Consider the following 142,394-nt stretch of genomic DNA (forward strand, 5'->3'; position numbering starts at 1 on the left):
ATAAATAATAAAATAACCTGTCTTTAGTTTGCTTCTCCCAATTGACACATTCCACACATATGAATCATGAGATGCACCTCCGAAACGAGCATTACCGGCTCTTACAATCATTTTATGGTCACATATTTGCAATAGTTTTACAGTTATGAAAGCAACGCTGCTTTTTTGTAAAAATTAAGTGATTTTGGAACCAATCGTCCTTTCACTTTTCTTAGGCCTAAATGATATTTCAACTTACTTTTACTTGATTGTAGTCAGATTTTTCAATTTTATTTTATTTTATATAATTAAAAATATAGCATAATTGAATAAGGTTTGCACATGACTAGACAAAAAAAAACAAAAAAAAAAAAAGATTTAGAAATAATGCCTGTTTGTGTTGATCCAGGTCCAACCATTTCCAGTTCCATTTTAACCAGTTCCATTTAATTGAAATTTATCTAGCGGTTTTCGAGATAACACCGTCTTGAGGAAAACTCATATAAAATATATCAAAACTATTTGCCAAATCAACTTCAAATAAATTAAAGAAAATATCTAAAAATTGATATTTTGAAAAGTCTGACTATTTTAAAGTCCTTAATGCAATTCTTATATTAAGGCATTATTCAAGTTCATGGAAACAGACTATGATCATCATAATAGAAAACCCGGCAAAAGATTTGACATACTCAAGTCTTCTTACAAGCAAATAAAAAAATATTTGAGAAGGTGTTACTATGTGTTTTCTTTCATAAAGCCGATTTGGATGTATGGCGCTCAATTGAGGCGATGGAATCCTTATTCTGATCCATAAATTCTACGTATACTGACTGGTTTGCAGCATAAAATGCAATAAAGTATTAAACCTTGTGTACTTTCCTCTACTAAACTCTTTCATGTTTGTAAAGCAGATATGGAGACCAACCCCAATGTAGTGTTCTGGTCCTACCATCCTGCAAGCAGCTGCAGAGCGGCAGCAAATTCATTCCCGCCAATCCGTTTGTGAAACAGACGAGGTGCACTTGGTTGCAAACTGACAGACTATTCAGTCCTTCAATACACTGCTGTATCAAAAACGACTTAATCTCGTAAGCTGAGATCTCTTTAAATACCGCTTGAGTGTCGTTGAATATGGCTATACCTACTATTTTAAATCTCTTGAAGTTTTGCTTGCTTAGTTTTCTTAATATTGTTTCACAAAGGACATTGACGAGAAAAATGTTCTAGCTGTATTCCTATCGAATAACATTGTTGAGAATATACATACATATACTCGTATTCTGAAAGGACACTGAAGTGTACTCTCAACCCAAAAAAAATATAAACCAGACACGGAATTTTATCGATGTACGTATATAACTTACTTCCGCCATTTAGAGTGACGATCTAACATAGGGAAGTGTTACCAATGGAATAAAAAAAGGGATTAGTACAATTTTCTTTGTACAAATCAGCAGAGAATCGAATGATCTCCTACTCAATAAATCCATCATTGGCAAGAGGCTAGAGGCTAGAGGCCAGTTGCTAGAGTATTATAGTTTTGTCCACCTAACGGTTGTACGTATCACCTAAAACTAATCGAGACAGATATAGGGTTATACAAGTAAAAATATAAACCATCAGGATAACGAGAAAAGTTGAAATCCGGTTGGCTGTCTGCACGTCCGTCCGTGCAAGCTGTAACTTTAAAATTGAGATATCTTGATGTAGGTTCCCTGGTACGAAAAAAATTTCGAGTTCGAAGATGGACGTAATCGGATCACTGCCACGCCCACAAAACACCGTTAACCGAAAACATAAAAAGTGCCATAACTAAGCACTAAATTAAGATATAAAGCTGTAATTTGGTACAAAGGATCGGAGTAGCAAGGGGCATCTGTAGGTAATTTTTTTTTAAGTAGTTGTTGCCCCGCCCTCTAACAAGTTAATGTACATACTTATCTCCTAAACCACTAAAGCTACAACAACCAAAATTTTCCAGCGCAAATAGAACAAGAACTTCTACCGACGGTGTAAAAATCGATGAAATCGGAGGATAATCCCGTTCACTCCTCATATAACAGTACTATTAAAAACTACTATAAGCGCAATAAATCAATAACCAAATACGCCAGTGACATTAAATTTTACCACCAAGAAGGTATTAGAAAGCTTTATGGGAGCTGGTATGGAAATTGGTCAATGAGTGTGGCACCGCCCACTTTTTGGTGATTTCCCATATCTCGGGACCAGACTAACCGATTTCGACAAAATGTGGTAGCATTCTTATTATATTTCTGTTGTTATATTTCACGTTGAGAAAATGAGCGAAATTGGACAATAATCACGCCTACTTCCCATATAGCGCAATTTTAGATTCCACTTTATTCGTTCAGTTTCCAGAACAAGAAGCAATTAATATAACGGGATTAAACTTTGCACGAATGATGTATTTAGTGTGTGACACTTTATGACCAATAGTTGTTTAAATCCAACAAAAACTGTTAAAGCTCCTAGGTATCAAATATTTGGACCCCAGTACCTATAGTTGACTTTTGACCGAAAATATCGGTCAATGTCCGAGATATGTATATAATTGCAATTCAGGGAATGTACCTCTCTAACAATGGTATGACAGTATGTCAAAAATTGGTTGAATCGGACCAATACTTCTCTTAGCTATACTTAATATAAAGATAATCGAACTTCCTTGTTTTGCTCATAACAGTGTATCTTTGTGCCTAAAAGATAAATTTGAGCGAAAACTTAACTTACACCCCATATAATCAATTTTCGAATATCCGGCTGATTTTACTCTATGTGATTAGTTTTTTAGTAAGTGGCATGTTAATGGTATGTGTGTGGGAAAAATAAATAAAACCTGGTCGATACTCCCCCAACTTCCATATACAACATATAATCGTTTTCGTTTTTCTAACGGACATTATGTGTCTATCAGTATAGGAGTTACGTATAGTATATGTATGTAAATATAAAATTGCTTGGATTGCATTTGAAGAAAAGTGCTGCAGAGTCGCATCGAATACTTGTCGATGTATATGGTAATCATGCTCTATCAGCAACGACATGCAAGAGATGGTTCCAATGACTCTGAAACGTCGAAAACCATCAAAAGAATCTGAAGGCGCCGAGGTAAAAGCAATATCGGATGAAGATGATAATTTGTGTCAAAAGCAAATTGCAGCCATGTTAAACGTTACACAACAATTTGAAAGCTACCGAAAAAACACTTATGAGTTTAAACAAAAGAACGCTCATTTCATACCGGTATACCTGGAAAATTTTAGGAATATCTAGAAAGAGCGTGATGTATCGCTAAAATCTCTTCCAAAAAAAATTTTGTAAATAGATGTCGTTGTCTACCAATCACATTGTGTTATTACCATATATCGTTGGAAAAGTGAGATTTTAAGTTTAGTTTCTCGCGGGTATAAGTATATGGGGAGGTTGGTGTAGGTAAAAGTGCTGCCTTTGGGCACAATTAGCGCTGGTAGTGCCAATTTAATACACCCTCTCAAGATTTAATCTTAATATCACATGCCATTGTGATGTTCAAAGCATTTGGTGTTCCCAATAAAACTACTTATCTCCGTTACGCTTCTTGTAGACTGATATTCAAGATTTGGTATCTGAGAAAAAGCGACGAACCGTTTCCTTGCTTCCTTCTGCTTTTGCAGGTACGGCACGCGCTGTAGTGAGGTTTTTCTAGTGTTAACGCATGTTCTCCAAATGACCAGGTCTCCATTATGGTAGCTGTAAGCCTTTACATACTTTTCCTGGACCTTTGCAATAATATATATATATATTTTCCCGTAGTTCCTAGGTGGAACATAGGGCCTCAATAAACAAATTATAATTCACTTTATTTACAGCTATAAATTTAATTTCGCTCCAGGAATAACCACTTCTCTGTGCTTCTGCTTCGACTTCCCGTCTCCAGGTATTGGCTGGTCTTCCACGCCTTCGGCTTCCTTGCGGATTCCAATCTAGCGCTGTTCTGCTAATGTCGTCGTGAGGTTTACGCAGAGTGTGGCCGATCCATTTCCATTTACGACGTCGAATTTCGATGTGGACCGGTAGCTGTTTGGTTACGGTCCAGAGGTTAGCATTGCTAATAACGTTAGGCCAGAATATTCGCAAAATTTTTCGAAGACATCTATTAAAAAAGGATTGCAGCAGTTGTAAACCATTCGCTGCAATATTCCACGTCTCGCAGCCATATAATGTAACGGATTTCACGCTTGAGTCGAATATTTTTAGCTTCGTACGTATGGATATATGTGTGGATCTCCAGACTTTATCCAACATTCCGAAAGCAGCGCGACCTTTGGATATACGGTTTCGTATATCGGCTGCTGATCCTCCGTTTTTAGATATGATACTACCTAAATAGCAAAACTCGTCGACTTCTTCGAGGCATGTTCCAGCGATCTGTAGGTTTGGCGTTTCGGTTGTGTTGATGCGCATGAATTTTGTCTTCGCTATATTAATTTTAAGTCCAGTTTGTGCGGCGAGATCACTGACAGCTTCAAGTTTCACGGAAATGTGCGAATATTTATGCGACAACACACATATATCATCCGCATAGTCCAAATCTTCAAGGCTACCGCTTAAACCCCAAGATATTCCTCTATTAGTCGCACACGCTTGTCGCATCACCAAATCCAATACCAAATTGAATAAAAGGGGTGATAGCACGCACCCCTGCCTGACACCAGTCCTAACTTGGATGCCGCTACTTAAAATATTTCCACACCTTACTCGACAACTAGCTCCTGAGTACAGCTGTTTTATTAGGTTAATTAATTTTTCCGGAACTCCTTTGCACACTAGGGCTCTCCAAATCGCATCATGTTTGAGAGTGTCGAACGCTTTCTCAAAATCGATAAAACAAAGGTAGAGAGGAGTTCGCCACTCTACCGACTGCTCTACAATCACTCATAAAGTATTGATGTGATCGACACATGAGCAATGGGGTCTGAAACCAGCCTGCTCCTTACGCAGTCAATGCATCAGCGAATCAGATAACCTATTGTGAATTATGTGCGTTATTATTTTATTCACCATACTTAATAGTGTTATTCCTCTCCAATTCTTACATTCCGATAAATTTCTCTTCTTCGGAAGAAGAGTAATAACACCTTCTTTGTTCTGTCATAGTTTGGTAATATCTGGGGCTCTGGTATGGCGGACTCTCTCGTCCCCTAGACAAGTATAGTTCCGACAGCTCACGGCGTTGAACCAAGTATGATGACAGAACGTAACAACAAAATTATACCAATAACGCCTACCACAAGGGGTGTGCAGGGGCTAAATGCAAGTTTAGCTTACTGGATGCTCTTTCGCCAGAAGAGCGAACGCTGTTTGAGAAGGCGAGTTGTCAGCAGCAAGATCAAGGACGCCGGATGCATAAACGATGAGGCATACAAATTCATTCCATAATAGTCTAAGATGACTACTGAAAGCGATCAGCAGAAGCGGAGTAGCAGAAAAAATTTTGGTGGATGAGGATGCCACCCTAAGACCTTGGCATTTCCTGTCGTGAAGACAGGAGTAAAAGGAGGGGTGCTTCTCTCCACGCAGGAACTTCTGAACGGACTAAACGACCTGTGTGATGGCAGTGCGAAGACCACGAGGTTAAGGACCAGAACCGATCTTATAACGGCCGTCAATGTGGAAGTTGCCCTCGTGAACCATTCATCACACAGCGCCAGCTTCGTCTGTCATCGAGAGCAGATTCACATCGGATAAGCTTAGCATTCTGCTATTGCAAGAACAATGGGTCTGCAAAGGGGAGGTCAGAGACCTCAAGAAGGACGTCAACAAGGTATTCTGGGATCTCTCTAGCGAGAGACCTAGGTCTTGTATAGTGGTCAGGAATAATATTGATTGCTTTTATATTTCAGAGCTCCTCACACAGGACCTATGCAATCCAAGGACTGCCAAGGAGCGGACATCGTCGTGGCTGCGGCCAATTTACGGGAGAGTCATCCAGAGGCTGTAGACCGTCTGAACTACTGTAGTCAATACAATCTGCCCCTAATTCTAGGATGTCATGCAAACGTTCATCACTCGGAATGTAGCAATACGGACTGTAATACCTGAGGTGGGTCTCTCTTGATGTATATCATTAGTAGCAGTTTAAATTAGAAAATGTGGGTTGTACATTTTCGGTACAATAAATAAGAGGAAGGTGCTGAACATCACTTTGAGCAACAAGCCAATGAACGGAATGATCTCACAATGGAGTGTGTCATCAGAGCCCTCTATTTCGGATGATAGAATCATAAGGTTCCCATTAGAAATATAAGTCAAGCAACTCTTCCCCAAATCTATTCCTAGAAACTCGAACTGGATTACCTTCCGGGGTACGCTGGGGATGAATGTGAGGTAGGAAGGCCAACCTGATAAAACTGCTACAGCTTCAGGACTGGAAAGCAGATTGTCTGCGATGAACCAGTCCACCATAGACGCAGTTGCTTCCTAAGGACGGTCACCAATAGGCACATTAGTAAGCAAACTCTCAGATCTAACAAAAAAGGTACGAAGGCTCTTCAAACAGACAAAACGTACAGGGAGGTATATAAATGCAACCTGACCTCCTATAACAAGGAGATTAGGTCTGCAAATCAGAAAAGCTGTAAAAATTCCACCTCTATAAAGGAAGCAGCTAGGCTGCACAAGACTCTGGGTAGAAGCAAGACTGATACAGCATTAACAATTAAAATATGTGACGGGACATATATGACCAACAAGGAAGAAAGAGCTTCGGCACTTCTGCCGGCGACTTTCCCCGCAAACAATTCGGGAAAACCAATGTCTACTGGCAGTCGAACACAAGCCATCTCGCTTAGATTGGGTAGTCGCAAGATAACTCTTTACTAGGGACTCAATCATGTCGGCCAAAGCTTCGTTCGCGAAATTCAAGTATCCAAGGGTTGATGGTATCAACAAGGAGAACAGGTTCTACTGCCATTACTTGTTCGGTTGATGAGAGATAGCCTTGCTCTGGCGTGATGATAAGAATGTGTGACAGGCAGATCAACTAAAATGATAGAGGCCATACTGCTCACCAGAATAGCTGAAAGCACAGTAGGGGATACCAGCATTCGTCTGGATACTCCAAGAGGCTGCCCACAGGGTTGAGCGCCATCCTCCTGTTATGAAGCCTTATCGCGGACGACATATTCGTTCTGTTAACTCTTAACAAAGAATGGAATTTCCCCATAGGATGTGTATTGTATTTTCATGACTCCCGATTAAAGTGTCTACCCTTATCCTCTGTTACCTTCCTGAGTGCTTCAGATGGCACGTCCTAATCTGGATGCATCTTAAATGTTTGGTCAATGACTTATCTTTAATGCCGACAACTCTCAGCAACGGGCAGTCTTCATCAGCCACTTTGTCGCATCGAAATATCTTCATCCTGACTTTGCGTATCTTCCTATTCTTCTTCTGGCCAAGACAGCGCTTACGCAATTATAGCCGAGTTAACAACAGTGCACCAGTCGTTTCTTATCTTCGCAACGTGGCTCCAATTGGAGATTCCAAGCGTAGCCAGGTCGTTCTCCACCTGGTCTTCCCAAAGGAGTGGAGATTTTCCTCTTCCTCTGCTTCCCCCGTCGGGTACTACGTCGAATACTTTGTTACTGTAGTGTTTTCCCCCATACGTACGACATGACCTAGCCAGTGTAGCCGCTGTTTTTTAATTCGCTGAACTACATACATAAATATGTCAATGCGTACAACTCATACAGCTCGTCGTTCCATCGAATGCAATATTCTTTCTCTCCAAAACTCGTATCGTCGACTCATCAGATGTTGTCATCGTCCATGTTTGTGCAGCATATAGCAGGACGGCAATAATGCATAAAGAGTTTTATTTTTGTTCGAAGAGATGACTTTACTTCTTAATTGCCTACTCAGTCCAACGTAACACCTGTTGTCAAGAGTTATTCTGCGTTGAATTTCGGAGCATTTTCTGACATTGTTGTTGCTGTTAATGCTGGTTCCAAGATAAACGAAATTATCTACAATCGCATACGCCAGCCGCTGATCTTTTTAATCTTTAAAACAAAACGCTTAATAGAACCTTATATGCGATGTTTAAGAGACTTATCTCACGGTAGTTGACGCAGATTGTGGGTATCCCTTCTTGTGGATTGGACAGAGAACACTTAAATTCCAACTGTTGGGATTGCTTTCATCCAAATGCATCTTGCTTACCACTCCAACTCTCGGTATCTATCCCATCCCGAACGCGATGTGGTCAATCGTAACGTTGCGAGGTAGGTAATTTGTTTTCTCTCCGCTGCGACACGGCACTCCTCGTCTTCTCAGCTGTTCTTTTGTATTTTCGAAAACCCTGGCACGCCAAGCACTATTTTGACATCGGGACGGGGACAGCTCTCATTGGTGCGCTCATAGAAGGCATCTTTGGTCACATCGTCCTTCTCTTCCGTCGGGGCGTTGGCGCAAATCAGCGATATGTTGAAAAACTTCCTTTTGATGCGGATTGTGACTAAATGTTCATCCACCAGGGTGGATGACAGTATTCGGCGACGGAGTCTCTCTCCAACCACTATGCTTGCGTTAGGCTATTCTCCCGAGTACGGAAACTGCTTTCTGGTACCGGCTTTTCCCGGGTTCATTTTGAGATTTTTTCGCAATTTACGTTGTACTTCACCTTTAGCAGCCAGTGTACTTTGATTGGTACTCATGGCCGCCTTGGAGGGGGATGATTCCGTATATAGGTTTTGCGTACTTCGGCCGATACCCTCTTTTTCGGCTGCTGTCACTACCGGTGTATTATGGCTGGCACAGGCGGTGCTGCTCTTTACCTCCTCCTAACTGGATGCGAACAGGTTGTTTTCATCGGATTCCGTTAGATGAATTATTGGTTGTCGAAGTTTTATTTGTTGCTGTTGTTGTGTTGTTTTTGTCATTGTTTTTGTTCTTGTTCAGTTCCACGAAATAGCCGGAAAGGGTTGGTCATTCGTCTGCAGATCCGTTAGAGAAGGCGTTTAGTACCTCCGACCTCGCCCGGGCATCGGAGGAAATTGTTCGCGACCAGCTCTCAATTTCCATTCGCTGACCGTTCATCTATCAACACGCCTTAGCACTTTGACTTATGGTATTGTTGGTGCGGCTATCCTCACTTTTTCCACAATTTGTCGACTGGCGTAAGACCCATGGTTTATTCACCTATTTCTTCATATTGTGTGGATTAGCTCTTAGCTCATTAAAGAAATGTGCATTTCCATTTGGGTTGCGCTCATTACCATTACTTGAGCTCCTTCGCTACGGCAAGGTGGCCAATGATAGTATGAAAAAAATATTTTTTATGTTTTTGTTTAAAAATAGTCAGTTGTTGATGTTTTACCCTTTTGTGCTGTTATACTATCAGATATAAGAAATCCAGGCTGGCTAAATATTTTCTCTGACATTATATAGAATACCCGCGAATTCCCTAATCCATCAAAGTATATTAAATACCTGCTACTAATATATTTAAGCCCAAATGTATGAAGGCAATTTCCTAATCTATCGTTAAGTGGTAAATACCCGTATTTTTACGCTCTATTTTTATACTCTTGTAACCGGTTGCTGCAGAGTATTATGGTTTTGTTCACCTAACGGTTGTACGTATCATCTAAAACTAATCGAGGTAGATATTAGATTGTATATATATATGTAAGTGATCAGGGTGACGAGAAAAGTTAAAATCCGGCTGACTGTCTGTCTGTCCGTCCGTGCAAGCTGTAGCTTGAGTAAAACTTGGGATATCTTAATGAAACTTGGTGTGTGGGTTCCTCACTAAGAAATAAAACTCTAATTGAGCACAAGGTAACGCAGTAGCAAGGGGCATCTGTGGGCAAAAAATTTTGAAAAAGTGGTTGTGGCCCCGCCCTCTAATAATATTAATGTATATATCTCCTAAACCAGTAAAACTAGAACAACAATGGCCCAGTATGGAAATTAGTGAAATCGAATGAAAACCCCGTTTCCTCCCCCTATAACGGTACTGTTCAAAACTACTAAAGGCGCGTTAAATCAATAACTAAATGAGCCAGAGACATAAAAATTTTCCACTGGAATGGTATGACAAGCAACGCCCACTTTTTGGTGAATTGCCATATCTCGGGACCCGTCAAACCGATTTCGATAAAATTTGATGCGTGGCATACCTATATCACGTAGTGAAAATGGGCGCTACATACTACAACCACGCTTACTTTCCAAATCGCAAAATTTTAAATTCCACTTGATTCGTTTCCAGTACACAAATCGAGAAGCAATTAATTGACAAAAACTTTCCACGAATAACTCCTTTTAGCGTGTGCCATCTTATAACCAAAAAATATGTACATAACTCCAATGAAAACTGCTCAAGCTTCTAGGTACCTAACATTTGGACCCCGGTACATATAGTTGACTTTTGATCAGAGTTCGTAAAACCATCAAAATACGCTCTTGCTCTGATGAGTAATATTCCGCAAGAGGACATCATTTCAAATACTCAGGAGCGCAAGCTTAACTAACATTCTCATCACAAAAAAACTCCTCACGTATTTGGCTCACTCATATATTAGCATGAGCGAGCATTTTTAAAAGATAACTATTTGCCTAACGCATCATCTTTATTTTTATCGCTCTGAGTGTTCAAGTGATGCGAAAAATAAAACTCATCTTTTAAATTATTTACATACACACAATACAACTTAAATTAACGGTTAATCATGCATGTACCCAAAACTGTTAATATTTACACCAACAACAATTAAACTTTAACATAAATTTATAAATATACATACTCTAAGAGAATAAGAAATTGCTCAAGAGCACTCTCTGCTGCATCACTGAGTTTATCAGCGATACAAAATACTGAGTGCTGAAACCTGAGATGAGAAAAAGAAACTTAGCGCTCTTGTGAGGAGTATTATTTTGAGGAGCACGTACGTTTGAGGTAAATATTAGAGCGAAAAGATAAGATAAGTATTAAAGAGAAATATTCTAGAAGAGCACTCTTTCCTTTGAACTCACAATTGAGGAAATCAAAATTTATTGCTCCTCAATTGTGTTGTACTGAGGAGGAAGATAGAAATTTTACTCCTCAGTGATGAGTATTTGCGAACTCTGCTTTTGATCGAAAATGTGGGTCAATGTGTGATATATACAAGTATAACTGAAATTAAGAAATAATCCTTTTCTTATAATGGTATGTCAAAAATTGGTTGAATCGGACCAATACTTCCCTTAGTCCCCATATATTTAATATACAGATTTTAGAACTTCCGGGTGACTTCGTTCCGCATATATCGGCCAATATCTGAGTTATCTTAACGAAAATGAGAGAACGTATTTTACTCATACGAATATATCTTTGTGTCTAAAATAAATAAATTTTGAGCAAGAACTTGACTTGCCCCCCATATAACTAATATCAAGATTTTCAAACAGCAGGCTCCTCTATCTCGAGATGTTTTAATGATAGCGATTCCTACAAGTTTGTCATGTACATTTTTTCAATAGCTTTTCTCGTTTACGAGATATATACAAAAAAATGCGATTTTAGTGTAAAAACAGGTTAGAGCCCGTACTACCTTGACGTTGAGGGTTTCGAATTTGTCGCAATGGGCATTTTTGCAGAGTGTTCAATTCTGAGGCATATGTGTCTAAAGTCAAAGCGATGCCATAAAATGCTTCTGAGCTATAGACATTTAAAGATAAACAATCACGATTGTCGTATATTTTCAATGGGTTTTCAATGGGGTTTTTAGGGTATTTCCAAGGAAATATCATGATAGGATTGAAAAAAAATGAATAGTTAAAAAAACGCTCTAATGTATGTATACATACATTATACTCGTGAAGAGACGAGTTGAAAAGCGGGTGACTGTTTGTCTGTCTGTCCGTGCAATCTGTAGCTTCAGTAAAAATTGAGACATCTTTGTTAAATTTGGAAGCCTTTGGTTCCTTAATACAAAAAAAAATTACGAATTAGTAGATGGGCGTAATCGGACCACGCCCACAAAACACCATTAACCAAAAACCTATAAAGTGTCATAACTGAGAATTAAATTAAAGTAAAAACTAATAAATGCGCAATAAATCAGTAACTAAATACGCCAGAGACATTAAGTTTTACCTAATGGTATAAGAGAACTTTGTTGATTTTTATTAATTTTATTCTCCAAAGTCAGGAGTACTAGTAACGTTAATGTTTCTTCCACAGTTCTTCATTCCTAATAAAAAACTGTGATCTTTCCTCTTTTTCTTATGCAATATGATTTGCATGGCTAATACCCTCAATAGATTGGAGTTTCTGTAGTCGTGACTTGCTGATATGTTGTCCAAATTTAAACTTCCACAATATCAATATGTAGCTTATTTAAGTAAAATTTAGAAATTTTATGAAAATATTATTATATTTAGAAGCGTAGTTGCAGCCAGTTAAACATTATTGCATTTTAAATATGTCGAAAATGAATATTAATGCTAAATACCCAGATATCGCAGAAGGAAAAGTCAGGGTTATGGTTTTTGACCCGCCTAATATTAAAAAGCTCCGTCGTAATGGTGCCCTCCCTTTGATAGCCAATGGCAAACCCCGTAGTTTATTTTTTCGTATGTGAGGTGTATCATAAATTTATTCTTTTGTTTAAAACTGTGGGGTCACATGTCGTTCTGTCAAAAATATGCGGAATGTGACAGTTTCGTTTTTTGGCTATTTTAATGCTGAATAGTTTGTTCGATATATAGAATATTATTTTATTTTATAAGATTATCAAATACATACTATTATCAATAGTGGAAAATTTGTTTGAATTAATTCCTTCAAGGAGTTGAGATCATATGTATATGTAGTTTTTCTCGGTGTAACATTAGTTAAAAGCACGCCAGGCCTAATTGAAATCTATATAAATAAAAATGAATCGCTAAAATGTATGTACGCTCATAACTTTCATACGACTGAACCAAAATTGATAATTCCTTTTTTAAAATGTTCGTTGAGGTTCAGAGATGGTTTCTGCGAAGAAAAAAACTCGAATAATTGCCGGAAAACCCCTAAAAACAGCCCTTTTCTTTTTCTCATACAAACGAATAAATGTTTGTTCGTTAGTAACGCTAAGACAACGGCTGCACCAATATTGATGAAATTTTTAAGAGAATGTTCTGTGTGAATCGGGGAAGGTTTAGAAATAAAAAAACTTGTATGCTTTTCGTGAGGAAAAGTCGGAAAATTGGATTATTCCAAAAAGTTAATTTTTTCCATACAAATTTTTTTTTTTAATTTTTTGTTTTGTTTTTCAATTATTTGAATCGTTCAAATTTGTCGTTTGCTTCAAATATTTTTGAAATTTATTCAGTGAAAATGTTATGTGTTTTGCACATATAGTGATCAATTACAAATTGAAATTTGTTACGATGCCAAGAAGAGGTCGCGCTAATATCGGTCAGCGTTCTTTTTGGCATCAACATACATTAGCAGCCCAAGGCACGTGACCGAGTACTCCCAGGATGCAATGACATACGTGCGGTATTATGGATCGCGGTCAATCAGCAAGCGATCGTCACGATGCCACAGCAAGACTTTTCAAGCAACAGCTTCGATGGACTTTATCTTGAAGCAACGTATATGTGGTGCTGTTCGATGCTAGATGTACTCTGTTGAGTGGGAAAAGAGAGGTTTGCCGTACGCACACATTCTTCTTTGGATAATGGTTACACCAGATCAAATTGATGAAATCATTCAATCATATTCACGTGCTTTTCTTTCGGAAACATAAACTAAAGATGATGGATATCGACTCTATCAGCGTCGCTCACCAGACGACAATGGATTTTAGAAGAGTGAATATCGAAGTTGACAACACATGGATCGTACTATATTCACCATTATTGTCTAATTCACATTCAAAACTCATATCAGTGTTGAGTATTGCAGTTTGGTGTAATTGATAAAATACGTTAGTAAGTACGTCACCAAAGGAAGCACCATGGCGGTTATTGGTCTTGAACGATACGTTCGATACGTGAGCTTTAGTACAGCGCTTTGTAGGATATTTACTTTTGCAATTCATGAACGTTTTCCGACTGTTGTGCATCTCGCAGTTAATTTGGAGAATGGCCAGAGAGTGTATTTTAACCCAAGGAATACAGTACAACCGGTGGAAACACCGCCAGCAACAAAATTAACATTTAGGAGTTTTTGCTTAACTTTCGTCAGTGATCCCTTTGCGAGGACATTCGGAAATACTTTGATATTATACATGAAATTCATCGTCGAAGAAATAATTACGCAAAAAGCAAGGCCAACCAGTAGATGGACATCCAGGTGTGTTCTCAACTAATTCCTTAGGACGAATTTGTACAATCCACCCGAAAAACGACGATTGCTTCTACCTTCGGTTGCTATTGATTAATGTACGCGGTTTATTTAAATCATTGCGTACTGCGAATGATACGGTGTGTGCATCTTTTTGAGAAGCAAGCCAGCAATTACAATTGCTGGAAAATGAAAATGATAATCACTGGAATGAAAATGAAGTTCGCACACTTTTCGCGGTAATCATTTCGACATATGGCTGATATCAGCCTTCAAATCCGCGTCTATTATGGGATACGAACAAAAATGACATTGCCTAAGACATTTTACATTGCCTTCGCTAAAAATTGGAAATGGGTCAATTCCGCTTGATACTTCCGATGATTTGATATCAATTCCATCTGCCGTCAAGACAATCACCCCAAATATAAGGAGCTCACTGTGCGCACATGTCTCCTTTATAATTGCCAAAAGGTCATAGATACACCTCCTCAGAGCCCCGACATGAACCCCATTGAAAATTTGTGGGTTTATTTGAAGAAAAAAGGGGCAAAAGGGCAGCCCAAAAACCGCGCCGCCTTAAAAGCAGCAGTACTGGAAGAGTGGCATAAAATTCCGTTGAAATATGACCTACAAAAGCTGGTCAGTTCCATGAAAAATCGCACTAGGCTCGTAGTTGAAGCTAAGAGGGGTCATACTTAATATTAAAATTAGTCTAGGATAGTATAAGTTATTAAATATATTCATTAAACTGTAGCTTAAGTATTTACTTTGTGTAAAGAGTTTCTTGACAGTGTTAAAAATGTGTAAACTCATATTTTGTGGCTTTAAAATTCCCTCTCATTGTATTGTTTTTATTTTTGAACATACTAATTTAAAATTTGCTAAATAATAGTTCTGCATTAAAAAAATATTGAAAAGAAATAACTAAAGGCGTTATTTTTGCATGCAAAATCAAAAGATTTGTTTTTTTTTAGTGTGTAAAGAGTTTTTTGACATACTGTATGAATTGTACTAACTTTTAACATAAAAGGATAAAAAGTATCCTATGTCCGTCCCTTGATTCTAAGTTACCTCTCCACCAATTTACAGCCAAATCGGGTCAGCCGTTCTTGAGTTGTAAATAGTGTAACTATCACGACTTTCTTTTACATATGTATAGATTTAGTTTTGTTTGTTTATTGTGTTTTCTTTCGGCAGCCTACTTTCCATAAAAGTGAATTGCTTTAGTCGTTTGAATAGGTCTATAATCGGTACCAGCGTACAATTCATTAAAAACGATCATTTGGTAATACTTTCTGTTTCTATGAAAGAAATATTTGTAAATGATACCGGCTTGAGCTTATCAGATACAATAATAGAAGTTCTACTCTATAACTGTCCGCAATGCGACGAATATGATATGTGTCGGAAACTTTCTAAACGAAAATACGCAAAACATCTATCAAAGTCAACGGTTGCATTCTAAGGAAGATGGAAATGAAGTTATTAACGCAGATTCACAAGGTTTCTAAAAAATATGTTTAGGATTTTGAACAGTGTATATTATGTTTGTCACGAAGTTTGTAACACCCAGAAAGAAGCATCGGAGACCCTATAAAGTATATATATAAATGATCAGTATGTTGAGCTGAGTCGATTTAGCCGTCTGTCTGTCTGTCCGTCTGTCTGTATATATACGAAGTAGTCTCTCAGTTTTTAAGATATCGTTTTGAAATTTTGTAAATGACATTTTCTCTTCAAGAAACTGCTCATTTGTCGGAACTGTCGATATCGGATCACTAAAACATATAGCTGCCATACAAACTTAACGATCGGAGTCAAGTTCTTGTATGGAAAACTTTCACATTTAACAATGTATCTTCACAAAAGTTGGCACAGGTTATTTTCTAAGTTAATAGTGTAATATACGAAGAAATTGTTCAGATCGGCTTACTATAGCATATAGCTGCTATGCAAACTGAACGATCGGAATCTAGTGTTGGTATGGAAAACTTTTGCATTCGACAAGATATATTCACGAAATTTGGTATTGATCATTTTCCAAGGCAACAATGTAATCTCCGAAAAAATTTTTCAGATCGGATTACTATAGCATATAGCTTCCATACAAACTGGGCACATAGTTACTAAAAGAAATGCACCTGTGATGGGTACACATACGAGTATTAGCTTCGGTGCAGCCGAAGTTAACGTTTTTTCTTGTTTGAATATACTAATGGGTTGAAAATTATTTGCAGATTTATCCGTTGAAGAAAATTTTTATATTGATGACAGAGATAATGACGAAGTTTGCATTGAAGAAATTTCCGACGAAACCATTTCAATTTCCATATTTGATGAACTTGAATCAAACTTTTTAAACCACAACATCATAAAAGATATTAGGTGTGCTGTACATACTCTAAAATTAGCAGTGTTATATTAGCGGACTTTTTTAAGGGAAATTGATTAAATCCATAGTAAAGTGAAAACCGTAGTAAAGAAACTCAGAACACCTACATTGTTGAATATGTTACGATTAGAAAACTTACATAAGCTAACTCTAGAATGCGTGCCTCAATGGGGGTCAATATGCAATATGTTTAAACGTTTACTTGACTTAAACCCCTTTTTGCTGACGACATAAAATAATTGAACATGTCTAAACTGATTGACAGCTCATTCTTAATCCAGCATATGATATTGCACTTAAATTTAAAAGTAAAATTTAATTTTAAGTCATATGTTTTTTTGGTATTATTGAAAAATAACAGTTGCAACAGCTTGGATAGTTAAGCCGCAAGTTCCTGACTGCTCAACAAAACGAGGGGAATATTTATTAACTAATTCGAGGGTTTTAGCTGCCATTTATTTTGATCCCAAATTTAGATTTTATTATCAGATTCAGAAAAAGATTTTGAAAAAATTTGATTAAAACTTTCGAATTCAATACTAAAATGCATTGTTTAGGAACTTCGATGGAGTCTCCAGAATCTAGTTTAAGCTTAGATGATGAACTGGAATCAATACTTGAACAACTGAATAAAAAAGAAGTTTTACCAATTAGAAAAATGATTGAAATGCTTTCGAGACATGATTAATTGTTTTGATAATATCAAATGCCTTTCACCGCATGCTGATGTTCTGACTTTTTGGCAATATTATCCTCAGATAGAGTTAAAGAGTTTAGCTGAAGTTGTCCTAACTGCTCCTTCAACTCAAGTGTCGAAAGGACATTTTCAACTTTAAAATTTATTTTATCAGACTTAAGAGCAAGTATAGACCAATAATTATTAAAAGACATTCTTTTAATAAACTTAAATACTGTTTAAGCATATCGTAGAATTTATAAACAATTTTCCTAACAAAAAGGTAAATCAATGAAATATGCCTTTAGCAGTTTGCTATATTTACGTTATGTATGCAATTTTTTCAAGGACTAATTACATTTGACATTTGAATAATAAGTGTCAGTATTCTAATGATTTATATGTATATATTATAGCAACTATTGGTATATCTAACACTAGCAATTAACGTTGCTAAGTTTTAATAAATATTAAAAATTAATTTGATCTCAATTAAAAAGCATTATTTTCGTACATATTATATATATATATATATATATTAGGGTGCTTTTTTTAACTATTCATTTTTTTTAGTGTTCAATTCTGAGAATTATGTGTCTTAAGTCAAAGCGATGCCAGAAAATGCTCCAGAGCTATAGAAATTTAAAGATCAAAAATCATGATTGCCGTGTATTTTCAATGGAAAATGTTTACATTCCTTGGTCCAGTTAATATTAAGGGCTCAAATTTTCAGGGTTTTTTTAAAGGGTATTTTCAACGAAATTTTATGATGGGACTGAAAAATATGAATAGGTAAAAAAATTAAAAAAAAAAACAAAAAACACCCTAATGTATACGCGGTATGACAATTAAGTAATGAGACTGATTTCATAAAAACCGTATATTTGAAAATTATTCTACAACTCTGCCACCCCTTCAAAGTAGTCCCCTTGGGCAGCTAAACAGCGATTCCAGCGCGTTTTCCATGCTTCATAACATTTCTGGAACGCTTCGACTGGTAGTGCCCTCTTCACGGCCGCCTGGATGTCCGTAATCGACTCAAAATGGGTTCCTTTGACCACAGATTTTGTTTAAGGAAACAAACAAAGTCACATGGTGACATGTCGGGCGAATAAGGCGGCTGTTGCAACACGGCGATCCCTTTAGAGGCCAAATACTGGGACACGCCGAGGGCGGTGTGGCACGGCGCGTTGTCGTGATGAAGGATCCAGTTACGAGCGATGTCTGGGCGCACCCTGTTGACTCGTTTTCGCAATCTTTGGAGTACTTGGCAATAGTAAATTTGATCCACAGTGTTCCCCGGTGGAACGAATTCTTTGTGGACGTTTTCACCTTCAACTTGCTCATGCGAGCTTTTTTTCGAGCGGGGGGCGCGCGGAGACAACCATTGTGAGCTTTGGCGTTTGGTTTCCGGGTCGTAGAGCACTATCACCTTATACTCTTACAATTTTAGCGTACGTTTCCGAAGCTGTTTCGCCCAATCTGGTGCAAAATTTTATCGCGACGCGTTGCTCTTGATTTCGTTTTTCCATTTTCGTGGCGAGCACTACAAACACACGTCTACTCAACGTGACGCAGCAGGCGAACTAAACCAGCTAGAGCAATAGTACGTATATCAATGGAGAGGAGAGGCAATAAAATCAGTCTCATTACTTACTTGTCAAACCTCGTATGCATATAAATGTTTTTATATAAATAAGTATAAAAAACCATTTTTACCGAAGGTGCGGTACACATAAAATGGTTCTTCAACCTGTAAAAGTCTTTTCTGAGTGGTTTGCACCAAACCGCGTCGATTTTTGCAGTGGTTTGCACTTCGACGTAAAAAATTGCGGTGGCACGCTAATTTTGAGCCCCGCTCTTATAAAGCAATCTCCGTGATAAAATTTAATGTCTCTCGAGGTTTTGGTTCTGGATTTCATTAATCTTCACGCCGTCAGAAGATCGTGAGCGAATTTAGTCATTTGGATTGAACGGTTTAAGAAATATGTACATTAAACCTACTAGAGGGCGGGGACACGCCCACTTTTTCAAAATTTTAAACTCGTAGAGGCCGTTTACTACTGCGATCCCTTGCGCCAAATAAGAGTTCTATATATTAATTTAGTGCTTAGTTATGGCACTTTATTTGATTTCTTTTAATGTCGTTTTGTAGACGAGGCAGTGGTCCGATTACGCCCATCTACAAATTCGTCCTTACTTTTTTCTCTAAAAACATATATACCAAGTTACATTACGATATTTTAAATTTTACTCAAGTTACAATCTGACAGTCGGACGGACGGACATTCAGTCGGATTTTAACTCGTCCAATAATACTGAACATTTATATATGTACTTATATATCGGTATATCAAACTCTATTAGTTTTAGGTGATAAATACAACTATTACTATCTGTAGCAACATGTTGCTAAAGTACAAAAACAACGAAAACAATAATCAAAACAAATGAAGTAAAGAACTGTTATACTAATGGTACTAATAAGTGTTAAAAAAAATTAAATTAAATTAAAATAAAACTTATAAATATTTCTAACCAACATAACTTAATCAAACCACGCATGTTAGGAAACATTGTGTTGGACGATACATTACGCTGGCAAAAGTGATCTAGGAAGTCTAGAATATCAAATATTTGGATTAATTCAGAATTGACAGTGAACTCAAATTTCTACCAACCAAAAAATCTGCTCTACTACAAAATTGGTTGCATAGACGTTAGCCAGGAGTCCGTCCGGCTGTTCACTGAATTCTATAGAATAAAAGCCCTTGACACTTGAAGACATAATGGCGATCTTCCACGATTGTTACGTATGAAGGAACCAAGAAACCTTCCAGAACAACTTCAATTATGTCTCAAACTAGAAAATCAAAAGTACAGAAGTAGCCGCGCTAACCATCAAAATGGATTATAACTTTAAACCACCATCACCACCAAGGAATCATACTAAATCGCATCAGTTTCTCCCGGAGTTGTTACACGCAACATGGTGTAAGAGTATAAAAACAACAATAAACTATCAAAATTAGTAATGGAAGAAAAAGAAATTGGAAATGATATAATACTTCAAATTAAATATAAATTAGAAATAATAAAAGAATTATTAATTAGCATAGATTATGCCATTCATTGAGCAAAATCGAATGTAATAAATTTATATACAAATATTATCGCACAAAGTAAACAATTGTAAATTGTATAATAATTTCTTAATTTATCCATGAAGTGTAGTGGTCGAGATTACTAATGGCACATGCAGAGCTCATCTCTTAAAAAGTGAAGTTGACAAATAAATAACCAACCCATTAAAGAATCGAAGAAGTATTAAATTATATAATACTAGCTGACCCCGGAGGCGTTGTCCTGCGTCAAATTATGTGTTTTGAAAAGAAAGTTGAATTTATATTGTGTTAAAATTATTTATTTGCGATTTTTCTACAACCCAGCTTGATAAACACTTTTTTTTATGTCTGTTCCGGTGTGTAAATGTACAGAGAAGATGGTTTTCCAACTCGCGAACACGCCACGTATAGCCGTGTGAAAAACACGCCATTTCCAATTTTTTGCCACACATTTCTAGCGTTTACCCTTGTGTCCTCTTGATTGTCATCGCAAATGCAATTTTCCCTGGAAACTGAATTCGTTTGAACTAAAATGGCAAATCGTTGCAACTTAAAGGAATTTTTAGAATCATGCATTCTGTCCTCTTGTATTCGATAGCTTCGTCACAATCAGTTGGGTTTCATTACACAGTTTCGGCGCATGAAGATTGCGAAACATAATAATAACAGATCCAACTTTAAGCAAAAAATGCGGCGGCATACCAAGCCTCTCCAAAGAATTAAGAAAGTCCACTGGATATTTTATAACTTCGTATTCACTGTCAAGACGATCGATCGATTTGCATAAGTGCAAACCTCGCGAAATTTGACTTTGTTGCACACATCGTACCATTCACAGGACGCAATGACTCAAATGAAATTGAACCACGCACATTTACCAAGAGCAACCGAAGGTAGAAGCAATCGTCGTTTTTCGGGTGAATTGTGTAAATTCGTCTTAAGGCATTAGTTGAGAACACACGTGGATGTCAATCTACTGGTTGATCTTGCTTCCTGCGTAACTATTTCTCCGAAGATGCATTCCATGTATAATATTAAGGCATTTCTGAATAGAGTAATGTTCTCGCAAACGCATCACTGACGCAAGTTGAGAAAAAACTCGTTAATGTCAATCTTGTATTTGTTGGTGTTTCCGCTAGCTGTGCTGTATTCCCTTGGTTGAAATACACTCTTTGGCCAAATGAGCTGCGAGATGCATAACAGTCGGAAAATTTTCATGAATTGCAAAAGTAAATATTTCACAAAACGTTTCATTGCACTTCACGCATCGACCCATTTAATACTTGGTGATCTCATCTCGTTCAATGCCAATAACCGTCATGCTGCTTTCTTTGGTGACGTACTTACTTGCAAACGTATTGGATCGATTTTACTAAACGCAATACTCAACATTGATATGAGTTTTGAATGTGAATTAGTCAATAATGGCGAGTATGGTACGATCTATGTGTTGTCAACTTCAATATTCACTCCTCTAAATTGAATGCTGAATGTTCTGTCATTGTAGTCTGGTGAGCGAAGCCAATAGAGTTGATATCCATTATTTCCAGTTTGCGTTTCCGAAAGAAAAGCACGGGTATAGTGTTTTGTGAATTTATTGCCAGACATACAAACCGAAGTAGGATTGTGGTGTCCGCAATGTCCAGGAATCATATTGGTTTTCACCACTTCGTATAATTCTGGATCTATCTTTGGCTCAAGAATTTCAGCAAAAATAATTTCATCAATTTTATATGGTGTAACCACCATCCACCAACCAAACAAGAATGTATGCGTACGGCAAACCTCTTTTTTGCCACTCAGCAGAGTACAAACATCATCTAACAGCACCATATACCATATATATGTATGTACATCAGAGTGTGTCATTCTGAGGCAGCCTTTTTTTTCAACTGAAAAACAGGCTCAAAACTTTCGAAAATGTGTAAAAAAAAGTCACTCAAAAGATGAGCTCTTAATATTAATATTAAGAGGTGCCTATTTCAAATTTTCTGTTTTCCATATAAATTATATGGAAAAAAAATAATTTTTTTTGGTGGTGGTTATTGTGCGGAGGTTTTATATGTGCCCCGATAGCTGCCAGTAGGGATGGTATACTCGATTCCCATTCTACTCGAAAATCGAGTTTTCTCGTAAAATAATCGATTTTTCGAATGTCAAGAACCGATTCTTAATCGACTTCGACTACTGGAGATCGATTCCGAAAAATCGATTATTTTACGAGAAAACTCGATTTTCGAGTAACAAACAAATCCCTCCGATATTACGGTGACCTCTTCGTAGCATCGTAACACATTTCAATCTGTAACACACATAAAGTTTTCACTGAAAAAAAAAAAAAATATTTTTCAATAATTTACCTTTTGAATTGCTGAAATTGAACGATTGATATAATTTCCAAATAAATTAATTGGAAAAGAAAAAAAAGTTTATTTCAAAAAGTCACTTTTTGGAAATTTACGCTCGTTAGTCGGTTAAAACTAAACATTTGCTGAATTTTTTTTACAAAACATCCTCCTTGGATTCCCTTCAAAGTGGTTCAGGCAATTTTTCATTTCATGCAACGGCAAAACGTATTTTTCAAAAGAAATAACAAAAAATAAGCCATTGCCAGTAACATAGCAACCAATTGCAAAATAGAAGAATTTTTATCTTTGAAATCAATTAAAGAATTTTAGCAAATGAGGCTGAAGAAATTTCATTGTTTAGGACACCAAATTATATTAACCATTAATAACACCTATATTGATTGTCTGTAACATAAGGGTCAAACCACGTCAAGTAGTCCATGAAAATTTCGCAAAATCACCGCTTTTGAAAATTAGCAGTTCAAGAAGGGGATCAGACGCATACCCCGTGATATAAATCTTTCTTCAAAATTATATTTTTTGTTGAAATGTAGTGCACTATAAAATTGTAAAATTATTTTCTCATAAATTACTAGAGATAAATCGATGAAATTTTTTGAAGTCAAAGAAAAATGTTCGTGCTACATTATAGATATTTTTTTTGCGATCCATTTGTTTAAACAATAATATTTTACATAATTTTTTTTAAACAGTTGAAAATTTTTATGTGTTCTTCCCGCTAAAAAAACTGAAAAGTTCCAAAGATATTGAATTTTTTGTCCCCCTACTGCTCTTAAAAAGAATGGCACATCCATCGTTGAGCAAAGCGCTCAAGCTCCCGACATCTGTGCCGCAAGAAAAGCATAAGCACATGGCCATATCTGGACTGTAGCGCAGCTGCGGAAGCGATGGCATACCGGCCTTGGTTAGGTATCTGTTCACAAGAAAAGCGATGTGAGCCGAGGCGTTGTCGTCGTGCAACTTCCAATCGGCTGCAATGTCTTGTCCGACTTAATTGACCCTTCGTTTGAGTTTCTTGAGGGCTTCCACATAAAACTTGGCGTTTACGATTTGTTCAAGAGGAACAAATTCATGGTGGACGATGCCTTTGATATCAAAAAAGACAATGATCATCGTTTTTCACGGTCTTCATCAGTGACCTCTTCTCGGCCTTCGAAAAAGACCTGGTGTCACCGAAACACACAACTTTTTGCTAAAACAACATCTGCTTGATCATATTAAACGTCTCTTTTGCAGATTTACCGAGTTTTACATACAATTTAACACTTTGCGGCCGTATTCATTTTATATATGTATGTCATGCTGGTCGGATTTTTTTGGGAGAGTAAGAAATAATTGATTAAAGCTAAATATCTAGGGTTTATAGTTATATATTTAAACATCATTCACACATTTTTTGGATACGAAACATTTGATATTCCGCCTTTGAGAAGCAATTGCCCGATGCATCTCGCGTGTGCGTTTGCCGGATGGCGGGGAGGATACATGAAATATAATAATATTATATGTTTAAATTATATTTTACAGTTCTTGATCGTGTGGTATCTTTTAAAGCAGTCTCCAATATGAAGCCCTGGTTTTCGAGAACATGTCTCACAAAAATACAGGTAGTTAGTTTGGCGTCCTCCGCCTGAAATTTTTCTGTTGAAACATATGGAACAATCTTTACTTTTTATATCAGTACCGCAATATATGAAGTTTGCCATTTAGCCTTTCCTCTGTATCTGAGGACGATGGTCTTCCAGGTTTTGAAAATATTTCTTCACGACACAAGTTGTTCCATCAATTTTCGGACAAACATAAAATGTGACATGGGCGTCTTGTTTTCCTTTGTTGCTGACTCCTTATATAATTGCGATTGCGCTTATCTCTAATCCCCAGAAAACATTTTTCTCCACCATTTACATGATTTTCTCATAAAACAATATGAACTGGCATATTGATCAGCCTTATCGGCACCTCCTATATTTAAACTTTAGTTTATGATAACTTTTGGTTTGCTAATGTTTACGTGCTACTTCCTTTTAATGTTCTTTGAATAGTTTTCATACCTGAGGCATCGTAACTGCTTGAAATAGTAACTATGCTCTTATCCTTCCACGCTAATAATAAAATATCACCCGATCGATAGGCAACAACATTATTACTTTTAGTTATGTACATCTGGTTTTTTAATTACATCTGGAATATGTTTTCTCTAAAAAAGCTCTAATGGCTGAGATACGACTGAAATGGTAAAAAAAAAGCTTTGGTAACTAAAAGCAGACATACGGTCGCAAAGGGTTAATAACGTACCTCTGCTCTAACGAACGCTGCATTTTCGGCTTGCACCACTCACAGAAACACATCGCGCGAAAATGTTTGTCCTGACTCTCCAGGTACTCGGAGACAACTGACCAGCCGCTCGCTAGGAACGCTCTCTATCGAATCCTGTCGGTGCGCGAGTTAAGTGTGTAGAGCCAAGATTAAATAAAAACACAAAGTTGTTATAATTAACTACACTCTACTTTATTGGTTCTTCTGAACTGAACTGAAATTTATTATTATTTATAATAATAAAAATTGTTGAGCTGTTATTTTGTAACATATTGTGTATTTGTTTGTGTACATTATTTGCATATGCAGAATTTACTGGTCAATGCTCGAAAAGTTATATAAACAATAATAAAGTGAACGATCCTAAAGTGCCCTGGAGACGATCAAATAATTGCGTCAAACAGTGCATATGTGTTAGTGATGTTCAATCGTGTGTTGCCCGCAAACGTTCAAATTAACACGTCAAACATCAGTTTATTTTTGATCTCGTAGCGAACGGTCGTCATGTCATCGTCGGATGATGATTATCTTTTATTGGCATGTGCCAATATCCTTCTAGAATTTGATAGTGTTCTATCAATCGTAGTATACATTTTTGTTCATTTAGAGATTTCTCCATTTTTACTTTATTTATTTTATTCTATTTGATTTTACTTTAATTATTTTAATTTATTAGATTTGATTTGATTTTATTTATTTTAAAATTTTACGCTTATTTCACTTAACTTTTTTCTTCTTCACTTCACTCTATTTCGCTTCACTTCACTTTTCCGCAAGTATGTATGTCCTCTTCGCTTGAAGTCTTCACTGCAAATGAGTCATGCTTGTCAAACATGAGTGGAGACGATCAAATTATCGTCCGTCAAATAGAAATATCAAAAATTTTTGATTTCCATCAAACAGAGCCGACAACAAGTCAGTGTAGCGTACGTGTAGCCGACGAGAGCCGACGACACCAACACAATTAAAGTGTTTGACGCAATTATTTGATCGTCTCCAGGGCACTTTATGCAAGCAAATTGCGTAAGTGTCGGTCTGTACATAAATTGTGTAAGTGTCGCTATAAAGTACTAAGCGACAATAATAAAACTGCTGTTTATGCTTAATCGGCATATTTCATTGCTGATTGTTTATATTTTCGTGCATTGGTTTTTTTCAATTGTGAAGTCTAAACCTTAGCTGTGGTTTTGGTGTTTTTGGAGTTGGAGCTGCCGTCGTTGTTACTGACGTAACTCGCGCCCGCTTCAAAGTACAGTAGCGACGGCGGTGGCAAACTTCAAGCAAAAGACGGTGGAGCCGCGGAGTAAAAGCGTGGTTGTGTTAATAAACAAGACAAAACGTTAACTTCGGTTGCACCGAAGCTAAATACCCTTCACAGGTGCATTTCTGTTATTAACTATGTGTTCAGTTTGGAAGCTATAAGCTATAGTAATCCGTTCTGAACAATTTTTTTGAAGATTATATTGTTGGCTTAAAAATAATCTATACCAAATTTCGTGAATATATCTTGTGAAATGTCAAAGTTTTCCATACGAGAACTTGATTCCGATAGTTCAGTTTGTATGTTAGCTATATGCTATAGTTAACCCATCTGAACAATTTGTTCGGAGATTACTCTGTTGTCTTAGAAAATAATCTATACCAAATTTCGTGAATACATCTGGTAAAATGTGAAAGTTTTCCATACAAGCATTTGATTTCGATCGTTCAGTTTGTATGGCAGCTATATGTTATAGTAGTCCGATATCGGCCATCCCGACAAATGAGCAGCTTCTTGAAGAGAAAATGACGTTTGCAAGTCGAAACGATATCTTAAAAACTGAGGGACTAGTTCGTATATATACAGACAGACGGACAGACGGACATGGCTAAATCGACTCAGCTCCACATACTGATCATTTATATATATACTTTATAGGGTCTCCAACGTTTCCTTCTGGTGTTACAAACTTCGTGACAAACTTAATATACCCTGTTCAGGGTATAAATATTTAATGAAACTTTCATATTTATATATACATTGTACACTTTACAAACAATGATGCAATTTGGTCAATAATATGTCCAGTCACCACCGGCGTCGATATTTGCCTGGCATCTCCGAGGCATGCTTTCTACTAATTTGACGGCGTATTCTAGTGGCAAGGATCTCTAGATCTGACGAATTTCGTAAGACAACTGCTTCAAAGGGTATGTGCGTCTTCCACGAAGCTTCTGTTTAATATAGGCTCACACATTTTCAATAGGGTTTGCATCGGGCGACTGCGACAGCCAATCCAATGTAACGATGCCAGATTGAGTTTTCCACTAAGTACAGAGCTTGCTGCGATGTTTAGAATCGTTGTCCTCCTGCAGAATCCAATCTTCATCTGATGAACCATCGTTTGCAAGATAGCAACAAAGCCATTTTGTAGATTTTTATCATTTTCACGGCATTTAGGATGTCAGTAAAGAGGTACAAAGTGCCGAATCCCTGCTTTGAGAAGCAGCCCTAAAGATGCACCTTTATTTCCTGTTTTATGGTCCGCTGAACAAGCCTATTGGTGGAAGTTGACCAAGCTCGCGTGGGGACATAACGTGCCCATATAGAACAATCATCAGTAAAAATGGCATCTCTGTCAATATTCTCAGGCGCCCAAGCGAGTCGCTTTGTCACAAATTTTTCAGTCAACAGAGGCTTCTTCATTGTGTTGCGCCATTTCAGATCATGAGTATGAAGAAAGGTTCGGATAGTTTCGTAGTATATATCTAAACCTTTTGGCATTAATTTTGCCTGTCCTTGCAGCAGTGTTAAAACAAGATTCCGCGAAAACAGATTCACTATTCTTTTTTCATCTTTTTTTCACTTTTCCTATCGAACCACGTTCCGGTAAATCATCGACATTTTTAGCCACTATATATCGCTGTATCCACTTCTGTACAAATACCTTCGACTTTCTCATATATTTAGCAGACGCCGATTGCGACATTTTGGGACCTTTCGGGGCATGCAATGGAACACAGCTTCGTAGCACGACGCGTACTTAGCACTAATGGCGTTTAACGCGACTCTCTTTCAAAATATCAATGACAACTGAACCTTTGTTGACAATGCATCAAGGACAAAGCTTCCCTCTATCGGCTCGCGACGGAATTAGAGCGAAATCTTTCATTAACTGTCGGTAAAGTCGACCACGCTCTTACTTGACAGACTGTACATTCGTGGATAGGAAACCTGCATCAAGTTTCATCAAGATATCTCAATTTTTTCTAAAGTTACAGCTTGCACGGATGGACGGACAAACAGACAGTCAACCAGATTTCAACTTTTCTCGCCACCCTGATCATTTATATAATATATACATATATAGTATAAACCTATATCTATTTCGATTAGTTTTACAACCGTACAACCGTTAGGTGAACACAACTATAATACTCTGTAGCTACTGGTTGCAAGAGTGTTAAAATATGCGCAAAGTTACACAATATGCGCTCATTTGGTTTTCGATTAAAAAAGCCATTCACAAGTGGTTGACAATTATACTGCAGTTTTAGTATTAAGTTGCGAAAACTTATACATATTTTAATTTTAATTATTTACTTCTTTTATATAAAAGTGTCCACTTAGATTTTTTAGTTACTGGCTGTCTGATTTTGTCCCTCTCCCGAAGCAGTAAAAAAATGCGATGTTCTAACGCCGAGTTTCTGCTGTCCAGATAAGTCACACGCTATTATGACGATACACCACTGCCTGAAGACTCTAGTCGGTTCAGTGAATAATTTTATTTTCGCAACTTAAATGTACCTGCGTCAGTTATATTGTGAGATGGGGTTGATGCACTGTTGTATCACTAATATATGTATATATAATATTTGCAATACGAAATGGCCGTGATATTTCTGCGATCTTTTTTCACAGATATTATTTTAGTTTCTTTAGTTAAAACTGCCACTAATAGGGGCTAATTAAGTATTTGTATATTATTTATTGATGGATCTAGCTAAAGTTATCACTTTAGTTAATTTACAATAATAGAGCAAAGTTTGTCGGATAATTGCTACTAGTGTCGTATTTCATGTCAACAATCTCGAGGCAGTTGACTTTAGTTAACTTATACTTTGGGAAAGTCTTCTAGTAATAACTAAATTCGCAACAATTCCTTATGATTCGGTAAACTCTGCACGTATGCGAATTGCGCATCTCGCGTCGGTTGCCGGAACTAAGGTAATCGTGGGTTATTATTAAAGTATGCTCGCAGAATTTAGGTTCAGTAGTTTGGGAAATATATGATTTAACATACTAGAAGGAAAGAAGATGTCCAATTTTCAAAAAAAAAAATAAATAAATAAATACCACGTTTTATTTTCAGTCATCGTCATGCAGGCCATTTTTTTAGCGAACGCCATCAGTATCCCAAGGAATACGCTTACGAAATTATTGCATGCGTCTACGAATATCAATTCTTCTCGTCATTCTGATTAATTTCATATCTATAACCCCATATCCATTTTCAATGGTTTTAGATCTTCCCAAAAATCGTTAAATGCAAAAAAGGAGCACACATTAGAGCAATAATTCCTGCTGTTCTAACTATGCATGGACTAATATTTATGTATATGTACCCAAACATGTGTACATAAATTTAAGAATACTCAAACAACACAATTTTTGTGTCTACCAAATGTCGGTCAAATGAATATCCTAAGGCGCAAGCGAGTAGTAATACAAACAACACGATGTAGTCAACCAACCTTCTAGCCAAATAGTAAGACAATCTTCGCTTCGTGTCGAAAATTTTCATCTGACCGATTTACAAACATACGTACCAACAGACGTATATATATGTATGCTTTTAGTGTCAGTGTTTAGTTTTCATTACTAGCTTTTGAATTTTGTAAATTGTTATTGTTGCTGCCACTAGAAGCTTTACAGTATGATTGTAGCTGTTGGTTTATTGTAAGTATTGTACGCGTTCTCAGTGTATTGTAATCAAATTAAGAGCCAACATTGCTTTTAGTATTGAAGGCAGAATTGAAAGTGGTTAATTGGTGCATATGGTGGTCAGTGGGCGTTCGATGAGAAGCAAGCAAACGAATTCGAACACGAAAATTGCAACCTTGACACACCGGAGACCACGACATTGAGATTTATCCAGCCAATGTCTGCCGTCTGTTGGCAACTGAAACCCACTTCTCACTGCAAAAACAAAAGATGCTCACAAAAACATACGAGGTGTGTTCAAAAAGTATCGCGAATCGTAACTGACAGTTTTCTTCGATTGCAGGGGGGTGGCGCATCATGAGTTCTTGCCACAGGGAAGAACCGTCAATAAGGAATATTACCTGCAAGTTATGCGCAATTTGCGCGAAGCTATCCGCCAGAAACGCCCAGGTTTGTGGAAAAACAAAAATTGGCTCTTGCACCACGATAACGCTCCTGCTCACACATCGTTGCTTGTGCGCGACTTTTTGGCCAAAAACAACACACTAATTATGCCGCAGCCACCGTATTCCCGGCCCCCTGTGACTTTTTCTTGTTCCCTAAACTGAAGTGGCCCATGAAAGGACGACGTACGCTTCTCTTGACGATATAAAGACGGCATCGAAGGAGGAGCTGAAGAAGATAAAAAAAAATGATTTTTTGAAGTGCTTCGAAGATTGGAAAACCGTGTATAATATCTCATGGGGATTACTTTGAAGGGGACAAAATAGATATTCATGAATAAATAAATAATTTTTGAAAAAACACAAAATTCGCGAGACCTTTTGAACACATCTCGTTCAGATGGTATATACTAGTATAACATAGTTTAACTGAGCTGTACTGACTATTCTGTTTTTGGTCGATACCTAAGACAAATGAGGTCACTATCACTCAGCCCACCGTTACTGGAATTGACCTTACAACAACAACATCAGCAGTATCAATGGGAACATTGACGTATTCCCGAGTAGAAAGGCTGATTCTTTACTCAATTACAACTACGAATATCCGAAATGAGATCCAAATGAGCCAGTTTTGGGTACCTACATACATTTGTTTGGATGGGTGAATTTGTGGAAGCCTGAAAGGCGAATGCCGCCACATTCGTATACCACATGCAAAGTCACTGACTAAAATCACAATTAGTATATTTTCGATAAAAAAAATTTAAATCGTAACATAACAAAAACGCACAAGTAAGAAAAAAAGAATTCGGGAGTAATCAAACATTTCATACTCTTGTAACTCGCAAGGATCACAGCTGGGGAAATACCTTCAGGTGTTGACAAATCTTCATATTAAAACAATTTCCGAAATAATTCAGATAGTTTGACAAATATTCGTACAGCAGGCACGTAGCCAGGGGGGGGCTAGAGGGCTGAAGCCCCCCCCGAAATAAGGAAATTTTTTAAATAAATCGCAAATAAAAAAGATTTATGACTGACTGAATCTTTTGAAACTCTTATACACAACTCAGCTCAAACCTATAACAGTCGTACGCATATACACTACATAGACGGTGACTGAAAACTTATCAAAAGTCATACTTAAGCGTTGTACAGATCTCCATCTTGATATGGCGAAGTTGGTTGGCCAGGGATATGACGGAGCAGCAAACATATCAGGGCATTTAAGTGGAGTGCAAACCAGGATAAGACAACTGTATCCAAATCACGATATGTTCATTGCGCTAGTCACCGATTGAACGTTGCGCTTTCTAATACTATGTCATTACCTTCAATACGGAACTGCCTTGGTATTGTCAATGAAATAGCAAATTTATTTAGAAACCATTCAAATTCAAACACAACTTTCCAGGACGTTATACAGAAGCACGCACCAGAAAGCAAAAAAAGACGACTTGTTCGCCTTTGTGAAACAAGGTTTATAGAAAGGCATGAAAGCATTATAAGCTTTGTGGAGCTTTTCAAATTCATTGTACTAAGTTTGGAAATAATTTCGAGTAAGACATGGTCCATTTCGTCTAAAGCATCAGCCTTCTTAGCAGCGGTAGAGAAAAGCAATTTTTTGCTTAGTCTATTGTCTGTGAGTCTGTGAGCAATTGTTCAGCTTAACGCTGCCACTGTCTGTGCAACTCCAAGAAAAATCTATGGATTTTGTATCAGCAATGAACCGAGCCAAAGAATTAATAAGAACTCTGCACCAGATAAGAGAAACAGCGGATGGTTTTTTCAACGATATTTTCCAAACAGCATCACAAATGTCTAAAGATCTTTATGACATAGATCTTGTAGTGCCTAGAGTGACTTCGCGTCAAACTACTAGTGCTAATCCACCTTGCACAACCCCTGAAAGCCACTTCAGAGTTACAATATTTATTCCATGCGTTGATGCTCTGATTCAAAACATGACAGAACGTTTATTAGTGAATGAGGATATACGAGGGCTGTCCGATAAATAAGCGACCTCAACGTGAAGCTAGCGGCACATCTGAAAAAAAAGTTTCTACTTCAAATTGTGCATATTATAATAGCTACTCGCCAAAATTTCAGAAATTTATCTTGCGCAATTATCTGTTGACAGTCGTTTTTGTGAGTCTATTTCGGTGATTTCCCCAAAATGGAAAAAATTGAATATCGAGCTGTAATTAAATTTTTATTTTTGAAAGGCAATACGCCTTCACAAATCAAAGATGAGTTGGACTCTGTGTATGGTGACTCTGCACCATCGTTTACCACCGTAAAATTTTGGGCAGCTGAATTTAAACATGGTCGCAGGAGCTTGGAAGATGATGAACGTCCTGGGCGTCCAAAAACTGTAACCACTAACGATAACATCGCTAAAGTTCATCAATTGGTACTAGACGACCGCCGGATTAAAGTTAGGGAAATAGCTGAGATTATGAAGATGTCAAAAGAAACTTTTTGTCACATATTAAACCAAGATTTGGGCATGAGAAAGCTGTCCGCGCGTTGGGTGCCGCGTTTGCTTACGCTAGACCACAAACGTGCGCGCATGAACATTTCCAGCGCTCTGTTGGCTCAGTTTAGAGGCAATAAGACCGAGTTTTGGCGCCGATTGATAACTGTGGACGAAACTTGGATTCATCATTATACGCCCGAAACAAAAAACCAATCTAAACAGTGGATTGAAAAGGGGGAACCAGCCCCAAAAAAACCTAAAGCTGTGTATTCGGCTGGGAAAGTGATGGCGAGTGTTTTTTGGGACAGCCATGGAATTATTTTTATCTTTTTACCGACTATCTTGAAAAAGGAAAAACTATAACAGGAGCATACTACGCATCATTATTGGACAAGCTAAAGGAAGAAATTTCGAAAAATCGGCCACATTTGCAAAAAAAAGAAAGTCTTGTTCCACCAAGACAACGCACCATCTCACACCTCAACAGTCGCCATGGCGAAAATCCACGAATTGCGGTTCGAACTGCTTGACCATCCACCTTATTCACCGAATCTAGCACCAAGCGACTTTTTTTTGTTTCCTCAACTTAAAACTGCGCTCGGCGGCCAGAGATTTTCGTCAAATGAGGAGGCAATCTCTTTCGTGAACTCGTATTTTGCAGACAAAGACGCCAAGTACTATTTGGAAGGGTTGCAGAGATGGGAGCATCGCTGGGAGAAGCGTGTGGAGTTACAAGGAGACTATGTAGAAAAATAAAAAAAAAAAATTGAAAAAGTCGCGTGCATCATGGTTGGGTCGGTTATTTATCGGACAGCCCTCGTACTCTCGTCATTTCAAATTCTACTCCCAGGTTTTGCTGCAATTGATAATGCCGAAGAATTAAAAAATTTAACTATTTACTTCGAGGAGCAAATATCAATGACAGCATTAAAATCAGAGTATCGGTTGTGGTGTGCCAGCTTATCAACAATAGATCCAACCATAGAAGTGTTGAAATTACTGCAACATTGCTATGTAACGTATTTTAAAAATATTCACTACCTGCTTACAATTTTACCAACTCTTCAAGAGAGTACCGCTTCCTTCGATAGAACTTCTTCAACCTTAAAAAGAATAAAAACTTTACCACGCAGTGTGATGGGCAATGAGCAGCTGAGTGCACTTGCTGTTATTGCAGTGCACTGTGATATTAAAATAGATCCAGATGAAGTAATTAATGATATGGCAAACAAGAAGAAAAGAAAAATATTACTTATTTAAGTTACAACTACCAAATAATTTAAGTATTGTTTTTTTTAATAAACAGAAAATTTAAAGTTTATATATGTTTTTACTTCAGCCCTCCCCGAAATGAAAAGCTGGCTACGGGCCTGTCGTACAGGTAAGTTTTTACAATTTTTACTTATATATTTACTTGTTTTCAATGTTTTTATACCCTGAACAAGGTATATTAAAACCAAAAAAGTGAAATTTGTATTCTTGGCAGACGTTTTTATAAAAAATACAAAGTTTTGTGAAAATTTCAGTAATTCGCGAGAAAACTTGACATCCGACTTTGAGAATACTGTTTCTTTGTTCTAGGGCAGAGAAAGGTCTGCGCTTGTCGCATTAACCTTTGTCATCGGTCAAACATAGAACATAATTTCAAGCAATTTATAACTAAATAACTAACGCTGACCTACATATTCGGTTTGTTAGTAGAATAACGGATTATATACGGTATAAACCTAACCGGAAATTTGAAAGTCTATATTAAGTATTGAATTGTTTTTACCTTTGTATGAAAATTCTAGATTTTTGGCGCCTTGGGCAATTTTTTACCCAACCTCATCCATTTTGGCTAATAATGTTGTTGTTAAGTCAGCAGGAAGTTTGACATTTCTATTAGTTATATAGAGGCTTAGGGAAGTATACATAGACTTAATTCAACGCATTTCTTATACTCTGTAGCAACATGTTGCAAGAGTTTTTTCACGAAGGATCCTACAAAATTTGTCGATTGCTCAAAAGAAGGCTCGTGTCCATTGGTCGGAAGAAATGTTAAAAATTATGATTGCTGTGCTTGGAATCACGTCTATAAAGTTGTGAGAGATGCTGAAACGTGTTTTTACACGTATGCACCCGAATGTATACTTTAAAAAACAATAAAGCTATTTTCGATGATTAAAATTTGTTTTTGTACTAATCCCGAAATTTAAAAGGCAACCTACGAAATTGATTGACGCCCAATAAAAATAAATTGGGCTTGGTCTAAACATTGTAATGAACAATGAATTTCGATCTTTTGGTTGGGGTTTTCACATCAATTCTTTTTTTGCTGACGCGATTAAAGTATAATAGTAAAACTAAGATAAAATTTTAACAAATTTGATTGTAATCCATTCCATTTTTGCTACATTTTCTAACTATTTCCTCGAACATTGAAGTTGAAACTTTTTGCTACATTTTCTAACATTGCCAACACCTGAAGGTATCCAAGCGGCTTTAATCCTTGCAAGTTGTAGGAGTAAAAAATGTTCGGTTACACCCGAATTCAACCTTTCTTTACTTGTTACAGTAGCGCACAACACAGCAACTATTTATAGACATGTATGTATATGTTATGTTGTATTAATAATATTTATACATATATCTATACTATATAGGGTGATTTTTTAAGAGCTTGATAACTTTTTTAAAAAAAAAAACGCATAAAATTTGCAAAATCTCATCGGTTCTTTATTTGAAACGTTAGATTGGTTCATGACATTTACTTTTTGAAGATAATTTCATTTAAATGTTGACCGCGGCTGCGTCTTAGGTGGTCCATTCGGAAAGTCCAATTTTGGGCAACTTTTTCGAGCATTTCGGCCGGAATAGCCCGAATTTCTTCGGAAATGTTGTCTTCCAAAGCTGGAATAGTTGCTGGCTTATTTCTGTAGACTTTAGACTTGACGTAGCCCCACAAAAAATAGTCTAAAGGCGTTAAATCGCATGATCTTGGTGGCCAACTTACGGGTCCATTTCTTGAGATGAATTGTTGTCCGAAGTTTTCCCTCAAAATGGCCATAGAATCGCGAGCTGTGTGGCATGTAGCGCCATCTTGTTGAAACCACATGTCAACCAAGTTCAGTTCTTCCATTTTTGGCAACAAAAAGTTTGTTAGCATCGAACGATAGCGATCGCCATTCACCGTAACGTTGCGTCCAACAGCATCTTTGAAAAAATACGGTCCAATGATTCCACCAGCGTACAAACCACACCAAACAGTGCATTTTTCGGGATGCATGGGCAGTTCTTGAACGGCTTCTGGTTGCTCTTCACCCCAAATGCGGCAATTTTGCTTATTTACGTAGCCATTCAACCAGAAATGAGCCTCATCGCTGAACAAAATTTGTCGATTTCGAACATTTCGAACCGAACACTGATTTTGGTAATAAAATTCAATGATTTGCAAGCGTTGCTCGTTAGTAAGTCTATTCATGATGAAATGTCAAAGCATACTGAGCATCTTTCTCTTTGACACCATGTCTGAAATCCCACGTGATCTGTCAAATACTAATGCATGAAAATCCTAACCTCAAAAAAATCACCCGTTATTAGAGAATCTGACCACGCGTTGCTGTGGTATACATTTTATACTATTATTCATATATAATAATAAACTATTCAATACAGTGAACATTTTATTTACGAATAAAGGCGAACACGTTTTTGTCGATATAAAAATCCAAGAGATGGTACTTGAGGTTTAATTTTGAATATGTTCATACAAATAAATTTCATTGAAAAAAATAAAAAAAAGTTAAGGCTGTTTTCTCAATGTCTGATTACCAGCCTTTCTGTTCAGTTAATAATAGATTGTACTAAATAAACATTAACAATATGCATGGTTAGTGGAAATGTCCGTTTAATATAGCGTCCATTTAATAGAGCTGTTTTTGTCTTTACTATCCAATCTTCTAAGTTGGTTCCAACTGGACACAGTGTGCTAAATTTTACTAAAATCGCTTCAGTAGTTTAGGAGTCCATTGCGGACAAACAACGTGACACGTACTTTTTATATTTAAAGATATACGCGAACTAGTTCAGTTTTTGGAATATTCGATCTGAAAATCTGATCATTTGTCGGAACCACCAATATCGAACCACTATATCATATAGATTTATAGAAACTTTTTTTATTCAACAAGTTATCTTCACGAAATTCGATAAAAACAAGTTGACCTATGAAGTTCTTGTATGGAAACTTTATTATTATGAGGGGTATTATAGGTCGGTGCAAATGAAGTTATTTTGTTTTTAGCGAAATTTAAGAGTAGTTTGGGGAGTAGTTTATTGCACTTGGGGAGTAGAGAAGTTGTGCCACTTTATTGAGATAGCCACATACTCTTATGTGAGCCGAGAAGTGTCGAATCGAACAATATATGTATCCTTTACTATTGCACTTATTTATGATATTACGAGGTATGGCGATTAAGTAATAAGACTGATTCCATAAGAACCGTATAATTGAAAATTATTCTACAACTCTGCCATCCCCTTCAAAGTAGTCCCCTTGGGCAGCTATACAGCGATTCCAGCGCGTTTTCCATGCTTCGCCAGTCTGGAACGCTACGACTGGGATGTCCCCTAGTACCCTCGTCACGGATGTCCTGGATGTACGTAATCGACTCAAAATGGGTTCCTTTGACCACCGATTTTGTTTAAGGAACAAACAAAGTCACAGGGTGACATGTCGGGCGAATAAGGCGACTGTTGCAACACGACGATCCCTTTAAAGGCCAAATACAGGGACACGCTGAGGGCAGTGTGGCACGGCGCGTTGTCGTGAGGAAGGATCCAGTTACGAGCGATGTCTGGGCGCATCCTGTTGACTCGTTTTCGCAATCTTTCGAGCACTTGGCAATAGTAGACTTGATTCACAGTTTTTTTCGAACACGCTTGGCATTCGCGTCAGTCCGCACCTCGACTGGTCTCCCACTCCGCGCCTCGTCTTCCACGCTTTCACGCCCCTCCTTAAACTCTTTGTGCCATCGAAACACCTGGGCACGACTAAGAGCACTATCACCATACACTCTTACAATTTTAGCGTACGTTTCCGAAGCTGTTTCGCCCAATCTAGCGCAAAATTTTATCGCGACGCGTTGCTCTTGATTTCGTTTTTCCATTTTCGTGACGAGCACTACAAACACAACAAGAGAAAGGGAATTTCAAGGTATACCACAAGCGCGACAAAAAAATCAGTCTCATTACTTAATTGTCAAACCTCTCGGATTATAGCTCAAAAAAATATGCATAAAGTAAGAAATGATCAACCAAATAGGTGCTTCTTCTTCTTTACTGGCGTGGAAACCGCGTACGCGGTAAAAGCCGAGGTGCTTCTTCTAAACACATTATAAACACGCATAAACAAGGATATATACACATTTGCATGTAGAATGAAGCTGCACCACGCACACGCCACGGAAATGTTCAAATGCATACATTTTAAAATATTTTTCATACGCATTTTTAAGCTGTCATTCTATTGCATTTGGTTTTGTCATGTCACACATCTGTCTACTAGCATATCTATGTGCATGGAAAGGGATACTTTTCAATGTGTTCACATAAGTATGTATACTTTTAAGTACATCCGAACATCCCTTGCTTTCATACCCAAATCTCAAATTACACGCAAGACACGTAACATTGGACACTTAACGGTGACAATTCAACCTGAATACATTTACCTTTACCGGTTGGACCCATTCGCGCCGGACGTGATACGGACGAGAAGCGCTTAAAATGCGGACACAACGGCTATCCATCAATGCAAACAGATTTAATAAAAAAGTAATTTGCATACAAAACGGTTTGCTTTAAAAATATGCACTTAATACCTGCACACTTACGAATGTATATGTGTTTATTGATACCCAAATGTATGGTAAATTAAATTAAACCAACAAATGACGCTGCAATACGGTCAGTGGGATTATTTTCGAAATTTGTCCGATCTCGCGTTGAAATCATAATCAATCCTGTGCACAGGGTGTCAACTCCCCTGTGCACGTGCTCATATTTTGTAAATAATCGCATTTGAGGCTTATCTCAACACTCTCCAATATATACATATTGGACAGACCTAACAGTTGTTTGTAACACCTAAGTGTAATCGAACAAATCAGCAACAAGTTTCAACATAACTTTTTAGCCTCGACATTTTTATGTAACCGTTTGATAGTTTATAGTTAAATTAGGCGAAATCGTTACACCAGCCTTACATTCTATAGAATGCAAATCTTCATTACTTTCAAGGGGTGGTCAAAAATGGACTATACCTATTGAAAACTTCATATAACGAACATGAGCACCTATGGCTAACTTTATACCGACAAATTTGTTAGCTTAGTTAACTCGAAATCTTATTTCATAATGCTATGTTGGGTCTGTATCATATGATATATTCTTTATTTCTATTTCGTATCTCTAAACACTGTGCGCCGTTACTGATAGAGAAGAATTAAAAATTTACTGAAACTTTTTGCTGTCAGATGAAAGTGATCGCCTTTCTGTTGGGATGTTAATCTATTTACCTGTTCACGTACGCTGACGCCTTTTCAACCCTTTGTATTGAGTTGACAAACGGTCGTTCGATAGGACTTCGCTATATTATCTACTGTGCCTTAGGGTAATCAGCATTAAAACATATGTAGTTATGCATAATTCACTATATGGCTGTGTATATACCATTGTAAATACGCTTTCGCTTTTCATTAAAAATATTCTTATACTCGTATCATCATACCGTAATTTATTTTATTGACTACCGGCTACCATATGACAGGACACTAGGTGCTTCGACACATTATTAAAGCCAGTTTCTCATCCCAACGGGAAATGGCTAATGTGTACATATGAATGTATGTATATATTTATCTAATACTATATAACAATTGACAAATTGTAACAAATACTTCCTTATTTCTAAGAATAGCCTTCATTTTTTAAGTATTACTTAAAAATTAATATTTTAAACTTCATTCTTCTGTAATTCTTTGAAATATCTTTATAAACCTCGTTAAATTTGATTTCACGAAGAAATTGTTCAGATCGGCTTATTGTTGCATACGAACTTCGGTTCGAATACCTTCCATAAAGATGTATCCATATAAGAACTTGATTTTGATCGTTCAGTTTTTGCAGCTATATGTTTAAGGGGTCCGATTGTTCAGATTATTAAAATATTATTCTTAATTTTTTCAAGATATCTGGTCAAATAAAAAAGTACAAGGGCATGATTTTGATCGTTCAGTTTGTATGGCAGCTATATGAGCCGACATCGGCGGTTCCGACAAATCAGCATCTTCTTGGGGAGGAAAGGGCGTGTGCAAAATTTCCTATCGATATTTATAAACTGAGAACGGACAGCTCATTACGCTGATCGTTTATATAGAGATATGGAGGATCTCCAAGTTTCCTTATGTTACAAACTTCGTGGCCAACTTATTATACCTGTTCAAAAGAAAATATTTTCTTTAACATATAACTAGTCAGCATTTAAATGAAAATGTTTCCTATTACTTATAGTGCTCATAGATACCACATCAAATGCGAAAGATTTCCAGACAAGCCCTCGATTCCGATCATTCGGTTTGTGTAGCAACTATACTTATACGCTGTAGTGAGTCGATCTGAACAATTTCTTCCAATATTACATTATTTCTATGAACAATAACTCATACCAAATTTCGTGAAGATATGACGTCAAATGAGGAAGTCCCCATGCAAGCATTTGATTCCGATCATTCAGTTTGTATGACAGCTATATGCTATAGTTAAACGATCTGAACAATTTCTTCGAAGATTACATTGTTGCCTTACCATCTACACCAAATTTCGTGATTATATCTTGTCAAATGCAAAAGTTTTCCATACCAACACTAGATTCCGATCGTTCAGTTTGTGCAGCAGCTATATGCAACAATAAGCCGATCTGAACAATTTCTTCGTATATTACATAATTATCTTAGAAAATAACCTATGCCAACTTTTGTGAAGATACATTGTCAAATGTGAAAGTTTTCCATACAATAACTTGATTCCGATCGTTCAATTTGTATGGCAGCTACATACATACATATGTATATATTATAGTGGTCCGGTATCGGCAGTTCCGAGAAATTAGCAGCTTCTTGAAGAGAAAATGACGTTTGCAAAATTCCAAAACGATATCTTAAAAACTGAGGGACTAGTTCGTATATATACAGACAGACGGACACGGCTAAATCGAATCAGCTCAACATACTGATCATCTATACATACATATATATACTTTATAGGGTCTCCGACGCTTCCTTTTGGGTGTTACAAACTTCGTGACAAACTTAATATACCCTGCTCGGGGTATATGCCCAGACACACATTGAATAAGGGCTAGAGTTGCAAGGGAAGGAAGCATAAAGATCGAATTGAGGTATTTATGCAATTTGATTTTCTACGATTCTACCTGTTTTGATTGCTGAAGTTCATATCATATCAGCTGGAAGTGTTTAAATTAAAACGTACATATATTTCGTCTTTTTCAATCCTTTTAAAGGATGGAGTCATGTGTAGAAGTTCACGCAAGTGAGGAAAGTTCTCTGATCCCCATTCACGTAGGAGTGGCCAGAAACGATTCTTTTACATATGGTCAAGTATCCTCTAGGTAGCCTAAGAGCATCCGTTTGAAGGCGAGCTAAAGTGAGAAATCGAAATATCCTACATAGGGTTATGCGCTGGGTTGGGGACCCGCCACGTAAAAAACACCCCCAATGAAAAATAACAATCAACCTTGGATGAGAAACCCCCCTTTTGATGACGACCATTGCAAACGAAATAAGCACTACGATTTGTGGGCATGCACCTGGAATGTCCGGTCTCTTAATTGGGAAGGTGCCGATTCCCTGCTTGTTGAAGTCCTCGTGAAAATAAAGGCTGACATCACCGCCGTCCAAGAAATGCGATGGACGGGACAAGGACTGAGGCGAGTAGGTCCTTATGGCATTTACTACAGTCGCCTTATAAAGGAGCGCAAGTTTGATGTGGGATTCGTGGTGGGAGAGAGGCTTCGTCGCAGAATACTATCATTCACTCCAGTGGATGTACGTCTAGCCACAATCCGCACCAAATCGAAGTTGTTCAACATATCGCTGATTTGCGCCCACGCCCCGACGGAAGACCAAGGATGCCTTCTATGAGCGCTTGGAGCGCACATATGATGTTTGTTTGTGTGCGTACGCTCCGAGGTCCTAATATCGACTCGGACCATTATCTTGTTGCAGCCAAGATTCACATCCGCCTCTGTGCAGCAAAAAACAAATGTCAACAAACACAAGGAAGGTTCGACCTCGAAAAGCTGCAATCACAACAGACAATCGAAAGTTTTTCAACTCGACTGCTCTCTGAGAGCACTCATCAACAACTCGGTATAAGGGAGCTGTGGGACGGTATTTCAAGCTCCTTACGTACAGGTGCAACAGAAACCATTGGTTTTCGGAAAATGAAAGAACAGCTGGTACGACGAGGAGTGCCGTGTCGCAGCGGAGAGAAAACAGACTGCCTTCCTCACAACATTACGATCGACCACAGCACGTGCGGGATGGGATAGATACCGAGAGTTGAAGAAGGAAACGAGACGCATTTGCAGACAGAAAGAGGTCGAAATGTGTGAGTATAAATAGTTTGACAATCTGGCCGACAGGGATAACGCTCGAAAATTCTATTAAAAAATGAGGCGATTAACTGAAGTTTTGAATCCTGGAGCATACTCTTGTAGAACCCAAGGAGGTGATCTAGTAACCGAAGTCCAAAGCATACTAAAATTATGGAGCGAACCCTTCTCCAGCCTGATGAATGGCAGTGAATGCATAACGCCAGGCGAAGGCGAACCCGATTTCCCAATCGACGACGTTCTATTGCCCCACCAAGAAGAAGTTCGAATAGCAATCACCCGTCTGAACAACAAAGCGGCGGGGGCCGATGGATTGCCGGCCAAGCTATTTAAACACGGCGGCGAAGAACTGATAAGAAGCATGCATCAACTTCTTTGAAAAATATGGTCGGAAAGCATGCCCAACGAATGAAATTTAAGGGTGCTCTACCCAATCCACAAAAAGGGAGACCCACAATCTGCGCCAACTACCGTGGGGTTAACCCTTTCAATATCGCGTCGAAGATTCTATCGAGCGTGTTGTGTGAAAGATTAAAAGCGATTGTTAACAGACTGGTTGGACCTTATACGTGTGGCTTTAGACCTGGCAAATTAACAACTGACCAGATATTCACCATGCGCCAAATCTTAGAACAGTCCCGTGAAAAGAGAATCGACACACACCACTTCTTCGTCGATTTCCAAGCCGCCTTTGACAGCACGTCAAAGAGCTGCCTTTATGCCGCGAAGTCTGAATTTGGTATCCCAAGTTCTGCAATTTAAAAGACAGCGGTTACGCCAGCTCTGAAAGTATTTGACGCAGTACCCGCCGGGGGAAGCAGAGGAAGAGGAAGACCTTCACTCCGTTGGAAGGGCCAGATGGTGAAGGACCTGACTTCGCTATGAATCCCCAATTGGCTCCACCTTGCGAAAAGAAGAAATGACTGGAGCGCTGTTGCTAACTCTGCTGTAACCGCGTAAGTGGTTTCTATACCAGTAAAAAAAAAGAATCCTTTTAAAGATGGCATTGTTACTTTTTCCTCATTACTACTTTCCAAGAAACTATGTTTGCCTCATTCTGAATAATTTCTCAACCAGGATCGCACATTCTGGGTTAAATGAGTAGCTGCCTGAAGTAACTAGTCTCAGCAGGGTGCAATTTGCTGTTCTATTAGGTCTAGCTGAGACAGAGTGTTGAACGATTTATCAATTAAGGCTTTAGTGACCTCCCCTTAGAAATAGGGGTAAATCACTTCTATAGCTTTCAGTTTTGCAGGAACGAATTCAATGATCCGGTCTATCTCGCTCTCCATTGAAATTAACGGTGTCACTAGTTTCATTTCGAAAGAAATAGGGGCTTATGATACCCCCAGACCAAAAACCAAACCAAGCTGTCAAATTAGGTAAATGTAAAGGTTGCCCATGAATGATTTGTGAATTTTCTTCGTACTAGAATTGACAGTTTTGTTTATTTACCGCGCCGCTCAGATGAAAGTGAGCCTCATCGGAGAAAATGATTTTCTTAAAAAACCGTTATCGTTTTAAGAAAATTTACGCTCAACAATTCGACGAACAGTGAGCACAGAAGGACGACTATTGTGACCAAAAAATAGCATAAGCGCAAGAAAAGTTGCGATTGGAGAATGATAATTTTTATAGTAAAATTGAACAATTTGTTAACACTGTTCTTGCGTATTTCTTTCCATGATGAAATTGTTAACATTTCTGATTACATCAAAAAAATTACAGATCATGACAAATTAAATAACCTGGAAAATCTGCACATATACTTCCAGGATAGTGCGAAATATTAAAAACCACAATATGTTCTTGGCAATTGGTACCGATCACAATAAAGAAGTAAACGGTTTGCCGATTTCATCGGTCGCAGATGACTTATAAATACCAATTTTTTAGAAGTTTTATTGGCATATTGTTACATTATTTTTTTTTTTTGCAACTTCTACTTACATGTACTTATATGAACTATATGCATACTCTAAAATGAAATACTAAAGCACACTGATCCTTTAGGGTAAATTTAATTTTTATGTCCCATATTTTCAGGTTATTTGTTCCATCGGTTTTTATTTTTTTTTTTGCTTACATTTCCACTGCTCGTTACTTCTCTTCTTGTTATTACTGCTAACTTGTTGAGTCAATAGGGTAACACCTCTAAACCGCTTCCATAACACGAAAACAATTGTGGAGAACATCTGCTCGCTGTATCGCTTCTAAGAAAACAATGCCACATATCGAAAAACCATGACCATAGTATGTATGTACATATGTAAGTATGTTCAGCTAACGGCTATCTGGCTACTGGTTAGTATTGCTTGCGCAAACACTCATCCTTTGTATCAACTAACTGTCATTGAAGCATGCTGACGATACGCACAAGAAAAATGCACATGTCTGTTCAAGAACTTCCGCTATTTATACTTACAAGATGCAGCGTGAAAAAGAAGGTCCCCTTCTGGTTCGCCAAAAACTTTGCCGCCATGTATTCGCTGTAAGTTATTTTATACCTGTTTGCGAGTGTTAGGTGTACATACGTCTAGGTATACATACATATGGTATTTAAATTACTTGTGAAGCATAGGCAATGCGTCCTAATAAGATAAAATGTGTTCGCAACTGCTCTCTAAGAAGAGTTTCGAATTTTAAAAGTTTTGGATCATTTAATATAAGCAATAATAATGAATTGTAAAGCAAAAGCGAAGACAACAAACCATTATGATAAATACGTACATATATATTATCCATATGTACATATATTTTTGCGTATAGTATGTATAAGTGTGCAGGTAATAATGAAGGCAGTCAACATAAATTGCATCTGCAGTTACCTATGTACCTCTTGTTACCAGGTGTTTAAAAGTGCATCACCGCACTTAACGTTAGTGTATTTATGTATGTATCCGCATGCGAAAACAACAGATGTGCAATTTTATTAATCATACTACGCAGCAGTAATGACAAAAAAATTTTATTTATCGAATAACTTACGTAAGTGGAATGTGAATATACAAGTTTACAACAATAATATTTAGAATAGTCAGGCGAGAGAGGTATGGAAGTGAGCCTGATTGGAGACCGTGGACACCACAGATCTAAGGTTCGCGCCTGGCCCCTCGGCTGCAGAGACACAAAAGATAATCAATTACTGCAATTCCTACCATCAACCGTTATTACTACTCAACACATAAGTAACCAAATGGCTCCGTCTCTCTTGTACGGTTGTTCGAGGAGGAGCGAGCTAGTGCTTGGGGGTCTGAAAGATGTGGTTCTTTCAGAATAAGCTTCCATACACAAAACTGTCTTTCGCTAATTTATTGCATCAATTAGAGTGACAAAATGAAATTAACAAAGGGCAGAAGGATTTATACAAAGGAGTAACTTTCCTCTTATAGTGATACCTGAAGACCTGGCAAGTATTCGCCGATCTTCTGCGGATCTGAAGATGGGTCAGAGTTATGTTCTGACTGACGTAAGGAGTTGCATTTTGAGGGATCGTTTCCCAGCACGATTACAGTAATGGTGAACAGTATACATTGTTCTGCACATTTTAGTAGCATAACTCAAAAAAGCATTAAGTTAAGGAAACACGTAAAAGGATCGATATCGAGGAAGCCTTTAATAGTGTTTTGCCGGAACTCGTTATGACATCTTTAAATAAATATATCTCAATCACCTCATTTTCAATCTTATCTGTAACACTTGATAGGCACGCAACAAGGGGGAGTCCTCTTCGATCGGGTCGGATCGGGTTAGTCCTGGATAAGACTAGTTTGGATACCAGGTCATAGCGAAATGGCCGGCAACGATTAAGGTGATCCCAATGTCCTTTCCTGGGATACCATTGGATAGACGGTTCGGTCGGGAGCTTAGTTAGCGCTGGCCAATTATCGGCAATCGCATGTCAATCAATGAGAATTTCGCCTAAATTCCCCTAATTGTTGGGGTTGCAACTGGTCATTGTCCTATTTGTGTCCACGCGGTAATCATATGAATTCTTATGAAAATTAAAAAAATACTATGAACATTTTAAGAAATTTTATTATGATCATTCAACTGCTACTGCTACATCGTTTTCTTCAAGGAGTATATACGGCAATTTTGCTTGTTTTCCGTTTAGATCGAATTGGGCCTCATCGGACACAAACAAATTGATTAAGTTATTGTCCTCTTCGGCTATTTCAATCATTTTTTGGCAAAATTCCAGGCGAATATGCAAATCTAGGGAGCTTAACCTTCTTGTTATTTGAACTTTTTACGAAAACAGGCTTAAGTCATCATCATTTATCCGTTGTAATGACCGTTGTAATGTCTGCTAACTCCAACTTGCGCCGTTAAGTTGCTAGTCGAAATTCTTGGCTTTGTCTGAATTGATGATGCAACGCCCGCGAGTGTTTCTTGAACACGATTATACGGATCTCTATGGTACGATATTCTTGAGATACTTTACAATTCGGCAACACGTTTACTAACTGCATAATGATCCATCTACTCGGGGGAGTGCCGCCCCGTCTGTATTCCCTTTGGACGGAAATTGCGGACCGCAAAGCAAAAAAAAACATAAATAATAACCAAATTAAATAAAGGAAGTCGATTAGTTATTTGACTGAGGTGCAGAGTGCGCCATCCATATGTATGTATGTACATATATCGAAAGTGTTTGCTGTGTTGGTGCACTCTGCACCTCAGTCAAATAATTATAGGGGTAATCATAATCTGGTGCAAATGGTCTTGCAAATTCAAATTTCGGTGCAAGTGCAAAATATTTTTGCACCATGTTCTTGAACAAAAACAAATTACATGTGTTTTGCAAATGCAACACTGCTATGCAAATGCTACACTCAACCCCTATTGTATATGTGCAAATTAGTATTGCATTTCAAACAGCTGATTTCTTTTGCATACATATTTGTTTCGATTTTTGGCGCGTCAGGTAAAATTTTTGGTAAGAAAAGAAATTTGAAAGAATTAACTATTTAAAACTTAATAAAACTATTTACAGCAATATGAGCGATAAAAACGTGAAAAGGGAGCGACCGAACAAAAAATGGACAAAGGAAGAAATCAACAAGCTTCTGGATTTTTTGGAGGAAGCAGATGAAATTGAGGTAAACATTTTAAGAGGTTTGAAATGTATAAATGCTTATTTATTTACTTGTATTAGGCTCAAGCACAGCACAATTTTTTTACAAAAAATGCATTGTGGTTAAGGGAATCGATGCTGCGGTGGAAGGTACGCCACCTAAAAAGTATATTTAAAAAAGCGAATGATTATCGCACCTCAACTGGCGCTGGAATTGATGAAATTGATGTGGGCGTTGGCAGTTTTGAAGGTAAATAATTAGAATTGAAAGTGCTTTGGGAACATAAGTGATTAAATCTTTTACAGAAAAAATTTAGAAAATGTGCCTCCATTACAATCGCCTAAACAAAATTCGAAGCTAAATCGAATGCGCAAAATAATTTCTGCGCTGTCGACACGGGCAATGACTTGCTGCTTATCGCGCCACAGCTTTCAACAATTTCCCCACCAGTATATTCACCGCCAATAGTTTTTCCACCAGCAATTTCACCGCCAATAGCCTCGCCACCAGCATTTCCACCGCAAATAATCTCCCCAACAGCAATATCACCGCAAATAGCCTCGCCACCGCAAATAATTTCCCCACCAACAATATGTCCGCCAATAAATAGCCTCGCTGCCAGGAGTTCCACCTCCAACAGTTTCGCAGCAACCACTCCCACTTGCGGCTGATTTTCCACAATCAGTTAAAATCATGGCTAAAAAAATGAAAATGCAGGCTCCCAAAACATCAGCGGCTTGTTTGATGGTTTACCAGCAAAACAGAATGGAGTTGGAAAAAGAAAGGTTCAATTTGAAAAAAAAAAGTTGGAGAAGCAGCAAGAACTATCAAAAGCTGAAATTGAATTAAAAAAGAAAAGCTAAAACTTAAGAAAATTAAATTGGAGCAAGATGAAAAAATAAAAAGGCTGGAAATGGAAAAAGACGAACGAATAGCTATGTATGAAATAAAAATTAAATACATGAAGTAATCCAAAATTCAACTTTTTTAGGGTTTATTCAAACATAAATGAATGTATTGCTATCCTTTTAGTTTCCCCTTTTCTGTTTGGTTGTACATCTTCGCTTTTCTCACCGTTGTCATCAGTGTACGTGGTGTCCTCATCGATATTTGTATATTCGTAGTTTGTGCTGTCATCCTCTCGTAGTATGTTGTGCAATATACAACACACAACAAACCAATCACAACATAAATTGTGGTTTTCTTTATTTATAAGGCGTGGTCTGAACTCCTTAAGACTGCAAAACCGCTCCTTCAATAGGCCGAAGCATTGCTCGACTCGAACTCGAAATTTACTGTACCGCAAATTGAAATTAATTCGAGAATTTATGTCTAGCCATCGAGCATTACTTCGGAATGGAGTTATCATAGTTTCGGACAAAGGATAGGCTGAGTCACCACCTAACCACTGCTGTGACGAAAAAAATTTGTCTTTTTGCAAGAAAATTGAGCTGCTGCGGTATACTTTCGCATCATGCCAACTGCCAACATATCCCACCAATATGTGTCGTATTTTGAGTTGATAATCGCAAACTATTTGGGCTTTGATAGAGTACGAGTATATGTGCTTACGAAAAAAGAATGATATAGGATCGATAACTGGCGATTCTGCTAGCTTTATCTCCGTACCATCAATAAAGCCGATGCAAAATGGCATTTCGGAATACGTAGCATGTACAATTTCTGATCGCTCTGTTTCATTTGGCCAAAAAGGAAGGAATCTTTTAACTTTAGTATAGCACTGAAAACTCTTTTCGTTATTATGGATAGAGTTCCACCATCTCCTACACCAAATAATGTTGAAATTTTTTTCAATGCAGCACCCTCTCCGCAGGAGCACAGACGATAAAGTACAATTGCTAACTGCAAATCCACAGGAATCTGTTTCGAGGAAGGTGCTTTATTGAATTCCGGATCGTTCTTAATTAGGTGAAATATATTGTTAAATTGTTCCTTGCTTACTCGAAGCATTTGGCGGAACGGGTTTTCGTCGAATTTATTCAAGATTTCATTTCGCCATACTGGTGACTTTGTGACTTCATACTCAACTCTACGCCGGCATGAAAGCACTACTTCAACATTCATATCCAACTCATCTAAAATTTTATCGACCGCCTCACCATCTTCGTCCACTTCTGTATAAAAAAAGGAACCATGAATAGAAAAAGATATTTAGTCACCAACTTTTACCTATTATATTAAGAATATCATTTGCCGTATTCTCTAACAAATAATTAAGAATTTTTTCTCTTTCGCTTTTCCTTGGCATGATTGCTACTGAGAATATTTACCAAATATTTTATTTCACATTTGACCACTAGAAATCAGCTGTCCATTTTACAATGAACAGGGTTGCATTCATTAAAAAAAAGGTGCGTGGAGTCCCTACGCGCGGATGAAGTTATACTTCTTAGTGATATTCAGAAATGCATATCATTTTGTATGAAAGAAAACTAGAAAATTTAAATTTACATTTTATAAATTTATTATGCACATAAAATTAAGAATAAAGCAAAGTCTAAATGAATGAATTTTGACTCAGAAAGTAGTTCCGTCTCTTCGTTGCGGAAGAGAATATGCAGCGTAATCATCGTTACATTCATATGGATGGAGCGAGGTTGCGCAACTTTGCGTTACTTTTATATGAAAGGTCTATCGCAACCTTTTCCGGCGCCGTATAAGAAGTATAACTTCAAAAAAAAAAACAGTCGCTCACGATATATTGGAAAATGCTAAATACATTTACACTTTTGCCTATACAACGATGCATCGGATTCTGATTACCCTTTATATGTGCAAAATTGTTTTTCTCTATAGCTTCTGTTTTGCTAGCAGCATAGCTTTATTTGAGTAATCAAAAACTGAAACTTAGCTTAACCAAATTACAATATTTATACTTAATTCTAAACTAAATAATTACCGTGGCGTGATTGATTTCCACGAATCTTATTCTGCATAACAGGTAGTGCAGATGCTGACCATGCACTTTCTGGTGCATTTCGGTCACACGTGCCGGAAGTTGTAAGTCGATACTTATTCATGTAACAAGCGTTGTGTTAACTTACAAACATATCGCACTTGTTAAGTTAAAGTGTAACAACTCAAAATTTGAACATTTTCAGTAGAGACGAAAAACTGTTTCCGTAAATATTAATAATATATTACAAAGAAAAAACAATGTAATTGCACAAAATATCATTAAAAATAATATAACCGTTGTTTCATTTTTATTTGTTTAGTATTTGCACGAAAATAACGAATTTTTGAGTTATTACTCTTTTCCTGAAATTTTTTTATATACATAGTGGTACAATGTACAAGTGGCACAATTCAAAATGTTACACTTTATGTGATACACTAACGAACCAATTTAATAAAACACTTGGAGACAACTAAAAATGTTACTCTTTAGTTGAGTCATTCTGAAAACAAAGAAAGAGTCATAACGGTTTTTTAACGAAAGACTAGACAAATCACTGTACGATTTTTACAGTGGGTAGAGATGACCACTGCACATTATTTTTTTGCAAAAAACTAAAATTTGGAAATTTTGAGTTGTTACACTTTAACTTAACAAGTACGATATATTCTTGCAATTACACTTTACTTTATGGTTTAACATCATTTAATAAGTTCATGCCTGCATGGTATTCATGGTAACATTATTTCTAATGAAGTCGCAACTTACGTATAACATACTTACATGTGCAAAATGAACCATTTTTGTTCTGACTGGCGCCAAGTAGGTACAAGCCATGGATAAAGAATTAAGACGACAAAAATAAATTAATTTTTTGAAGTTATACTTCATATACGACACCGGAAAAGGTTGCGTTAAATGCAAGTTGCGCAACCTTGCTCAATATGAATCTAACGCAACCTTGACTGCGAAGATGTTCGAGCAGCAAGCGAAGCGGTGACAATCGGCGCTCGTTTGTTCGTTTCTTTCGGCACAGCTCGGCCGACACAACAACACAACACAATGTTGCCATGCTTATGCTGTTGTTGTTTTTGTAGAACAATGTTTCAATTTTTGGTTGGTGACATGTTCACATGTGTGCGCATATGTATGTTTGTATGCTTGTGCATTATTGAAGTTATAGTTCTTTTTCTTTCCTTTGTTTTTCTGCGAATTCTCAACTATTTTATGTGACTTTTGTTTGAAAAACTCTGCGCTGACCTTTGAAAAATTAAGACTATACTTCACAGAATCATTTCTGTGTGTCTTCATTTCCATTTTTGGAAATCGACCCGCGATGATGAGGTATATCGTTTTATCTGACGGCGTGAGGTTTAAGAAGTTCATTTCTAATTTTGTCTTGTGGCATATTAGAAATGATGTTTCTTCGAAAATCGTTCACTTACAACGGATAAAACGACTTCTGAGTGGTGATTTTAATGATTAAATTCCTTTTGGTTGAAATACTCTGCGTTGGCCGTTAAAAAGTTAAGACTATACTTCTCAGGATCATTTCATTTCTTCAAAAAAATTAATGACCTTTAGAAATATGCATATTTGGATTATTTCGTTATCATTTCCATATTCGTAGCAATAGAATTTCTATGGCATAAGTAAAGTAATGACCTCCGATTGTCACCCCTTGCCGCTGTAGCAGCTTCGCCTACAAACATGCGTAAATATGTACATATGTATGTATACTAGGGTGATTCAAAAAAAAAATTTTTTTGTTTTTTTTTATTGGTACTCGGAGAAATGGGTTCCTAGACACCTCTAAGAAATCATCTCCAAATATGAGTTTTTAATTGTAACGGGAAGGTCCTCCGCCTAACGGTTTTCTATTTTTTCTTATTATCAGATAGAAAAATTTATATCTCGCTTCCAACTACTTGAAAAAATATCTTGTTAATTAGGTTTTGTAGGAAATTGAATGCTCTAAAATATGGTCTCTTATGATTTTTTCGTAAACCCAACCGTTTAAAAGATATTAACGGTTGAAATTTGACTATTTTTGGAAAAATTCTTTATTTCTTATTAATTTTATAACTCAATGAAAAAAAATTATTATGAATGATGAAACACATAGGAAATTTACTGCTCTATATAAATGGTCTACTATGATTTTTCGATTAAGTTAAGCGTTTACGAGATATTCATCGTCAAACATCAATGCATATTAGGGTGGATCAAAAAAAAAAAATTTTTTTTTACGTTTGGTTCTGTGAAAAATAGGTTCCTAAGCACCTCTAAGAAATCCTCTCCAAAAACCTATTCATAATATTTTTTTTCATTGAGTTATAAAATTAATAAGAAATAAAGAATTTTTCCAAAAATAGTCAAATTTCAACCGTTAATATCTTTTAAACGGTTGGGTTTACAAAAAACTCATAAGAGACCATATTTTAGAGCATTCAATTTCCTACAAAACCTAATTAACAAGATATTTTTTCAAGTAGTTGGAAGCAAGATATAAATTTTTCTATCTGATAATAAGAAAAAATAGAAAACCGTTAGGCGGAAGACCTTCCCGTTACAATTAAAAACTCATATTTGGAGAGGATTTCTTAGAGGTGTCCAGGAACCCATTTTTCCGAGTACCAATAAAAAAAAGACAAATAAATTTTTTTTTGAATAACCCTAATGTATACGTATGATCGTGAATACATATCGACGCAGATTTTTACGAGAAGCACCAGAAAGTTGTGCAATTTATGATTTTTAGCTTTTGCCATCGTCGCGAAAATACGACTTGTTGGCAAAGGCATGCTCGGGGAGATGTTACGGCCTCTGTTTTTATAAATGAAGCGCCTGCGCTTGTGGAATTTGCGCCTGTTTTTGTTGTAAAATTTACTACACTTGTTCTTCGCCAATTTGGCTGCCATATTGTTTTGTGAAGATCAATTTTTTGTTGGTGACATATTCATATGTGTACGCATATGTATGTTTGTATGCTTGTGCATTATTTGTTTGGCAATGTATGCAAATATATGTATGTACATATAAGTATATATGAATGTATGAACATGCAAGTCAATGCGCGCACATGTAATAAGTATATTGATAAGTGATGAAAATATGATTTCAATTTCTGAACGCGCACATGCGTATACATACACTCATATGAGCATGTGCAGATACACAAGATAGGATAGAAGATATACATATGTATGCCTTTTAACATCGTATACTATACAAATAAATATTTTTCTTACTAAAAGAAATTAAATTTATCACAGCAATATTATGTATATGTATATTATATATATTGCTGTGATAAATTTAATTTCTATTAGTAAGAAAGAAAAGGTGCGTGTGGAGTCCCTACGCGCGGAAGAAGTTATACTTCTTGGTGATATTCAGAAGCAAAATGCGAAACAATTATACATACATATATTATGTCGTTTGCAAATTTTTTCTGTATGTTTGCGAAAGCAAATGTTTTACAAAAGCATATTTCTATACTTAAACAAAATTATTAGAACCATAGTATGTTTCTTACATGCATAACCAAATCATACTTAAGTCAGTGCAACCTAAGTGTCAATGGTGGTGTTGGTGGTAAGCGCTTGGAAAGTCAAGATGCTACGAGTGCCACAGGTTCGAATCCCGACAGAATAATTTTTTAATTGTTTGCTTTTAACATCGTATACTATAAAAATAAATATTTTTCTTTATTTTAATTTTTAAATTTATCACAGCAATATTATGTATATTGCTGTGATAAATTTAATTTCTATTAGTAAGAAAAATATTTATTTGTATAGTATACGATGTTAAAAGGCATACATATGTATATCTTCTATCCTATCTTGTGTATCTGCACATGCTCATATGAGTGTATGTATACGCATGTGCGCGTTCAGAAATTGAAATCATATTTTCATCACTTATCAATATACTTATTACATGTGCGCGCATTGACTTGCATGTTCATACATTCATATATACTTGTATGTACATATATTTGCATACATTGCCGAACAAATAAATCACAAGCACACAAACATACATATGCGTACACATATGAATATGTCACCAACAATAAATTGATCTTCACAAGTCAATCCGGCAGCCAAATTGGCGAAGAACAAAAGAGAGATGATTACGCTGCATATTCTCTTCCGCAATGAAGAGACGGAACTACTTTCCGAGTCAAAATTCCTTCATTTAGACTTTGCTTTATTCTTCATTTTATGTGCATAATAAGTTTATAAAATGTGAATTTAAGTTTTCTAGTTTTCTTTCATACAAAATGATATGCATTTCTGAATATCACTATGAAGTATAACTTCATCCGCGCGTAGGGACTCCACGCACCTTTTTTTATTAATTGGAAAATACCACGTGGAACTCAATGAGACGATGCTCGTCATCGTGGATTGATTAAAGGAATGAGTTAATCTGGCTTGAAAGTTGACCAAATTGCTAATCTAAAAAGAGGCATAGAACACAAATACAAATTTTCTGAAAAATACAGATAACTATGATGTTAGTGGTCATACATGTACCATTGATGACAGGAGCAAACGGCGAATTCAGTGGCTAGCAGTAAGAGTCATATGAGTTGCAGGCAAATAAAAGTGGAACTTGGTCTGAATGTAGCTAAACAACGTGTTCATCAAATGATAAGAAAATATGTACATATGTATGCCTTAAATAAATATGAAAATCGAGTGCCGAAGCCATACCTAAAGCAACGTCAGAAAGATGTAAATTACATTTTACAAAAAATATAAATTTTTGGATGAAGAACTCAAACCAGTGTCGAAAATAAATTTATTTTTGACGGACCAGATGGTCTTCATAAATATTGGAGCGATTTGAAACGCATGGAATTCATATCACAAACGCGTGGTGATGGATCGCTCATGGTAGGGGCAGCATTTTCTTCCAAAGGCAAAACCAAAATACGCTTTGTGCTAGGTAAAATGAATGCAAATATCTACATTAATTTGTTCGTAAACGAAAGCTTTGAATTTTCATGGTAATGAATGGATTTTCCACCAAAACAATGCACCGATCCACGTAGCGAAGAAGACAAAGGCGTTCTTTAACTCTCGGAAAATGTATTACAGGAGTTGCCTGCCTTAAGTACAGAAATCAATCCAAAAAATTCTTTCATGCAAAATGTTTACATCTTCTAAGCAATATGACAATATTAAGCAACTAAAATATGTAATATTGACCGAATGGGGCAAAACTGATATGCCCGTGCTAAAAAAAACTGGTGACTTCAATACCAAATTGGTAAAATACATATAGGTAACACAACCCTTTATTAAAAAATCAATACTATTCCGTTTACAAATAAAACGATATGTACTCGTAATACAATTATTTTTTACAAATATAAATATTTTATAAGGAAATTTCGGAAACTATTATTTTTGTTTAATTAGGAAGTATAGAATAATTTTGTTGTTTAATGTTTATTTCTTTTAATTATAACAGTCAAGAAAAAATCCACATTCTTCCATTGTTCATTTTAAAGATAATTAAAGTTGCAGTATTGCACATATAATTATTTGATCAGGGTATACTAACGATAACATACACCGGGTATTTTTCGGAATCACTATTTTCTTTCTCATTGTTCTTGTTAATGACTCTTTGCGTTATCAGTGCTTCCGTGCATACAGTGTCGGACAAAACATTTGCAACTGAAATATGATAATGAAAATACTGTTGATTACACAAACAATAATCTATGTATATTTAATAAGACAAAACAATTGTATCTCAAAGAAAACGGCACATTATTTTTAATAAAATAAAAACTTAGTATTTTGTTGCAGACCCATTAGCCGTGGCATTGAAGCTATAACGTTATCTAAGTATATGGTTTGGGGTATATTTCTCCATGCATCCTGGGCTCTTTGAAAAAACTGATAAGTATTGGTTGTCAAAAAAGTCTTGCGGTATTTTCGCTAGTTGGCGCTGAAAGCGCGTAGTTCTAGTTTTATTCATCGCATCGGGTCATGCTATACCTTTTTGGAAAGCTCATTTCACGCGCTAACACGAGTTTGATTGATTGTCGTTTCTTTTAAGTCGTTCGTGAGCTACAGCGTCGCAAACATGGAGCAAAATAAAGAGAAAATACGGCATATTTTACAGTACTACTACGATAAAGGCAAACATGCATCTCAAGCCGCCAATAAAATTTGTTTCTATTTCCACCGCACAACGATTTCGTTCTGGTGTAGAGGTGGTCGAAGATGCGCCACGCTCCGGAAGGACTGTCGTCGAAAATTGCGATAAAATCACTGAATTGGTCGAAAAAGACCGGCATAGTAGTCATCAAACCGTTATAAACCATTTGTAGAAGCTTGGAGTCACTAAGAAGCTCGATGTATGGGTGCCACAAGAATTGATTCAATAAAAATACCGCAAGACCTTTCTGACAACCCAATATTTGCCACATTACTGCGATCAATTCTTTTTTACACAATTTCCCAACAATTCTCTACGGGATTAAGGTCTGGAGACTGTGGAGGCTACTCTATTGGATCCACTTTATTCCTTGGAACCATAATTTTAGGACCTTTGCCGTATGCGTGGGGTCGTTGTTTTATTGGAAAACCCACTTAAGTGGCATTTCCCATTAAGCATGTGGCAAAATTACCGATTCTGTAATGTATCTCTAAACGAACCATGGTACCATTAATACGATGAAATGGCCTCAAACCAAAAGCAGAAAAGCATCCCCAGACGATAACGTAGCAACTACATTTGACCGTTTTTAGACAATAGGAATTTTTAAGACGCTTGTTTCATGGGCGTCGAACGTAACATACACCATCCCTTCCTACCAAATTAAATTTGGACTCATCACTAAAACGAACGGCCATTCTATATGATTTTTAGCGAACTGCGGTTTCTTCACTGGTTGGTAACCGCGTAAATCAGAGTCATTCAGGCGACGAGCGACCGTTCTTGAGCAGATTGGTAAAGGAGCTTGACCAATTGCGGATCGCTTTTAAATGGACATTTTTTTACCTCTCTTATAATTGAGCTTTCAGTTTTTTCATCAGTTTTTCTGGGTCGACCTCCACGATGCACTAATGATACAATTTTGTTTCTAATAAAGCTCGAAAGTATTCGTGAAATTGTTGGCTTGTGAATTTTGAACTTTATGGACATTTTTTTTTTAGAAGTTCCGCATAATCGTCAATAAAGGCATAGTAAGACAAAAAAATCTAGGACTTCGCTCTAATTGCTATTATTTTGTCCGATACTGTATCTTCTCCATACAAATCAGAGAAAGACAAAGGTATACCCTTAACTTCTTTTTATTAATTCATATTATACATTTGATGTAAAAAATTATATCCAATGTGTGAAAGAAATTCATTTCGCATTCGCTTAAAGTTATAAGCTTTTTAATGCCTCTGCTCCTACTGTGCGCAAAAACTAGTGAGACTTTCGCGCAAAAACCCATTTTTCGGAATATTTTTTTTGAGGTTGATATGACCGCCAGTGACATTGACGCCAAACGTCATATCCAAATAATCTTTAGTGTTTGTCTTATCTTGTCTTTCTGAAGTACATAAAGTCAATTCGGCAATTTTTACGATCAGTGAAATTATTCAACAAAGAAGTCCCATTAAATATTGTATACGGAATCGAATTTCTGGTGCCGAAACGAATGTTGAAAAAGGCCTTCGGTGATAATTATTTGTCGAAAACAAGTGTGTTTGTTAAGTACAAATTATTCAAAGAGCCATCAAAATCAACTGATGAACAACACGTCAAATAAAATAACGGGTATGGTACTTGAAAATCGGCGATTAGCAGTCATCTGGCATCGTTGGAATATCGGAAGGATCAATTAAAACCATTTTGAAAAATAATTTGGGCCTAAGAAAAGTGAAAGCACGATTGGTTCCTAAATCAGTAAACTTTTTCGAGAAACAGTGTAGCGTTAACGTCAGTGAACAATGCTTTCTAACTACCAGGATGTAATGAATAGTACTATTACTGGCGATGAGTCTTGGATCTATGCTTGCGACCTGTAAACATGCAGAATATCGTGGCAAATCAATATCAATATTATATTAACAGTTTTCTTCGATTATCGAGGTGAGGTGCGCTCTAAATTTCCTCCGACCGGCCAAACTGTCAAATGCTATGTGTTGTTTGCGCGAAGCTATTTGTAAAAAGAGGCCAGAATTGTCGGCCGGTAAATCTTAGTTTTTGCACGACGTTAATACACCGTCACATACTGGTGTACCGTATTCGCCTGATTTAGGTCCGATCGCTCCGGGGAAGCCATTTTGAGTCTATTGAAGATATTGAACTCTACGCGCATTGTAAGCTATTCCGGAAATAGACTTTAACAATTGTTTCGATTATTCAAAAAAATGTTGGCACAAGTGTATTGAGTCCAAGGGACATTTCTTTGAAGGGTACGACATAGATTTTAAAAAATAAGTTAAGAATTGTAGAATTACGAACACATACATATTATAATACAACTATTGGAACTTCTATCACTCTATGCCAACCTGACCAAACCCCAAAATTCTTTCCAACTGTCCAAATGACACTCCAGTCGAAGAAAATTGTTTGTTTGCTCAAGTAATTTTCAGCCATCGTCATAATTTTTTCAATATAATTAACCCACACCACTCAATGTTAGGCCATAGTCCTACAAACATAAAAAATTTACCTTCAGTGAAGCGCGGTTGACCTTTTCTTTGCAATCAAAACAGTCCGCTATATGAACATAAAAAGGACACCAGAGAGCAGCAAAGTAACACATATCAAAAAAATATATCAAATTATTTATGGAGAAGCCTTAAAAAAGAACAAAAAGATAAATGAGGTCTAAAATGAAAGGACATCCAAATACGAACTCTCTTGACGCAAGATGTGTATCTACATCTTGCTGGCTTCGGTCTGCCTTTTTCTTATAATCGTTTCTATCTTCTCTGCTTCAAATCATTTTATATGTATGTATAATTTTTATATGAAATATTTATGTCTTCAACGCAGTCTTAGTAACCTCTACCACCACACTTCTGCCGACATTGAACCCAAAGAGTACAACTGGGGTGCGGGGGCAAAAAATAACAAATAAAAAAGTATGGAATGGGATGTGAATATGGCACAAAAGTAAAATTCTAATTTTGATTTTAAGAAAATAACTGCCCATTCAATTTTGAATTTTTTTGTTATTCTTGCTAAACTTGACCAAATTCTCCTTGTCACACCCCGGACATTACAATTTCGCGCATTGCGTCTCCTAATTCTTTGTTATGCATGTTTGTACTTGTATGTACACCCGCGAGTGGGTGGTTAGTGCGCTATTTTCATGTTTCTTCTTAAGTGGAATATGTATAAATAGATAGTTGAATTGCTGCACGAAAGAGTGTAACAGGGGTTGGAACACTTTGATTGACCGAACTGCCTTGCATAGGAGATTAATTGTGCTTGCTTCGAGACATCGTACATATTGTACATACAAATATGCAGGTGCATTTACTGCTTTAGCCGATTAATCAAATAAGTTAAACTAATATGAATAATGCTTATTTAACGCATTGAGGGGCAGTAGGTATAAGATCAGTTCGAAAATTTACATTGTATTATTTTAAAATTTATAAAATATTAGAGTATCGTTTTACTTAAGTTATGTTGCGGCTATAACCGTACGATATTAGCGGCCTCTAGACATTTAGTAATTGAACAAGCAGTAGTTTTAAACCCAATTGATAAGGCTAATGACTCGAATAAGCAATTTTTTATTGCAACAAATTACTTATGTGAGTTTTACATGAAATGTTAGTTTATAAGCAAAAACAAAAATAAAAAATGGCCCACTACTCCCTACGAGGGATTAATTTAATTAATATTTTAAATAAATTTTATTTTGTTTTATTATCCCAATAACTACAAATATACAGTTAGTCACTTAAGTAAGTATACACCGTCTTTATTTTTGAAGATAATTAAAATTAAAGTGTTTCCCAATATGCTAATGGCACGTTTTTACACAAAGCATGTGTGCCAATGCTCGCTTTAACATCAACAGAAATATAGCTGTAAAATGTTGATACCGTTAGATCCACATCGCTTATTAGTTGAGTCGAGTGAAAATAATATCACAAAAGTTAGTATACATCATACAATTGTTTGGTGAACATAACGCGATAGCATAATTTTAAATTTAAAAAGTTCAATCAATTTAAACAAAAAGGACACTGTTAAGAATATTATTAAAGAATTCCACATTTTTCTTTAAATTACTGAACAATTTGCGGCAATGGCACGAAGAGGAAAAGAGCTCTCTGATGACTTACAAAAATTAATTATAAAATACCACAAATCTTTGCGCGAAATCGCTCGTATAGTTGATAAAAGTGTTGCTACAATTCAAAAGATTGTAAACAAGTACAAAAGTACTGGCAAAACAAATAATAAGCGTCGCTTCGGACGCCCACGGGTATTCAGTGACAGGGAAAGTAGCCTGATTGTTCGTAAAATCAAAGAAAATCCCAAAAAAATGCCCCAAAGTTAAAAGCTGAAGTCAAAAAAGAATATGGGAGGCAGTGTAGTACTCAAACTATTCGCCGAGTCCTGTATAATGCTGGTTACCATGGACGTAATGTTAGGAAGAAGCCCTTCGTGAGCAGGGTCAATCGATGTAAACGGATATCATTTGCAAAAAATCATGAAAAGTGTGACCAAACGTTTTGGAACAACGTTATATTTTGAGATGAGTCCAAATTTTGTATAAGTGGATCCGATGGTCGCGAAAAAGTATGGAGGAAAGCTAACAAAGAGCTGAATCCTGTTAATATGACCGGGACGGTTAAGCATTATGGTGAGTCGGTGATGGTATGGGGATGTATGGCGGCAAATGGGGTAGGCAATCTGGTATTTATGGAAACTATTATGGACCGATACGGTTACCTTAACATTTTAAAAAATAATTTGAAGCAAAGCGCGATTAAATTGGGGCTGGAGGAGTCATTCATCTTCCAGCAGGATACAATATGAAAAAACAACTTAAAACACCATCCCAATCACCGGATACAAACCCCATTGAACATTTATGGGAACATCTAAAGCGGCAAATAAGTAAATATTCGATACGAAGCAAGGAAAAATTAAAAAGTGCGCTCCAGGAAGAATGGAATAAAATACCACAAGCAGTAAACACAAATTTGGTGAAACCAATGCCTTCACGTCTTAAAGCCATTATTTAGTCCAATGGCTATCTAACCAAATACTAGAAGTCGACTTTTCAAATAATATTTTTACAATTAATTCAATATTTGTGCCTTTGTATACTTACTTTTGTGATATGAATTTATACCAAATTTTTTTTAATTGGTAAAATTTTTGTATTTTCTGCCATTTTGTACGCGTTTTTGAATTGAGTATTATATTTATGTTTCATTCAAGTGAATAAAATACATTTTTCTTATATTTTGTGTTATTTAAGAAATCTAGTGCAAAAATAATGCAGATATATGTAGTGTATACTTACTTAAGTGACTAACCGTATGCAGTGGTCAAGCATAAAATGGAACGAGTTCGGGGACATAGGTCACAACAGTAGCGTGTACGGGAAAATAAAATTGAAAGCTTCAATATGCAGCGATGAGTTTGCAGGATTATGTTGTGCTGGTGATAAAATAAAATTACCATAATTGGCCCCACCTGATTCATTGGACTAACTAGGTTTTGGGACAGAAATTAACTCCAAACACTTTTTGTTCAACATCTAAAATACAATAATTGCCTCTAAATGATGTCGTTTCGTACAACGCATATTGTATAGAACTGTTTAATCCCTCTTTCGAGCTAATATTGTATATCACTACTGTTTTCTACTGCCTTCCTGGAAATTTTGAAAATAAGTTTTGTAAGTCTTTAATAAGGCTATAGTCTCCCATTCGTTTAGCTATTACTATGTCGATAAATACGACAAATCTCGAGACCAAACATCGTCCATGACACCAAGTTAATGACTCTGTGTTTAGTAATATTTTTGACAAAAATATACTTCTGAAGTAAACGGGAGTCAAAACCGCAAAGAAAAATATTGTGGTGACACACCGATCTTCATATCTTCGATGTACCGTGCGCATGCATTAAGTATCGTTTGCACCCTTTTTCATAACTTTTTTTTTAGTTCATTATTAATTCCAATCCTTTTTCCCATTCGGATAGATAGTATGCGTGCACGTATGCTCCTACATCAGCCGTTGCCTGCCGTTTAATCAGTTTTTTTTTTATTTACTGTTATACTACTTGTGTGACTTTTACATGAATGGTGAAACGTATGTGTGTGTTGTGAAAACAGTGACACAAGTCCATAGATACATATGTTTGTAAGTACATACAGATGTGCCTGTACGAGTGTTTTTGAATGAATTTCGGTTACAACTGTTTTTATTTTAGCATAAAATGTCTTTGAACACATTATCCTTTTGTTATTATTTTCAATATTACATACTATTATTTTAACCCTTTTTGTGCAATAGTGCATTTAAGTGCCGTTTAGCGACAATCGCGTGCAGGAATATTTTAGTTTCGCAAGACATTTCGCGGACGGATATAAAAGAATAAATAAAGTGTACATCTATATAGTATGTATATTAGGGTGTGTCATTCTGAGGCAACCTTTTTTTTCAACTGAAAAACAGGCTCAAAACTTTCGAAAATGTTAAAAAAAAAAGTTACTCAAAAGATGACCTCTTAATATTAATATTAATATTAATATTAAGAGGTGCCTATTTCAAATTTTCTGTTTTCCATATAAATTAGATGGAAAAAAATCATTTTTTTTTGTGGTGGTTATTGTGCCCCGATAGCTGCCAGTAGGGATGGTAAACTCGATTCCAATTCTACTCGAAAATCGAGTTTTCTCGTAAAATAATCGATTTTTAAAAATCGATTTTCAGTAGTCGAAGTGGATTAAGAATCGGTTCTTGACATTCGAAAAATCGATTATTTTACGAGAAAACTCGATTCTCGAGTAGAATCGGGATCGAGTTTACCATCCCTACTGGCAGCCATCGGGGCACATATAAAACCTCTGCACAACAACCACCACAAAAAAAAATGATTTTTTTCCATGTAATTTATATGGAAAACAGAAAATTTGAAATAGGCACTTCTTAATACATATTAATATTAAGAGCTCATCTTTTGAGTGACTTTTTTTTACACATTTTCGAAAGTTTTGAGCCTGTTTTTCAGTTGAAAAATAAAGGTTGCCTCAGAATGGCACACTCTAATGTATATGTAAGAGTTTATATTCGATTTTTTTTTTCGTTTCATACCAATTTCCACAAGTTTGCACGTTATGCATGCTTGAACTGTTATAATTAGTCGATTTTATTACAATGCGTTCTTGAGTTCTAGCAACCTTCGAAAAAGGACCATTAGAGCATGTAATCAACAGAGCTAAGATCGCCCAAGTCCAATATATCTATTAAAGCCTTACCATTGAGGTATCCAACCCAGTAGTATACTTTCTGAGTAGAATCATCATCTGAAGATCAATTTCAAAATATTTTGAAATAAAATTACGCAGCACTAATAAATGAAAGGGCTGCAGAAAGTGCTTTTACAATGTGCATTCTTTTGCACACAAATTCAATTACTTTATATGTACATATATTATAAAGATCAAAAGTGAAATTTAGTTTCAAATACAAAAAAATTAATCAAATTACACAACTTTTGAAGACCAAAATTTTGTACTAGTTTTTCTAGCATTTTTGGCCTTATGTCGTTCGTTATATACCTGCTTTGATACACCCTATTTATTTATATACTAGTCTAAACCGGCGACTTCGCTCGCTCTTTTTTGTCAAGGATATCATTAAACATGATAACAATATAATGGAATAGTTAAATAAGCAATCTACATTTTTTATTGATTTTGTAAATCAATTAATTTCTTAATCTCGACGTTGGGATTTCTAATTTTTAATCCAAGATGAGTGGGATTAAAAACAGAAAATAATCACATCAACTAATATAATAAAATCTTTGGTGTGGTTATCTCATATATAGATATATGTAAGTACATGTATGTATGTATGTACATACCAGAGGCCTGCACGATTTAGGTAGGCATCGTACGATTACGTTACTAAATAACACTTCTGACGATTACCACGATGCGAAGGTAACATTGCGCATCGGCATCGCGGCATCGTGGCATCGTACGATTACTATCTGGTATCGTCAATGGCAAATGAAACGAAATACAAACATAAAAGCAAATTCTTGTGATTTTTCTTTTGTATTTACCGTATATTAAGAAAAAATTAATAAAATTCTCTTCATTTAAACATAAATTAATTCAATATAACATAACATAACACAACATAAATTAATTCAATAAATAAAAATAAATTAAATATATTTCGTTATTTTCGATTAAAATAAGCAACGAATTAAAAATAAAATTTTATTGTAAAACTTCCAGATGTCACTTGAACCCGATGCATCACTAATTTTATAAACACCACTTTTAATACGTTGCAAAATTTCCATTATATAGATTTAAATAAAAGCACAAATGCAAAAACTTTGCTAATGTGAAAATGCCACTTCTTTTCTTCGCGCACAATACTAATTGAGTAACACAGCGTTGTCCACGGCCTATGCGCCAACATGTCGCGACAAGTGTCTGTGAAAGCCCGATTGTGTAACTGTATTCAACTTCGTAGGCAAACAAAGCAGAATTTTGCGATCAGTTGACGCTAGAATAACCAACACAAGCATAACGTGCACACAGTCCCGTTGGACAACAAAGCAAAAAGAGTAGCCCAGTGAGAAATTGGAATTAGAATTTATTAATTATAAAATAATGAAAATTAACAAAATGTATTTTAAGGATATATTCCCTATTATCTTTAAAAGACTTGGAACATAAATGGCATTGCATGGCACGAAAGGCATTTAGGAACATAAAATATTTCTAGCAGGGCATATTTGGTTTTGCGTTATAGTTTTACATGATGTTAATTCGTTGCTGGCTCGACAACGACTGAACGCGTAAGCGTACGTGTGAAGTTAGTTTCCACAATTGTTCTAAGAAATGCCGACCACTGGTAACATGTTAGTAATCGGCGATGCCCGCGATGCCGATACCCTCGATGCCGATGCCCACGATGCCAAAGTACCGTTACGTAGCGTGTACTCGCCGCATCGGCATCGCCGCTTGCTAACATGTTACTTTTTTAATTACTCGTGCAGGACTCTGGTACATACATATAGTATACCATTTAAAGATGGCTTCAATGTAATTTTCGCTAACGCAACACAAAATCTAGTGAGTCTTTCACGATGTCGTCGAATAATAATGTTAAACTCTTTAAAACATTTATAATATAAAATTTTGTCCACAACTAAATGTATTAGATAATAAAATGTTCGGTTACACCCGAAAATCTAAACAACTTATTAAGCTATGAGGTTATTAACTTTAGTCAGCATTTAAGTAAATATGATTTATAATCGAATGCATACTTTAGTGGAAAACATATGCAGTAAAATAAGTATTTATGCTTTGTAAACAATAACACATTAAAATATTAACATGAACCATTATTTATATATATATATTTATATATCTATATATATAAAAGAAAGTCGTGTTAGTTACATCACTTATAACTCAAGAACGGCAGAACAGATTTGGCTGAAAATTGGTAGGGAGGTAGCTTAGAGCCAGGAGACGGACATAGGATACTTTTTATCTCTTTATGTCAAAATTTAATACAACTCATAAATACAAAAATTATATTTCAAATCATAAGCATTTGTTCAAAATTCATGTTTGTAGGAATCATTTCAATATTTCATTTCTTCAAAAAAAAAAAAAAACAATAAAAACAACCTTACATCTTCGTCTATATAAATATGTATGTATGTATGTAAAAATGAATCGCCAAAATGTATGTACGCTCATAACTTTAATACGACTGAACGAAATTTGATAATTCTTTTTTTAAAATATTCGTTTAGGTTCAGGGATTATTCGAATAATTGCCGGAAAACCCCTAAAAACAGTCCTTTTCTTTTTCTCATACAAACGAATGAATGTTTGTTCGTTAGTAACGCTAAGAGAACGGCTGAACCAATATTGATGAAATTTTAAGAGGTTGTTCGTTGTGGATTAAGGAAGGTTTAGAAATAAAAACATCTTATACTTTTCATGAAAAGTCGGCAAATTGGATAATTCCAAAAAGTAACTTTTTTCCAAATACATTTTTTTTCAATTTCTGTTTTGTTTTTCAATATTTTGATTTGGAAATTATTTGAATAGTTCAGTCTCGATCGCTTGCTTTTTTATTCCGGCTATTCAAGAGAAAAATTATTACTATTACGATTTACGATGCTTAACGACAGGTTGTGAATTGAACAATTGAAAATTATTCAGTGAAAACTTTACGTGTGAAAGATCCAGTATTATATGAAGTGGTGGAAAGCAATATGGTTCATGGACCTTGCGGACACTACAATCCCTTTTCGGTTTATATGTCTAACAATAAATGCACGAAACACTATCCGCTTGCTTTTCTTTCGGAATCGCAAACTGGAAATGATGGATATCCACTCCATCGTCGTAGCTCATCAGACGACCATACAACTTAGAGTAGTGAATATCGAAGTTGACAACATATGGATCGTACTATATTCTCCACTGTTGTCTAATTCACATTCTAAACTCATATCAATGTTTACTATTGCAGTTTGGTGTAATCTATAAAATACGTTTGTAAGTACGTCACCAAGGGAAGCAACATGGCGCTTAATGGTCTTAAACGATACGGTCCATACGTGAACTGCAATAAAGCGCTTTGTAGGATATTTACTTTTGCAATTCATGAACGGTTTCCGATTGTTGTGTGTCTCGCAGTTAATATGGAGATTGGCCAAAGAGTTTATTTCAGCCCAGAGAATACATTACAGCCGGTGGTAACACCGCCAACAACAAAACTAACATTGACGAGTTTTTTTCTCAACTTTCGTCAGTGATCCGCTTACGAGAACATTGCTCTGTTTGAAAATACCTTGCATTCATGGAATGCATCGTCGAAGAAATAGTTACGCTGAAAGCAAGACCGAACAGTAGATGGACATTCAGGTGTGTTCTCAACTAATGCATTAGGATGAATTTACACAACCCACCCAAAAAACGATGATTGCTTCTACCTTCGGTTGCTACTGATTAATGTACGCGGCGTATTGCGTACTGTGAATGGTATGGTGTGTGCAATTACAATTGCTGGAACACGATAATCAGTGGAAACAAATGTTGGACGATGCGATAGCTACTTCGAATGCCACTGAAGTTCCCACACTTTTCGCGATAATCATTTCACCATATCAGCCTTTAAATCCGCGTCAATTATGAGATACGAACAAAAATGACATTGTCGAAGACATTTTACATCGTATTCGCTAAAAATTGGAAATGGGTCAATTCCGGTTGATGCTTCCGGTGGTTTGATATCAATTCCATCTGCGGTTTATCAATTCACGAAAGATGAACTCATCACCAATCTTCGGACATTGGCCAAATTATCTTAACTATGATTCCTTAAATGCACACGCAATATTAACTGCCAAAAAATACAGATGTTCTTGACTTAAACTGGAAGATTCAAAGTCAAATTCCCGAAGACTTGCGCTTATACAAATCGACCGATCGTCTTTCCATTGAAGACGTCGCCGTGAATTATCCAGTGGAGTTTCTAAATTCTTTGGAGAGGCTTGGTATGCCACCGCATCATTTGCGTCTCAAAGTTTGATCTGTCGTTATTATGTTTTGCAATCTGCAAGCGCCGAAACTATGTAATGGAACCCGACTGATTGTGACGCAGCTATCGAATACAAAGGGCTGAATGCTTGATTCAACGAATTTCTTTGAGTTCCAACGATTTGCCATTTCAGTTTCCAGCGAAAATTGCATTTGAGATGACACTCAACAGGACACAAGGATAGTCGCATAGTGTGTGCAATAAGTTTGGAAATTCTATGTTTTTCACACGGCTAGATATACGTGGCGTGCACACGAGTTGGAAAGCCATCTTTTCTGTACACCGGAACAGAAACCAAAAATTTTTGTTTATCAAGCTGCGTTACATTGAAAAAAAAAAATGAAATGATAAATTCAACTTTCTTTTCATTTCAAAACACATAATTTCACGCAGGACAACGGCTGCGGGGCCAGCTAGTATGTATATATATAAAAGAAAGTTGTTGTTAGTTACACCATTTATAAGTCAAGAACGGCTGAACCGAGTTCACTGAAAATTGGTGGAGAGGTTGCTTAGAACTAGGGTAAGGACACAGGATACCTCTTATATCTTTATGTCAAAGTTTAATACAGCTCATAAATACAAAAATTATACATATTTCAAATCATAAGCATTTGTTCAAATTTTGCGCGTTGGCCACGGCGAATATCGCATTCGATGGAACGATGAGCTGTACGAGATATACGACGACATTGACATAGTTCAGCGAATTAAAAGACAGCGGCTACGCTGGCTAGGTCATGTTGTCCGAATGGACGAAAACACTCCAGCTCTGAAAGTATTCGACGCTGTACCCGCCGGGGGAAGCAGAGGAAGAGGAAGACCTCCACTCCGTTGGAAGGACCAAGTGGAGAAGGACCTGGCTTCGCTTGGAATATCCAATTGGCGCCACGTAGCGAAGAGAAGAAACGACTGGCGCGCTGTTGTTGACTCGGCTATAATCGCGTAAGCGGTGTCTACGCCAGTAAAGAAGAAAAGACTTTAAATAGTGTACGAATATGAACTTTGCTTTATAGAAAATGTTAAGTTTGCTTAAAAATGTGAAATTTTTCGGAAAAATTTATTTATTTGATAAAATGAAATGTATATACGTTTATACTTAAAATAGCATACAACTTTTTTTATAATTAATTGACAAAATTTTTTTATGTGCAAAATTGTTATAAAGTACGTGGTGTACGAATATGGATTTTGCATACTGTAAATTACATTTCTTCATTTAAATTTCCATACGCATCTACATATGTACATATGTATGTATGTACACATAGTTACATTCATATGTAAGAATAATTCAAATTCAAATCGTGATATTATCATTTGTCAGTAAAAAGTGTGCGCGCACTGCTCTATATGTATGTACATACATATGCAAGTTAACGGCAGCAGCCACACAGAGACCTAAAGATAAATGTAAACAAATTGTATCTTCTCACAGTATTACTGCTTGGTCAGCAGAATACTTTAATTAATTAGAAACCAATACATCACTTGTTTTGATAAGTAAGCAAAATTCAATATTCCATTATTTGGTTTGATAATGAGAATAATTGGAAATCCATGGGGGGGGTGGGGGGGGGGGGGAGTAGTTGCCCAAACTCGACAGACAGACAGACAGCTTACGCGATTATAGCCGAGTACACAACAGCGCGCCAGTCGTTTCTTCTCTTCGCTACGTGGCGCCAATTGGATATTCCAAGCGAAACCAGGTCCTTCTCCACTTGGTCCTTCCAACAGAGTGGAGGTCTTCCTCTTCCTCTGCTTCCCGCGGCGGGTACTGCGTCGAATAATTTCAGAGCTAGAGTGTTTTCATCCATCCGGACAACATGACCTAACCAGCGTGGCCGCTGTCTTTTAATTCGCTGAACTATGTCAATGTCGTCGTATATCTCGTACAGCTCATCGTTCCATCGAATGCGCCGTGACCAACGATGACAGGAAATATTTCGTCTTGCCCTCGTTCACTGCCAGACCCATTTCTTTTGCTTCCTTGTCCAGTCTGGAGAAAGCAGAACTAACGGCGCGGGCGTTGAGGCCGATGATATCAATACTTGCTTATATTTTTATACGTTTATATGCAAACATGTGTATACATAAGAATTGTTTTTGTGCATATAGTCACATATTGACATGCATACACCCAATAAATAATAAAACATTATCCACTTCAAGAAAGATTTCGAAACCTGAACTCTTTCTTGAAATAAGAGAAGCTTGCCTACACATTTTCTGCTTATAAAACAAATTCTTCTAGCATGCGTGCATATGTGTGTATGTATGTAAGTAAATATAAACACATGTATAAGTGCCTGCGCGCACTTCAAATTAGAATATAAGCAACAAATTGAAATAAAGAAAAATTCAGTCGAAGATTAGACCTAAGCAATGGAGCTCAATGTTTTCATTTTTAATTCTAGAGTTGACATAAAGAGCCAAGAAGAAGTTGAGATCTTTATGACACCAAAACTGGAGACGAGGATAAACTAACAATTTTGGAAAGTTAGTAAGTGAACCATAACTGGCGATAAGGAAATCAAGAACTCTTAATTAATCCATTGGAAAAGATTTGATAACGCAATCTTAAGCTAACAATTTTTAGGATGCTAGTGAAAGCGACGGCATTAATAGTACAAAGAAAAAAATGGAAATATTAATAGAATTGTGGAAAACAATAATATATTTATAGAAAAACATTAATAGAACTATACAAAAACATTGCTACAATATTATAAAAACATTTAAATCGTCTTAAATGCGCAGCAAGAAAACCTTAAACAATATCACCAAATAACGAGCTTTCAAAATATATGTATAAATAAATAAAGTGTGATTTTTACTGAAAAACATTCGTACAACGGTAGCGGTTATTTGAGTTTGGATGCAACCTATAAAGCAGCGTTGTCCACGGCCTATGCGCACAATAGCGCACGGACAGTTGTGCAGCAAGCCAGACACCTCACACCAACATGTCGCGACAAGTGTCTGTGAAAGCACGATTGTGCTACTGTATTCAACTTCGTAGGCAAGCAAAGCAGAATTTTGCGATCAGTTGACGCTAGAATTTCAAGCAAGTAATCCATTCACGTTTTACGCTTTAAGCTTAGTACGCAGCTCTCAAGAAACGTAAAAACTTCATATAAAAAAACGCTTAAGAAACGGTCCAGAAACGTTCCTGCGATAAAGTTACTTGTGCTAGTACGCAGCTCTCAAGAAATCTAGTACTAATTTTTAATACTTTTTTCAATAAAATGTGAATATGGCAAACCTGGTTTTGCGAAGAAACATCAAATTCATCCTAAATTAGTTGAAATCATTATTATAAAGTATTTTTCATTTTGAAATGTTGTATAAAACCAACCAGTCATCAACAACATTCCTTAAATCTCAATGAAAATATTTGTGTTACCATACACATACATACATACATACATACGCACAAAGTTTGTTTACTTTGTTTATTCTCTCTTGCTCTTCTAATGTGGATCATTCACAATGCGTAACCAGCTGTCAAAATTACTTGAGAAATAATGTATTTTTTTCCTTGAGCAATTACTTGAGAGCTGCGTACCAACCTTTAAAAACAGAACGCACTAAAAATGTTCCAATAAATTTGGGAAATATGTTATTTTTTTATTGAGAACAATGAAAAGCATGCAGAATGCTTAATTTGTTATAAAAAAATAAAGCGTTGTAGCAAACATGATATAAAAATACATTATGGACGTTATTACAAAAATCTTGAAAATATCGAGGGAGACGCCCGAAAAAGTCTTCTTGATTATTACAAAAGAAAATTTTATTTACAATTAAATTCTCAGCCTATGGCAAACAAAAAAGTATGCCCACGTGAAAAGGCATCTTTTGTAGTTGCACTTGCATTAGCAAAGCAAGGCAGACCTTTCACCGATGGCGAGTTTTTCAGAAACAATTACCATCGAAAATTTAAAACTTTCTTAGAAGAAATCGACGCTGAACGATTTACTTTTACACACCAAAGTTCGTTGGCTAAGTAGATGCAAATGTTTGCAAAGGCTTTTCGAACTAAGAACAGAGGTCAAAATATTTCTAGAAGATGATAATTCAGAGTTAGGAAAATCGTTGGTTTCATCATTGAATAATGAAGAATTTATAACGGATCTAGGTTTTCTGTGCGACATCACAAAAATACTTAATCAATTAAATCTGACATTGCAGGGCAACAATAAACTAATTTTCAATTTACATAAAACAATAACAACATTTCAAGAATTATTAAAGAATTTAACCCATCAAATCAACAATAACAATTTAATAAGTATGCCAAACCTATCATCACTTGCAGAGGAATTTTCAATCACAAATAAATTAGAATACTATAGCCAAATTATATCCCGCATTTTAGAAAATTACAACAAAAAATTTAAAGATCTAGCTCAAATACAACCAATTTGAATACTTTAGTTGATTTAAAATTATTCACTCACTACCACTTTGTTAATAAAAGACTGTAAGTGCACTTTATGTTTAAAATCATTATAATTTAGCAGGTAACAAATATGAATAGTATAATATTTATAACGGGTGATTTTTTTGAGGTTAGGATTTTCATGCATTAGTATTTGACAGATCACGTGGGATTTCAGACATGGTGTCAAAGAGAAAGATGCTCAGTATGCTTTGACATTTCATCATGAATGGACTTACTAACGAGCAACGCTTGCAAATCATTGAATTTTATTACCAAAATCAGTGTTCGGTTCGAAATGTGTTTCGCGCGCGTGTTTTGTTCAGCGATGAGGCTCATTTCTGGTTGAATGGCTACGTAAATAAGCAAAATTGCCGCATTTGGGGTGAAGAGCAACCAGAAGCCGTTCAAGAACTGCCCATGCATCCCGAAAAATGCACTGTTTGGTGTGGTTTGTACGCTGGTGGAATCATTGGACCGTATTTTTTCAAAGATGCTGTTGGACGCAACGTTACGGTGAATGGCGATCGCTATCGTTCGATGCTAACAAACTTTTTGTTGCCAAAAATGGAAGAACTGAACTTGGTTGACATGTGGTTTCAACAAGATGGCGCTACATGCCACACAGCTCGCGATTCTATGGCCATTTTGAGGGAAAACTTCGGACAACAATTCATCTCAAGAAATGGACCCGTAAGTTGGCCACCAAGATCATGCGATTTAACGCCTTTAGACTATTTTTTGTGGGGCTACGTCAAGTCTAAAGTCTACAGAAATAAGCCAGCAACTATTCCAGCTTTGGAAGACAACATTTCCGAAGAAATTCGGGCTATTCCGGCCGAAATGCTCGAAAAAGTTGCCCAAAATTGGACTTTCCGAATGGACCACCTAAGACGCAGCCGCGGTCAACATTTAAATGAAATTATCTTCAAAAAGTAAATGTCATGAACCAATCTAACGTTTCAAATAAAGAACCGATGAGATTTTGCAAATTTTATGCGTTTTTTTTTTTAAAAAAGTTATCAAGCTCTTAAAAAATCACCCTTTACATGCCGAAAATAAATATATGCGCTATATTAGCTATAAAAAGTCGAAGAGACGGTGTCCGGTGACGACCTCTGCTTTTGTTAGTTTTTTTTTATTTATTCCATTTGAGAATTTGGGAAACTACTTATTAAGCAATATTTTATGAGAAGTGTCGATTTTCTATCATTTTGGAACAATTCGACGCATTTCCGCGAAAGTATCGTATGTAAAAAAACGAAATTTTAAAGGAAGAGGTTTTTTTTAAATTACTCAGCTTAGAATGGGAAAATCATATTCAAATTTTTTTAGGTTGTATTGTATTTGCTACAGGAACGAACGCCAACTTAATTTTTGTCAGTAATGGCGCATTTTTCTAAAAAAAATAAGGATATTTAAACATACGATACGATTCGCGAGCTATGTTTTTGCGGGCTTAGTCGCAAGAAGTATGACATTCGATAATTGCAAAAAAATATTTATTGTACGAAATAAGCTAACAAAGGTAGTGCAATCATTTTATTATTACAGTATATACTTTATTATTACAAAATAATTAAACTAAGTTTAATCTTCTTCATCCGTTTCCTCCAAACAGTCCTTTATTAAATTAGAATGTCGAAGGTTTAAGTATTCCTTATGATACTTTTGTGGTATACTATTTTTATTACATAAATTACTTAAGCTACGAATTTTTTTGTTGATATATTTAATTTGAAACTATATAAAGATTCAATGTTTTGGTTAACGTTGAACAAATTAATAAGTTTTTTGTTTGAGTTTTCGAAATACTCGTAGTTTAAATCTATTGACAATTGTTCTTTTCTAATAATAATGATACGTAATTTACTTAAGTTTAAAGTTTTATTTTTAAATAGTGAGTTCGCAAAAAGTTTCCAATTCTTAAAGTCAGTGTAATGTAATTCTATGCATTCGTACCCTGACGGATCTGTTCTTGAATTTCTAATCGGTGTCGGCCATTCACTGGTTGCCAAAACATTACGGTTTCTGATAAAAGATTCTATAGTGCTGTGTACTGAGTCTACCGGCAACATAATGTGTCCGGGAAGTAAATAGGTAATCTTTATTGTTTTCAGGAAAATAGAAGAATTTAGAAAATATGATTTCAATTCTAGCACAGCCTTGTTCTTATTGTGGCCTGCGCAACTATCGGAATAAAGTTAAGGTTTTTTTCCGACTATCTAGAATAAGAAGATACCTCAAGAGAGCTGAGCATATTTCATTACTGCCTTTCTTGCCATCGATTTCGCCCAAGAAAAAACAGTATCCATTTCGGGTCCCACTTTCATACACACTTAGGTTGTAGTAAGCGTATTTGCGTGAATAAAAAAGGAGTCTGCAAAACCTTTTGCATATCGAAACTAGCGCAAAGAAATTTTTGTATCATTTTACTTTCCGTTTGTTCTTTGAGAAAAGTAGCTGTACTTTGCTTTTTAATATTTATATGAATTTGAAATTCTTTTGAATTCTGAACTTTTTCTCGATCATCTTTGTTAATATACTTTATATTTTCGCAAATCGTGCATTTGTCCTTTTTTGGCGAATGAAAGCCAATTGAAAACTCTGTATTAAAAACATTTCGAAATGTTCGGCAAGATACTGTGAACTCATTTAAGTCTTGATCTTCGAAATAATTAAGACACAATTTATATAAATTGGATACATTTCTGAATTCCCTTGGTAAATAGACTTTTTGATTATTTTTACGGCAATAGTGTGATGGTACTGCTGGCAACTTTTTTATGTAATCTTTGATAAATTCGGTTTTACGATGGTCTGTTTTATTATGTGGTGTTTTTTTTCGGCTTTCAAAACTAATAGTTTTCTTTAATACATGTCTCAAAACCATTTGAGAAATATTTAAAGTTTTCAAAAAAAAATTCTGGCAAACTTTAAATATTTTTCCATCCCACAATAGGGAAACGAACGTCCAGTTTCGCCTTTGCACACGCTTTGCTTCCTGCCCAGCTCGCCTTTTTATACTCTGGCAACAAAGTTGCTAAGGAGAGTATTATAGTTTTATTCACATAACGGTTGTTTGTAAGTCCTAAAACTAAAAGAGTCAGATATAGGGTTATATATACGTAAAATCCGTATGTCTGTCTGTCCGTCCGTCCGTCCGTCGCACCGTCTCAACGGGTGCGATGCAGGTGTTATTAGGTGCACCCCCTCTTGACCTGATTGTCATGCAGCGTGCTGTTGCATTCAGGTTAAGAAAGGGTTTGAGTGTGTCATTGCTGCGGAACGATGGATTTCCGACGATGATGTGGAGAGGGAGGGAGGGGCTTCTAGATGATAGGGTTAGGTGTAGGTGGCAAGAACGTTGGGACAATAGTCCTAACGGCCGAGTGACGTACGAGTACATTCGGGACGTTGGGTTCGTTGAGGATAACCCAGACTTCAGATTTTGTCTGAGTCTGGGTTTTCTGCTTACGGGGCATGGGCCTCTGAATGCATTTTTGCATCAGTGGCACCTATTTTTGTGGGGCAGTTTCAGAAAACTGGTCACATTTAATTGCGGAGTGCCCGATGTACTCGGACATTAGGAATCTGGGTGGTATGGGGATTAGCTGGACAGATGGACGGTTAGATGTTAGTGGTGTGATCTCCACTAGTCGGAATACCGAACAGTTAGGGTTGTTTGCGCGTGAATTATTTAAGCGGCGAAGGCGGTTAGCTGGAAATTAGGGTTTTAGTTTTTTGTATGATTGGTGTGTGTAAGTGATGTATGTATGGGGTCCAACCCCTGGCCACCAGTCCAGAGCAGTATGGAAGCTCAACTGGTAGTAGTTTCGGCTACGAAGCCTGACCGGAGACTTAATTCTGGTACCACGGGGAGCAGGAGCCCTTGGAGGTAACTCCAACCTGCTCATGCGGACTGGCCCCTCGGGGAGTATCGTGGTGGTTGTGTTGAAACCCAAATCGCGGGAAGAACTGACTTTGTCAGTTGAATGTGGAGTTGCATTGCAACCGGGTGCCGGACCCAAAGCACGGCAGAGGTTTTAGATGGGCCTCGAACCCTACCAAGGTGGTTAGTGTGTCCATTCCACACTGCCAATTGGTACTGAAAATGCTTAGCATTCTCAGGGCGCCGATCAACGTATTGATTTGATCCGCTGTGCTTTTGAGCGCCGTGGAGTAAGGTTGTCGTCAGCAAGTACCCACGTAAAACACACCGGACGTGTCCGTCCGTCCGTCCGTGCAAGCTGTAACTTGAGTAAAAATTTAGATATCATGATGAAACTTGGTACACGTATTTCTTGGCTCCATAAGAAGGTCAAGTTCGAACATGGGCAAAATCGGCACACTGCCACGCCCACAAAATTGCGGAAACCGAAAACCTATAAAGTGTCATAACTAAGCCATAAATAAAGATATTAAAGTGAAATTTGACACAAAGGATCGCATTAGGGAGGGGCATATTTGGACGTAATTTTTTTGGAAAAGTGGGCGTGGCCCCGCCCCCTACTAAGTTTTTTGCACATATCTCGGAAACTACTATAGCTATGTGAACCAAACTGTATAGAGCCGTTTCCCTCAGGCACTTCCATATACAGTTCAAAAATGGAAGAAATCGGATAAAATCCACGCCCACCTCCCATACAAAGGTTATGTTGAAAATCACTAAAAGTGCCTTAACAAACTAACAAAAAACGTCAGAAACACTAAATTTTACGGAAGAAATGACAGAAGGAAGCTGCATTCAGGCTTTTTTAAAAAATTGAAAATGGGCGTGGCGTCGCCCACTTATGGACCAAAAACCATATCTCAGGAACTACTTGACCGATTTCAATGAAATTCGGTATATAACATTTCCTTAACACCCTGATGACATGTATGGATGAAATCGGTTCACAACCACGCCTTTTTCCAATATAACGCTATTTTGAATTCCATCTGATGCCTTCTCTGTATAATACATGCATACATATGTATATTAGGAACCAATGATGATAGCGGAATAAAACTTTACAGAAATACGGTATTTGAGCTGAGGTATCCCTTGTGGAAAATTTGTCGTGATCGGACTATAACTTTTCAAGGTCCCTGATATCGAACACGAAGAACTCAGTGCCTAACCTAACCTAACCTAATTTTTCACCGAAAATATCGGTAAATCTCTCAGAATTTAGTTCTAATTAATTTTACAGCAAAATAAAAAAATATGTAAATGACGGATAATTAAATCTCGATTATCACTTTATCATACGAGAGTATAAAATATTCGGTGACACCCGAACTTAGCCCTTCCTTACTTGTTTTAATTTGCATGAAGCCATGTTAGCCGTCTTGTGTTTGACATACCCCAGTAATGTTCGTTAATATTTTGTCGGGAAATGTCTGGCACACTTGGACAATCCTTCTTACATTTGGTATTTGTACACGGGTTAGGAAGTACTCTATTGTCATTTTTCTTCTTTTCCTTTCTGACTGGTTTGCGCTTAAGTCCACGTTTTCCAACGCAGCACTCTTCATTATCGTTATCGCTATCACTATATGGGACTAGCGATTTCACAAGCTATGGTGTTTAAAATTTTGTTAGTTTTACTTAATTTTATAGACTGCAATTGATACATTTATACTGATACATTTACTTACACTTCACATCTATCTAAAAACACTTCATGAGCTAGCTAAACGAAACAATTATAGGCATACATACAAATACACACAGAATCCACATCACTTTTGAATAACTCGACAATAATTAAGTGAAACATAAGTAACTATGTACTTACTTTTCCATGGGTAAATTCCATAACAAATAAATCATTTATTGATCACAACTGTTTATATTTTGTTCACTATTGATGTGTTTGAAACTAAATGAAGACTAATTTGGGCTTTCACAGCTTCACTTATCACCAGATAGATCAATGAATATCAAAACGTACACCAAGAATTTACGGCGTAAAGAGGAATTAACTGCAAAATCGAAAGAGCACATAATGAAGATATGAAAATGTTGTTATCTCTCTATATTTTTGTGCGTTTGCAGTAATTCGTTCCACATGCAAAAAAAAATTTGTATGGGCATACGATAATTTCGCGCGAAGAGAAAAATTCACAGTTACATACGATAAAATTGAATCTTAGTTTTTATTGGAACTATAGCTCTTTCAGTTATATTATTTTGCAGGATAGTGAGACATAAGTTTTCTAACAATTTGGCATTAAAATCTCAATTTCGATAAAAAGTAACATACGATACTTTCGCGGAAATGCGAAGAATTGTGTTTAAGTGCGTATGCATTAATTTGCCAAGTAGTAGCCCGCCACCGCTCAAGGATTTTTTCAGGATTGTTTTTTTCCATTATTGGCGAAAGCCATCCTGCGGGGTCGAAAAGTAACATATATTTCAGTTTTTAATATTGTTGGAACGAAATCTTACTTTGTTTTTTCTACCAATATGTGAGGTATTGGAAAATTGTGGCTCTAGTGGTAGTCGTACGACGTACCGGCCATTATTTGATCGAGTAATTGTAGCTTTAGAGCAGTCTTTACAATACTGATCTTCTAGAGTTTGAAATTTCCTTAACCCTGCTTAGATAACGTACGTCTGCGAGACGTACACTTGTTTTATTTTTCGTTCTCTCTCTCACAACCGTTGAAAGGGAATATTCTCGCTTTCAGTTTTCTCAGTCGTTAACTGCAGAACAAATATCCAAAATGAAAGTATAATAATTAAATAAAAGATCTACGTAAAAAAATATCTGCAAAAGTGTTTCCATTCCATTGACATCCTTAAAGGACGAAAACTTGAATACGTCTCTCAGACGTACGTTATCTTTTCAGTACTTAAAAATAACGTTATCTAAGCAGGGTTAATTGTGAATTAAGGTATTTGTTTGTATTGTACTCAAGTTGAGTTGGCATGGTTGTAACTAGTTCGGTAACTAGTCTACTTTGTGTTTCACTGTGGAGCGTTTGAACTTTTTGTGCCTTTGGGCAACATGGTGAGCCTTGGCAATTTTTAGAATTGTGGATTTCGGGATTTGCTTTTGTTAAACGCGTGGTTCTTTTTGTGTAAGCGCTTTTTTGGAGTGAGTTAGGATGTCTGCTGTAATGAAGCATTGAATGGTGTCTTTTGTGACAATGTAAGCAATTAAATTTGCTTTTGCAATTTTTATATGTATGCGCATGTGACAGACAATTTGTGCAAAGTCTTTTTGACCTGACAAAATTATTTCGTTCGTTAACTTTTAAGTTTTTAAACCTCTCGCAAGCTTTAAGTTTATGCCCTCTTTTACATAGTTCGCATGACGTATGTTTTCATTGTTCAGATGTGAACGATTGTGTTTTGTTAGAAATTCTGTTTGATTTGGTTTTGCTTCTAGCTTGGGGTCTATTTAAGTTTCTATTTTGGTCGTGTTTAATGTTCTTAGTTTTGATTATATTTTCTTCTAACCTTTCAGCAATTTCATATTGGGTGGTGAGAAAATATTTCATTTGTTGCCACGTTGGCAACTTTTTCCGTGATGAGAGCGATTGCTCCCATAGAAGTAACGACATTTCTGGTAATGCGGCGGTGCAAATGTTTACCAGAATAGGATCCCAGCTGTCTGTGGGAATATTTAGTGTCGATAGAATCGACAAGCAATTTGAAACAGTGGATTCTAGTTTGATGAATTCTACACTTGTTCCTTTCTTAACTTTTGGCAAGTTCATTAGTGTCGTTACTTGTTTGTCGTTTTCAAATCTAGCTTTTAGAGCTTCCCAAGCCAAATTGAAATTGTCGTCATTTAATGCGAACTGTTTAACTATTTCGCCTGCTTGACCTTTTGTTTTGTATCGGAGGTGATGCAGTTTTTGTGCCTTTGATAGTTGTGGATGGTTGATGTAAACGGCTGCGAACATGTCCCGGAAGGACGGCCATTCTTCATAACCTCCGTAAAAGGTTTCTGTATCACATGCAGGCACCTCGAGTTGGATGCCTGAACTTGCCTCTTGATTGTCTATTTGTGGCAGCTCTACTCTACTGTGGGGAGTAGGTGTAATTGCTTCAATGAGCTTAAATTGATCGGAGATCATAGCTTTCGTTTCTTCATATTGGTCCAAGCATTTTTCGTAAATATCGTAAGCAGATAATTTAAAATTTTGTGGTAGATCCGAATGGTCAGAATCTACAATGGCGTCATAAGCCGCTTAGAGGCGAGTCCAAAAATTTTTTAGATTTTGATTTTTTATTTCTAGTAACGATTCCGAGCTTTCGATTCGTGAATCGGTGAGGAGGCAAATCTAGTGCAGTATCTTATTAAACTGTCACTTTGTGAAATGAATTTAGCAACCTAATTTGAGCGGGTAGCTCCTGCAGGTGTATTTTGATTTTTATTATTATGCAATATTTTTACTGTATAGTAAAATATTTGTCAAAATGAGTTAAATTTGTCTCAGTGTAAACCGAATTCTCTTTTCAATAAATTTCGTATAAAACGAATTCTTTATTTTTTATTATTACCGTTTCTTATTTACTTGCTAAACGATATTGTTTATTTATATTTTAGTTTGAAGAATATCCGCACTTTAAATTTATTAACACTTTTTACGTCCTTATGTTAGTATTTAGGTACACCCTAATACTTGGACTTGTATGTATGTATGTATGTGCTTGTTAAGGTACTTATGTTTTGTGCGATTGAAAGCCGTTGAAGAGATCAATGCGCTATTTACATAAGTATGCACAATTTGTTTTTATGTAATTATAATTATGTTTCTGTTCCTAAGCAATTGAGAGCTCGTTAGAGAGATCAATTAGCTTTTTGTCCACAATCAGCGGTCGGCATGAGAGGATTTGTCACTGTGTTGGTGAGCACGAAAATAAAGTAGCCCAGTAAGAAATTGGAATTAAAATTAAGCAATTTTTATTATTAATTAATAGTATAATGAAAATTAACAAATTGTCTATTGAGGATATATTCCCTATTATCTTTAAAAGACTTGGAACATAAAAGGCATTACATGGCATCAAAGGCATTTAGAATCATAACATATTTCTCGCAGGGCATATTTGGTTTTGCGCTATAGTCTTGCGTGATGTTAATTCGTTGCTGGCTCAACAACGACTGAACGATAGAGCGTAAGCGTACGTGTGAAGTTAAGGCCTAACTATAATATGCATAAGCTGCCGTATGTTACTGTCAAAAAATGAACGAAAAGCCTGTCAAATGCATAACGAATGGAGAGTAGACTTTTGAATGACTATAATGTGCTTAAATGCATAAGAAGAAAGTGTCAAAAACAACTTGTGTTTTGGTTTTGTTTAGTTTGCATTTTGCAAAAATGAACAGAATATTAAAATATTTAAAAACAATTAAAATGCTTACTTCTGTTTTAGAAGGAATACGCATATTGACAGAAATTAGTGAAATTAAAAAATAGAGTTCGGTCATGTTCAGTGAGGGAAATAAACAGGAAGAGAAAGTAGGATAGTTTTTTTGTACGATTCCTAGAAATGAAGAGGACTGATCATATAGATTTTTTTATATACACCCGATTGAAAGAAAAGGCATATTGTTTGTCGTAAAAACATTTCCTTTTTCAATATTTTCCATTAAATTTTGTATAAAACATTCGTCGTTCTCCATCTTCAAATTCAAAACGATGTATCTGTTGACAAAAAGAGAAAACAGCTGATTCCGTACGGAACATGCGATCAGTTTCGCATTTTGCTTAAGCAAATGACGTTTGACAAAACTTAACGAAACTTGATGTTAAGCACATTATAGTTGCAACATACAATTTGTGTGTATTCGGACAGTTGCTTACGCTGGCTTAAGCTAGCTTATTCACATTATAGTTAGGCCTTTAGTTTGCACAATTGTGCTAAGAAATGCCGACCACTGTCCACAATCCTGCTTGTTTTTGTTTACCAAAGAACAAGGGGATTGCTGGATAATTGCAAATGTGGACTTTGAACTTTTTGGTTTTTTTGGAGATTTTGTGTTTTGCGTCACAGGCAGATTTTGCCGTATGATTAGTCCATTATTAGACGCGGCAACAAAAGTTGCTAATTCTCGGGCAATTCTCTTTTGCTGTCGCCCATTACCTTCACACGAGCAACTTGTGTTTCGCAACTCTGTTCGAGTTACATTTACAATACAAATACATTTTATTTATAATTCAAAATTAAAACAAAGATTATATAACAGACCTTCACATATATCACCATTTTCACTATCGTCTGAATCAATTTGTATGGCTTTCTCCATACATTTCACAATATCTTTAATTAATTCGATTTTTTCGTCATTCTTCATTTTCTAAAATATTTATATTATATTATGTATATCTGTATACATATTTGGGAGGATGGAATCATGTGTAGAAGTTCACGCAAGTGAGGAAAGTTCTCTGATCGCCATTCACTTGGGAGTGGCCAGAAACGATTCTTTTACATATGACTCAAGCAGCTCACGACTTCCGGTCTTTGACCAAGTATCCTCTGGGTAGCCTAAGAACATCCGTTTGAAGGCGAGCTAACGTGAGAAGGCGAAACATCCTCTGCATAGGGTTGTGCGCTGGGTTTGGGACCCGCCACGTAAAAAAACACCCCCAATGAAAAAGCAAACACAGCCTCGGATGAGAGACCCCCCTTTTGATGACGACCATGGCAAACGAAATAAGGACTATGATTTGAGGGCATGCACCTGGAATGTCCGGTCCCTTAATTGGGAAGGTGCCGCTGCCCAGCTAGTAGATGTCCTCGTAAAGATAAAGGCTGACATCACCGCCGTCCAAGAAATGCGATGGACGGGACAAGGACAGAGACGAGTAGGTCCTTGTGACATTTACTACAGTGGCCATATAAAGGAGCGCAAGTTTGGTGTTGGATTCGTGGTGGGAGAGAGACTCCGTCGCCGAGTACTATCATTCACTCCGGAGAATGAACGTCTAGCCACAATCCGCATCAAAGCGAGGTTCTTCAACATATCGCTGATTTGCGCCCACGCCCCGACGGAAGAGAAGGACGATGTGACCAAAGATGCTTTTTATGAGTGCTTGGAGCGCACTTATGAGAGATGCCCCCGCCACGATGTCAAAATCGTGCTTGGCGACTTCAACGCCAGGATGGGCAAAGAAGGTATCTTTGGCACTACGGTCGGTAAATTCAGCCTCCACGAGGAAACATCCCCAAATGGGTTGAGGCTGATCGACTTCGCCGGGGCCCGAAATATGGTTATCTGTAGTACTAGATTCCAGCATAAGAAGATACATCAAGCTACCTGGCTGTCTCCGGATCGAAAAACCACCAACCAGATCGATCATGTTGTGATAGACGGAAGACACGTCTCCAGTGTTTTAGATGTGCGTGCGCTCCGAGGTCCTAACATCGACTCGGACCACTATCTTGTTGCAGCCAAGATTCGCACCCGCCTCTGTGCAGCAAAAAACGCACGCCAACAAACACAAGGAAGGTTCGACGTCGAGAAGCTGCAATCACAACAGACAGCCGAACGATTTTCTACTCGGCTTGCACTCCTGCTCTCTGAGAGCACTCGTCAACAACTCGGTATAAGGGAACTGTGGGACGGCATTTCAAACTCCTTACGTACAGCTGCAACCGAAACCATTGGTTTTCGGAAAGTGCAAAAGAACAGCTGGTACGATGAGGAGTGCCGTGTCGCAGCGGAGAGAAAACAGGCTGCCTACCTCGCAACGTTACGATCGACCACAACACGTGCGGGATGGGATAGATACCGAGAGTTGAAGAGGGAAGCGAGACGCATTTGCAGACAGAAGAAGAAAGAGGCCGAAATGCGTGAGTACGAACAGCTTGATAAGCTGGCCGACAGGGGTAATGCTCGAAAATTCTACGAAAAAATGCGGCGACTTACAGAAGGTTTCAAGACCGGAGCATACTCCTGTAGAACCCCCAAAGGTGATCTAGCCACCGATGCCCAGAGCATACTTAGATTATGGAGGGAACACTTCTCCAGTCTGCTGAATGGCAGTGAACACATAGCACCAGGAGAAGGCGAACCCGATACCCCAATCGATGACGATGGAGCAGACGTTCCATTGCCCGACCATGACGAAGTTCGAATAGCAGTTGCCCGCCTGAAGAACAACAAAGCGGCAGGGGCAGACGGATTGCCGGCCGAGCTATTCAAACACGGCGGCGAAGAACTGATAAGGAGCATGCATCAGCTTCTTTGCAAAATATGGTCGGATGAGAGCATGCCCAACGATTGGAATTTAAGTGTGCTATGCCCAATCCATAAAAAAGGAGACCCCACAATCTGCGCCAACTACCGTGGGATTAGCCTCCTCAACATCGTGTACAAGGTTCTATCGAGCGTATTGTGTGAAAGATTAAAGCCCACCGTCAACAAACTGATTGGACCTTATCAGTGTGGCTTCAGACCTGGAAAATCAACAACCGACCAGATATTCACCATGCGCCAAATCTTGGAAAAGACCCGTGAAAGGAGAATCGACACTCACCACCTATTCGTCGATTTCAAAGCTGCTTTCGATAGCACGAAAAGGAGCTGCCTTTATGCCGCAATGTCTGAATTTGGTATCCCCGCAAAAGTAATACGGCTGTGTAAACTGACGTTGAGCGGGACCAAAAGCTCCGTCAGGATCGGGAAGGACCTCTCCGAGCCGTTCGATACCAAACGAGGTTTCAGACAAGGCGACTCCCTATCGTGCGACTTTTTCAATCTGCTGCTGGAGAAAATTATTAGAGCTGCAGAACTGAACCGAGCAGGTACAATCTTTTATAAGAGTGTACAGCTGCTGGCGTATGCCGATGATATTGATATCATCGGTCTCAACACCCGCGCCGTTAGTTCTGCTTTCTCCAGACTGAACAAGGAAGCAACGCAAATGGGTCTGGCAGTGAACGAGGGCAAGACGAAATATCTCCTGTCATCAAACAAACAGTCGTCGCACTCGCGACTTGGCACTCACGTCACTGTTGACAGTCATAACTTTGAAGTTGTAGATAATTTCGTCTATTTAGGAACCAGCATTAACACCACCAACAATGTCAGCCTAGAAATCCAACGCAGGATTACTCTTGCCAACAGGTGCTACTTCGGACTGAGTAGGCAATTGAAAAGTAAAGTCCTCTCTCGACGAACAGAAACCAAACTCTATAAGTCGCTCATAATTCCCGTCCTGCTATATGGTGCAGAGGCTTGGACGATGACAACAACCGATGAGTCGACGTTGCGAGTTTTCGAGAGAAAAGTTCTGCGGAAGATTTATGGTCCTTTGCGCGTTGGCCACGGCGAATATCGCATCCGATGGAACGATGAGCTGTACGAGATATACGACGACATCGACATAGTTCAGCGAATTAAAAGACAGCGGCTACGCTGGCTAGGTCATGTTGTCCGGATGGATGAAAACACTCCAGCTCTGAAAGTATTCGACGCAGTACCCGCCGCGGGAAGCAGAGGAAGAGGAAGACCTCCACTCCGGTGGAAGGACCAAGTGGAGAAGGACCTGGCTTCGCTTGGAATATCCAATTGGCGCCACGTAGCGAAGAGAAGAAACGATTGGCGCGCTGTTGTTGACTCGGCTATAATCGCGTAAGCGGTGTCTACGCCAGTAAAGAAGAAGAAGAGTATACATATTTGCAAATTACTTGCCAAAATATGAAATTAAATTTTTTAAATAACGGGTGATTTTTTTGAGGTTAGGATTTTCATGCATTAGTATTTGACAGATCACGTGGGATTTCAGACATGGTGTCAAAGAGAAAGATGCTCAGTATGCTTTGACATTTCATCATGAATAGACTTACTAACGAGCAACGCTTGCAAATCATTGAATTTTATTACCAAAATCAGTGTTCGGTTCGAAATGTGTTTCGCGCTTTACGTCCGATTTATGGTCTACAGCGATGAGGCTCATTTCTGGTTGAATGGCTACGTAAATAAGCAAAATTGCCGCATTTGGGGTGAAGAGCAACCAGAAGCCGTTCAAGAACTGCCCATGCATCCCGAAAAATGCACTGTTTGGTGTGGTTTGTACGCTGGTCGAATCATTGGACCGTATTTTTTCAAAGATGCTGTTGGACGCAACGTTACGGTGAATGGCGATCGCTATCGTTCGATGCTAACAAACTTTTTGTTGCCAAAAATGGAAGAACTGAACTTGGTTGACATGTGGTTTCAACAAGATGGCGCTACATGCCACACAGCTCGCGATTCTATGGCCATTTTGAGGGAAAACTTCGGACAACAATTCATCTCAAGAAATGGACCCGTAAGTTGGCCACCAAGATCATGCGATTTAACGCCTTTAGACTATTTTTTGTGGGGCTACGTCAAGTCTAAAGTCTACAGAAATAAGCCAGCAACTATTCCAGCTTTGGAAGACAACATTTCCGAAGAAATTCGGGCTATTCCGGCCGAAATGCTCGAAAAAGTTGCCCAAAATTGGACTTTCCGAATGGACCACCTAAGACGCAGCCGCGGTCAACATTTAAATGAAATTATCTTTAAAAAGTAAATGTCATGAACCAATCTAACGTTTCAAATAAAGAACCGATGAGATTTTGCAAATTTTATGCGTTTTTTTTTTTTAAAAAGTTATCAAGCTCTTAAAAAATCACCCTTTATATTCAAAATATTAATTTCAAAAAAATATACTCAAATGCAACTATGTACTACGAAAGAAAGAACACGAATGCCGAAAAACGTCGCAGCTAACTGTTACGAATAAGAACACAAAGCGAGTTGCTGAACACTGGAAACTCGGCGCGATTCTCCTCTCCTCGTCGCCCCCTCGCCTATAAACCAAGAGTTGCCGCAACAAAAGTTGCCGCGTGTAATAGGCGAGTTATATGTACAAATATATTTATATATGTATGTTCACTCTGAGAAGAGAGCGCGGAGACGGAATTGAAAAAATTTAAATCTGTTTATAAATAGTTTTGAGCAAATCTTTGTTTTCAATTACAATTTTTTACAATATAAAATATCAAAAATGAAAACGAACTATTAAAAATAGTTTATATATTTATAAATAATAGCATTCGACTCTGATTTTGAGTTATTTTAAGAAAATTTCAAACATATTGAACAAATTGAATTATAAAAGTTGATAATTACTGCAGTATATCGATATTGGCAACCCTGCGTTGTGAGAGAGCAATCAGCTGAGACGTTTGCGACGGCAAAAATCCAAATGAAAACAAAACAACGCATGTACACAAAACAACGCAGCTGTCTATTTTGCATGTACACAATTTCGTTGTGGCCATACTAATACCTTGCACTTCAAAGAAATTTTAATATTTTGTTCAAAGTTAAATTTTTTATGCAAAAAATAAGTAAATATGTATATATTTTTGTTTTAAATTATCAATTGTTATTACAAATGATAAAATAGAGCTATTTTATGCTTTTATTTGTAAAATAACGTCAAGTTTGTAAGAGCTGTGAATAGTTTTACATTTTACATATTAGTGGCATAACCACTCTTCCTCATCTCTCTTCTTCATTCTACTGTCGTTCTATTGTCGTTGGCAAATAGGAATTAGCGAGAATGACAACTGTCGGCCTACAGTCGTGTTTTCGTGTCGTCGTCAAAATAAGTGTCCATAAGAACGTGTGTAATATTTGACAGATGTCGTTTGTCGTCTGTCGTCGTAATGTGTTTAGAGCTTGACATATTCACATGTGTGCGCATATGTATGTTTGTATGCTTGTGCATTATTGAAGTTATACTTCTTTTTCTTTCGTTTGTTTTTCTGCGAACTCTCAACTATTTTGCGTATCTTATGGTTGAAATACTCGGCGTTGGCCGTTGAAAAATTAAGTCTATACTTTACAGGATCATTTCTGTAGTTAGTCTTCATTTACATTTTTTTGAAATCGACCCGCGATGACGAGGTATATCGTTTTATCTGACAGCGTGAGGTTTAAGAAGTTCATTTCTAATTTTGTCTTGTGGCATATTAGAAATGATGTTTCTCCGAAAATCGTTCGCTTGTAACGGATAAAACGACTTCTGAGTGGTGATTTTAATGAATAAATTCCAAGGTTTTACACAACAATAATGCAGTCAATAAGTACAGTACGCTTATGTATGCTTGCGCATTATTTTTTCTTTCGTTTGTCTTTCATTTCTGCAAATTCTCATGGTGACATATTCATATGTGTACGCATATGTATGTATGTTTGTATGCTTGTGCATTATTTGTTTGGCAATGTATGCAAATATATGTACTATAAGTATATATGAATGTATGAACATGCAAGTCAATGCGCGCACATGTAATAAGTATATTGATAAGTGGTGAAAATATGATTTCAATTTCTGAGCGCGCACATGCGTATACATACACTCATATGAGCATGTGCAGATACACAAGATAGGATAGAAGATGTATGCCTTTTAACATCGTATACTATAAAAATAAATATTTTTCTTATGTAAGTTAAGATGGCAAGTGTAGCCCCATCTGCAATTTCCTTGACTGCAGTGAGCGGCTCGATATTTCACCGGATAATGAGAATCATCACCACACAGCGCATGCGCTCTCCCAACAACAGGAAATAATTGTTGCCTCGCTCACTAATCCAATTCAACCCGCAATGCGTTAATCGGTATATTTGTAAAATGCTTGGTTGGTTGATCGTGAGATTGGAAGGAAAGATCAGAATCTCACAACAACAACGATGCCTTGATCCGATGGCATAGATAACTTGATACGAGACTCTTTGGTTCGAGAGAGAGCTGTCAAAACTCGCATTTTTTATAACATTTGCCAATGATGCCACTGCTGAAAAATATTAGATTGGGTACATAATAAATTATACAAAACACTAAATTAAACACTTTGAAAATGCATAATTATAAATGCTAAAATGCAAAATCATTAATTAATTTACATAAACATTTATTTTGCCAAAGTATGTTCGCACAGTTCAATGAAATTTCATTTCACATTAATTTCGTCAAGTGATTATAGCGCTGCTCTTCTGGCATGCCGCCTTTTTGACTAACTGCTGATTGGCGTCACCCTGATTGTGTTTTGTTGCCAGCTCAGAAAACAGATCAGGGTGCCCTGCCAGCTGACAAGCGAGAGAGTAAGAAAAGAGATTCTGATCAAGTTATCTATGCCGATGGAGTATCAATACATCGCGCTCTAACCGCAATGCGGTGCTTAAGAAGTAAGGAAATAATTTTTGCCTCGCTCACTAAGTCAATTCAACCCGCAATGCGTCAATCGGTATATTTGTAAAATGCTTGGTTGGTTGATCGTGAGATTGGAAGGAAAGATTAGAATAAATTTGACTTGTGAACAATTAATAATAGAGAATTAACTGGCGCCCAACGTGGGGCACGTCGCTTAGCAATCACCTTAATTCGGCAAGCAGAATTGCCATAAAGGCAGAAGTGGACGGGACTCCAAAAAATTACAGGACATCAGCATCCGTGACATCGAGGGAACATTCGCAGCATCTATCCCAGGATAAATTTAAGTTACATCAAAGTAAATTTGTAAGTAAAAAATTAAAATTGATAATGTGTGACTTACAAGCTGTGCTTAAAATTAAATTTTGAAAATAAAAAGTTTATATTAATATTGGAAGTTTATATTGAACTGTGTGAACTTGCGTTCGGAAAATTACACAATCTCGTTTTTATAAATTAATCGGTTTTCACTAATTTAACTAAATTAACTAGAATACTGAAGTTTAAGTTTCTGGTATCAAATTATTCCCAGGGTCCGAACACGAAAATACTTTGTTCACTGTGAAGTTATATTAATTAAAACTAAATTGCATTTTTTCATGGTGAAAAGTTTAAAGTTATCTTAACTAAAACTATTTTTCAAATCACAAAATTAGTGAAGGTCATAGTTTTGCCTTTTTACTAGAATTTCCGGGTGAACTTCGCTCACCATTCTCGATTAATTATTTCAAGAATTTTCGTAAGTGAAGCTAACCTAGTTAAAAAAAACGTGCGATTAAAAAGTTTATATAAAATACAAAATGGCGGTTTCAATGGATCAAGTGCTACAGGCAATAAGATCCGTTAATGAAGAAACTAGGTTAGAACTAGCAGAACAAATTAACAACCTTACTTCAGTTTTGAGACGGCTCGAGCCACCACGTGTCGAACCATACTTACCGGTTTCGATTAACCCAGCATAGAATAGAATCGGGAAATTTCAGTCTTGACTTAATAAAATCTTTGCCTGAATTTAACGGTGAAAATTCCTCCTACCCAGCTTGGCGTTCCGCGGCAAATTTTGCAATTAACTATTACCCCGAAGGTTCGGAACGGTATTATGTGGCAATGGGTATTTTTAGAAACAAAATTACTGGGTCAGCTAACACGACTTTATCGTCATTTAACATTTAACAGTCTTGACTTAATAAAATCTTTGCCTGAATTTAACGGTGAAAATTCCTCCTACCCAGCTTGGCAATGGGTATTTTTAGAAACAAAATTACTGGGTCAGCTAACACGACTTTATCGTCATTTAACACTGACTTAAATTTCAAGGCAATAATTGCTAGGCTCGATCAAACTTTCGCAGATAAAAGACCAATTCATGTCTTGGAAAACGAATTAAGTATTCTAAGGCAAGGGAATTTACCGATTTCAGAATACTACGATATGGTAGATAGGCACTTAACACTTATCATAAATAAGCAAATGATGACACACAGCGGGAACGCCGAGGTCATTATGGCTCTCAACGAGCGTGCAAGGGAGAATGCACTACGCATTTTTATTTCGGGTCTTCGTCGCCCCCTTTGCGATATTTTGTTTTCTTCAGGTCCGAAGGGCTTGCCTTTTGCATTAGCTGCTGCCCAGGAGCTCGAGACGAATCATAAGCGTTACGATTTTGCGCAAACATTTGCTATGGGAAACTTAGTAAGACCAGCAAAGCCCCGGTACACATTTTCCCAGCCCTATCGTAAGACTCTACCACCGAATATAAATAATAGACCAACTGCGATGGACGTCGATCCCGGGTCTTCCTTTTACCGAAATCAACCAGCGCGTCAGAACAACCTGCCATTCCATAACCCAATCAACTACCAATCTCAGCCTAACGTTATGTTGCCACAGCACCCACACATACAACCTCACCAAGTAGTATTTAAACGCTCTCGGGACCAGTCTGGTTCTTTTCAAAAATCACATCCCAAGGTTCAAAAAGTAAACTATATGCCAGAAGAAGTAAGTTCAGATTTTGACGAACCCGATATTTGCGATGACCATTACAGTCTTCATTCGCATATTGACCGCGACAACTCAAGTAAAACACGCGCCTCCATCGATCGTTTAGAAAGTGAAATTAATCGTTTAAACTAGAATCGCTCCTACCATTCGTCATTACAAAAACAACGAGTGGACGGGAGCTGAAATTACTAATCGATACAGGGACTTCGAAAAATGTTATCAAAAATCTTCCATTCCTTAACGGAATTAAGGTAATGCGAAACCCATTTACATTAAAATCAATAAATGGGGTCAATCTTATAAAAAAAAAAATGTTTGATTAATATATTTAATCATACCTCGACGTTTTATCTGCTTGCGAATATAACCACATTCGATGGTATAATCGGCTACGATTTCCTTAAAGAGATTAATGCGAAAATCGATATCGATGCTGGCTACTTACGTCATCGCAGTGAGGAAACCAAACTTCAGCATCTCCGTTGCAATCAAATTAATTCAATCACAATAGAAGCAGATTCTGTCCCGGTCACTATTAAAGCAAAGTTTCATAAAATGATTGATAAAAATTCAAATGCATTTGCACACCCAGATAGAGCCCTACCATATAATACGAACGTAGAAGCAACAATTCGCACCATCACCGATGACGCAATATTTTCGAAAAGCTACCCCTATCCAATTTCAGCAGCGGAGTTTATCAACACAGAAATCGAATCTCTTTTGAAAGATGGCATAATTCGAAAGTCGTGTTCTTCTCATAACTCACCGGTCCATGTCGTGACTAAAAAGGGTCTGGACGAAACAAAACAATTACCCTATATAATAATAGATACACACATAAGAAAGTTATATTTTATCATTGACACTGGAGCAGAGTTCAGTTTGATCAACGAAAATGTTTGTAACCCGAAATCACACGAAAGTCACAGCAATGGGAAGAAAAATGGAAGTTAAGAAACTTTGCAGATTCCCAATATTTAAAGAATTTACTGAAAAAGAAATCATATGTGAATTCCTGGAATGTAATTTTAACAAAAACTTTGACGGACTCATTGGTAACAATATCTTAAAGAGGATAAATGCGATAATAGACTTCTTCTTCTTTACTGGCGTAGACACCGCTTACGCGATTATAGCCGCGTCAACAACAGCGCGCCAATCGTTTCTTCTCTTCGCTACGTGGCGCCAATTGGATATTCCAAGCGAAGCCAGGTCCTTCTCCACTTGGTCCTTCCACCGGAGTGGAGGTCTTCCTCTTCCTCTGCTTCCCGCGGCGGGTACTGCGTCGAATACTTTCAGAGCTGGAGTGTTTTCATCCATCCGGACAACATGACCTAGCCAGCGTAGCCGCTGTCTTTTAATTCGCTGAACTATGTCGATGTCGTCGTATATCTCGTACAGCTCATCGTTCCATCGGATGCGGTATTCGCCGTGGCCAACGCGCAAAGGACCATAAATCTTCCGCAGAACTTTTCTCTCGAAAACTCGCAACGTCGACTCATCGGTTGTTGTCATCGTCCAAGCCTCTGCACCATATAGCAGGACGGGAATTATGAGCGACTTATAGAGTTTGGTTTTTGTTCGTCGAGAGAGGACTTTACTTTTCAATTGCCTACTCAGTCCGAAGTAGCACCTGTTGGCAAGAGTAATCCTGCGTTGGATTTCTAGGCTGACATTGTTGGTGGTGTTAATGCTGGTTCCTAAATAGACGAAATTATCTACAACTTCAAAGTTATGACTGTCAACAGTGACGTGAGTGCCAAGTCGCGAGTGCGACGACTGTTTGTTTGATGACAGGAGATATTTCGTCTTGCCCTCGTTCACTGCCAGACCCATTTGCGTTGCTTCCTTGTTCAGTCTGGAGAAAGCAGAACTAACGGCGCGGGTGTTGAGACCGATGATATCAATATCATCGGCATACGCCAGCAGCTGTACACTCTTATAAAAGATTGTACCTGCTCGGTTCAGTTCTGCAGCTCTAATAATTTTCTCCAGCAGCAGATTGAAAAAGTCGCACGATAGGGAGTCGCCTTGTCTGAAACCTCGTTTGGTATCGAACGGCTCGGAGAGGTCCTTCCCGATCCTGACGGAGCTTTTGGTCCCGCTCAACGTCAGTTTACACAGCCGTATTACTTTTGCGGGGATACCAAATTCAGACATTGCGGCATAAAGGCAGCTCCTTTTCGTGCTATCGAAAGCAGCTTTGAAATCGACGAATAGGTGGTGAGTGTCGATTCTCCTTTCACGGGTCTTTTCCAAGATTTGGCGCATGGTGAATATCTGGTCGGTTGTTGATTTTCCAGGTCTGAAGCCACACTGATAAGGTCCAATCAGTTTGTTGACGGTGGGCTTTAATCTTTCACACAATACGCTCGATAGAACCTTGTACGCGATGTTGAGGAGGCTAATCCCACGGTAGTTGGCGCAGATTGTGGGGTCTCCTTTTTTATGGATTGGGCACAGCACACTTAAATTCCAATCGTTGGGCATGCTCTCATCCGACCATATTTTGCAAAGAAGCTGATGCATGCTCCTTATCAGTTCTTCGCCGCCGTGTTTGAATAGCTCGGCCGGCAATCCGTCTGCCCCTGCCGCTTTGTTGTTCTTCAGGCGGGCAACTGCTATTCGAACTTCGTCATGGTCGGGCAATGGAACGTCTGCTCCATCGTCATCGATTGGGGTATCGGGTTCGCCTTCTCCTGGTGCTATGTGTTCACTGCCATTCAGCAGGCTGGAGAAGTGTTCCCTCCATAATCTAAGTATGCTCTGGGCATCGGTGGCTAGATCACCTTTGGGGGTTCTACAGGAGTATGCTCCGGTCTTGAAACCTTCTGTAAGTCGCCGCATTTTTTCGTAGAATTTTCGAGCATTACCCCTGTCGGCCAGCTTATCAAGCTGTTCGTACTCACGCATTTCGGCCTCTTTCTTCTTCTGTCTGCAAATGCGTCTCGCTTCCCTCTTCAACTCTCGGTATCTATCCCATCCCGCACGTGTTGTGGTCGATCGTAACGTTGCGAGGTAGGCAGCCTGTTTTCTCTCCGCTGCGACACGGCACTCCTCATCGTACCAGCTATTCTTTTGCACTTTCCGAAAACCAATGGTTTCGGTTGCAGCTGTACGTAAGGAGTTTGAAATGCCGTCCCACAGTTCCCTTATACCGAGTTGTTGACGAGTGCTCTCAGAGAGCAGGAGTGCAAGCCGAGTAGAAAATCGTTCGGCTGTCTGTTGTGATTGCAGCTTCTCGACGTCGAACCTTCCTTGTGTTTGTTGGCGTGCGTTTTTTGCTGCACAGAGGCGGGTGCGAATCTTGGCTGCAACAAGATAGTGGTCCGAGTCGATGTTAGGACCTCGGAGCGCACGCACATCTAAAACACTGGAGACGTGTCTTCCGTCTATCACAACATGATCGATCTGGTTGGTGGTTTTTCGATCCGGAGACAGCCAGGTAGCTTGATGTATCTTCTTATGCTGGAATCTAGTACTACAGATAACCATATTTCGGGCCCCGGCGAAGTCGATCAGCCTCAACCCATTTGGGGATGTTTCCTCGTGGAGGCTGAATTTACCGACCGTAGTGCCAAAGATACCTTCTTTGCCCATCCTGGCGTTGAAGTCGCCAAGCACGATTTTGACATCGTGGCGGGGGCATCTCTCATAAGTGCGCTCCAAGCACTCATAAAAAGCATCTTTGGTCACATCGTCCTTCTCTTCCGTCGGGGCGTGGGCGCAAATCAGCGATATGTTGAAGAACCTCGCTTTGATGCGGATTGTGGCTAGACGTTCATTCTCCGGAGTGAATGATAGTACTCGGCGACGGAGTCTCTCTCCCACCACGAATCCAACACCAAACTTGCGCTCCTTTATATGGCCACTGTAGTAAATGTCACAAGGACCTACTCGTCTCTGTCCTTGTCCCGTCCATCGCATTTCTTGGACGGCGGTGATGTCAGCCTTTATCTTTACGAGGACATCTACCAGCTGGGCAGCGGCACCTTCCCAATTAAGGGACCGGACATTCCAGGTGCATGCCCTCAAATCATAGTCCTTATTTCGTTTGCCATGGTCGTCATCAAAAGGGGGGTCTCTCATCCGAGGCTGTGTTTGCTTTTTCATTGGGGGTGTTTTTTTACGTGGCGGGTCCCAAACCCAGCGCACAACCCTATGCAGGGGATGTTTCGCCTTCTCACGTTAGCTCGCCTTCAAACGGATGTTCTTAGGCTACCCAGAGGATACTTGGTCAAAGACCGGAAGTCGTGAGCTGCTTGAGTCATATGTAAAAGAATCGTTTCTGGCCACTCCCAAGTGAATGGCGATCAGAGAACTTTCCTCACTTGCGTGAACTTCTACACATGACTCCATCCTCCACACATGACTCCATCCTCATCCATAGACTGCCCAAACAGAATTATAAAAACAAATAAAACAATACTGACTTTTTATCTAACAAAAGAAGAAGAAGTATATAACGAAATGAGCTATAAAGACAATAAGGTGGAAATCTTCTGTAATGACATAAAAGATAAATGTGTCACAGAATTCGTTGACACTAATCACCTTAACGGTATAGACAAAAATAGACTTATAAATATACTAAAACGATATAAAAGCGTATTTTACAACGAAGATGATAATTTAACATTTACGAGTTCAACAAAACATAGAATAATAACCAAAAATGATATTCCGGTTTACTCTAAAATCTACCGATACCCATAAATACACAAACCGGAAATAGAAAAACAAATAGACCAAATGTTAACTAAAGGTATAATTAGAGCATCCTCTAGTCCCTACAATAGCCCTATTTGGCTGGTACCAAAGAAGCTGGACGCAACCAATGAACAAAAATGGCGTCTTATCATCGACTACAGGAAGTTGAACAGCGTAACTAACAGATTTCCAATTCCAAATATAGACGATATATTTGACAAATTGGGAAGATGCCAATATTTTTCCACTCTCGATTTAGCCAAAGGTTTTCATCAAATTGAAATGGACGAACGCGACATACATAAACCACTGCAAATGGACATTATGAATTTCTAAGAATGACCTTCGGATTGCGAAATGCACCAGCAACGTTCCAAAGGCTAATGAACGATATATTAAAAGAATATATCGGCAAAATTTGCATTGTGTACATGGACGATATTCTAGTATTATTCTAGTTTTATTTAGCCTTAAGGAAATAAAAGCATTTTTAGGTATTACGGGATACTATAGGAGATTTATTAAATATTACTCTAAAATAGCATACCATTTAATAAAATATTTAAAAAAGGGCTCAAAAATAAACATTAATGACCAAAATTACAAAGATTCTTTCTTTAAATTAAAAATGTTGATAAAAAATTACCCCATTTTAATCCACCCAGATTTCACAAAAACTTTTACTCAATGAATTTGATTTCGATATCTTATACAATAAAGGTAAATAAAATGTAATTGCAGATGGTCTAAGCAGACTAAATTATGAAAATAATAATATGGTAGAATTGAATTTAAATGAAATATTCAATGATGACGACATAGATACTGTACATAGTGCAGAAACGGATAGTACATACTTCATAAAAATAGCAGAAAAAGCAATCATTATATATAAAAATCAACTTATAATTCAAAGAGCTCAAAGGCAATCAATAACAAAGAAAATAATACATCAAAGGAAAATAATAAATATAATAAATGTAACACTTGAAAGCGACATTTTAATAAATATAGTTTAAAAAAACTAAAAAACACGCTTTTAAATCATATCAAACTAAAAAGTGAAAAATAATTCTTTGTATAAACTAACAATAATAATGAAAAAAAAAATTCTTGCATTATTGTGAGAAAAGCGTGGCATGCTCGATATATGAAAAATATGTCACAAAGCACCCCACGCTTTTCTCACAATAATGCAAGAATTTTTCTTTCATTATTATTGTTAGTTTATACAAAGAATTATTTTTCACTTTTTAGTTTGATATGCTTTAAAAGCGTGTTTTTTAGTTTTTTTAAACTATATTTATTTTTAATTTTTTAGTTTGATGCGAGAAACCCCAAATTTATTAAAATATGAACTATGACATGTAGTATTGGTTAAGTAAATCGATAATTAGGCAGCATTTAATATCTACTCGTAACCTTTCATTGACTAATTGTTACATTATTTGCGACCAAGTTCTATTGACGACTTTACGAATTATTACTTCTTATTTGAATCATTTCTTCTAAAGCTTCACTGTTACATGGGGTTTTACCTGTCAACTTTGAACAGTCTAGTTCTTCAATTCGAATACCGTCCAAAGATCTACAACGACTAAGTGCTACATAAGCTTGTCCAGCAGCAAACAGTCGAGAGCCCAGATAAATTACTGCATGCTCTACTGTACAACCTTGCTTTTTATGAACGATCGACGCCCAACTCAGTATGATATTTAAATGTCCCCAAAACTAGTTTTATATATACATATATGTTGCATACTTTTCGGTATGCTATTTAAATGTCACCGAAACTAGTTTTATATATATGTTGCATACTTTTAAGCGCATCTTTTTGGTGAGCTGCTTAAACTTACTGTCGCCTTCCTACAGTGTCTCTCAAATATTCTACGTTTCAGTACCACTTAAAAAAGTTACAAACATACATACATACATACATACAAGTGAAGCTAATAAAAGCGTATTAAAAATAATGCACGAGCACCTACCGGAAAAAGGATTAATAGTAATTTACTGCCAAAGATGACAAATTATTTCTACAAATTCAAGAGTTATATATAAAATATAATAAATAATGCAAATCTAAAAATAATGAAATCAAACATAATTTTAAAAGATGTAACAAACAAAGGAGAACACTTAACATTGATAGAAGAGAAACATCTGGAAAATAATCACAGGGGAATAATTTAGGAAATAAGAAAAACACACTACTACCCCAAATTATAAAAAGAAATACAGAAATACATAAATAATTGTGAAATATGCAATAAGGCGAAGTTCGACAGAAACCCTATCAAACATAGTTTAAATATTACGGAAACTCCTAAAAAACATAATGAAATTGTTCATTTTGATATTTGGTACCCACAAAGAGGCATAATGTACCTTACAAGCATCGACAAATTAACAAAATATGCAACAGCCAAATCATTAAAGGACAGAACTTGGATATCAATTGTAAATGCCATAAAGAAAAGAATTCAATTTTTAGGCAAACCGGAAACTTTAGTAACAGACAATGAATTAGATACAGTACAAATAAAACAATTCTTAAAAGATAATACAATAAACATACACCTAACGACCACTTATAATAAAACAGGAAATGCAGATGTTGAAAGATTGCACTTTACTTTGAATGAACTCTTTTTAATGCTAATGCAAATAATAACGACAATTTGAAAGAGAAAGTATTCCAAGCAATAACTGCTTATAATAATACCATACATTCTTCGACAAAAAAGAGGCCAATTGATTTCATAAATAACTTACTTTCCGAACAAGAACTAAACAAACTCGCGAAAAAATTCCAAAAGCAAAAAGAAAATATAATAAATAATATTAATAAAAAAGAAAACAGGGTAAACATACTAGATTTTCAGAATAAATATATAAAGAATCATAGAGTTAACAAAACACAACCAAGATACAAGGAGTAGACAACTTTAAAGAAGAGGGAAATCACTTAATATCTAATGATTCAAAGTTTAAAAAAGCATATAAGACTCAAGTTAAACGAAAATTTAAATTTCAGGATTAGTATGCCGAAAATAACGATAATAACAGCAATCAATGGACTTCTGCAAATAAACAAGCTTGTAAACCAATCGGGATACGTTAAAATAAGAATCAGAGAGATAGAGATAGTGAATCAAACCGCAACGGTAATCCATATAATACACCCCAAAGAATTTAAGTAGATATAAATAAAATTGAAAATAACTTAGAAAATAATTTCAACCAATATAACAGGAATGACAGGGAAAAATTATACGAAGAAATAAAATCTATTAAAGCAAAAATAAACACATAAATGCCTATGGGAAATAACAGATAACGTAGAGGACTATTTAATATTGTAGGAACTACATACAAATGGCTCTTCGGAACCATGGACAATGAAGATAGGAAAAACATACTACAACATTTAAAAATAATAGAGTAAAACAATCATAAGATAATAGGAGCAGTAAATCAACAAATAATAAGGAAACTTTCTGTCCCATATAAATGACAACTTCAATAAATCCATTAATACATTAAAAAGAACTATAGAAGACGATAGGACAGAAATATTAAAAACCTTTGAAAAAATAAATAAATCAAACGAAAAAATTATAAAACACATGCTTTATTCTGATCAGATGCTTAAACTTAAACACTTTAAACTCTTACAAAGTAAAATTGAACAAATTCAAGAAAACATAGCTTCAGCAAAGCATAATATACTACACCCTAGTATACGAGGGTTGTCGGATAAATAACCGACCTCAACGTGAAGCTAGCGGCACATCTGAAAAAAAAGTTTCTACTTCAAATTGTGCATATTATAATAGCTACTCGCCAAAATTTCAGAAATTTATCTTGCGCAATTATCTGTTGACAGTCGTTTTTGTGAGTCTATTTCGGTGATTTCCCCAAAATAGAAAAAATTGAATATCGAGCTGTAATTAAATTTTTATTTTTGAAAGGCAATACGCCTTCACAAACCAAAGACGAGTTGGACTCTGTGTATGGTGACTCTGTACCATCGTTTACCACCGTAAAATTTTGGGCAGCTGAATTTAAACGTGGTCGCAGGAGCTTGGAAGATGATGAACGTCCTGGGCGTCCAAAAACTGTAGGGGAGACCGGGGTACCTGCGGCACTTTTTTTTTGAACCTGGATATCTCAGAAAATATCCAACGAATCGAAACTTATATAATCTTGAACGAGTCTGACATTATTTAAAAAGAAGATGTCGGTGAAACTTTTCTTGAAATTGTAGCGGAGACAAATTTATTTAAGGTTAATTGAAAATAGTCAAATCTGCTGAATGTACCCCGGGGCGGGGTAGCACCGGCAATTGCTGGGGAACCTTCGTCGTTCATGTGGTGAGATTTAGTTATTAAATAAAAAGCCCTTTTTTAATCTTTTTACGTTTTATTAAATATAAAAAGATAAACAAAAAGCATATTTTATGGTACTGTAGTTAAAAGCGTTGCCTCCTTGGCTTTTTTTATTAAATATAAAGAGATAAACAAAAAGCATATTTTATGGTACTTTAGTTGCCTTCTTGGCTTTAAAAAATATAAAGTTATTTGATGTTGAAGCCACTTAGATCGAGTTCAAATATATATTTAGTGCGACTACGTGATGTTGAAGCAGGATTCACCGGGTTAGGAAGTTTAAATATAATTTCGCTTTTCAAAACCAATGATATATCCTTGTTTTCGGGCTTGACAAATATAGGCTGCAGAACATCAAGTTTCCTAAGAAAGCTAACTGTGAATGTACATTCACTAAGTCTCTCAATGATATCAGCAACATAATAAACTTTTTGTTTACAGGTTTGAAGAGGTGCGACAAGAACATAATCTCCCACATTCAGTTCGAAGTTATCAGTCAATTCATTATTTGAAAAATTCTCCATCTCCGGCGTTTCTTTGCCACCAACGAAAGATCCAACTGATTGGTCAGTGTCTGCGTATTCAACACTTATGTTACTTTCGTCAGAAGAATCAATATCATTTCTAACGGAAACTTTAGGCTTTTTAGTCTTCAGCTGGATTTTTTTTATAATATTTTTAGTATTTTTGTTCTTACGAGCATTTTTTTTACTTAGAAACTGAATGTTTCTTTTTGCTGTTTGAGAGTTTATTGTGGACGCTTTTTCTTCCATCCGTTTTTTCTCACACGAACTAGTCAAAATTCGAGAGCAGCCAGATCGAGCAGTGGTTTTAGAAGCATTTAAACGGGAAATGGGACGAATTTGTTCTGGTGTTCGGGAAACAGGTGCACTAACACTTTCATCTAGCTGAAGTGGGTCTGTAATATTAACAATATTATCAGGCTGAAGCAGAAGAGGTTCAGTCAAACTATCCTCATCCGTATGATCTGCCGGAGCGAACTCATCTTCGCTAAAATTTTGGGAGTTGAAAGGATATATTCCTGTTGACTGGAAACCACTGATTATATTTTCTGATCTGAATGCTCTTTGAAATGGTAAGATAGACAGGTGGGCAACTTCGTATATCGTTATTCTCTTTCCTGGATTGTTTGTCATAAAATCAGTAAAAGACGTTTGAAGAAATTTTTTAAATGGTCCGTAAACTGACACGTTTAGTGGCTGGAGACGGTGCGAAGTATGAGGGGGAAACGACAATAGATGTATTCCATTATCCCGTGAATAATTGATGCAGTCAACGCTGCAGTGAGATGAATGGTTGTCGAGAAGCAAAAGAATCGGTCCCTCTTTAGAACATTTTGTGTTATTTTGAATGTGTTTAAGAACGTCTATAAACAATTCCGACATCATCCAACCACTTTTACTGACTAACCCGATAGACCCCGAAACACATCCATTTAAAAATTGGGAACTATTTCGTACGCGTGGAAAAACGTAAGCTGGTGGAAGCCGATTTCCACTGGCGTTGATTATTCCTACAAGGGTGACCAAACTGCCTCTCTCAGCTGAAACAGCTTGCCCAACTTGTCGTTGACCCTTCGTTGCAATTATCTAAAAAGCACCTCGAATTCGTTAAACTTTATAACTAAAATCGTTAATTAATTCACAAACCTTTGGCGAATCAACGACGGTCGTAATACCAGTTTCATCCAAATTGTATATATCATTTGGTTGAAATGAATACTCCTCATAAAGTTTTTTTAAGTTTAAATAAAATTCGTCGACAGCTTTTTTTGAGAAACCTTTTAGTCTTGCTAAACTAGTTCGCTCTGGCTTACGAAGAGTTAGGCTCGAATTCCGTTTCATAAAACCATATAGCCAATCCTCCCCAGCTTCTTTTTGAACATTCCATTTTTCAGGAAAGTCTTTGCCGTTAGCGACAGCGTATTGGTATGCCAACTTCTGAAAACTTTTATATGATAACCCATATTGATAATAACAACACTGTTTAATGTAGTCCACTAGTTCGATTTCTTCCTTCATCGTAAAAACTTGTCTCAAGGTAAATTTTGACTGGTAAATAGCATCTCCAGCCGTGTGACCGGCTAAAGGATCTTGTTTCTTTACTCGGGATTCGATGGTTTGTCGTTTTAAATTATATTTTTTACCTGCAGACGTTGGCGTTTCTACACCGTTTAAGACATCTGCAACTGCCTTTCTCATCTTGCTTTCGTCAATATTCGATTGTGTTTTACGCTTATAATTTCGAACCATTTTTCACTATCTATATAAATCTTAAAAAAAAGAAATTATACGGGGCACCTTCGGCGAACTTGTATTTCTGCCCGGGGCACATTCGGCAAAAATATAGGTTCGCTGAATGTGCCCCAACACAAAACGCTGTATCTACCCCGGACATTCCCATTTTCGTTTTCTCTATTTTATTTTAAGTAATTCACTCTTTTTATCCCTTAATCACACTTTTTCACAGAGTTAACATTCTCACCTTTTAGTTTTGATCAAAGTTTAAAAAAACAAGTGAAACACAAAAAGTTTAATACACTTTTATTTTAGAGTCGAAAACACTATCAGCACTCCCGAAAACACAAAAGCACATGTAAATTTGTCGAATGCATAGAGAGAGATGTGAGACTACAAATCGATATTTTTTATAAGTGGTGGGTAAGCGTTCGCTATTTTATGGTCAATGCAGCTTGTTCCTTCATACCGAAAACGCGATTGCCGAATGTACCCCAAAGCCGACGCTACCCCGGTCTCCCCTAAACACTAACGATAACATCGCTAAAGTTCATCAATTGGTACTAGATGACCGCCGGATTAAAGTTAGGGAAATAGCTGAGATTATGAAGATGTCAAAAGAAACTGTTTGTCACATATTAAACCAAGATTTGGGCATGAGAAAGCTGTCCGCGCGTTGGGTGCCGCGTTTGCTTACGCTAGACCACAAACGTGCGCGCATGAACATTTCCAGCGCTCTGTTGGCTCAGTTTAGAGGCAATAAGACCGAGTTTTGACGCCGATTGATAACTGTAGACGAATCTTGGATTCATCATTATACGCCCGAAACAAAAAACCAATCTAAACAGTGGATTGAAAAGGGGCAAACAGCCCCAAAAAAACCTAAAGCTGTGTATTCGGCTGGGAAAGTGATGGCGAGTGTTTTTTGGGACAGCCATGGAATTATTTTTATCGACTATCTTGAAAAAGGATAAACTATAACAGGAGCATACTACGCATCATTATTGGACAAGCTAAAGGAAGAAATTTCGAAAAATCGGCCACATTTGCAAAAAAAGAAAGTCTTGTTCCACCAAGGCAACGCACCATCTCACACCTCAATAGTCGCCATGGCGAAAATCCACGAATTGCGGTTCGAACTGCTTGACCACCCACCTTATTCACCGGATCTAGCACCAAGCGACTTTTTTTGTTTCCTCAACTTAAAACTGCGCTCGGCGGCCAGAGATTTTCGTCAAATGAGGAGGCAATCTCTTTCGTGAACTCGTATTTTGCAGACAAAGACGCCAAGTACTATTTGGAAGGGTTGCAGAGATGGGAGCATCGCTGGGAGAAGTTTGTGGAGTTACAAGGAGACTATGTAGAAAAATAAACAAAAAATTTTGAAAAAGTCGCGTGCATCATGGTTAGGTCGGTTACTTATCGGACAGCCCTCGTATTATCAACAGAAGGAATTGAAAGATTCAATATTGACATTTTTAAATTAAAACACGTAGAGACAGGACTCCTTTTATATAAAGACGACGCATTACTTTTTGCTATAAAAACACCAATTACACAGATACTAATAACACCATTAAATATATATATATATATACAAAATATATAATTATACAAAAGGAGCACATTTCAAAAACTTAAATGAAATTAACGTTTGTCCGTTTAACCAATGTAAATACGAATATAACAATGACATAATGATCGAAGATATCGAAGACGATACTATCCTGATTAAAAATGCATATAAAATAAAAATGAAACAAGACTGTGATAAGAGAGAAATTATACTCGAAGGAAATGCATTAATAAATTTTTATAATTGTAAAGTTGAGATAAAAAATAAATCATTCCAAAATCAAAAAGTAATTGTAGAAGAAAGATATATTTTCCCTGAAAAAGAAACTGATGTATTACAGTTTGAAAAAGTAATACATTTTTCAGAGGTAATAATAAATCAAGAAAAAAATATTAACAAATTGGAAGAATTAAAAATACACAAAAATGTAAATTATGGCATAAGCATACTAGTAATATTATTAATAGCAATAGGCATATTGGTAAAATGAATAATATATAAGAGAAATAAAAATACGAATTTAAATGTAGAGCTACAAATTCAACCTCTTTCAAATGAGGAAAACACAAGAAAAATAATTGGTCCAATGTCAAGCTCAAAACTATAACTATACTTTTATAATCATAAGTAAGTTTCATAATCACTAGTAATAATAAGAAAACTGGGCAGCATTCAATATTAGATATTCAATAAAGACCATTGAATCTAGGGGTGGAGGAGTCACATATTAGCATACATACACCAAATAAATAATAAAACATTATCCACTTCAAGAAAGATTTCGAAACCTGAACTCTTTCTTGAAATAAGAGAAGCTTGCCTACACATTTTCTGCTGATAAAACAAATTCTTCTAGCATGCGTGCATATGTGTGTATGTATGTAAGTAAAAATTGTATAAACACATGTATAAGTGCGTGCGCGCACTTCAAATTAGAATACATATAAGCAACAAATTGAACTAAAGAAAAATTCAGTCGAAGATTAGACCTAAGCAAAGAAGCTCAGAGTTTTCATTTTTAACTGTATGGCAGAAACAGTCAAAAACGCTACTCCCTTCCTTCCTTTTCCTTTCTTCCTTTTTCCTTCCTTATCGGCAAAATGTGTGCACAGTTGAGCACGTAGAAATCAGCCATCTTTGCTTTGTTTTCATTTGAACAATGTTGCCATTGCTTAATACGCATATACAGTTTTGTACACATCTATGTTTTCAATTACAATTTTTTATAATATAAAGTATCAAAACTGAAAACAAACTATTAAAAATAGTTTATATTTTTATAAGTGATTTTGAGTTATTTTAAGAAAATTTCAACAGATTGAATTATTAAAGTTGATAATTCTTCTTCTTCTTCTTAATTGGCGTAGACACCGCTTATGCGATTATAGCCGAGTTAACAACCGCGCGCCAGTCGCAGAAACTTTTCGCAACGTGGCGCCAATTGGATATTCCAAGCGAGGCCAGGTCCTTCTCCACTTGGTCCTTCCAACGGAGTGGAGGTCTTCCTCTTCCTCTGCTTCCCGCGGCGGGTACTGCGTCGAATACTTTCAGAGCTGGAGTGTTTTCGTCCATCCGGACAACATGACCTAGCCAGCGTAGCCGCTGTCTTTTAATTCGCTGAACTATGTCGATGTCGTCGTATATCTCGTACAGCTCATCGTTCCATCGGATGCGGTATTCGCCGTGGCCAACGCGCAAAGGACCATAAATCTTCCGCAGAACTTTTCTCTCGAAAACTCGCAACGTCGACTCATCGGTTGTTGTCATCGTCCAAGCCTCTGCACCATATAGCAGGACGGGAATTATGAGCGACTTATAGAGTTTGGTTTTTGTTCGTCGAGAGAGGACTTTACTTTTCAATTGCCTACTCAGTCCGAAGTAGCACCTGTTGGCAAGAGTAATCCTGCGTTGGATTTCTAGGCTGACATTGTTGGTGGTGTTAATGCTGGTTCCTAAATAGACGAAATTATCTACAACTTCAAAGTTATGACTGTCAACAGTGACGTGAGTGCCAAGTCGCGAGTGCGACGACTGTTTGTTTGATGACAGGAGATATTTCGTCTTGCCCTCGTTCACTGCCAGACCCATTTGCGTTGCTTCCTTGTTCAGTCTGGAGAAAGCAGAACTAACGGCGCGGGTGTTGAGACCGATGATATCAATATCATCGGCATACGCCAGCAGCTGTACACTCTTATAAAAGATTGTACCTGCTCGGTTCAGTTCTGCAGCTCTAATAATTTTCTCCAGCAGCAGATTGAAAAAGTCGCACGATAGGGAGTCGCCTTGTCTGAAACCTCGTTTGGTATCGAACGGCTCGGAGAGGTCCTTCCCGATCCTGACGGAGCTTTTGGTCCCGCTCAACGTCAGTTTACACAGCCGTATTACTTTTGCGGGGATACCAAATTCAGACATTGCGGCATAAAGGCAGCTCCTTTTCGTGCTATCGAAAGCAGCTTTGAAATCGACGAATAGGTGGTGAGTGTCGATTCTCCTTTCACGGGTCTTTTCCGGGTTGATAATTACTACAGTATATCGATATTGGCAACCCTGCGTTGTGAGAGAGCTACGTTTCTACGGCAAAAATCCAAATGCCGTGAATTCTCACGGCATCTACGTCAAAGAGAGAAGAGAGTAGCGTTTTTCACTGTCCACTTACATTGCGCGCCCATAAGATAGGTCGTATCAGGAAGGGAGTAGCGTTTTTGACTGTTTCCGATAGTAGAGTTTACATAAAGAGCCAAGAAGAAGTTGAGTTCTTTATGACACCAAAACTATACTAAAAAAATTAAATATATTACAAAAGTGATAAATGTACATGAATCGTATACATATTTTATTATTCAAAACTTATAAGTATACTCATATTCATATGTACATATCATGACCATATGTATTTATGTGCGCTTTCGCGAATTCAAATCATATTATCATTTATCAATAATAACAAGTACGCGCTGCTCACATGTACATATATAAATATATATGTATGTGCATATGACATTCCCACGCAAATAATGTATACACAACATACATACTTATTTGCGTTCACATGTAGATATGTCACCCGCAAAAATTACAAATATTGTTCTACAAAAACAACAAATGCTGAAATAGCATCAGCGGCGTCACAAGTCAATATGGCAGCTAAATGTAGTAATCTTACAAAAATTTCATTCATGAACGCACGCGCAAACTCGCTTCATTCATAAAAACAAGCATGCGTTTGCCAGCAAGCGCTTTTTAGCAACGATGGCAAACGTTAAATATCATAAATTGAACAACTTTCTGATGCAAACTCGCAAAACACAAAAAACACGGAGTGACAAAAATGGCAACATAGCAGTTGTCGATTTATAATATTTGAGAATTCTAAAATATTTTTCCGTGGCTCGCAAAAATCTGCGTCGATATGTATGCACGCGTATACATACATACGTATTTACACAAGTTTGTTTTTAAAGCTGTTAGAGCGGCAAGGGAAGCGGTGACAATCAGCGATCGTTCGCTTAATTTTTCGGCACAGGTCGGATTTTCTACCAACAATATGATATTGTGACACTTTGTCGCCGTGTCGATCCGTCGACAACTCTTTGACAAAACGTGAGCTTCGCCATTGGTTGTCCTTGTCAACGGAAATTTCGCATGAAGCATTGAGCGTACATATTTACATATGTATATACATATGTTGCATGTAGACAAATTTACAAACATTATGGGTATGGGTCATATTTGTTTACATGCACACATAATTAAATATGAGTACATGTGCGACCGCTAGATCTTTTAAGATGATATCAAAACTTTTAATGTAAATGTATAAATTTAAAATTAATTATCTTAAACTTATATTAACTAATTTGGTAATAATGCAAAATTTACTCTATTATACATATGTATATTTTTAATGATTTTATGGAATCATCATGAAATACATAAGTATGTATGTAGGTAAATTTTAATATTCTTGCATGCATATGTGTATTAGGGTGTTTTTTTTTGAACTATTAATTTTTTCAGTCCCGTCATGAAATTTCCTTGAAAATACCCTAATAAAAATTCACTGAAAATTTTAGCCCTAAATATTAACATTAAGAACTGGACCAAGGCCTGTCAAATTTTTCCATAGAAAATACACAATACTCGTGAGTTTTTATCTTTAAATTCCTACAGATCATGAGTATTTTATGGCATCGCTTTGACTTTAGAGGCACATTTCTCAGAATTGTTCACTCTACAAAAGTGCCCATTGCAACAAAGTCGTAACTCACACCGGCGAGGTAGTACAGGGCTCTAAGCCTGATTTTTCAAAGAATCTCGCATTTTTCGTATATACATATCTCGTATATCATATACTTAGTCTTTGATACCAAATACATACCGATCATATATAAATTATATGCCAAGTCGGTTGTGAATAGAAAATAAACGAATCTATAGGAGTACATTTCTTTACATTAAAATTAGCACTATATTTCTCATTTAACACCGAAAATGCTCAATTTTGCTATTTTCTAGTGTATCACCACATTTAACATCAGGGGACACGAAAATAGCAGAATTGAGCATTTTCAGTGTTAAATGAGAAAAGTTATACTATTTCCGATGTTAAGGAATGTACGCTTACAGATTCGTTTATTTTCTATTCACAACCGACTTGGCATATAATTTATATATGATCGGTATATATTTGGTATCAAATACCGACTCTGCATATAATTTATATACCTACATAAGTATGTACGTATGTATATTTTCTATATATTTTATATCAAAGCACACAAGCATGTATGTACCAGAGAACTGCAAAAATCACTATATTCTTGATTTACTCATACGCGAACTTTTTCATTCAACCCAATTCACTGAAAAAAAAGAGTGATGAGTAAAAATCAACTAATTTTGCCGTACACATCATTCCGAGGATCTTGAGTCTTCGGTTCAAAATTTCTCACTCAATTCAACTCACTGAGCATGTGTTGATGAAAGCATCATTCGGTTCAATTTGAGTTGATCGATTATGAGTAAACCATAGTTATAGTTATTAGCAACAAGACGACACGATGTGAGTTATATATACAGCTATGGACAGAGAAATAGCGCATCTTTAGTATGCATTATATTAATTGTTATCACATAAAAAATTAAGAGATAGTCGTACATATTCTTATGCCATTTTTGTGCTGTTATTCTCTGTTTTTACAACTCCACTAAAAAATTCCGTTATCCCTTGTGTTTATTTGTTTTTGTTTTATTTTACTCAATCTGCATACTATTCCGTTGGACACCAAAATAGCGCACTCTTGTTTTCACCGTCAACTAAGACAGCTACTGATTAGTGCTTTCAATAAATTATTTTTAATTGCACTCAAAAATATAATTTCTTTCGTTAAAATCGTTATTGTGGAAGAAAATGGGTAAAGGACCTCACTGCTCACTTGAAAAAAAAATTATTTGGGACCTTTATCGAAAAGGAAAAAAACAAACCAAAATTGCAGAAATTCTAGATTGTTCTAGAAAGATGGTGTATAACGTCATCAAATGTATTAGTGCAGACCCAAATATGCTAATTAGGAAGAAAATGCGAAAGATGCCCCCACGAAAAACAACAGCCCATGCGGACAAAGTAATCGTCAAAAAGAGTAAGCTTGATCCTTTCAAGTCCTCTCGAACAATCGCGGCGGAAATAAATGAAGAATTTGGCTTGAATGTATCAAGCAGGCTTATAAGAAGACGACTTAATGAAAATGATTTATATGGGCGCGTCAGCAGAAAAAAACCACTATTGTCGCAGAAAAATATTAAAGCACTATTGTCATTTGCAAATGCCCATACATGCAAAGGTGTAGATTTCTGGAAAAGAATCTTGTTTTCTGATGAGACAAAAATTAATTTGATTGGACCTGATGGGAAGACATTTGTTCATCGAGAAAAAAACCAAGCATACAATCCCCGGTACACTACAAAGACGGTAAAACACGGTGGAGGTAACTTGAAAGTTTGGGGATCGTTTTCTTGGCGTGGAGTCGGACCATTAGTAAGAATAACCGGTAATATGGATAAGTTTTCTTATCTGGAAATACTAAGGAATACAATGGAGCCATATGCCTTTGAGTTCATGCCGCTAAACTGGATATTTATGCAGGATAACGACCCAAAACATACAGCCAAAGTGGTGAAAGATTGGTTTTTTCAAAGAAAAAATTGCAGTTCTTGATTGGCCGGCACAAAGCCCTGACCTTAATCCCATAGAAAATTTATGGAACGATGTTAAGGTTAAGGTTGGGCAAAAAAAATTTAAGAACTGCAATGAACTTTGGGAAGGAATACAAGAAGCGTGGAACTCTATTCCTTTGGAGAAATCCCAAAGGTTGGTAGAAAGTTTGCCTCGTAAGTGTGATGCAGTTTTTAAAAGTAAAGGCTATTCTACAAAGTACTAGGCAGGTAAATAATTGTACAAACTAAGTTAACTCATTTTTAAATACGACGTTCTTTTTTGTTGCAGATCAAGAAAGGTGTGCTATTTGGGTGTCCCGATCAAAATGAGACAACTCAATATTTTATAGACTGAATACTTTTGTTTGCACTGAATTGTGATTTTTTTTATGTTTTCTTGTTAATATTAAAATGAAACAAAAAACCCATGCAAAAATAACGTTTTCACTATGCTTACACATAAAAATATTAGCTTTTTATATCATTCTTGGAAAGTGCGCTATTTCTCTGTCCATAGCTGTATATATATAGTTATAGCTATTAGCAACAAGACGACACGATGTGAGCGTTACGACTGCATGTACAGTAACAATTTCTATGCAAGCCCCATGCGTTCCACGAACTGCAGCTTGTTGTTGTTTTTGTTTTCGTTCTTCTCACATTTCATCTGTGCAGAAAAAGTGCCGCTTGCTGCGCGCATGAGTAAAATCATACGAGTTGATTTTTGCGAGTTGAGTGTTGTTCTTGTTCAAAACAATGATTGTTGAACCGAATGAGCAAGCGTCCGAAATCATTATATTGAACACGAGCCGAACAAACTCGGAGTGAAACAAAAAATCGCACACACCCGAGTGAATTTAAAATCAACAACGAAAATGTGAGCGCATGCAAGTTTGATCGGCTGATGCGAACAGTGTGATTATTCGGCTGTTGAGTGCGTACGAATGTTTTTCATTCAGCCGATGCCGTTCGCTGGTATGTACGTACAAATTGAACTATTTCATGATGTATTTCTTAAATCTTTGGAAATATGTAATAAAGTCATGCTTGCAAATTAATAACTGAGTCGAGTTCTCGTGGGCAACTGTCCGTGAGCAACTCCTGTGGGCAACTCCGTGTGGGCAACCGCCTCGTTTTCTTTATTACATTTTCTTAAATACAATATTTTGCTTAAGGACTGAGATAGGACATATGTACATATGTTACAAGTGGAAAGATTCATCTTACACCTAAGGCGGACAGTATTAGCAAAGTAAATATGTATAATGTTTCAATACGGACCATATGGGTCGTAAGTGTCATGTTACATAATTATGACAGATAAAGAAATGTAATATGAACTGGTGGTATTAACTTGCATTATTACCTAAATATTTAATTAATGTAGGTTTAATAAGTTATGTATATATTTACATATTTATTTGCTGGGCGTTATACATACCAAGAGACCAAGAGGTCGCGCATATTTACGTACATATGTATGTAATTATATGTGCATGTAAACAAAAAGAACCATATGCATAATGTTTGTAAATTTGTCTACACACAACTTTGTATGTAAATGTGTACACTTATTGCTTCATGCGAAATCTCCGTTGTCACGGGCAACCAATGGCTGAAGCTCTCGTTTTGTCGAAGAGTCAAGTGCTGAATATAATTCCGATGACAGACGACAAACGACATCTGTCAAATAATAAAATACACACGTTCTTATGGACACTGTTATTTTGACGACGACACGAATACACGTCTGTAGGCCGACAGTTGTCGTTCTCGCTAACTTCAATTTTCTCCTATATTTGCCAACGACAGTAGGACGACAGTAGAGTTGACAGTAGAATGGAAGATAGAGAGATGAGGAAGAGTGGTGATGCCACTAATATGTAAAATATAAAATTATTTACAGCTCTTACAAACTTGACGTTATTTTACAAATAAAAGCATAAAATAGCTCTATTATAGCTTTATTATATCATTTGTAATAACAATTGATAATTTAAAACAAAAATATATACCTATTTACTTATTTTTTGCATAAAAAATTTCACTTTGAACAAAATATTAAAATTTCATTGAAGTGTAAGGTATTAGTATGGCCACAACGAAATTGTGTATATGTAAAATGGAGAGCTGTGTTGTCTTGTTCATGTAGTAGGATGAACAACGCCGTTTTCAGTTCACTGTCGTGATGCCATGTCGTGTCGTAAGCATTGTAATCAGCATATTAATGTGTCAAAAAACTGACGCGACGACAAAGCGTCACAACATTCTGTTGTTGGTAGAAAATTCGACCTGTGCCAAAAACACAAATGAACGACCGCCAATTGCCACTGCTTCCCTTGCCGCTGTAACAGCAACTCCAACAAACCAGCGTAAATATATATGTTTACGTACGAATTTGCATACATATAAACACAGATTTTTGCAAGCCACGTAAAAATATACAGTCACACAATAAAGTCTACATACCCCCCCGAAAATTGCAATTCTGAGTCATCTATGCACAATGGAAAAACAAAATACACACCAAACGAACTCTTATTAAGAGCAATAAGATATTTTGACAAATTTTTTTTAAATTTTTCTATATTTATTAAAAATCTATATAAATAAAAATGAATCGCCAAAATGTATGTACGCTCATAACTTTCATACGACTGTACCAAATTTGATAATTCTTTTTTTTAAATGTTCGTTGAGGTTCAGGGATGGTTTCTGCGGAGAAAAAAAAATCGAATAATTGCCGGAAAACCCCTGAAAACAGCCCTTTTCTTTTTCCCATACAAACGAATGAATGTTTGTTCTTTAGTAACGCTAAGAGAACGGCTGAACCAATATTGATGAAATTTTAAGAGGTTGTTCGTCGTGGATCGAGAAAGGTTTAGAAATAAAGAACCTGTATGTCTTTCATGAGGAAAAGGCGGAAAATTGAAAAATTCCAAAAAGTTAATTTTTTCCATACAAATGTTTTTATTCAATTTTTTTGTTTTGTTTTCCAATTATTTAAATCTTTAAAATTTGGCGCTTGCTTCAAAAATTTTTGAAAATTATTCCGTGAAAATGTTATGTGTTTTTCACACAAAGTGATCAATTACAGCTTGAAATTTGTCACGATGCCATGAAGAGGTCGCGCTAATATCGGTCGGCGTTCCTTTTGGCATCAATATACATTAGCAGCCCAAGCCACATGAACGAGTACTCCCAGGATGCGATGACATACGTGCGGTATTATGGGTCGCGATCAATCAGAAAGCGATCGTCACGATGCCACAGCAAGACTTTTCAACAGCTTCGATGGACATTATCTTGAAGCAACGCATATATAGTTCAGTTAGATGCTAGATGTACTCTGTTGAGTGACAAAAGAGAGGTTTGCCGCACGCACACATTCTTCTTTGGATGGTTGCTGGTGGTTACACCAAATCAAATTGAATAAATCATTCAGTTATGCGGAAATTCCGGATGCAGAGAAAGATCCAGTATTATACAAAGTGATGAAAACCTATATGGTTCATGGACCTTGCGGACACCACAATCCCACTTCGGTTGTATGCCTGACAATAAATGCATGAAACAGTATCCACGTGCTTTTCTTTCGAAAACACAAACTTGAAATGATAGATATCCACTCTATCGGCGTCGCTCTCCAGGCGACAATGGCAGAACATTCAGCATTCAATTTAGAAGAGTGAATATCGAAGTTGACAGCACATGGATCGTACTATATTCACCACTACTGTCTAATTCACATTCAAAACTCATAACAATGTTGAGTATTACAGTTTGGTGTAATCGATGAAATACGTTTGTAAGTGCGTCACCAAAGGAAGCAACATAGCGGTTATTGGTCTTAAACAATACGGTCGATACATGAACTGCACTAAAGCGCTTTGTAGGATATTTAGTTTTGCAATTCATGAACGTTTTCCGACTGCTGTGCGTCTCGCAGTTAATATGGAGAATGGCCAAAGAGTGTATTTCTTCCCAGAGAATACAGTAAGCCACTGGAAACATCGTCAGCAACAAAATTAACATTGACGAGTTTTTTCTTAACCTTCGTCAGTGATGTGTTTGTGAGAACATTGCTCTATTCGAAAATACCTTGATATTGTACATGGAATGCATCGTCGAATAGTTACGCAGAAAGCAGGGCCAACCAGTAGATTGACATCCAGGTGTCTTATCAACTAATGCATTAGGACGAATTTACACAATCCACCCGAAAAACGACGATTGTTTTTACCTTCGGTTGCTATTGATTAATGTACGCGGTTTAACTTTATTTGAGTCATTGCTTACTGTGAATGGTATATGGGAATATGTGCAAGTTTTGGAGAAGTAAGCCAGCAATTACAAATGCTGGAACACGCTAATCACTGGGATGAAAATGAAGTTCGCATACTTTTCGATATAAACCTCGACATTGTCAAAGACATTTTACATCGTCTTCGCTAAAAATTGGAAATGGTTCAATTTCGGTTGATACTTCCGGTGGTTCGATATCAATTCCATCTTCCCTTTATCAATTCACGAAGAATGAACTCATCACAAATGTTCGGACATTGGCCAAATTATCATAACTACGATTCCTTAAGATAACTACGATTCCTTCCGATGTTGTTGACTTCAACTGGAAGATTCAAAGTCAAGTTCTGGGAGACTTGCGCTCGTACAAATGTATAGATCGTCTTGACTATGAAGACGACGCCGTGAATTATCCAGTGGTATTCCTAAATTCTTTGGACAGGCTTGGTATGCCACCGCATCATTTGCGTCCCAAAGCAGGATCTGTCGTTATTATGTTTCCCAATCTTCATGCACCGAAACTGTGTAATGGAGCCCGACTGATTGTAACGCATCTATAGAGTACAAAGGGACAGAATGCTTGATCCTACGAATTCCTTTGAGTTCTAACGATTTGCCATTTCAGTTCAAACGTATTCCGTTTCCAGTGAAAATTGAATTTGAGATGACAGTCAACAGGACCTAAAGATAAAGATAATTTTGGAAATGCTATGTTTTTCACATGGCCGTAGCGTGCTCACGAGTTGGAAAACCATATTTTCTGTATACCGGTACAGAAACCGAAAAATGTTGTTTATAAAGCTTCGTTACATTGAAAAAAAAATTGAAATGATAAATTTAACTTTCTTTTCATTTCAAACTACATAATTTCACGCAGGACAACGGCTGGGGGTCAGCTAGTATTTCATAAAAATTGTTTTCCAAACACAGAAAAGTCTACATACTCCTAACCAAAACATATTTTCAACAAAAAGAGTAATAATAATATTTAATTCAATATTTAGTGGGACCACCTCGGCTCTGCAGAACAGCGTTTAATCGGTTTTTCATCGTTTTTTTTTGTATAGTCTGTTGAAATAAGATCCCATTCTTCTAGTAGTGCGTTTTTTAGGTCTTTTTTTTTATCATTCTTTTTTTGATACGACGATCTAATTCATCCCATAAATGCTGGGGAGGAGAATGAAGTTGATGAGGTACATTATATAGCAGCCATTCTTTAACAATACGTGCAGTATGCTTTGGGTCATTATCTTGCTGGAAGTACCAACCCTCTGCAAGACCAATTTTATCTGCGGATTGCCTCAGATTATCTTTTAATAAGACCACCATACGATCCATTGTTGTTTCGATAAACACTAATTTACCCACCCCAGCTACTGACATGCAACCCCACACCATTACTGAACCGCCTCCGTGTTTGACTGTAGGAAGCAAATTTTTGGATAATAACACATCTTTGTTTTTTTGTTTCCCATCACAACCAAACAAGTTGAACTTGCTTTCATCGCTAAATAAGACATTGGCCCAAAACCATCCATCTGCTTTAATATATTTTGTAGCAAAATCAACACGTTTCTGTTTATTAATTGCACTAATAAACGGTTTTTTCCTGAGTACACGACTATAAAATCCGCTATCTCTTAAACACTTCCGTACAGTTTCTCAATATCCGAGTTTTCCAAGGTTTTCGCAATTTCTGTTGCCGAAATTCTGGGATTTTCTTGAACTTCTGCCACAATTTTACGCTTTGCTCGTGATGAAAGCTAAGGCGGGCGATCACTCTTCGGCTTGCTTTGTACACTTTTCATTATATTATACATAATTCCGAATTATTGTTTGAACGGTTGACTTTGGACGTCCCTCTAGTTTTCCTATCTCACGTAAAGATTTTTTGTCTTTATGATAACTTATAACTAGTTGTCGTACTTCAACACTAATTTCTTTACTGATTTTGAAATAATACCACATTGAAAATATTAAAAGTATGGAAATTAGCTTACTTACAAATAACGGTACGCTATAAAGACGCTTGAGCACTGCTGGTATACAGGGTTGCATTTTATCCACATTTTCGTGTTGCCGTATGTAGACTTTTCTGTGTTTGGAAAACAATTTTTATGAAATATTTTTAATAAATATAGAAAAATTAAAAAAAAAAATTGTCAAAATATCTTATTGCTCTTAATAAGAGTTCGTTTGATATGTATTTTGTTTTTCCATTGTGCATAGATGACTCAGAATTGCAATTTTCGGGGGGCTAGGTAGACTTTATTGTGTGACTGTACATATAAGGGGTATTCGCTTGCTCTTGCAAGATTGCAGAAGGCAAAAATACTATACCGATATATTGTATAAAAGAGCACGAGAGCACCCATTGCAGAATCTAGTGATATATGAACGGCTGATTCGGTCAATTTATTGTGATTGACTGTTATGCATGGCTATTGTGGATTGGCGCACCTTCCGCATACATTTTCAACAAAAAAACTGTAACAAATCTTTATAATTTAAATAAAAAATTATAAAATCTATTTAAAACGTACCGTCCTCAACAATTTAACGACGTAATATGTCTTTATGTAAAATGACAGCTAAAACAGGGTTGCAATTATATTTTGGCGTAGCACGCAAATATACATGGGTTTTGGTCTGACATATTTTACTGCCATTGCAGATAATTTTCTGCGTGTGTTTAGCACCAAGAGGAAATACATATATGCTATTCTTGCACCGTGCGAGGATTTTGCAAGAGCAAGCGAATACCCCTATACATATTTTTATATATATAAATCTTCTGACCGTGTGTTTGCATTTGAACTGCTCCTAAACGGATGGACCGATTTTGATGAAATTTTGTGTGTATATTCAAGGAGATTCGAGAATGGTTTAGATTTACAATTTGGTGCACTGGAAAATGTTTTTTAAATTAATTTTTCATTTTTAATCAATTTTTAATTTTGGAATGTTTGACCGATAGATGGCGCTACCATTGCAGTATCCAATATTTAAACCTTAAATTGGCGTAAACGTGCATTAAACAAAACGATGCCAAAGTAAAAGGCGACATTTGTGTATCAAGTTTTTATATTGAGGACAGAGTTCGTTCTTAAGTAATAAATTGAGTGATTCAATACATCTATGATTAGCTATAACATTTTTTTCATACCTGCTAACTATTGGAGTGATTATCTTGACAGGCAATTTAAAATTGCAAAAGGTCTGGCATAAAAAAATAGCGGCATAACTGAAGTGTTGATTAAAAATTTGAGATATACAGAAATCTTTTCCAAGCATTGCACAGAGCAATACAATATTTAAACGGGAACGATGAATACATACATATATGCGTAAAATTTCAAACTGATGCTTCCTGAAAAATAATAAAATTGCTAAATATTGGGAATGGTAGAATAGAACTGCAATCAAATACACAATGCAATGAATTAAAACTGGCTCATTTATCATTCGATGAATAATATACCACGGGCATCCCAAAAGACTGCTGCCATAACCTTGCCAGCCGATTTTTTTTGTCTTTCCACGCTTGAGAACCGTTTCTTAATATGCAGTCCACCAGGCTGACAATCGATTGGACTCGATTGATTTCACTGATCACAGCCCAAATTCAATAGTATTTTTACCCCAAAAACCAATTCTTTCTTAACACACGAAATGCTTTTTGATTCATTTTTGTTGCTTCATCAAAAATGCGATTATTCCTTAACTAATACTTATAATCTAACTAATAGAAATCATATAGATGGTATTAGTAGCCACAGTAAAACATAGGCGGGTCCTCTAGTATATATATATATATATATACATATGCTACATATAGACGCATGGCGATCGGCCTGTATCGCCACAGCGACAATCATGTTTACCGGCGCCTCTAGATGTTTCACATCAATAAAGTAGCAGACTTGGATAAAAAAGACTTCCAATGGTTCAAATTTTTCTATAAACAATATAAAAGATGAAGAACCAACAGTGCATTCAGTAGAAGAAGAGTATATTTATATCAAAGAGGAAATAGTTAACAAATATAAATCGCAAATTATTTTAACAAACAACAAAACCGAAGGGCTAAAAATTATACACGGTAAAAGAACTATTTTCATTTTGGTATATGATTTCGATATTTTGAGTGAGATATGTAAGAATAACTTATATCACAAAAGGTAAAATACAGAAGGTCAATACAATATAGTATAGGAAAAATTAACTGAAATTTTTTCTAATGATAGTCTATTAGAATTTTCAAAATGTACAATGAGAGCGCAAGATATTGAGATACCACATTGGAGAAAGCTTTCATTCAGGTATTCAAGAATCATACATATAACCAAATTAAAAATAAAATATATTATCCAAAATTAGTGGAACTCATTCAAGTAGTAATATGAATGTGAAATACTATATGTCAGGAAGTGAATTACGATATAAATCCTATTAAACCAAAATTGAAATTTTCGGAGACCTTCAAAAATTAATGATGTTGTACATATAGACACGTACGTAATGAAAGAGCATAATATTTTGATAGTCATAGATACATTTCTTAATTCGGTGCAGCTTACTCCTTAAATGATAGAAACCACATATGTAACCATTATTGAGCAGCTAGAAGGTCATTTTGCTAAGTTGGGAAAACTCAGAAAAATTATGACATGCAATGAATTCAAAACCGTAGGAATAAAAGAATTATTAGATAACGAAAATTTTGAGATTCACCTTACAAAAACAAATAGCCACACAGATAAATTGGGTGTTGAAAGATTCCACAATACCATAACAGAAAAATTTAGAATCCTGTATAAATAGAACAAAGACCTACCAGTAAAACTATTAATATAAAAAGCCATAACGACAGATTTTAGATAGATGTACACTTAATCAAGTACATCATAAGGAAGTAGATGAGAAAATAGTAAAAAATAATTAAGTAGCAGCAAAGAATAAATAATTATAAATAAATTGAATCAAAGAAGAGAAAGTTATGAAGAAAAGAGAAGAGAAGGATTTATAAAAACCAATAAAGCTATTAGGCATAAGGAACCACCAAGATATAAGAAAGAAAAGTTGGAAAATATTCATTTAAATAAACCACTAAAATTTCCAGATATTCCAATTGATGATAGTGATAATAATATGGACACCATTGATTGAAAGACTTTTGATAACTTCAGAACTTACAGAATAGTTAAGATTTATAGATATTGATATTAGGACACAAGAAATAGTCAAAGATGGACAACATGATTTTAACGAAAACAGGTAATAAAGATATATTGCAAGCAGAACTGTAAGAAACAGGACATAAATTAATGACTAATACCAAATAGAAAAAAAGAGGTTTAGTAAATCCAATAATTGTTCAATAAAAAGCAATGATTCCTAGTTTTATTAATTTAGTTGAAACAGTCGAAGGAAATATTATGAACATGAAATTTTAAAAACTTTAAAGAGAAACTAAAGAGAAGCTAAAAATAAAACAAATGTTAAAAGTATTTTTCATTTGAATTTTCACAATAACCTAATATACGGTTGTAACATATTTATTACGATTTTGGTAAGACTAACAATTGCAATCGATATATCAAAATAAAATTAAATAAAAGATTTCAAAAGAATTCTAATCTAAAAGGGGGAGTATTACATATCTAAATAATACAACAACAACCATTAAAAATTATAAATTTATCAATTTATCAATTGGAAACGAGCGATGGCCGGCCACATTGAAATCTTACCGAAAAAATATGTAAACGGAGGGATTTGTTGCATCGTTCAAAACCACTTTTGAAATATGTAAAACAATGAAAATGAAACTTAAAAACTACTGCACCGATCCGTTTGAAATTTTAAATACTATTTCTGTACATATTTTATGAGGTAACGCTGTAAAGGTTTTTTTTTTTGAAATTCCAATTTTTGAATTTTTTCGAAGACTTTGAAGTAGAAACACACAATTTTTTGGGAAAAAACGGCTAATTTGTTATTGCGAAATCAAAATTATGAACAAAAAAAAACTCTCCAGCGTTACCTCGTAAAATATGTACAGAAATGGTGTTTAAAATTCCATAAGGATCGGTGCAGTAGTTTTGAAGTTATGAGGGGCACCGACTTTGAAAACGTGAGTTGTCGGAAAAACACGTTTACAGTTTCACAGACGCTCACAATCAAATCGGAGGGTGGAGACTTACAAATGTATATCTCCGTCAATTTTGCTTTAATTGCTCTCAAATTTTCACAGAATAATATTAAGATATATTTAATATAAAATAAAAACAAAAAAATGCTAAAAAAAAACAAAAATACCTTACCCCTCCCTTAAAATGCCCAAAAATTCTTATTTTGTTCGATCTGGCCATAATGGAAAATGTTATAAAAAACGCCTATTTTGAGATGCTCTCACACTGGAATCAGTTTAACATCCCTTCATTCCTGCCGTGACTCTCCAGGTGCTCGGAGACAACTGATCAGCCGCTCGTTCGTTAGCTAGGAACGCCCTCTACCGAACACAGTCGATGCGCGCAAATTACACGTTGCGTCGCAGTGAACGGGTTTTTTAAAAAAAGTCAAATTGGATTACAACGAGGTGACGTTGATGGCGATCAAGAACAGACTGCTTTATTTTATAAAATTGACTTAAAATGAAGCTTATTCTAATTACAACTTGCGTATTAATAATACTAACTTATTTTTAACATATCATTGCTGAATAAGCATACTTTTATTACTTCCAATAATTCTTAGGAAATTTACTTGTTAAATTAATTTTTGATTACTTTATTTGTTTAAGCAAATTGCAAAAGTCGGAAATGGTGTTATGTTGCAATTTGCTTTAACAGTTCATCGTATTTGTGAAATCCATTGTCAGGTGTTTTTACATACTGGGTCGTACATGTAACTACTCCCTCCTTTATAGTAGAATTCTCTTGAAACCTTTTATTTAATATTATTTTTATATATTTGTGTTTTTTGATAATGACAGTAGCTACTAATATAATTATAATTATGCTTAGTATGTTGCAAATATGAGATATTTTCGTATGTATTTTCAATTTAAAAATGTTTTCTATATTTGATTTATGTTCTTCTACTATTTCGTCAAAAGTATTTTTTTTTTAATAAAATTCTGACTGTCTTTATATTTTAATGTTACAATATTTTCTTTTATATCTTCAACAAAATTTGAAAAATTATAGTCATTAATTTTAATTGAACAATTATTAAACCTTATTACATAGTTTCCACTTATTAATGGTAGTTCTTGATTACTTGTATTATTAATTTTTAAAGTTTTTGCATTTCTAATAAGAATTGTTTTTATAATTAATTGTATTATTTCGAGTTCTTTACATTTTACAAGATTACAATTATTTCTTAAAATACAATATTTGCTAATTTTCATTTGTTTTAATGATTTATTATCTTCAAATATTAATGTTTTATTTTTGTAACTAAGTATTTCCTCTATTTTCGCATCTATTTCATTATTTTCTCTGTTAGGTATTGGGATAATTTTTCGTATTTTTACGTTTTCAAAATCTTTTGGTATTTTTATTCCAAATACTAGAAATGTATTATTAACAATTCTGTTCCTAGTTGTAGATATTTTAGTTTATTATAATCGATATTATATTTTACGATTTCTTTGTTAGTTAGAATATTCGGATGTATTATCCCATATTTAGCGGATACAACATTTTCTGGTATATGTTCTATTTTACTTTTCAAAATTGAATTTTTGTGTATTGATCAAAATATGAAGTTTGTTTATATTCATCATATATAAGCTTATTTATCGAATTAAGTTCTTTTTCAATTTTTAATCTGTCACTTTTAACAATTTCTTTTAAATGTTCAATAGCTGATGCTAAATATTATTATTATTTTAATTTGTTCGTTAAATGAGTCATTCGTTTGTAAAAGAAATGTTTGTATATTTTGTCTGTCGTCTTCGTCCATTGTTCCAAAAAGCCACTTTGACATACTGCCAATTTCGTTAATCAATCCTCTTTTATTTCTAGTTCTAATTGGCATAAGTGTCAGTAGTTTACTCCTTATATCTAACAACTCTCTTTGTAGTATTTCTTTATTCTCTAACTTCATCAAAATTATATTATCGGTCATAGCATTAATAATATTTTCTAATTGCTGAACGTCAACCATATGAAGTACTATATCGCTATCTTTTGGTATTGCCTGATCTCTGATCTGTAAATCTATGAATCCATTTTGTTCCTTTATTTCTGTCAAAACCATTGTCCCGTCACAATGTTGTGTCATTAAAATTATTACCGTCAACATTATCCAAGTCTGTAAATTTTAAAGGTCTTTTTATATTACTAGTATGGATTTTTTCTAAGTTGTTTTCTATATTTAAGCTGTTCCTTGTGCCTAACTGCTTTATAATTTTTTATAAATCCTTCCTTTCTTTGTTCTATAGGGTGATTTTTTAAGAGCTTGATAACTTTTTTAAAAAAAAAAACGCATAAAATTTGCAAAATCTCATCGGTTCTTTATTTGAAACGTTAGATTGGTTCATGACATTTACTTTTTGAAGATAATTTCATTTAAATGTTGACCGCGGCTGCGTCTTAGGTGGTCCATTCGGAAAGTCCAATTTTGGGCAACTTTTTCGAGCATTTCGGCCGGAATAGCCCGAATTTCTTCGGAAATGTTGTCTTCCAAAGCTGGAATAGTTGCTGGCTTATTTCTGTAGACTTTAGACTTGACGTAGCCCCACAAAAAATAGTCTAAAGGCGTTAAATCGCATGATCTTGGTGGCCAACTTACGGGTCCATTTCTTGAGATGAATTGTTGTCCGAAGTTTTCCCTCAAAATGGCCATAGAATCGCGAGCTGTGTGGCATGTAGCGCCATCTTGTTGAAACCACATGTCAACCAAGTTCAGTTCTTCCATTTTTGGCAACAAAAAGTTTGTTAGCATCGAACGATAGCGATCGCCATTCACCGTAACGTTGCGTCCAACAGCATCTTTGAAAAAATACGGTCCAATGATTCCACCAGCGTACAAACCACACCAAACAGTGCATTTTTCGGGATGCATGGGCAGTTCTTGAACGGCTTCTGGTTGCTCTTCACCCCAAATGCGGCAATTTTGCTTATTTACGTAGCCATTCAACCAGAAATGAGCCTCATCGCTGAACAAAATTTGTCGATAAAACACATTTCGAACCGAACACTGATTTTGGTAATAAAATTCAATGATTTGCAAGCGTTGCTCGTTAGTAAGTCTATTCATGATGAAATGTCAAAGCATACTGAGCATCTTTCTCTTTGACACCATGTCTGAAATCCCACGTGATCTGTCAAATACTAATGCATGAAAATCCTAACCTCAAAAAAATCACCCGTTATATAGTCTTCCCTGTTCCTATTCAGTTTGTTGATTGTCTTTTCTTTTTGCTGTTCTAAATTTTTTCTTATTATCTCTTTATCTACATTACTGTTATGTACCTTGTGGTGTGTAAATTTTATTGTAGAATGAAATCTATCATTATAATTCCTAATAGCTTTTTGAATTAGCTGCTTAACTGATACATTTTTATGTAATTTAGTATATAATATTCTAAATTTTTCTGAAATTGTATTATGGAATCTTTCAATGTCTGCATTACCCGTATGACTGTTGGGTTTGGTTAAGTGGAGTAAAAATTCCTTAATTCTTGTAGCATTAAATTCATTGTCAGCTACTATTTTTTTCGGTTTTCCTATTTTGATAAAATAGTCTTCTAATTGTTCGATGAATGAAATGTGATTTCTATCAGTTAAAGGATATGCTACTCCATATTTGGAAAATTTGTCTATAATTGTTAAAAAATGGAATCTTTTTATTACATAGGTGGCTATGTGGATTATTTCATTATTCTTCGTAGGTGTTTCTGTAGGAAAAAATTTTTGTTTAATAGGTCTCCTATCATATTTTACTTCTTGACATATTTCGCATTGATTAATTACTATTTGTATTAACTCTCCTAATTTAGGATAATAAATTTTATTTCTAAGTTGATTATGTTTCTTGTATGCCCGAATGCATACTGTCTCTAATGTGATACAAAGAAATTTGCTTTTCTATATCCTGTTCTCTCATTGTGCTCTTTATAAATTTTAATTGTTTATCATTTGAAAACATTTCAATTACTTTCTCTTGTACTACGAGGGTTGCTATATATATTTCTGGCATAATAATATTGTTAACGATTAATAATAAGTTCACTATCTTTAATATATGATTTATACTGTGCAATTTGGCATCACCATTACTAATGTACACACTGCCCAATCTGGCATCATCATGATCAGCTGACTCATTTTCGTTTTAGCATTTCTACCGTTGTTTGGGTCAGACCATTGTGCAGTATACAACAACAACTAGACGCACGATTATCAGGTGATGCGTTTTAGCTTGGCACATCATACGATTATACTGTTCTTTCGTCAGACCATTGTTCCGTATGCAATAACAACATTCTTATTTTCGCCAGTTCGCTTACATGTTATTTTTCTATATAAGCTTAAGCATAGAATAGTTAGTTGTCAAATGCATTAGATGGTACTTGGAGAGTACCAAATACAGAAAATAAATTTATATTGAAAGTGAATCGTGGTTTTATTTCGGACAGACTGTGTTGAAAGTGAACAGCTCTTGGGTAGTGCCAGACAACACTTCTCTCGTTTTATGGACAACCATTTTGCCCTCGTGTCCAGCGCACATGGAGGCGAGATGTCAGAGCATGATGATTTGCTCGCTTCAACGGAGGAGATTTTTAACAACATTTGCATCAAACTAAAACGCAAAATGTCAGCGTTTACCGAACTTCCCATCCAAGAATGCAGCCATGCACCAGACATGCGTTTGGATCCCGTCTCCATTCTGAGCTTTGACGGACAGCCGTCCAATTGGTTAGCGTTTAAGGATATGTTTGAGACGCTGGTTCACAACAGAAGTGACTTGCAGCCCACCTATAAACTGGGAAAATTGAGACAATATGTGAAGGCGGAAAAAGTTCCTTTAGTCGGTGGTTTGTACACAGGTGGTTATGAAGAAGTCTGGGTTGAACTGAAACAACGTTACGACAACCCCCGTACTCTTTCGGAACATCATGTTCAGCATCTTCTAGACTTACCAACTCACCCATCAGAATCTCGAGCTACGCTACTTAATTTTGTGGATAGTGTACGTAATTCCTTCAGAGCGCTTGAATTGATGAATGTGCCAGTAAAACAGTGAGATGCTATAGCCGTACCACTGCTACTACCGAAACTACCGATTGTTACTCGAACCGAGTGGGGAATGAGCCTAAAATCCAATGAAATTCCGAAAATGGAAGAAGTGATCATGTTCGTGGAACGGCGTGCAGCAAACCTGCCGACATCGTCGCCAATTGTTCCACATATTTCAAGCGGACGCACATCCAGTCGTGTCGTGAAGGCGCATCTGACTATGAACTCCGGAAAAATTCTTAATCCGTTGGTAGCATCTGACAAGGCAACGAATTGCCCATCTTGTAATGAGTTTCATCGCATTACGAAATGTCAAACGTTTCGTAACCTTCAACTTGACGGACGCTGGGATTTGGTGAAGCAGGCATCATTATGTTTCAATTGCCTCAAGGCCGGCCATCGTAATCGCGACTGTCCATCTGGTTTATGTCTCAACTGCCAACAGAAACACAATACTCTTCTATGTAGAAGGCCCCAGCAGAGGAGCTTTGAAGGTACTTCCTCCAGATTTACTCCTGGAGCGTCGGCTACAGCACCAATAGTGGCTCCCAAGGTACTTCCTCGACAACAATGACCAAGCAGCGACGTCCAGTCATTTCTCTTACAGAGTGACCGGACTATTCTCTTAGCAACGGCAAACGTGCTTCTTGCTGACTGTAAGGGTTATTTAAAGGAATGTCGAGCACTTTGCGATATCGGTTCCCAGGTGAGCTTCGTTTGTGAATCATTAGTAACTGTTTTGAATCTTCCTAGAAGTCCCTGCGAGTTGCAAATCGAGGGTATTGATCAAAGCCTTTCAACTCGTACCAAAGGTGTTGTCAGAGTTAGTATGCAGTCTCATGTGGACGAGAAGTTCCAGATCAGCTTTGATGCGTTCATCATTGATTCAATCACGTCTATGACTCCTTCTACTAATATAGACATCCGGACCAGTCATCACTTAAGGGATCTTTGTTTGGCTGATCCGGAATTCGATATACCAGGTCCCGTAGAATTACTGATTGGCGCAGATATTTGGCCTGCTCTCGTATTAAACGATGTTGTCGTCGGTTCTCATAACGAACCATGTGCATTACACACCCGTCTGGGATGGGTAGTGCTAGGGCCAGTAGCATCGAACGAGTCGAAGTCAACCCTTTTCTCATCACTCATTGACGTTTCCGATGATTCCACCACCGATGAACTTCTAAGAAAATTTTGGGAAGTAGAGGAGCCTCCTGATAACATTAAGGCGGAGGTGGACGAATGTGAAGAGATTTTCGCAAGTACGGTTGCGCGACATCCGAATGGTCAATATATAGTACAGATACCATTCGATCTGATGCCCCTCCACTTGGAAATTCACATTCGGCGGCACTTCTGCAATTTTTGAAACTAGAGCGGACATTGGCAAACGACTATGTACGGAGGGCGAAATACGTGGAGTTCATGACTCAATTCAACGAACGGTGTATCTCTTAACGATACACAAATAAGTGGGCCACAGCTACAGGACAACCTGGTTGACATACTTCATCGATTTCGGCGATATTCGGTAGCTCTCACAGCCGATATCAAAAAGATGTTCCGACAGGTAATGGTGGACTCCAGGCATCGAAAATGGCAACAGATCCTTTGGAGGGAGGGCCCTAATGAACTCTTGCGTACCTATCAACTTAAGACAGTGACGTACGGTATGGCGAGCAGTCCTTTTAATGCTATTAGGTCATTGAGACAGTGTGCATACGATAATTCGAAAGTGATCGCTGACGTCAGCCGGGCAGCCGCAGCACGAGACAGCATCCTTCATAGCTTCTATGTTGATGATTATTTGGAAAGTGTCCACACGACAGAACTGGCCATCAACCGTGCACGAGACGTTGATGCCATTCTTCAACAAGGTAAATTTGAGTTAGACAAATGGAACTCCAACTGCGTTCAGACCCTGGAAGGAATCAGTGGCTCTAAGGCGTCAGCATCGGAGATAAATTTTAGCGATTCCAGCACAACGGTATTGGGCCTTTACTGGAATCCTATTTCTGATACGTTATTCTTCAAGGTTAAGGTATGTAACTTTGACACAATTCCTACTAAACGGATTGTTTTGAGTGATATTGCAAGGTTGTATGAACCTCTGGGTATGCTGGCACCAGTTGTCGTGACGGCCAAGATATTTGTTCAAAATCTATGGTTGGCAAAACTGAGTTGGGATACGCCTCTACCACATAATCTTCGAGAGACTTGGATGAAATACCGGAACAGTCTACAGGCTCTCGAAAGGATCAAAATACCACGATGGTTGGGGATCAGAGAACATTCTGTATCGACATTACATGGGTTCTGCGATGCAAGTACCAAAGCTTATGCCGCAGTTATTTACCTACAAAATACCAGCGCTAACGGAGGATCCCATACATCTCTGATTGCCGCAAAAACAAGAGTTGCCCCATTGAAGGAAATGACTATCCCCCGCCTCGAGCTTTCAGCAGTTGAGCTCAACTATTGGTTACAACTATGAACAATATACGTCGCGCCTTGCAGATGGAAGATACGGCTTACACTTTATGGAGTGACTCAACAATTGTTCTCCATTGGATTCGGCGACCACCCATTTCATTGAAACAGTATGTCGCAAATAGGATAGCTTTTGTACAATCAAAATCGGACAATAACGCGTGGCGACACATTCGTTCAGAAAACAATCCCGCTGACTGCGCCAGCCGTGGAATTACATCGATAGCAATCATGGGGAACGACCTTTGGTGGAAGGGACCTCCTCTTATTCATGCGGTTAATGAATCATCATCCGCTTTACCAAGTCTCACGGCTGAGGAAAATCAAATTTTTAATGGGGAAAGCCGTCCGTTAACTGTGCATCTTGGCGTTCACAGCGGGGATGGTTTACTGATGACATCCTTTCAAGCACAACGAATACCTTTGGTAGCAAGGTTTAGCCGTTTGAGTGCCTTACTGAATACAACTGCTCGGCTTCGTCGTATCATGCCGACGTTTAGAAATCAGAGATCACAGGACTTGATTACTGCTGAAGAGAAAGAATGGGAACTAATCACACATATTCGTCAAAGCCAAGGTAAAATGTATCATTCTGAAATAAGAGCAATTAAATCTCGTTCCAGCATCGATTTGTCAAGTAAGCTTCTTCCACTGAACCCGATTTTGGACGAAGAAGGCATACTGCGTGTTGGTGGTCGGTTAATAAATTCGGAATTACCGTATGAGCAAAAACATCCAATCATTCTTGCCAATACCTGTCCATTGGCAAAACTTCTCGTAAGTGATGCTCATAGGCTCTGTCTCCATGGTGGGATACAGGAAATGCTGCAGTACTTACGCATGCGATTTAGGATTATGCACGCACGTCGGATTGTAAAGTCATATCTTCATCAGTGCGTCATATGCCGTCGACACTCCCGAGTAACTCAGCAGCAACAGATGTCGTCACTTCCAAAATCCCGAGTTATAGTTGCCCCACCCTTTACCCATACCGGGTTGGACTATTGCGGGCCTTTCAACGTTCGTCATGGAGGAAAGCGAGCCACTACAATGAGCAAAACTTACGGAGCGATTTTCATTTGTATGGCTACAAAGGCCGTACATATCGAACTTGCGGAAAATTTGTCAACTCAGGCATTTATTGATGAGTTTGATCGCTTCATAAGCCGCGGTGGAATATGTTCGATCCTTTATAGCGACAACGGAACACAATTTGTAGGTGCTAGCCGAGTTCTACATCAAGACCTGCAAAGTTGGAGAAATTTATATGCAACTCAACATATTGCATCTTACGGCACGCAATGGAAATTCATCACTCCAGCCGCACTCCATCATGGCGGTCTTTGGGAGGCAGCTGTGCGTTCAGCAAAAAAACATCTCTATCGCGCAATTGGTCGCCAAATCCTACGCTTCAATCAACTGAGTACACTACTTGTTAGGATTGCGGCTTGTTTGAATTCCAGACCACTCGTTCCTCTTCACGATGACCCCAATGGTAGCTACGCACTCACACCTGGCGACTTCTTCATTGGTCGACCGCTCAATACGAGACCAGAACCACCTATTGATGATATTCCACAAAATCGTCTTTTATATTCTCAACAATTACAGAAAATGTTCGAGCATTTTTGGAAGCGGTGGAACCGTGAATATTTATCCAGCTTACAGGCGCATCGCAAGTGGGAAGGTCGACGTGAGAATCTCCAGCCAGGAGATGTAGTACTGATTCAGAACGAGAATCTTCCACCCACGCATTGGCGCATAGGTCGCATCACTGAAGTTAATCCTGGCAGCGACGGATTGGTACGAATAGTTACTGTTGAATATAACAGTGAGAAACGTACACCTGAAGGACTTTTCGTTAAACACCACTGTCAACGTCGAGTGCAAGAAATTTGTCGTCTTATTGATCCAAATCGCGAATTCCTGAACCCTAACGGTTTAGCCGGGGAGGAATGTTAACGATTAATAATAAGTTCACTAACTTTAATATATGATTTATACTGTGCAATTTGGCATCACCATTATTAAGGTACACACTGCCCAATCTGGCATCATCATGATCAGCTGACTCATTTTCGTTTTAGCATTTCTACCATTGTTTGGGTCAGACCATTGTGCAGTATACAACAACAACTAGACGCACGATTATCAGGTGATGCGTTTTAGCTTGGCACATCATACGATTATACTGTTCTTTCGTCAGACCATTGTTCCGTATGCAATAACAACATTCTTATTTTCGCCAGTTCGCTTACATGTTATTTTTCTATATAAGCTTGGGTTAAGCATAGAATAGTTAGTTGTCAAATGCATTAGGTGGTACTTGGAGAGTACCAAATACAGAAAATAAATTTATATTGAAAGTGAATAGTGGTTTTATTTCGGATAGACATATACGTCTTACGCGTTTAATTTGAGTGTTTAGTGCAATCCTAAACAAATATAGGGTGATTTTTTAAGAGCTTGATAACTTTTTAAAAAAAAAAAAACGCATAAAATTTGCAAAATCTCATTGGTTCTTTATTTGAAACGTTAGATTGGTTCATGACATTTACTTTTTGAAGATAATTTCATTTAAATGTTGACCGCGGCTGCGTCTTAGGTGGTCCATTCGGAAAGTCCAATTTTGGGCAACTTTTTCGAGCATTTCGGCCGGAATAGCCCGAATTTCTTCGGTAGTTGCTGGCTTATTTCTGTAGACTTTAGACTTGACGTAGCCCCACAAAAAATAGTCTAAAGGCGTTAAATCGCATGATCTTGGTGGCCAACTTACGGGTCCATTTCTTGAGATGAATTGTTGTCCGAAGTTTTCCCTCAAAATGGCCATAGAATCGCGAGCTGTGTGGCATGTAGCGCCATCTTGTTGAAACCACATGTCAACCAAGTTCAGTTCTTCCATTTTTGGCAACAAAAAGTTTGTTAGCATCGAACGATAGCGATCGCCATTCACCGTAACGTTGCGTCCAACAGCATCTTTGAAAAAATACGGTCCAATGATTCCACCAGCGTACAAACCACACCAAACAGTGCATTTTTCGGGATGCATGGGCAGTTCTTGAACGGCTTCTGGTTGCTCTTCACCCCAAATGCGGCAATTTTGCTTATTTACGTAGCCATTCAACCAGAAATGAGCCTCATCGCTGAACAAAATTTGTCGATAAAACACATTTCGAACCGAACACTGATTTTGGTAATAAAATTCAATGATTTGCAAGCGTTGCTCGTTAGTAAGTCTATTCATGATGAAATGTCAAAGCATACTGAGCATCTTTCTCTTTGACACCATGTCTGAAATCCCACGTGATCTGTCAAATACTAATGCATGAAAATCCTAACCTCAAAAAAATCACCCGTTAGTTTTGTTCACCTAACGGTTGTACGTATCACTTAAAACTAATCCAGATAGATATAGAGTTATATACATATAAATTATCAGGATGACGAGAAAAGATGAAATCCGGTTGATTGTCTGTGTGTCTCGTCCGTGCAAGCTGTTACTTTAATGAAAATTGAGATATCTCGATAAAACTTGATTTATGGGTTTCTTAGTACAAAAAAAATTCGTACAGTTCGTAGATGGACATAATCGTACAATCGACACGCCCAAAAATCGCCATTAACCGAAAACACATAAAGTGCCATAACTAAGCACTAAATTAAGATATAAAACTGGACTAGAGGATGGATGAAATCAGACGGTACTGTTAAAAACTACTAAAAGCGCGATAAATCAATAACTAAATACGCCAGAGATATTAAATTTTATCTTCGAGATGATATGAGACGGCTTTATGGGAGCCGATGTGAAATTTGGACGATGGGCGTTTATACTTAGGTTGTTTTTCGAATCCGTAAATTTTTTCTGTAAGTTGGTAGTCCTGTGCTAAATTTCACATCAAAATATTTATTAGTATTTGAGGTATGCATCGTTTTGTGAGGCTCTAAAAGTGAATTATTCGATTTTTACCATGTCTGAATTTTTTGAGCAGAGAAGTGCGATAATGCACCATCACATAATGCATTGTTTATTCGTGATAATTTCACCACATTTTCAACTAATATCGTGCCGCAACCCCCATTAGCCTGATTTACCTTCGTGTAACTTCTGGCAATTCAGCAAAATCCATTGACCACTCCGAGGACACCGTTTTGAATCAATTGAGGATATAAAAGCTGAATCGAAGAAGGTTCTGATGGCCATCACGACTGAGGATTTTTCAGGTGCTTTGATGACTAGAAAATTCGTTGACATACATGGTGGCCATAACATATGCAACTAATACATTATTTTAGAAAAAGTATATAAAAGCATTAAACTTTGCAGACTGTTGATTGAACATGAAATTATTATAATTTGGTATTTTTACTTATAATTAACGTTTTTAAACCAAAAAATTTCATTCATAAAAAAATAATAAAAATTCCATTTCTATTTCAACTCTAAAATTACGTGGACAAAACATATGCAACTCAGAGTAAGAGTTCAAGTAACACCATTATATCGGCATTTTTCTGTTGCTTTTGAGCTTTTAGATTAAAAATTACGCAGTATCGTTAGTTTTATAAATAAATCTTGCGTTAATTCGGGCAAATCAACTCGATTTTAGTTTTATTGAAAATGGCAAGAGGCAATTTTGGAATTGAACTTCGGAAGAGAATTATTTCCGATTTTGAGAAAGAAATGGCACAAAAATGCATTGCTACAAAATTAGATGTGCACAAAAGCACAATTTTGCGAATAGTAACAAAATTTGTTGCAACAAAAGCAGTATCTGATATTCACCAAGGCGGGAGCGCACGCAAAACGACCCAAAGGACAGACAATTTAATAGTACAACTATCAAAAAAAGTCTTGAAATAGTCCCATTACAAATCATTACAGGTTTAGATTTGCAATTATCCACAAAAAATGTGCGTAGGCGCCTTTTAAAAGCCTCACTAAGAGGTTGTCGTCCCGCATACAAACCGATGATTTTGGTAAAACGTAAAAGTTTTTACTTAATAGGCAGTGATGGAACGTTTTATATGCGAAGTCCCGTAAATAAGAGATATGCTCCTCGTTATCGTAAGAAAACAGTTGAGCATGGTGCAGGCCATGTAACGATGTGTTGCTGCTTTTCTGGTAACGGAGTTGGCTCATTATATAAGATTAATGGAATTATGGATATATACGACTATAAATGTATTTTGGAGAGTGTCATATTGTCATGTTGCCCTATGCTGCGTGGGAAATTCCATTGCGTTGGGTCTTCCAACAAGACAATGACCCAAAGCACACGGCCAAATGCTTGTATGTCAAGTCCTGGTTGGAAGCAAACAACGTTGATGTTATGGAATGGCCTCTACAGACCCCAGATCTCAACCCCATTGAGAACTTGTGAATGCTGGATAACAGGCGAATAGAGAGGAATAACCTCAAAATGGTGATGAACTTTTTAATACACTCCAAGAAGCTTGGCAATCGATTCCAATAAAACCATGGATAATTTAATTGCCTCAATGCCGAGAGGATATGCCGAAGTAATAAAATACAATAGATTTGCCACAAAATATTAGTAAATCTTACTTTTTAGCATTGTTTCCAAAAAGTTGCATATGTTTTGTCCACGTAATTTTAGAGATGAAATAGAAATGGAATTTTTATTATTTTTTTATGAGAAATACCAAATTATAATAATTTCATGTTCAATCAACAGTCTGCAAAGTTTATTGGTATGATATATATACTTTTTCTAAAATAATGTATTAGTTGCATATGTTATGGCCACCACTGTAAGTGTGTTTCAATATGATCACATTAGTATCAGCCAATATGTGAGTTATCCCCTGGCTTTGATTCTTGCAAGTTGCAAGAGTATAAAATGTGCGGTTGCACCCGAACTTAGCATTTCTTTACTTGTTTAAATAACTTTATTGTTTACAGTTTTTTCACCTCGCAGTGCTAAATCAGCTTTCACAATGTGACAAATTTCTTTACTGACAAATGTCGCTAAATCGGAGTCGCACAGGGAGATTTCGAGTAGTTAAGCTTCAAATTTTCTCAGTGACGAGAATACCAAATGTCATTTTTATATGACATATAGTAAATTATCTGATATTATCTACTCAACAGTTTAAATTTCGTGATTAAGGGTCGGCCGGAACGTTGTAAAACACCTGAACTCCGCTATTACCACATACGATAACGGTAATAGCCACGGCTATAGTCTCTCACAAAAACATTACTGTTATTCTGCCTTATTTTCGGGCTATCAAATTTGCGTATTACTTACGTGCAACATTTTCGGTTCTTCTCAAAATGTAAGAGTGAGTCTAATATCGGTATTCTGCTTGAGACGATTGTCTCATGTCTCTAATTGTCACAATCTTAATTTAGTGACCCTGTTAGTCAGGAGTCTCATTTTGGTATTCTGGCAGATACAGTATACTGCTATACAGTATACTACTACACTGTATCTGCCAGAATTTAAAAATGAGACTCCTGACTAGAGATGTGCAGTGGGAAAAAATCCAACGGGAATAAAACCCAATTGTGGGAAAAAAACCCAATTGTCGGGTATTTTCATTATAGAACGTAATTATCACGATCTTAAAAAAATTAACATTTTTTTATTATTTTTAGAACAAATGCAGCGAAAAATAGGTACTTTGCGCCAGCGTATATAGGGCACTAGCAGTTGCCTGTTGTTCGAAAAGTGAAAATGTGTAGCCTGATTCAGGAACTAAACTAAAACCTGCAGTTTATTATAACAACAAAAAGGCGTCTTCTTGTTTAATTATACGATTTTTTCTGCGCATTGTGGCGGTGAAAGAACCTTTAACGAAAAAAATAAAATAAAACAACGAGAGATACTTACTAACAAATATTTATTACACTTTACAAAAGTTACAAAAGTGTTTTTTTACAATTGAAAATTTTTAGTCACTATCGCTACTGTCATGATCATTAAATATATTTTTAATATTGCCAAATTCTATTAGTTTTGTATTTTCACGAGATGTTGAAGGTCGTTCTTCATTTATTGGGATACCAAACGGACTTGACAATTGCCTGGGTGTAGATAACGGCTCATCATCATCGTCATTGTCATCAACTTTATGTTTGTGTAACAAGTTCCAATTATACGATATAAAAGCGATATGTTTCCATATAAATGATCTACTCCATAAACCCTGTTTAGCTCTATAATTGGCTAAATGAACACCAACGTCAATATTGAGCGATTGGCTCACGTCGTGTATAAACTCCATGGCATCCACTTCGTGTTCTTCTTCTAATTCAATGCCTTGCGATCTTGGATCTAATAAATATGCAGCATAATGAATGGGTTTCAAACAATTATTTGTTCGCCTAATTACAGCATTTGTAATATCTTGTTTATGATGCTCATTTAGAATGGATATATCCGGAAATGCAAAATTAAATGTAGACTTAATATCTTTGAAGGCTATATAAACTTCATTTATAAGTATTCTATTGCCTTCAAGTTTGGAAATTTTATTTGTAGTTTTATACAATTTTCTACCATGGTCCAGAAATTTAAATCCAATAAATTTGATTTTATTTCGCTTGAAATATTGGCATCTTCGTGTCTGTAATGCAACTTTTTTAAACTTTTTAAAGCAGTGCAGTAACTGCCCCAGCGGGTTTTCCCAGGCAATTTTAAGGTTTCACCTGAACCCTTTTCTTTTACAATCTGAGCTAATAAAACGCTCATACTTTGGTTTCTTTTTATTGCTTTTATTGTATCTGTGGCGATCGATATAAACGCATTAATAGGTTCTAGTTTTAAGCAATCTTCGCATAGCAAATTCAATGTATGTGCTACACATCTCAGCGGTATTATATGTGCATACATTTTTAACTATCTGAAATGCTCTTTGAATATTATTTGCGTTATCTCCGATAACAGTTACAAATTTGTGGCCTCCATACACGTTTATAACATTGATTATCTCTTGAGATAAATATTGGCTTGTATGTCGGCTCAGGTTTTGCAATAATGAAGTTGATGATACCTTCATTGCGCTGATTGATCCAGCCATCACACTGCAAATTTAAATCATTTATAGACTCCAGTTTGTCTGTAATTTCATTGACCATTTCATTATAAATAGTTTCCAAATGTGTTGTGGAGATAGCTTTTCTGGATGGTAACTTAAAAAGTGGTTGCAAATCGTCAAAAAATCGTACTCACAGCGGATGTTCAACGATGGATAAACCGGTTACAAATATTGCCTTCGATAAGAGCTGATCTAGATAAAATTTTTTTTCTGTTAAAACTTCTGATGAAGTCGTAATATTAGAAACTGTATCCGTCAAACTGTTATCCTATGACATTTCATTATGTGATTCAGCTTGCAAGGGCAGATTTGTGGCAGTTGTGCTAGTAACAGGTATTTTCTGTAATTTGTTCTTGATAACAGTTGGACATCTATAACATTTTAACAGATGGCTGCTCATCTTGCAGACATTGCCAAATTGGTAAACTTTTTCACAGTGTTTGCATTTTACTGTTTTACTGTTTGCCGAATGAAAATAGTTTTCCCATACATCAGTATTTTTCTTTCTGGGCATGATGTGATCTAAGGAAAAAAAACAGATAAAAAAACAGTAGAAATGCATAGAGTTGTTCTAAAGTATTGTATATTAACAGAGTAGGTATACCTACGAAACTAATATGAAATAAGTATAAATTCCTTCTTTTGCCCAATTTCAATGAATAAAAGTACAAGGTTTGCAAGGAATATAAAACTTCTATTGTCTAATATAACAAATATTAAAGCTCAAACTTACCTGTAAGTTACCGTTCATAAAAAGAAGTATCGAAGTCCGTAAGAATAGCAGTAGTTGTCAACCCAAAGTAAATCACGTATTTAAGCACTAGGCAATCAAAAGTCCACAAAACAAAATCCAAGTCGTCAATTATACCAACAAATTAACACAAGTGCGCACAGTACGAAGGCAAAACAACGTGTGAGATAGATAGATCACCAACGTGTACGCCACTGCTCATTTTATATAATTAGAGAGCATGGAGTATATGTATATAACGTATTTATTGAATTATGAAAATAAATACAGTTAGATTAGCTCTAACTAGTAGTAATAATACGTACTATTTGATATACACATGTATCTACACATTATCTAGATGTTACATATGCTAAGTATGAAAAAACCCGAATATTATCCCATTCGGTAATTTTCCCCGGGTTTTTTCCCTATTTTTTCCCACATTGGGGTTTTTTTCCGGGTAAAATCCCATCTCTACTCCTGACTAACAGAGTCACTAAATTACTATAGTCACAATTAGAGACATAAGACAATCGTCTCAAGCAGAATACCGATATAAATGTTTATTTATCTTTTTTATACTCTTACAACCAGTTGCTACAGAGTATTATAGTTTTTTTTCATCTAACGGTTGTACGTAAAACTAGGCGAGAAAAATTTAAATCCGGTTGATTGTCTGTATATCAATAACTAAATACGCCAAATGCGTTAAATTTAACTACCGAGATGGTATGAAAAGGCTTTATAGGATCTGGTGTAAAAATGGGACGATGGCTGTGGCACCGCCTTCTTTTTGGTGAAATCCGATATCTCGGGATCCGACTTACCAATTTCGACGAAATTTAGTTCGTAGCATTCTTCTTACATTCTTATGTCACATCGTTAAAACGAAATCGGCCAACAGCCACGCCTACTTGCCATATAGCACAATTTTAAATTCCACTTGGGTCGTTCAGTTTCCAAGACACAAATCAAGAAGCTATTAATATAACTGAATACAGCTTTGCTCGAATAATGTATTTAGTGTGTGCCACCTTATGACCAAAAATTGTTCAAATCCAACAAAAACTGTTCAAGGCCCTAGATACCGAATATTTGGACCCCAGTACCTATAGCTGAGTTTTGATTGAAAATGTTTCTGTAATGAACAATTTCCTTGCTCCATTCGTATTGAGCTTTTTATTGTAATATCTCACTTCTGATTAGTTTTTTTCAGAAATGAAATAAATAACTAACTGAAGGGAAGACCTGCTAGCTCGTTTCCTGTTATGTATATAAACATAACCTGGACCCACATGACCTCAATTTTTTTTAAGTTTATTAAGAAGTAAAATTCATATTATAGTAGGAATATTGTAAAAAATAATGATTAATGATAAAAGTAAGATACTTAATTCAAATATTTAATAGCATTTAGGAGTAATAAATGTAATAATATATATAATTAATTTAAATAAAAACGAAGTTACTTTTATTGTTTTAAATTTACATACAAATATTAAGAAAATTTCATTTTTGTTTGTTTTAACCGCAATTTGAATATCATTTTATCTAAAACCAGAAATGTAATTAATTCATGAATATTTCATAATAAATTGAAAAAATTTATAGTAGCAAAATGAAGACTTTTAATGCTTTACAAAAAAGAAGGATATTCGCGTCATAATTGGCCTTGAAAATATTAATATTATTAATTTTAAGGCAAACATAAAAATTAACTATGCAAAACACTCTGAGTATCGCGTAGCCGAACCGTATAAACATTTGCGAAAATTTTGTGAAAAGGAAAACAGAAAAACTAGACTCGAGTTGCTGGAATATTTTCTTTCGAGTGAACGCACAAAGTGCCACCAAAAGAGAATTTGCCGATAATTGATCGATTTCTCTGAAAGCTATTAAATGCCGGCGTAAGGGTGGTGTATTGTGTTTGATGTGAATGACAATGTAAGCATGTTATAGGCAAAGCCAATGATTATTTTTTGTTATTTAGCTATACATACGCACACATAGACTTAGAAATGGATTTTTGTTGCCAGTTTGCCCCTACACTGCGATGCGTTCACCCACTTACAAGTCAAAGATACCATTTTGTTTACAAACACCAGCGTTTCCTTCTACGTTTTATTTACAATCGTACACAGCTGTATGCATAATTGTCTGTTTAGAATTGTTTTTTTAAGATTGTTCATATGTATTATCGCCTTCATTTCAATGAACTTCCTTGTTGGCCAATCTTACTTGGTAAAATAATTATTTTTTTTGAGAATTTATTTCTTAAATATCGATTGAGTTATTTTATTTATGCAAAACAAATGGGTATGGCAGTGAACGAGGGCAAGACGAAATATCTCCTGTCATCAAACAAACAGTCGTCGCACTCGCGACTTGGCTCCCACGTCACTGTTGACTATCGTCAATGTGTTTTACGTGGGTATCTGCCTGCTCAAATGCACGGTGCTTTCTATTGCTAGAAGCACATAGATCATTACAATGCGTAGATCAGCGCCCAAAGTATAAGTGCATGCACAACACTATACTCTGGAAGAACCAAAGCATGAATGCTGCCACATACACTTATACTTTGTTCCAATTGGTAGGGTGGGACTCCCTAGCCACCTTGGTCGGGTTCGAGGCCCATCTAAAACCTCTGCCGTATTCTGGGTCCGGCACCCGGCCGCGGTGCGACTCCCCGTTGGACAAATGCCCTGCCTGCATTTAGGTACAAACCACATCCACCTCGAATCTCCCCAAAGGGCCAAACCCAATGAGCAGATTGGAGTTTCCTCCAAGGGCTAACTGCTCCCCGTGGTACCATGTTAAAGTCTTTGGTATGACTTTTGTAACTTTTGGCTACTACCAGTTTGAGCTTTCATAGTCCCAACTCATGACTGGTGACATTTGTGGCTTGAACAAAAAATGTTTGTTATATAATTGTAAACTTATATAAAAACTATAATATCATTTCAAGCTAATATTATAGCATTTTTCTGTCCTATGACATTCAAATCAAAACCTGTAAATGTCATACACAGTGCATAGACTGTTGACAGTCATAATTTTGAAGTTGTAGATAATTTCGTCTATTTAGGAACCAGTATTAACAACACCAACAATGTCAGCCTGGAAATCCAAGGCAGGATTACTCTTGCCAACAGGTGCTACTTCGGACTGAGTAGGCAATTGAAAAGTAAAGGCCACTCTTGACAAACAAAAACCAAACTCTATAAGTCGCTCATAATTCCCGTCCTGCTACATATATGGTGCAGAGGCTTGGACGATGACAACAACCGATGAGTCGACGTTACGAGTTTCCGAGAGAAAGGTTCTGCGAAAGATTTATGGTCCTTTGCGCATTGGTCACGGCGAGTATCGCATTCGATGGAACGATGAGCTGTACGAGATATACGACGCCATTGACATAGTTCAGCGAATTAAAAGACAGCGGCTACGCTGGCTAGGTCATGTTGTCCGGATGGATGAAAACACTCCAGCTCTGAAAGTATTCGACGCAGTACCCGCCGCGGGAAACAGAGGAAGAGGAAGACCTCCACTCCGTTGGAAGGACCAAGTGGAGAAGGACCTGGCTTCGCTTGGAATATCCAATTGGTGCCACGTAGCAAAGAGAAGAAACGACTGGCGCGCTGTGGTTAACTCGGCTATAATCGCGTAAGCGGTGTAAAGAAGAAGAAGAAGAATTTTATGTATTGAGCACACTTTTGACAATAAAAGGTAAATATTTTCGCAACTTTTTTAGTTTATAAATTTTAGACTCGTTTTTCTCAAAACTACTTTTTCAAAGTCCGTGTTCACTGTCATTTCAAAACTACTTGACCGATTCATTTCAAATTTTGTACACATTTTTGGCATATAAAATACCTCCACCATCGATAAGTTTTTTTTACATTACGGGTGTTTTGCACTCACAAAATGGCGGAACTTTTTAGTGGAAAATAGCAGTTTTCACTTTAAATGGCCGCCAAAAATTTTTAAATGAAAAAAGGATTATTTTATCGTTACTGTTAAGATTTCTGAACAGTTCTTAACGGCTAGAATTGTAAATAAGATATTTTTGTAAATCTGTACAGAAACGGATATCACGTTAGAAATATTTATGTTCATTATCGCCAGCACATACGAATGTAGTCTTAAACGTAGATATGTATTTACAAATAGCCATTTCTGGGT

At 36.7% G+C, this 142,394-nt stretch overlaps 1 protein-coding gene, 1 long non-coding RNA gene and 2 pseudogenes across 2 annotated transcripts; 3 read left to right on the forward strand and 1 right to left on the reverse strand.

Moving 5' to 3' along the window:
- Window positions 1–45,820: 45,820 nt before the first annotated feature.
- On the forward strand, window positions 45,821–48,055 carry LOC125779638 (uncharacterized). The gene is made up of 3 exons (XR_007423424.1): window positions 45,821–47,659; window positions 47,717–47,822; window positions 47,879–48,055. It is a non-coding gene; the product is annotated as an uncharacterized LOC125779638 (long non-coding RNA).
- Window positions 48,056–48,138: 83 nt separating this feature from the next.
- On the reverse strand, window positions 48,139–103,951 carry LOC125779763 (uncharacterized). Its single transcript, XM_049461035.1, has 5 exons — window positions 103,815–103,951; window positions 102,980–103,602; window positions 102,538–102,919; window positions 49,761–49,933; window positions 48,139–48,465 (listed from the first exon to the last, which is right to left on the reverse strand). The coding sequence occupies exons 2-5, from the start codon at window positions 103,580–103,582 to the stop codon at window positions 48,139–48,141; spliced, it is 1,485 nt and encodes a 494-aa protein (XP_049316992.1). The 5' UTR covers window positions 103,583–103,602; window positions 103,815–103,951.
- Window positions 51,991–52,189, forward strand: LOC125779897 (small nucleolar RNA U3; annotated as a pseudogene).
- Window positions 88,817–89,019, forward strand: LOC125779843 (small nucleolar RNA U3; annotated as a pseudogene).
- Window positions 103,952–142,394: the final 38,443 nt, after the last annotated feature.

The sequence above is a fragment of the Bactrocera dorsalis genome, chromosome 6 (genome assembly GCF_023373825.1).
Source record: "Bactrocera dorsalis isolate Fly_Bdor chromosome 6, ASM2337382v1, whole genome shotgun sequence".
In the NCBI taxonomy this organism is placed as follows: domain Eukaryota; kingdom Metazoa; phylum Arthropoda; class Insecta; order Diptera; family Tephritidae; genus Bactrocera; species Bactrocera dorsalis.

What these genes read in the sequence shown, in the direction of transcription:
- LOC125779763 (XM_049461035.1), bottom strand. Translation starts at nt 103,582, where the DNA reads ATGGTTCGAAATTATAAGCGTAAAACACAATCGAATATTGACGAAAGC. An exon ending in CCGTCGTTGATTCGCCAAAG is followed by an intron (nt 102,920 to 102,979) that starts GTTTGTGAATTA and finishes GGTGCTTTTTAG; the next exon opens with ATAATTGCAACGAAGGGTCA. An exon ending in TCCCCCTCATACTTCGCACC is followed by an intron (nt 49,934 to 102,537) that starts GTCTCCAGCCAC and finishes TTTTTTATACAG; the next exon opens with AAGTGGACGAAGATGGTGAG.